The sequence below is a fragment of the Somniosus microcephalus genome, chromosome 6 (assembly GCF_052327205.1).
Source record: "Somniosus microcephalus isolate GS21.2 chromosome 6, FLI_Smic_1.0, whole genome shotgun sequence".
Classification (NCBI taxonomy): Eukaryota; Metazoa; Chordata; class Chondrichthyes; order Squaliformes; family Somniosidae; genus Somniosus; species Somniosus microcephalus.
In genome coordinates, this window is record NC_140992.1 from 65,920,511 (window position 1) to 66,029,729 (window position 109,219).

General features: G+C 43.4%; 1 protein-coding gene across 3 annotated transcripts; it reads right to left on the bottom strand.

Moving 5' to 3' along the window:
• Positions 1 to 5,264: 5,264 nt before the first annotated feature.
• plch1 (phospholipase C, eta 1) lies at positions 5,265 to 107,974 on the bottom strand. 3 transcript variants are annotated; one of them, XM_085990319.1, is made up of 22 exons: positions 107,792 to 107,974; positions 82,241 to 82,387; positions 81,407 to 81,652; positions 80,247 to 80,374; positions 72,000 to 72,170; positions 69,171 to 69,264; positions 64,505 to 64,708; positions 53,861 to 53,981; positions 46,089 to 46,260; positions 38,859 to 38,966; positions 36,023 to 36,184; positions 27,651 to 27,722; positions 27,336 to 27,424; positions 25,815 to 25,912; positions 24,954 to 25,133; positions 22,855 to 22,962; positions 20,070 to 20,194; positions 19,257 to 19,341; positions 13,834 to 13,980; positions 13,658 to 13,737; positions 11,686 to 12,031; positions 5,265 to 7,710 (listed from the first exon to the last, which is right to left on the bottom strand). In XM_085990319.1, exons 1-22 carry the CDS (start codon positions 107,868 to 107,870, stop codon positions 5,678 to 5,680), a joined length of 4,995 nt encoding a protein of 1,664 aa, XP_085846445.1. In that variant the 5' UTR covers positions 107,871 to 107,974; the 3' UTR covers positions 5,265 to 5,677. The 3 variants fall into 3 exon arrangements, with proteins under 3 accessions (XP_085846445.1, XP_085846444.1, XP_085846446.1); XM_085990318.1 differs by lacking the exon at positions 107,792 to 107,974 and adding an exon at positions 84,534 to 84,744; XM_085990320.1 differs by lacking the exons at positions 24,954 to 25,133; positions 107,792 to 107,974 and adding an exon at positions 84,534 to 84,744.
• Positions 107,975 to 109,219: the final 1,245 nt, after the last annotated feature.

A 109,219-nucleotide genomic window follows, 5' to 3' on the forward strand; every position in this document is an offset into this window, starting at 1 on the left:
AGTTTAAAAGCTCACCTTTCGCGGGCTTTTTCTTTCACAGCTGGGGCAGTCAGGAGAGCAGGAGGCCAGTAACTGGTGAGTTTAAAAGCTCACCTTTCGGGGGCTTTTTCTTTCACAGCTGGGGCAGTCAGGAGAGCAGGAGGCCAGTAACTGGTGAGTTTAAAAGCTCACCTTTCGCGGGCTTTTTCTTTCACAGCTGGGGCAGTCGGGAGAGCAGGAGGCCAGTAACTGGTGAGTTTAAAAGCTCACCTTTCGGGGGCTTTTTCTTTCACAGCTGGGGCAGTCGGGAGAGCAGGAGGCCAGTAACTGGTGAGTTTAAAAGCTCACCTTTCGCGGGCTTTTTCTTTCACAGCTGGTGCAGTCGGGAGAGCAGGAGGCCAGTAACTCTTATATAGGTGGAGCTGTTGCTAATCCCGAAACACTACAGTGTAGTGTCTCCCACCCTTCCACCTCCTCTAACCTTTTAGGGGTTAGGGGAAGTTGAAAAGGTAGGTTCAATTTATTTTATTTCAGGAGCCTAACCTAGGTGGAAAAGGTTCCAGGACAGGAGGCAGCAGTGAAAATACAACACCAGAAAACAGGTAGGTGACTGGTTGGTGAGTACTTTCACAAACTTATTCTAAGTAGAATTCAATAATTAAGCTAAATCGTAGTAAATAAAAGGGTATTGTAAGGGTTAAGTCATGGAAGGGCAGCTCGGACCCGTGTCATGCTCCTCCTGTGCCATGTGGGAAATCAGGGACACTGTCCCTGACAACTGTGTGTGCAGGAAGTGTGTCCAGCTGCAGCTCCTAGCGGACCGCATGGCGGCGCTGGAGCTGCGAATGGACTCACTCTGGAGCATACGCGATGCTGAGGATGTTGTGGATAGCACATTCAGTGAGTTGGTCACACCGCAGGTAAAGGCTAGCTCAGACAGTAAATGGGTGACCAAAAGGCAGGGTAAAGGCAGGAAGGTAGTGCAGGAGTCACCTGCGGTCATCTCCCTCCAAAACAGGTTTACCGTTTTGGGTACTGTTGGGGGAGATGACTTATCAGGGGAAGGCACCAGCAGCCAGGTTCAGGGCACCATGACTGGCTCTGCTGCACAGAAGGGCGGGAAAAAGAGGGATAGGGCTATAGTGATAGGGGATTCAATTGTAAGGGGGATAGATAGGAGTTTCTGTGGCCGAGACCGAGACTCCAAGATGGTATGTTGCCTCCCTGGTGCAAGGGTCAAGGATGTCTCGGAGCGGGTGCAGAGCATTCTGAAGGGGGAGGGGGATCAGCCAGTTGTCGTGGTACATGTAGGTACCAACGATGTAGGTAAAAAGAGGGAGGAGGTCCTACAAGCTGAATTTAGGGAGTTAGGAGCTAAATTGAAAAGTAGGACCTCAAAGGTAGTAATCTCTGGATTGCTACCAGTGCCACGAGCTAATAAGTTTAGAGAGAGTAAGATAGATAAGCTAAATACGTGGCTTGAGCAGTGGTGCAAGGGAGAGGGATTTAAATTCTTGAGGCATTGGAACCAGTACTTGGGGAGGAGTGACCTGTACCAAGGGGACGGTCTACACCTGAACTGTGAGGGAGCCGATGTCCTCGGGGTAATATTTTCTAGGGCGGTTCGGGAGGATTTAAACTAATTTGGCAGGGGGATGGGAACCTAGGTAGTGGAAAAGAGGGAAGTCATATGAAGTCAGAAATAGATGGTAGAAAGGTGAGAAGCAATAAGCAAAGGAGAGAAACACAAAGGGCCAAACTAATTCATAATGAGAGTGTGAAAAAAGCAAGCCTGAAGGCTTTGTATCTTAATGCTAGAAGCATTAGGAACAAGGTGGATGAATTAGTTGTGGAAATACAGGTAAACAAGTATGATTTGATTGGGATTACAGAAACGTGGCTGCAGGGTGGGCAAGGCTGGGAACTTAACATCCAGGGATATACAATATTTAGGAAGGATCGGCAAAAAGGTAGGGGAGGTGGGGTAGCATTGCTGGTAAAGGAGGGGATTAATGCAATGGAAAGGAAGGATATTAACTCGGATGAAACGGAATCTGTATGGGTAGAAATGAGAAATAGCAAGGGGAGGAAAACGTTAGTGGGTGTGATATATAGGCCTCCAAATAGTAATATGGAGGTGAGGGAAGGCATAAAAAGGGAAATTAGAGAAGCGTGCGATAAGAGCACAGCTGTCATCATGGGTGACTTTAATTTACATATTGATTGGACTACCCAAATTAGTAAAAATTCTGAGGAGGAGGAATTCCTGGAATGTTTTCGGGACGGTTATCTGGACCAATATGTCGAGGAGCCGACTCGAGATCAGGCCATTTTAGACTGGGTATTGTGCAATGAGAAGGGACTTATCAGCAATCTTCTTGTACGAGGCCCCTTGGGTCAGAGCGATCATAATATGATCGAGCTCTCAGTCGAGATGGAGAGTGAGGAAATTGAATCAGAGACTAAGGTCCAGAACTTAAATAAAGGGAATTACGAGGGTATGAGACGGGAATTGGGTAAGATTGATTGGGTGGTGTTTCTGGGGGGATTGACAGTGGATAGACAATGGCAAGCATTCAAAGATAGAATGGAAGAATTCCAGAACATGTTTATACCGGTTTGGCATAAAAATAAACCTAAAAAGGTGACTCAACCGTGGATAACGAGGGAAATTAGCGACTGCATAAAATCAAAAAAAAGGGCATATCAACTGGCAAAAAAAAGCACCAGACCGGAAGATTGGGGGCAGTACAGGATACAGCAAAAGAGGACAAAGGGATTAATCAGGAAGGGGAAAATAGAATACGAAAGTAAACTTGCAGCAAACATAAAGACAGACTGCAAAAGCTTTTATCGGTATATCAGGAGGAAAAGACTGGTAAAATCCCAAGTCGGTCCCTTGCAGTCCGATTCGGGAGAATATATAATGGAGAATAAGGAAATGGCAGACCAATTAAACTCATACTTTGGTTCTGTATTCACAAAGGAGGACACAAATAACCTCCCAGGAATATCGGCAAACATAGGGACTAATGAGAGGGAGGAGCTGACAGAAATTAGTATCTCTAGGGATATGGTGTTGGGTAAGTTGAGGGGACTGAAGGCCGACAAATCCCCGGGGCCTGATAAACTACATCCTAGGGTACTTAAGGAGGTGGCCCTGGAGATAGCAGATGCTCTAAGGATCATCTTCCGGAACTCCATTGACTCGGGAACAGTACCCGTGGATTGGAGGGTAGCTAATGTTACCCCAATATTTAAAAAGGGGGGTAGAGAGAAAGCAGGGAATTATAGACCAGTAAGCCTTACATCGGTTGTGGGCAAAATGCTAGAGTCCATTATTAAGGATAAAATAGCGGAGCACTTGACAAATGGGGAAAGGATCGGACAGAGTCAACATGGATTTACAAAGGGTAAATCGTGTTTGACTAATCTGCTGGAATTTTTTGAGGAAGTAACTGGTAAAATAGATGGGGGAGAGCCAGTGGATGTGGTGTACCTTGACTTCCAGAAAGCCTTCGATAAGGTTCCACACAAAAGATTATCATGCAAAATTAAGGCTCATGGGATTGGGGGCAAAGTATTAACGTGGATAGAGAACTGGCTGGCGGATAGAAAACAGAGAGTTGGAATAAACGGCTCGTTTTCGGAGTGGCAGGCAGTGACCAGCGGGGTGCCGCAAGGATCTGTCCTGGGACCCCAGCTGTTCACAATATATATAAATGATCTGGATCAGGGAATTGGATGCAATATTTCCAAATTCGCTGACGACACTAAACTAGGAGGAGGGGTGGGCTCTGATGAGGATGTCAGGAGGCTACAGTGCGATTTGGACAGGTTGGGAGAATGGGCGGATACGTGGCAGATGCACTATAATGTGGATAAATGCGAGGTTATCCACTTTGGGGGTAAAAACAGGAGGGTAGATTATTATCTAAATGGCAATAGATTGGGAGATGGGGAAGTGCAGAGGGACCTGGGTGTTCTTGTGCACCAGTCACTGAAGGAGAGCATGCAGGTGCAACAGGCGATTAAGAAGGCAAATGGTATGTTGGCCTTCATATCAAGGGGGTTCGAGTATAGGAATAGGGATACCTTACTACAGCTGTACAAGGTGCTGGTGAGACCGCATCTGGAGTATTGTGTACAGTTTTGGTCGCCCCATCTGCGGAAGGATGTTCTTGCCATGGAAAGAGTGCAGCGGCGATTCACCAGGCTGATACCTGGAATGGCGGGAATGACCTACGAGGAGAGATTGAATAGTTTGGGCTTGTACTCACTGGAGTTTAGAAGATTGAGAGGGGATCTCATCGAAACATATAAAATTATGGCAGGCCTGGACAGGCTGAATTCAGAGAGAATGTTTCCAATGGCAGGGGAGCACAGAACCAGGGGCCACAGTCTAAAAATAGCGGGCAAATCATTTAAAACAGAGATGAGGAAGAATTTCTTCACTCAAAGAGTGGTGAGCCTGTGGAATTCCCTGCCACAGAGGGCTGTGAAGGCTAATTCAATAAATATTTTCAAGAGAGAATTGGATATATTTCTGAAGGCTAAGGGGATTAAGGGTTACGGAGAAAAGGCGGGGACGGGGTACTGAACTGGTAAGATCAGCTATGATCTCAGACGAAGATCAGCCATGATCTCATTGAATGGCGGAGCAGGCTCGAAGGGCCGAATGGCCTACTCCTGTTCCTATCTCTATGTTTCTATGTTTCTATGAAAGTGCCAAACTCACCATATGTTCCTTTAAGAAAGAAAATTAAAGTTTGCAGCCATCTAAACATTGTTCATGCACATTAGAAGCAACATTAAGAAAATGCAATCGTGGAAGCTTCCCAATTTTTTATGTCACTCATACTGATGCCAAAGAAATGCATTCAAATAAACAGAAAATACAGTAAGGATCAATAAAAGAAAAGCTTCCAAAATTTGCTGTAAACCACTAGAAATATGGCTTTGTTTCCTGCTGCGCCTAAAATTCTGGGCCTAATTTTAAACCCATTCTGAACCAGCGTAATTGCAGTAAATTTGCATGTATGGCTCTTTAGATTGGAAGCAGAACCAAGATTCGTTCAGGCACAGGGATCGATAGATGGGTGTAAAAGATCAAGGAAATTCAGTCATAGCGTAATTACATGCATAACTTACGCACTCAATTTTCCTCAATCTTTTACACTGGGTATTTGCTTTAAGCCCCGTTTACAGGTGTCTCTGGGCTTCAATACACAAAGTATCTGTGGATCAAGAATGTGTTTCAAATTATGGACAAAATTTAAGCATCATCAGATGAAATGGATATTTTTATTTCATCAAACGAAAAATATAAGTTTCACAAATCTGAGCAAATTTACAAAAACAAGTGTACAAATTTAACAGAAATCACAAGTTATGTAAATGCATTTACCCATTCAAATAACTTCCCACATCACCACTAAACATTTGAGGAAAGTGTATATATACTTACAACAACAGCAGAATTTTGTTTGCAGATTCTAACATAGAATTTTATGCATTCAAGTTTAACTACACTTTATGCATAGAAAGCCCAGATCAGATACATACTTTTAAGAAGATAACAACTCTTACATATTTAAACAGATAAAGAAATGTACTACAAATTTTATTCTAAAATATTGTTTCAATGGGAGGGTTATTAAAAAAAGTTACAAATCGCATTTTTTTTTTTACATCTAAATCACAGTCGGAGTAAGAAATAAATTTCTGGCTCACTGACAGAGCTGGCCTCAGTTTGCAAGATTGAGTCATCAGTGTAAAAGTTGTCAGTATATCTATGGTGTAGTGCAGTACAAGAACCTTCAGGAATACCTCGCCCTTCCAATCCTTCCTCTTCAAGCTGGTTCAGGTATCCTGCAATGTAGGAACCTGTGGAGTGCCTATTAACCGTATGGTGCTGTACTGGGGGTTTATTTCTTAAAACCACACCACCAGTGGTGCAGTTATTAGAAAATCTATGCTTGTTTGCTTCCTGAATTTGCTTTGCCCTGTTAGCAACATAACGGACTCTGCTCTGGCTTCTAGATGAGAGCTTTCTTACTAGTCCCCTTTGGTAACCCGATTCTGGCCTTATATTTGGAACTTGGGTTTCTTGATTTTCCTCCTGTTCTAAGGATACAAGTCTGCGTAATTGCTCTGTTAAAGCATCTGCAGGCTGTGGCACATTTTTAAGGGAAGACATTGGCCCAATAAAACTTTTGCTGATGAATTTGTACTTGCTTTCAAAGGTGCAGGTTATGTCCTCAGAAGTCAGATCTCCAAGACTCTTGGATTTACATGCACTCGGTTGATTTGCTGCAGTGAAAGGATGGATGTCTGGTGCGGTTACACGTGTAGCTGAACGCAGTGGATTCCAGTTATTCGTTTTAGAAATACACAATGCCTTTTCACTTGTATTTGAAACTGGCAAGTCCCCCAACAGCAAGCAATTGTTTATGCTTTCACCATTCATGTGGCCCGACTGATAAAAATTCCAAGCTGATGGAGAATTTTCTGGGCCCATGTCTTCATTACAGTTTTCTGTGGCTGTCACTGTAAGCTCAAAATCATCCACTTCTATTAGACTACTGCCAACAGAATCTATTGGTAGAGACACATTAAGAATTGTATCATCAGCTGCTGTACATGTGGTGGCTGCACTATCACATTTACTGTAAGCATCCATCGAGCTCCAGGTTGAGTCATGGGTGCTGGACACATCTGAATTTACAAGGGCCTCCGTATAGATACCCAGAGGATTTAAGGTTTTATGTCGTGTTACATCCAACGTTGTGTCACATGTATTTTTATTTCTAGTGTTATGCAAGGAAACCGGAGAGAGAACTTCCTCATGAATTATGGTATATGTGGAATGGTCTGAGGTTTCAGGGCTAGAGAAGATTGTAGTATCTGCTGTTACATTCAAACATGGATTCTTGGTTTTAACATTCCTACACAATGGCTCTACAGGTGCATTGATTTCTAAGCCACAAGTGTGTGACAATCCAGACATCATGCTTAAAGTATGATTGCTGGTTCCTTGAAAACTTGAAACCATAGTCAGATTGGTTCTGTCAGCTGTTGATTCAAACTGTGCAATGAGTGCTGAAATAGAACTGCCTACTCCACTTTCACTGGACAAGGACATGGCATCAATAAGATGAGAGATTGTGCTGTCAGGAGTCATACCTAAAGATTGTGAAGTATCAAAATTGTTAAAAGGGACTGGTGAAGAAATAGAAGACATTGTGATATAATGCGTCTTATTGTTAGATTCCATTCGTTCAATTTTTTTTTCAGCTTCTACAAGCTTCGTATTGCAAACTGGAATTGAAGTAATTTCCTTAGTTGGTTCTTGTAGCCCAGTGAGTTTCTGTTCTAGTACAAGGTTCTCATTGGTCAGCTGATACAAAATCTCATTACCTTCACATTGGAACTGCTCAGTTTTGTGCAACTGTCCTTGATCACATGCCTCATCAGCTTCAACAGATTTATCACAACGCTGCTCCTTGAAGGGAAGATTTTCAAAGGAACTGTGCTCATGTATTAGAATGTTAGATGAAAAATGTTCTGTATTTACAGACAACACTTTAGAAATAGTCCTCGTCATTTCCTGTGACTGATATCCACAAAATTCATTGGCAGCTGTTAATGGAATACAGCGAGGTAAAACAGATGATCCCACAAGTTTATCTTCACAACACTTTTTACTTGAGCTTGTGTTTGTTTTTGTTTCTGCAAAGCAAATGATCAGAGCATGAGTTTTCTAAGGAAGGTCTATAATTTTTCTTTGACCAAAGAGCAAAGATCGAACACACACACGCGCGCACACACTCTCTTTTGGCTTAATGGTAGCATTCCTATCTCCGAATCAGGTAAAGGGTTCAGGCCCCACTCCAGACAGTGCCAGCAACTAGAATATAGCCTCTAAATAGCGGAGAACTTGCACCTGGAATGGAATGACCACTGGTCAGTGGTAGAATTTCCACCTCGGAGACAAAAGTGGTCATTTCAGGCCCCAGTCCAGACAGCGTCGGCGAGCGGAGATCACAACGCTGGCTCTGAATACTGGGCTGACTTCCAGTAGGGAGCATGGGTACTTGCATTTGATGGGTGCGGGTAGTGGGGCTGCCCGTCCCCTCCCCCCATTGTAATGGATAGCTGGGGCTCTTTAGCCTTGGCTCAAGTTCAAATGATAAATGTTCACTACCATATTCTTTAGTATAGAGTTAACCGCTCTATAAACTTTGAGTGGTTTTGCCAATCCCAAGGGCGGGTAAGAATTATCGTCTGGCTTGTGCATGAAGTAGATGTTTTTGACCTTGGGCTAAAGAAAGCCATCTCAAGACGACTGATGTGGTCTTAACATTTTGATTGCAGATTTGTAGGATGTAAATTACAACCCTTCAATGCAACTTCGACATTCATCCCTACTGAATCCTATTACTGAAGACATTTGTTTATAACAATTACATCAAAAAACAATTTATGGAGGTGTGTAGGTTTCATAAAAGTATTTTAAAAAACTTGGAGAGAGCAAGAGAAAAAAGGTATTGATGAGGTCCTTCACTGAACTTCTCCTTGAAACGTTTCAGTTTAAATTTAATTACATTTCAAATCTGAAAACAGCAATGGAGAAGTCTGTCAAATACATCATTTTGGTGATCTATGTTTCATCTCTTGATTTTTTATCAGTGAAGCACCTTTCTCAAAGTTTCGGTTTACCTGCAGAAGTTTCCTAGTCAGTTTTGAACTATAAAGACACAGGACAGTAAAGACAGAACAAAAACAGAAACAACTTTGTTAAAATAATTCTCAAATTTCAGATCCACATTATAGAATTTCAAATTAAAGCAATTTAAGAGCAAGAATAAAAGGGAAATGCACAATTGATCATTGATTTCAAGATATAGAAAATGTTTCATAAACAACATTTACTTTTTTCCAGGGATTATATGGATATTTTTCATGAATTTACTTACTTTCAATTTAAAGTTGCCTTCTTAAAGGAGAGAAAATGAAGCAATGATTTTTTTAATTTTTTTTAATTTTTTATAAATGGTGCAACTTGCTAGGCTGCATCATGGAATGCTTTGTTAAGAATTCATATACAGTAAGTTCAGGTGAAGTGCTTTCCCGGAGGAAGGGAAGGCAAAAAAAACAAATAATACTGCAATGTTGATAGAGATCTGACAACATGTCACCAGATAACTTTTGGCCAACAAATGCATGGAATTGGGACAAGAAGAGGACAATTAAACTAATGAATTTAAAGACAAAATGTTTCTTGCTTGTATTTTACTTAAAGAAGTCAATTTGTTAAAAAAATAGCTTGGCAAGACTTACTAAAACACATTTTACCCCATTTGTCTATTTGTTCATGTTAAAAGGTAATTACTTCACTATAAGCCTTTGCAAAAGATTTGTATTCTCAATATCATGAAGTGCTGAACAACTGCTGAATATTCAACATGCGAAACACAAAGGCTACTCAACCAAATTAGAATCAAAACGCTAGCCTAGAAATTCGATTGCATCTGGAAATTGGCTCACAGGGTGGGGCACGCACTGCACATGCCATGGTCACATAACCCATGTTAAATTGGTGCTAGCAGCTCATGATGAGTCAGGCATACAGCCAGTGGTACCCACTATTCATTGGCTGCAGGGCTGTTCGGTGGGAGGTGGGGCGAAATTGGGCTTCACTGACTCTATTTAAAGGCAGCCAGCATCTCTTAAAAAGGGACATGCACTCTGATTGCAGGCAGCAGGGAAACTTTGCAAGTGGAGAAATTACTGAAAGAGATACAAAGGGGGCATACCCAGGTTCTCCGAAGCTGCACTATTGTTTTATATAAGTTTAGCATAACTTCCTGGCTTTTGTACTCTATGGGGTCGATTTTATCTCAGGTGCGGGGAATTGGCGGGTTCCCCGAATTTAGTGATTCTGACACGATTGTAAATGGGTCTGTGAGATTGATGCAAATTTAACACAATTGGCCAATTGATTTCCAGCGTGTGGGAAGCCTTGGCAATTGAGTATTTCCAGTCAGAAAGTCGCAGAATATGACGTCATCATTGCTGCTGCTTTTAAGGTCCACAGCAAGCCTTGCTTCCTCTGCAGGCTTCCAACCTTCAACATTAAGATGGCACATGAGCCTGCAGGAGGAACGGCCAGCGGGAGGGCCAGATCTGCGCCCAAATGTGATGAGGCTTCACTACAGGCATTACTGGATGGTGCTAGGGCCCACAGGGAGGTCCTGTTCCCTTCTTCAGGGAGGAAGAGGCCTCCCAGACAGACCAAGGCTGTGTGGCTAGAGGTGGCAGGTCAAGTCAACTGCTTGGGGCTAACATGAAGAACGTGGTTGCAGTGCAGGAAAAGATTCCATGACCTTCTTTGCACTGGAAAAGTAAGTACTGTATGATGTTTCCATCACCCTCAATCTGATCCCCATTGCCTTTCCTCACCAGCACTCAGCTTTAGCAATCTCTCCCTGCACATCCCACTAGACACTCACATCCATACACCCTTACCCATTCCCTCTATGCTCACATTCACAGAACTATGCCACCGTGCAAGCCCTCACACTCCCTCCCTCTCTGATGCTTTGAATACAACTGACAACACACAGGGAGGGCCCTTGGTATTGCAACCTCACTCCATCTTTATCTCCTTCTAAGTATCTATGCTATGCAATCTCTGCACTCAGTCCTTCATTCTCACTCAACCTCCACTTGTCTCCCTCATTGCAGGAAAAGAGAGCTCACAACAGGAGAGCGCGAGCCAGGACAGGAGGAGGGCCGCCCTCATTAGCCCAGCTCACCCCCTGGGAGGAAGGCATCCTGGAGATTGCCAGGGCTGACCGAGATGTGGACGTTGGGGAAGGGCAGGCAGGAGCATCCCCGCAAGCTGGTGACAGAATAGTTTTCCATCTCTCGCATTGGCATTGCATGAGTCGCTGATAATGATTCTGAAGCTACATCATATGGACTTATGATCATCTGCAAAATGCAATGTGCATGTTACCTTGGCATCACATCTTTAACTTTTTCCTTGACTCCCCTACAGAACCATCGGGAGCCCCCGTCCCCAGTGTGCAGGAGGAAGAGTCTGAGCAGCCAGACTCCTATATTTTAGGTACAGATCATTGGGAAGGAGTGTGATTTTTAAACTACTTTTAAAGCAGAGAGCTGGTTTTGATCAATTCTGAATTGATGGAGGAAGGTCCCACTGGGCCAATAATGATTTGCAATGAAATACTGGTCAAGAAAAATGGTGTAAATTATTAAAAGGGAAGTACAACATTGGTAAAACATAAAAAAGTGATAAGCTACCAAGAATTACTTGTTACACTAATTTAAACAAAAAAAAAAATGAAACAGCAAGAAACTCATTGTTTTTGGACAACAATCTTCTGCTGATTAAAAAATAGGGGTGCAGTCGAGAACAAGGCTTTATGTACATACAAACTGGGGATCAATGGACCAAAATAGCAGTACCTTGCCATGAATTTCTTAAGACACATTTAAGTAATTCCCCTGTCCACCATGTGACATCAGAAAATCCTATATTTTTATTTGCCACTGAACAAATACGAATAAATACGCTCTAAAATGTCATCTTTATTTCTAAAAATGCATATTCCTGTTTGTACCACTACTTAAAAATATTTACTGATTTTGCATTTTTATAATTCTGTAGTGCCTTACCACGACTGTCTTGTCTTTCACCAGCAGGTGGCGATAGTTCCCCATAAAGCAATTTATCAACTGGCATAGAAGTAGGCCGTGTTTGGAGTTTCTTTGTTCCACGCTTGCTATGCATTTCTTGCCTGCTGGAATCAAGAGGATTGGATTCTTGTTGCCTCAATTCAGTGTACGTTTCCAAAAGCACGCTTTTGTTCTTTTTTCTTCCCTTTGTAGGTGCACTGGCAGTGCGACGTAGAATTCGATTCCCAAAGGATTTCTTTTGCATAAAGTTGCCACGGTTGCTGTTTACAGAGGGATACTTAGGGTTCTTGTTAAACAGACCTCGGAGTCCCATTAGTTGCTGCATCTGGTGATAAAAGAATTAATAACTCAAATCAGGAGAATCAGCTATATTTATTTTTGGGGGAGTTATATCCCTGATTAAGAGTTGAACAAGTTGGTTACAGATTTCTACAAGAAGCTTTTACATACATCAGGAAAAATGTTAGCAATTCTATACCAGGCATGCTAGTTAATAAACACAGTTCACATTGCCTAGTATACATCACTATAGAAACTTCAAAGAAACAAAGTTGTACATTGTCAATGGTTATTGTCAAAACTGCAAATGGTTTTCATTTGTTTCACAATTGTATACAACAGTCGTTCAAATTCCTGATTTCTTTTAAATAAATCTAAGAATGAAATAATTTTTAAATAACGTTGGAGTCAAATGAAAATATATCTATTCAACATGTTTATCATTTCTTTTGGCAGGATACAGAGGCAAAAATGGCACAAGTTGGTTCAGAGAAACAACTTGCAGTGGACAAATAAAAATGAGTTTTCATGCAGCAGTAATGGCCTTGCTTGTTTGCCATACATCTGTGACCAAGAATGTGCAAAGAAGGAAATGAAAATCCAGCAAAACTAGTGGGACCTGCACAAAATACATCAGCTCAAACTCATTCTCATAAAAAAGACTAACTTTGGAACTTACGTATAACAGTGTGAGTTGGATTGATAAAGGGCTCCAATGCAAAGCAAAAGACAGTAACTGTTTACTGTGAACACTAGAAAGATTGATCAGTTTGTCGCAGAGAATGTAACCTTGACTTATTTTGATAATTATTAGATCCATATGCAGTATATCTAGGCATAATTAGGCTGATGAGGTAGCAAAGTTTAATTGTCATTTGAAAAGTTAAAGTGATACTTGGTGTAATATCAGAGCTGATGAGTAGTAGTTCCATTCCTAATACTATAGCAGGAGCATCCTATTACCAAGTAATGTTTAAAATTTAAAGAAAAACATTCACTTATCGTAATGTCAATTTGGCGTCACAATTTAAAGCTTCTGCTGTTCATTGTGGTTGATCCCTTTAAAGTTAAATTGTTAAAAGCTAATTTGCAAATTTATTTTATCTTCAGTAACCTGGATTTAAAGAACTAATTTTCTAAAATTTAAAAATAGACCAGACCAAGTTCAATTCAAGGACATTAGTGAATCAGCTGGGTTTTATTTTTCTGGCACAAGCCCACAATGTTCTATTATTTATGGAATTCAGTTCACAACTTGTCATTGTAGGAATTAGAACTCATGACCTCCGGGTTGTTCGTCCAATCCCATAACCACTAAGCCACTGCACCCAGTATATTATAGGCTGCTAATGATGGTTGTAACAATTTCCATCAGTAGATCTTTGCCTAATGAGTAGAACTGCACATATGTGAAATTACTAAACAATTCCTGGTTGCTTGTCACTTTTACATAGTGTATTCTTTAAAGACCAAGACAGGAAATCAGCATCAAAACACCAACATACATTATTACCTTGAAGCTTAAAATCATGTGAATTTATTTTGCCAGGTGTACTAAACAACTAATTTTGCACCTCTGAAGAGTACATTTCATACAAATAAAGCAGCATTATAACCAATAACATTTTTAAAATTAGAGATGAAAACAAACAAACCCAAGTAGATTACGTACCTTTCCATAAATGTCATGAATCATTACATGAACAAATAGTGAAGCTTCTGTCATGCCCTCCAGGTAAACATGCCGATAACCTGTGGAAGGAAGCATTTTGTTCAAATCTATGTGGGCCCACAGCAATGCAGTACTGAATGGTGTTTTCACAAATGATTTTAAGAAGGTGTACTGACCAGGCATGAGAGTACTGAAAGGCACAATTCTTTCACCAACAAAATCTCGACCAATAGGATCATGATCCCAGACTAGAAACCGAACCAGGGCTATTTCAGGCATGTGGACTGTAAACGTTATAGTTTCCTCCCAGACAGGATTAAATCCTAAAGATGAGAATTAACTTTAGAATTCCACTTTCATCTGGAACATCTCTTAATAGCACATACACACACCTGCTTCTGCCATTAACCACTTTATTGGAAAAGAACCAATCTTGATATTGCTGAGTCAGAAAGGATATTGGCTCAGAAAATCACGGTGTAGAATCAGTCTGGGTGGAGCTAAGAAGCACCAAGGGGCAAAAAACATTGGTGGGAGTGGTCTATAGGCCTAACAGTAGTGGTAATGTAGGGGATGGCATCAAACAGGAAATTAGAGATGCATGTAACAAGGGTACTACAATAATCATGGGTGACTTTAATCTACATATAGACAGGCCAAACCAAATTAGCAATAATACTGTGGAGGATGAATTCCTGGAGTGTGTACGAAATGGTTTTTTAAGACGAGTACATTGAGGAGCCAACTAGGGAACAGGCCATCCTAGATTGGATATTGTGCAATGAGGGGGGTTAATTAATAATCTTGTTGTGCGGGGTCCTTTAGGGAAGAGTGACCACCGCAACATGATAGAATTCTTCATTAAGATGGAAAGTGAAGAAGTCCAATCCGAAACTAGGGTCCTAAATCTAAACAAAGGAAACTACGAAGGTATGAGGAGTGAGTTGGTTATGATAGATTGGGGAGCTTCATTAAAGGCATGACGGTGGATAGGCAATGGCTAACATTTAAGGAACAAATGCATGAATTGCAACAGTTATACATTCCTTTCTGGCACAAAAACATAAAAGGAAAAGCGGCCCAACCATGGCTAACAAAAGAAATTAAGGATAGTATTAGATCCAAAGAGGAGTCATATAAAGTTGCCAGGAAAAGTAGCAAGCCTGAAGATTGGGAGCAGTTTAGAGTTCAGCAAGAAATGAACAAGAGATTGATTAAGAGGGGAAAAATAGAGTATGAGAGTAAACTTGCAAGGAACATAAAAGCAGACTGTAAAAGCTTCCACAAGTATGTAAAAAGAAAAAGATTAGTGAAGGCAAATGTAGGTCCCTTACAGTCAGAAACAGGAGAATTTATAATGGGGAACAAGGAAATGGCAGAGCAATTAAACAAATACTTTGGTTCGGTCTTCATGGAAGAGGACACAAATAACTTCCCAGAAATGCTAGGGAACCAAGGGTCTAGTGAGAAGGAGGAATTAAAAGAAATTAGTATTAGTAAAAAAATATAGTGCTGGAGAAATTAATGGGACTGAAAGCCGATAAATCCCCAGGGCCTGATAATCTGCATCCCAGAGTACTAAAAGAAGTAGCCATGGAAATAGTGGCTGCATTGGTTGTCATCTTCCAAAATTCTATAGATTATGGAACAGTTCCTGCAGATTGGAGGGTGGCAAATGTAACCCCACTATTTAAAAGAGGGAAGAGAGAAAATAGGGAACTACAGACCAGTTAGCCTAACATCAGTAGTAGGGAAAATGCTAGAATCTATTATAAAGGATGTGATAACAGGACACTTTCAACAGAATAGACAAAGTCAACATGGATTTATGAAAGGGAAATCGTGTTTGACAAGCCTAATGGAGTTTTTTGCGGATGTAACTGATAGAATAGATAAGGGAGAACTAGTGGATGTGGTGTATTTGGATTTTCAGAAGGCCTTTGATAAAGTCCCACATAAGAGGTTAGTGTGCAAAATTGAAGCACATGGGATTGGGGGTAATATCCTGGCATGGATTGAAAATTGGTTAACAGACAGGAAACAGAGAATAGGAATAAATGGGTCTTTTTCGGGGTGGCAGGCGGGGACTCGTGGTTTACCGCAGGGATCAGTGCTTGGGCCCCAGCTATGCACAATATATATCAATGATTTGGACGAGGGAACCAAATGTAATATTTCCAAGTTTGCTGACAACACGAAACTAGGTGGGATTGTGAGTCGTGAGGAGGATGCAAAGAGGCTTCAAGGCAATTTAGACAAGTTGAGTGAGTGGGCAAATACATGGCAGGTGCTGTATAACGTAGATAAATGTGAAATTATCCACTTTGGTAGGAAAAACAGAAAGGTAGAGTATTATTTAAATGGTGATAGATTGGGAAATGTTGATGTACAAAGGGACCTGGGTGTCCTTGTACACCAGTCACTGAAAGCAAACATGCAGGTGCAGCAAGCAGTTAGGAAGGCAAATGGTATGTTGGCCTTCATTGCAAGAGGATTTGAGTACAGGAGCAAGGATGTCTTACTACAATTATACAGGGCCTTGGTGCGACCACACCTGGAGTAGTGTGTGCAGTTTTGGTCTCCTTACCCAAGAAAGGATATACTTTCCATAGAGGGATGCAGCGAAGGTTCACCAGACTGATTCCTGGGATGGCAGGACTGTCGTATGGAGAGAGATTGGGTCGACTAGGCCTGTATTCACTAGAGTTTAGAAGAATGAGAGGGGACCTCATTGAAATGTATAAAATTCTGACAGGGCTAGACTGACTGGATGCAGGGATGCCTAGAAAAATAGGCGCAGGAGTAGGCCATTTGGCCCTTTGAGCCTGCTCCGACATTCAATATGATCATGGCTGATCCTCTATCTCAATACCATATTCCCGCTCTCTCCCCATACGCCTTGATGCCTTTTGTGTCTAGCCGAAGAGTTTAAATGAACATAAAAAAAAAAATTTCAATCATTTAAACATTAAAAAACCTGTGCGATAAGGTAAGGTTATTTTTACGCCATTTAAATTTATTTTTCAAAAAATTACATTTTTGTTTAAAATATTTAATGAATTGGCATTTTAATTAATTTTATATGTAATCTTTTTTATTTAGTTGATGTGTACATGTATTTTTAGGGGTATTCCCATTTCCGTATGGAAATCCCCTTCTTTCATTGATTGATCTGGCCCACGTGATCCCAGGGGCACTCGTGAACCGCATGCGCCCCGGGATACGTGGGCCTCTACGCACATCTACACGTAAAGGCCCAGGAGTGCAAGTCGCTGTGGATCCAGGATCATCAGGTAGGTTTGTAGATTTCAGGCGCAATATGTTAGATATGTAAAAACTTTGATACTGAAACTTTAACAGTCTCATTTTAGTTCGAGCTATCGAAACAATAGCATGCAAATTAATCAAAGCTTGACAGTTTAAAGCAATAAATGTAACATGTGGTAGATGAATTGCTCAGTAAAATGATCTGCAGGAGAGAGAGAGAGAAAGTGATTGCGCATGCGCGAGATGAAAATATAGTATCAAGAAGTGAATGGGAGAGGGTGAAAGAACACATGAGTGAAGGTATTGTTAATGAACACGTAGGGCTGGATTTTGCCGGCGCTCAGAGTGCGGGTTTGGAGGCAGATCTGCTGTCAAAATAGCAAAGATTGACAGTGGGTAGGAAACCCGCTGTCAACCCGCCTCCACGCGAGTCTCCCAGGTGTCGGATCTGTCTGTGCAGAACTGACCCGGCACCAAGCGGCAGGGGAGACAATTGAGATAATTAAATGGCTTGTTAACAGCCAATTTAATGCTATTTTGAGCCTACCTTGTAATTTTACGTGCTCCCCCATGGGTTACCCGTTGTTCGGGGAACACGCCAGCTCACCCTGTTGTGAGTTGAGTCTGCTTTGATTTATCTGATAACCTGACAGCTGCAGAAATGGTTTAAAGGATACCATGTTGCACCTGTTCCGTTTCAGAGCTCAGAAACTGTTAGTTATTGCATTTGTAAGACATATAGAGATGTTTTTAGCTTGCAAGTGTTTAGCGCCAACTGTATGTCCAGTGCCACCTCATTGGAACAACCTCTCACCATTGACAGATTGCTTCTGTCATCTCAACTGCAGCTGCCATCTATTCCAGTAACATCGGTGCCCTTGGAAAAAAAAAAATCACACCTTGGTCCTCTGAATCCTTCCACGATCAGCCCCAACACCAGCATCACCAGGCACACCAACCTTCTCCGCCATAACCTGATGCTACACAGGGCATCAGCACCTGACAACATTGCTGCCTGGGAGACCAGCGATGGCATCACCATGGCCAGATTTACTTCACTTGACGCTGTAAACCCTGGCTGCCACATGATGCACCAGGTTGACACCATTCCACACTAGCACCGTGAAGCATCCCTTTAATGTCCAAGCCATTCCATGCACACTCATCACAATAGCTGGGTGGTGGGGTGGGTGGGGGAGGGAGAGAGGAAGTTATGTCTCAACATTCATTGGAACTCACTAAGACACTTCTCAAGGTGCACACAGACCTGTCCAATAAGGTGAAGTGTTGAAAATATAGATGTTATTGTATGACAACACATTACCAGAAACTTCACATGAACATTGGCTAAACTTTTCCAGTGCCTACCCTTGTGTGTTGTTAGTTGGTACGCTTCCAGTAGGATGAGGGTGAGTGTGAGGGGTGGCTAGTGAGATGGGAAAGTGATAATGTAGATAGAGAGGGATGGTTGGAGGTGCAAGGTAAGTTGGTGTGAGTAAGGATGTGCAGGAGTAGGGTAGGGAAGGAAGAGTGATGGGGATGTGATGAGAGGCACAGCAGGATGAGGTTGAGTGCGGCAGTGTTTCAGTTTCTCCAAAACATTTTTCTCTGATTAAATTCTTCCAGAGGAACAGGAATGTTGAATACTAATCATATTTTAAACTGCATTAACAAATAATTGCAGAGATTATGCATGCACAATAGAGAGTTATTTGACATTCATTTGATAAACTAGCATTTTACCACATTGGAAATCAGTTGGTGCTCATTTGAAGACTCAAGCTCCCAAACGCAGTTTAAACTTATGACTGGGTATAATTTACCATTTAGGTTTTTATGAAAATGATTTGACCATCTCATTTTAGTTTCATCATTTTCACTGTAAAGAAGACATTACACAATGCACACCTTTAAGTGAACCATTTTTAACAAGATTTGATCAGAATTCCTACAAAAATCCAGCACCAGGGTACTCAGAGGCCCTTTTTTTCAAAAAAATAAGGAAAAACATCACACCTACTTAGAACATAAAGTTGTAATTCATATTAAAGCACATTACATTGTAAAAATTATGGTTAAAATGATGCAACAATCCCAGATGATGTTCTTTATAGCAACCAGGAAAATGCCTCTGTAAAAGGGTTTCCACACAACTTTATTATCTTGTGAATTTAAACAAGTGACAGCACACAAACATTTGTGACTGAGTGAACAATGCAGAGTTGAGCCAAAGATGTTGATCAATACTTCTGTTTCTTTATTTTTATATCTAACCACACTACTTAGAATATACACAGACAGCACAGAACATAATAGGTTCTTAAAAACTCACCATTATCATCGACCACTCTGGTCTGTTCCTTACAGCAATCTATTGGCAAGCCAATAATTTCCACTTCAACAAAGGGATCAATTATCTGTTGAAGATCAACCATGCGAAAAGCATAAATGTGTAAATATTTTCTTTACAGAGTCTGCAGATGCACTTGTTCATTTTAATGAGCATGAAATAATGCAATTAAAAAAATATATATTTTACATTATTATACATTTGTTGCTGTAGGAATCATTTGAATGTGTCATAAGAAATATAACTGCAGCTACCTAAGAACTACGGACCATATTTCCTCTCCACTAATTTTAGCACAATAGATATGAGTAAAAATAGTTAAAAAGACACAATGACCCAATTGGCCACTATCTGTACTTGCATTTCTGATTTCTATATCCAGTGCTGTGACTTTTCAGTAATGTTCATGTTTTACCTTTGTGTTCTATTTTAAATCAGACAACACCATCCAGTCCTCAGTGTACTTGACAAATTATGAAGAACTGGCATTTTTCTTTGTTTGACAAGAGAAATACTAGCGTTATATCTTTACATTTCAACTTGGTCTCTGTCCAAAGGCCACGTTTACAAGCTTTTTGTGGAAAAGAAACAGTGCCCACAGGAATAATCCCATCTATTGAACAAGGAACACCACTATCAGCACAATTGGTGATTTGTCAGTAGTTCTTCTTAACCAAGTAGTGTGTAAAGGAGAAAATTAATTTTCTTATTTTTTGGACGGAGAATCAAAGCAGGTGTTAACATTGTATTTTAATGACTAAAATCGACACTGGCAGCCCATTAAAACTACATTACCTCTCCTCTGTCCCCAAGCATAGAATGAGGTGGCTTTGGCAACTGCTGCCCACTGATTATTTTCAGGGTTAGCTGCTTTTTTGGATGGCCATGCAGAGGATCTTCAGAAAATGGGTTAAAAGCACCTAAAACAGCAATTTAATAGAGTTTAGAAAACAGTTATTGATCAGCTATGGTTTCTTTGAGAGAGCAAATTTTAATTTGTATAACAGCAGGCTTGTCAATTATGGTCTGCAGGTGTAAACTAATTTAGTCGTATGTTATTTCCACGTGACGCAGCTCAAAATGCATTGACCACAAATATTAAATTCCAGTGAGATGTTTGGACAAGATTGACATCATCTACTTTTGTAAACAAAATGGACTTGGTGAAAATTAAAGACAATCAACTAGAAATTACTGTTGATAATATTAGCAGATGGATGCTTAATATATTTGTATGGGGTGCGCCTGTGCAAAAAGTTAATGGAGTTGTTGGATTGTGACTTGCCTGTTGGCCTCCCGCCCCGCTCCGACTGACTGCAATTTTAAACTGCAGCTCCAAGGACAGTCACCTGATGCTGGAAGGGTCCTTATTTAAATATGCAAATTGGGCAGAAGCCATCGTCTTCGGCCCCCACCACAAGCTCTGTTCCCTCGCAACTGATTCTATCCCCCTCTCTTGCCACTGTCTCCGGCTGAATCAGATTGTTTGCAACCAGTCTGCTTTTTGACCTCGAGCTGAGCTTCCGACCCTCATCCTCTCCATCACCAAGACAACCTAGTTCCACCTCCGTAATTGCCTGTCTCCGCCCCTGCCTCAGCCCATCTACTTCTAAAACTCTCATCTATGCTTTGTGATGCCTCCAGACTCTGGTCTCTGGCAGCAGCCTCTTGCCGTTCGATTTTAATGGCCAAGAAGCTGCTTCTTGCCGACTTCCTGATCGTTTTTGTTGGGAAGTCAGCCAGTGACTCATTAATAAGGCCAGGCCATTAAAATTGGCTGAGCCTCCCAGCTGCCACATCCAGACGAGCCGGACACTCGCTTGGCCTCATTCCTACCCAGAAGTTAAAAATTGACCCTATTGCTTATCTTAATTCAATTAGTCCTAAACCTTATGTTTAGGCAATTTTGGGACAGAAAAGTAGTCATGGCAGGAACCTTAATAACGGCCAAGGAAATTTCAGATACAACGTATTGTGCAAATTGTTTCAAATATGAGCTTAGAGTTACGCAAGCGCAGACATTAACCAGTCCTTGTTTCAGATTCTGGGAGCTGCAAGGGGAATGAGGCACCTCAGTTTTTAAGGTATGAATAACTGATCACACATACAATCAGATTGCAGAAATTGTACACTGCATAAATGAACTACTGTTATATTGGCTGTTAAGAATCTGTAATTGTGTCCACTTTTAAAAAGCTTCCTCTAGGAAAGGTTCACATGAATCTCATTTATAAACCTGCCTTAATGCATCGACAGTTAATATGATGCAAAATGAAATATTAAAAACATACCTTCAATGCCATTTTGTTTATTCTAATAACCACTCCAAATGCAGAGATGGCCATTTTCTAGTTCAAAACAAGACGTGCTTACATAGCATGTCCACCACCAAATCAAGCACTCTCTCAGTACCATTTGATTTCAGCAATATACTGTCTCCCAGGAGATAATATTTTTACAACAACTTGCATTTATATAGCACCTTTAAAGTAGAAAAATGTCCAAGACACTTCACATGAGCATAATCAGATGAAAATTGATGCCAAGCTAAAGGAGGAGGTTAGGTTGATTTTGATTTGGCTATGATAAATTGACCCTTAGTGTTAGGGGATTAAATACGTGGGGTTACGGGGATAGGGTGGGATATGTGTCGGTGCAGGCTCGATGGGCCGAAATGGCCTCTATCTGCACTGTAGATTCTGTGATTCTGTGAGATATTAAGAGGGCTGACAATGCTTTGGCCTAGAAATTCAGTGGGCTGCACCACCCGTTAGCGCCTTAAGAGGGCGCTAAGTGGGTCGGAAGCCACTGGCCACGCCTCCCACTAAATTTAGCGGGACGCTAATGGCGACGCTAGCCGTTAGCGCTGCGCCGCTACCGATGAAGTCATCGGTGTGCGCAGCGCCCCGCTACCACCCTGATCATGATATTTAGTTGCACTCCCTGCTTTAACACCAGACGCTATTTGCGAATGGTTCAGGGGGCCTACCTGCGGCGGTAGAGGTGCTAATTAAAGGAGGTGCAGGGCGGCCATTTTTTTTGCTGGCCACCTGCCAGCACCTCCGCGCTGCCGTCCCCGGCCTCCTGAGCCCCTCCCCCCCCCCCCCCCGCAGAGTGCCGACTGCGTTCCAAGAGCCCGGCACTTCTCCTCGGTGCCGGCTCTTTTGCCGGCACTCGCGATCCTCGATCGCGCTGCACAAGGCCCCTCCCCTTTAAGAAGGGGGAGGAAGGCCTGCAGTACCGCAGCGCGTCGTGCTGCAGCGTGTGGCGCTGCGGCACGTTGCGCAGCGATCTTCAGCTGCAGTGCCCCAAGAGGGATGCGGGGCGCCTCCAGTAGCGCCGCGTTTCCCTCTGGGGCGCGCAAAGTGAATTTCCGACGGGCGGCTGCGACTACTTCCGGGGCGCTACTTTTGGCGCCCTGGCGAGGCTGGCGCCCCAAATGGGGCGCTACTGAATTTCTAGGCCTTTCTTTGTTAAACTCAATTTCTAGGTTATTTTCCTTAGAGTTATTAGAAAATTAGAACCTCCTACACCTATGCTTTATTCTTTAAAGGCAAGAATCAGATGAAATTTCAAATACCTTGGCACATTGATTGAGGTTTTAGGACATACCCACAATTTCCATTTAGCATAAATAGCGCTCTGTTTAGCCGCATCATTCGACCATCAGACTGGTAGTTTAGTGCCACTGTGGATACAAACAGATGCTAGATTCACAAACAAAGTTTTCCTTTTCATTTCTTCAGTATCTACTTTTTATAATGGAATAGTCTGAAGAAAAGCTTTAATTTTTAGAGATTAAGCTGATAGCAAAATAAATTATGTGAACTGAACTGAAATTGATGCCTTTATTTGACTATGAACTATTACTTCATTTAAAATTTTGAAACATCCTAGCCATAGGAAACCTGAAAAAACAATTCCTTCATTACACCCTCCTGTAAAATACTTACTTTTTTTTCTAAAATAGGAGGGGGACCAAAATGTTTAAATTTCATTTTTGGGTCAGATGGCATCTGTAATGAACATTGCTGCAATAGTTTAAACAGTTACCAATTCCAGAATTTTCAAAAATCACCTTATTTTATCTTTTCCTTGTGGTTTTCCTGCAACATTAGGAGTGTTGGAATTACTGGTGTGCATCCTGATCCAATTATTCCCTTCCCTTTAAACCAGTTTCACCTGACACCTACAACTGGCTTTGACAGTGTGCAACACCACAGGAAACGGACTAGTACTTTAGTAAATTCAGTATGTCCCATAATCAAAACTTCTATATAACCCTTTTGTCTGTGATGCTTGTAGGTGTCACTGTGATAGCAGTTTCCCCAACTTATTTTCCACTTGCATTTAAATGTTACACGATGCTTCTTTTAAAATTATTTTCTTCCATTACCTTTTTCAGTGTATTTCTTGTATTTTTGAGACAGAGAGGGAGAGGGAGGACTGAGCTGGAGAAGCTTCCTCCAATACTTTCACTGACTTAGTGGCAATCTTGCTACTGGTCTCAGACGCTTTAAGGTCAATTTTCAGCCTCACCACAGCTTCGGCAATCTTTTCTGGCCCGTCAATATTTCCCTGTTGACCACTCAGCAGCCCCTCTCCTCAGCTTCAGTGGTCCGTTCTGCTCGTGAAAGTCCCTACCCACCACTGACTTTAGATTGATTTTAAACAAAACATATAATTTACCTGATTGTATGCTTGCGACACAGTGTTGATATCCACTAATTTAATCAGTTAAAGACAGATACAATCTAACTTCAAGTAGGTCAGATTCTTCAATGAGTGCAGTGTGCAGTCCATCCCCCTGCTTGTCACCTGCTCAGCAGTTCCTTTCTGTAGCTTTGTCAGCCCATTCTCGGCAGTCAATACTCCCTGCACCAACAAGTTAGCCACTTTGCATCGCATTCTTACAAAATAAACTCTTTTCCAAGACTTCCCAGTGTTAAACAATCTTCAAGTCAGCCAAAGGGGACACAAACTACATGGGAGACTGCCAAGTATATGGAAGACCCAGCAGATCATCTACAAAGGTGCAGACTCTTCCCTCCGCCCCCCCCCCCCAACCCACCCACCCATCATCCTCCTCTCGCAACTCAATATCTTGACTTGGTCTTTACTCTTGTGTGCAACACCATGGGAGATTGATTGGTGCTAGTAATTTTTTAACAAGTATTTGTTATACAACATTTGGTGCCATAAAGTAATTGCAGTAACAGTTTCACTTGTGCTTAAAAGTACATAATCATATTATAAATTGATTTTTAAAAAGCTGAAGATAATTATCAAGTACATGTCTAGAAGCTATCATTTTGTAAGATCAGAGCAATAGGTAAACAAATACATCTCCAATATGCTTACTCACAATTTGACAAGATTTCTCTCTTTCAGAATAAGTACTTAAATATGAATTAAAGTATGGGACAGATAGTTCCAGGTGACAAGAGAGACACGATAGGTGATGAATCTAAGGAGCACAGACTTAAAACCTTACTGTAAACATTACAGAAGGTTGTCAAGCATTTACAAAAACTGGCTATACTACATGCATTTACAGGTTTATTGGAGTGATTTCAGCTTGGAATAGTATGTGGTATGGTGACACTAAAGAGAACAAAATAAAATGCATTAAATTTACTCTTGGACGATATTAGATTTTAAAATCACTAACACACTTACCCATCTGACAGCCAACATTCCAGTATTCTTGTGGGTTAAAATTGCTGGAGTCTATTCTGTAGGCAGATGGGTAGATGCGGGTAAGTTGTTTTTGGTTAAAACGGATAAAGTGTTCAGGTTTTTGATGTAAAAGTTGGTGGGCTCGAGTCTCACTTAAAGATAAAACATTCCCAGCAGGACCTGTTTAAACATATTTAGAATATTAACTAGGAACAAAACCATACATGAAACTAAGGCATCAACAACCATGGCTATTTTATGCTTGTGTCATTTACCGAACTTAAAAAGAGAGAGTTCCAGTACGAGCATTGGATGAGGGCAGGATTAGGCTTGCTGTGTTGCCACTGATTGGGTTCACACTTAAACAGCAGCCACTCGGACAAGGTACCAGAGAGTGCCCTCAAGACATTACCACAGCAAAGAGTCATTGCCTTCAGGGAAAGGGGGAAGACAGGAAAAAAAACTGACAGAAAAGGGAGCAGGAAAAAAACCGGTTTATAATCAGATGTTAGAGGGTCCACCTGGTGAAAGAGTTGGCGTGATTGCGATCTACTTTTACTGCTGCAAAAATATTCCAGTCAACTTTGAATTCATCACAAGCTTGGCTGGTGAATTCACGTGACAAGCTGCAGCAGTAGATAAATTATTGACCATCAGGTTGTGCAGTAAATGCTTTAACCATGGTGTACTTTAATCAGTAATGAGCTTATTTGCAGCTTTTTGTTCAATACTTAATCCAGATTTTAAAACATTCAACCAGAATTTTATTCTTTCCTGAACAAAATTTTACAGCCATTTCATTGGCATCTTGCGTATTACGAATGCACATTTAGCGGTGATCGTCTCATAGATACGCCTTACCTTTCCCTAGAAGATCTTGGGAAGTCACAGAGTTGGTGTATATAACCAGGTCAGAAAGACCACGGTAGAGTTTCACTGTTTTTCTGCGGCGACCCATCCTACATAAAAACACAATGAGAATCTACCGATGATTGGAAAAGTGGTTTAACTGCACCAACCAATTTATCACTGGCCTGGCGGAAAGGGTAACGAATAAGCTGAATAATTCTATTTACAACTCAATGAAATTTTGTCCTTTAAAGGGAGTTTTGTAATATTGATGCAGCTGGCACTCAAAGTCCACTTAAAAACATTTCATGTAAAAATTTATTTTGTTTTTTAAAAAAAGTTATGGGTGGACTCAGATTCCTACTAATTTTAAACTAAAACAGAAAAAGCTGGACCAGATAGCATCTGTGGAGAAACAGTAATCAGTCAGTCAATGTTTCAGGTCTAAGACTCAGGGCTGGAAGATATTACAGGTGAACAGCGTGTAAAAGGGAACAAAACAAGGGAAAGAGGAGAGGGAAGAGGAAAAAAAAACCACAGTAAAAAAGAAATAGAATGCCCTTTGAATGAAGTGCTTGGGTGGAGAACTGGAGGTAAAATGGCAGAAGTGATATTAGTAGGAGACAAAAGGAGGTATAATGAGAGAAGTCAAAGAAATAGAAGACCAAGGAGACAGAGCTTGTGCATATCTAAGGGCAATAGGCAGAAAGGGAAGTATGAAAAACCAGCATAGCAGACTCCAGTGGTCCAGGAATCTGGAGGAAGAAACAAAGAGGTCGACATCAAGGGTATAGACCACCCTACCAGTAGTGTGGGGGCCACACCCCAAGGACCAATATGCTCCTTCCCCTCATCCCCGGAAACACCAGCACACCGCTCTAACATTGCCAGCACCTGTTGCCAGAGAAAATTGGAGCTGTAGTTAAGGTCTGAAGTTGTTAAAGTCAACGCTAAGGCCAGAGGGTTGCAAAGCGTCTTGTAGAAAGATGAGATGCTGCTCAGACTAGAAGGCCGAAGTCAAATCAGAGTGGGAGTGGGATGGAGAATTGATACGGCAAGCGACAGGGAACTTAGGGTCACACTTGAAGACAGACCAGAGATGCTATGCAACGCGATTAGTTAATCTGCATTTGGTTTCCCCGATGTAGAGGAGACTGCACAGCGAGTAGTATTTCCAGCTTTTTCTGTTTTTGTTTTCAGAATTCCAGCATCTGCAGTATTTTTCTTTTTATCCCTATTTTGATATGACTATAACTGATCCAATATGAAAGGTGATTAATTCTCAAAAATGTAAGTTATTAAAGTTCACTTTAAGAGTTCAGAAGTGCAAAGGGAAAAATTAAACTGGTGTATATTGATTATTCAACATTGTTCTACATTAATGTCTAAGGAAAATATAAAACACCAACAGAATAACTTTGGGAACAATAAGTTTTTCCAAAGAAAGTGAATTAATAGTTTTATTAAACATTTGTAAATTTCAAAATGTTATGAAATACTCCTAGTGAACAAGAGAATTGCAATGCTCCTAACCTGTGGCCCTGCCCAATTTCTTTCCCTGTGGAATCCTGCTGATCTTCATCACTTGTATTGTACAGTTTTGCTTTGGATTTTCCACCTTTCTGATGTAACAAGGGAGATAATCATACTTAATGCTTTAATGCAACATGTTAAGTAAGATTGATTATAGCTGTACAGCTGCTCAATTTTCTATTTTCAATAAGCTTAAATATTAAATTATAGTAGTCTACTGTGTACAAACCAGTTATATATTTTAATTGTCCAAGTTATGTTTTAAATAGCAGCTTTAATATATTGCATCAATAGATTAAAATGAGCAAATCCTACCTCCTGTTTGGAAAAGCTACTGATAAATGAACGGTTGTGAGCTTTCTTCCCATTTTCTTTAACCTCTAATTTCTGGAGGGGAAAAAAAAGGAAATTTAAAGCAGTCAGATTTACAATATGAAACAAAGAAATCAGATATGTGCCGTTGTTCTGTAAAATTATTAAACTATAATAAAGTATTTCACTGAGCACAAGCTCACCACTGATTATGATGTTTCAATTACTACATTAAAAAGGACATTTTTTTTTCTTAGTACATGTTTAGCAGCTTTAGAACCCTTTAACAGGTGGTACGGTAATGCACTGCAACTGATGCCTGTCTTGCAGTATTTGGATGTGGGTTTATAATCACAATCATGTACACTGCCAATCTGAGTCATGCTGTTGACAGGTGAATCACTCAAGGCATGTTCACATTACCCAGCTTTTTATCCAAGAAATATAACACGTTATGAAAAGATATTTACAAAAAACAAAAATAGGATGGCAAGGAATGAAAAAAAAAGCTACTTGAGCATTTGTTGTGTTGTCTCAGTTGGATCCTCCTCTGGGGCCTGGTTTTATATCCAGCCCAGACTGATGGAATGAAAGTCTCCTCTGTCTCCCGGTTCTAAGTGTACCGGACTGAGATCCAACAACTATGGCACAACACAAAACTACCCTTAATTTGACATTCCTGCTCTCAGGGACCGCTGGATCACAAATGTGGAAAATTGAAAATGTCTCAACTAGAGTGGAAGGTGCATTTTTAAGATTACAGTGACTTTGCGGGAGCTTTACATTGCATATAAACAATATAACCAACCTTGGATTACTTGATGCCACATGCCTGAAATGAGAGTTTTCAATTTTCCAATATGAATGAAACAGTTGGTATTGTAAGAAACTAATTTCAATAGGTTTATGTACTAAAGTAATGAAATGAGATTGGAAAATATTTCAGTAAAAATGAATGCTACCTAAATTGCTTTCTTTGATAAGAAGAAATGAAATGTTGAAATCACTTTTCCCTCAATTAATTTCTTCCTTTAATCCCTCCTCCACAAAAAACAAACATGAGAACATTCTGCTATTGCAAGGTATTCCACCAAATGTCAAGCACACATTGATAAAGTAGCATTCTGAACCAACTGGATACCTGGGCTTGATCCAGAGACTAGCCAGTTGACTAAACAATGGTTAAGAAACAGAATTATGTTTTCCAGTTAGTTTTTTGATGGATGTTTGATATTGGAACAGTAATAGGATCCAACACCAAACAAGATTAAAAGCCATATTCATTCACAAAGGTACCCTAGATCATAGCAAATGTACAAGATGAAGTCCCACTGAAAAGGCAAGCTTCCCCCGCCCCGACAATTATAAAGGATATATTAATAGAATTTTATTTTTGCTCTCTTCATGGTAAGATTTATTAGTGAACAGGGAGATTTTTTCCTTTTAAGCTTTTCCTAGATATTACCATTAAGAATTTCTAGTTGAGCAACTCTTCTGTTCATAACTATATAGTTATAGGCTGTCCTCTACCTAGACTCCTCTGATTCACTAGTTATAGGTTGTCCTCTACCTAGACTCCTCTGATTCACTAGTTATAGGTTGTCCTCTACCTAGACTCCTCTGATTCACTAGTTATAGGTTGTCCTCTACCTAGACTCCTCTGATTCACTAGTTATAGGTTGTCCTCTACCTAGACTCCTCTGATTCACTAGTTATAGGCTGTCCTCTACCTAGACTCCTCTGATTCACTAGTTATAGGCTGTCCTCTACCTAGACTCCTCTGATTCACTAGTTATAGGTTGTCCTCTACCTAGACTCCTCTGATTCACTAGTTATAGGTTGTCCTCTACCTAGACTCCTCTGATTCACTAGTTATAGGCTGTCCTCTACCTAGACTCCTCTGATTCACTAGTTATAGGCTGTCCTCTACCTAGACTCCTCTGATTCACTAGTTATAGGTTGTCCTCTACCTAGACTCCTCTGATTCACTAGTTATAGGCTGTCCTCTACCTAGACTCCTCTGATTCACTAGTTATAGGCTGTCCTCTACCTAGACTCCTCTGATTCACTAGTTATAGGCTGTCCTCTACCTAGACTCCTCTGATTCACTAGTTATAGGTTGTCCTCTACCTAGACTCCTCTGATTCACTAGTTATAGGTTGTCCTCTACCTAGACTCCTCTGATTCACTAGTTATAGGTTGTCCTCTACCTAGACTCCTCTGATTCACTAGTTATAGGTTGTCCTCTACCTAGACTCCTCTGATTCACTAGTTATAGGTTGTCCTCTACCTAGACTCCTCTGATTCACTATGTCTGGAGACAGCTAATTCCGCAAAGCTGATGCTGCAGTATTACATTTCCACGTAATACAGAAATCTTAAATTAATGCTCTGCTTGCCGTGCTTTGAGCACCACCAGTGAACTGTATTACAAAAACACTCACTCAATCAGGCCACACAAGGACTACATAAAGCTCTTTCAGGAATTTTATTAATTATTTTTCAATCCACCAAGCTAGAATGATTAGATTGATGCAATAAAAATGTAATTGTTTGCTTTTCTATTTAACACTCCGTTTTCAGAGCAGCCAAAAAAATCTAATACCCTCTAAAGTATGCTGCTAAAATAGAAAGCTAGTTGTTGTGAAAAGATACAAGTGTAGCGATTCGTGTGCATCGCCACTAAATAATCGAGTTCGACTAGCTATAAGTAAGTTGTTTATTTACAGGAACAGGTTAAATACAACAGGTAAGGTAGCAGGTAAGATGGCTGACTGTAGGAGCACCGTGGTATAGGTCTTTCCCCAGCGGGGACGCCACGAGGACTGACTAGAAGTTTCCGAGCTCAACTGCTAGCAGGTTCCGAGCTCAACTGCCAGCAGGTTCCGAATTCAACTGCCAGCAGGTTCTGAGCTCTACTGCCAGAAGGTTCCAAGCTCTGATGTCATGACGTCATCACGCAGAGTACAGGAATGAAGCCTGAGTGCAGTAACAGATACATTTAAAGGTAAGTTAAAGGGAATTATGTATCTCAATGTAAGGGACAACCGGTGGTACCGCCACACAAGCATATAAAAAAATCTTCTCACCCATTCTTCCTATAAATAGCAAAATTAGAAATTTGCAGTCTCATTTTTTCTATTTGTTTTAAGCTATATTAAAGGATAAATGTTTGCAAAAGGTCCCTAAGAGCACCAAACATTATTGATGAGCTAATATTAACATTCAAACATAAATATGGTTTAAGTCATAAGTGTAGATATCAATCTGACAGATGCTCAAAATTAAGTCATTTTGTAACTAAGGGCATGTTCTCAAGCTTATCTTTTTAAATGAAGTGGTTGCATACTGTGACAGAAACTGAATTTATTTGTCCTATCAGATGTGCATACCTTGCATGTATAAAGGATTCTGGATATAGTGATTGGTTTGGCAAATAGTGGAAATGACTACATCTGATTTAGGTCCTCTTCAGGTCTATGCATGTCCATGCTCATAGCAATTGCACAAGGACCTCTAATTAAAACCTTGAAGCCCCCTTCCAACTTTGAACACTGACATTGGGGCCCAACAACTATCATAAATTGTAATCTCAACTGGCACTATTAATGAGCAAGACACCATTGTTGCTTTGATGCTCAGTGTAATTAAACTTGAAGGGCGATACCATCTTCATAAAAATGGCTTAAGGGGAAATATTCTAGTGGCAGTCAGTTTCGGTTCATTATCACTAGCATATGGGCCATTAACAGTACTTATAAATGTGCCAGATATTATGGGCAGAATTTTCAAATTCAGCAGGGACATAGAAACGGCAGTATCGGATTAGTTGCCTGTTATACACCCTGTCCGATTTTACGTTCCATTGACTTTGAGGCCACATTTAAATGTTTTTCAGGCACTGATGGCTTTAGCAATGAGTTTTGGGGGCCAGAATGTTGGGAATCAGCAGTGAATAAAGGGTCCTGGCTGCCTGTGAAGCACCAGCATTTTTTGGGTTCCCAAATGTGGTAGGATTTAGATCCCCATACAGATATTTTGCTATTGAAGGCCAGAAAACAAAAGGCCTTGTAAGAAGAGGGCCATCCACAACAAAATTTAAAATTGAAACCAGTCTCCCATTCTGGTGACCCGACAGATGAAACACAGCTATACATGCCTAACCAAGTCGACACGTTACCATAGCAGTAGGCCCTTTGTGCGCGCATAGCGCATTTTATTTTGTTGTCCATAGCTATCTTTCATTATAAGAAAGCAAGGTCAAAGAAAAGAGTACAAAGGAAACCAGTAAACAGATGGGAGGAAAGGAAGCTCCTTTTCTTGATCACATTCTTCCAGACATATACATCATAAACCTCCATCCCTCCCTCTAACCTCACAGTCCAGGCTTTTATCGCTCTCTTGTTCCACCCCGCCCCCCCCCCCCAACCCCCACCCACCAGCTCTGAGCTGCCCTGCCATTCACCTGGCGGCTCCTCTTGTAAAATGCCACCACCATGTGGAGCACAGCCCCTACTGCTTGGTTCTATCCTGCTCACCTGGGGCTTGGGCTGCTGCCGACAGCAACACCGGTTTTCCGCTCGTGCGCACACAAATGTACATGGAAAGTGCAGCAAATAGAATAGGTAGTTCTAAGCTAGCACCATCACAGACATGATGGGCCAAGTGGCCTTCTTCTGTACTGAAATTGCCACGATCCTAAAAAAATTATCTTATACAATTCCTACATTTCCGTAGTTACAGGCGTAGTATGGCAAGGAAGAAATATCAATTGAGCTTGTTTCTTCATAACCAGTCATTAGATTAGTACAAAATCTAGTTACATCAATCCTACCCATTTCAAGAATTTTTGGGGATGGCTCAGTTTCTGGAAAAATTTAACCAAATAAGCTGAGACTTTCAGTCAAGTTACTAAATTTTCACAAAAGCAAAATACTGCAAGATGCTGGAAATCGGAAATAAAAACAGAAAATGCTGGAAATGCTCAACAGGTCAGGCAGCATCTGTGGAGCGAGAAACAGAGTTAACGGGGTGTATTTTGTGACACCTACGGGTGCGTAAGAGGTGTGTACACGCCCGTAGGGGTCACGCAAGTTCCGGGTTTAGACATGCAAAACGCATGCGCTAAAACCTGGAACTTGCGTTCTGTCAAGAATCTTCTTGACGTACGGAACTTCCATAAATATGAATGGGGATGCCCTTCTTTTATTGGTTGGGCCAGCCCATGTGATCCCAGGGGTGCTTGCAAACCGCAGGCGCCCCTGGGATACGTGGGCCTCTGCCTGCGCGTACCCGGAGAGGTCCAGGATCACAAGTCTCAATACCTCCCGGGCCACCAGGTAAGTGCGTAGAATTTTTTTTACAGGTCAGAAGCATCCGGCCGCAGGAAGCCTCCAATCGCAAATTTTGGGCCAACGTTTTAGCTTGATGACCTTTCGTCAGAACTGGAAAAAGTTAGAGATGTAACAAGTTTTAAGCAAGTACAGAGACAGGAAAAGGGGAGAGGGGAGGAAAGAATAAAAGTGAAGGTCTGTGATAGGGTGGAAGGCAGGAGAGGTTAAATCACAAAAGAGATGATGGCAGAAGGCAAAAGGAGATGGTAATGGGACAAGTAAAGAAACAAAAAAGAGTGGTCTTGTCCCATTATCATCTCCTTTTGTTTTTTTCCTCCCCTCATCAGCATTAAGTTGATATAAAATAGGCAAAGTGTCTGAAAGAAAATACCAAGACAAAATTCTATTAGAAATAAATGTCCTATATATTTGAATCCCTCCAATCAGGTTTCCGCCCTTGCCACAGTATCGAAACTGCTCTCATCGAATTCACAAATGACATCCTTTGTGACTATGACAAAGGTAAACTATCACTCCACGTCCTTCTTGACTTGTCTGCAGTCTTTGACACGGTTGACCACTCCATCCTTCTCCAACGCCTCTACACCATTATCTAGCTGGGTGGGACTGGACGCGCCAGGTTCCATTCTTATCTATCTAATCGTAGCTAGGGAATCACCTGCAACGGCATCTCTTCCTGCTCCCGCATCGTTACTTCTGGTGTCCCCCAAGGATCTATCCTTGGCCCCCTCCTATTTCTCATCTACATGTTGCCCCTTGGTGATATCATCTGAAAACACAGTCAATTTCCACATGTCCGCTGACGATACCCAGCTCTACCTCACTACCACTTCTCTCAATCCCTCCACAGTCTCTAAATTGTCTGACTGCTTGTCCGACATCCAGTTCTGGATGAGCAGAGATTTTCTCCATTTAAATATTGGGAAGACCGAAGCCATTGTTTTCAGTCCCTGCCACAAACTCCGTTCCCTTGCCACTGACTCCATCCCTCTCCCTAACATCTGTCTGAGGCTGAACCACACTGTTCACAACCTTGGTGTCACATTTGACCCTGAAATGAGCTTCCGACCACATATCCACAGCTTAACTAAGAACACTTATTTCCATCGCCGTATAATTGCCCGTCTCCACCCTTGCCTCAGCTCATCTGCTGCTGAAACCCTCATCCATGCCTTTTGTTACCTCTAGACTTGACTATTCCAACGCACTCCTGGCTGGCCTCCCACATTCTACCCTACGTAAACCTGAGGTCATCCAAAACTCGGCTGCCCATGTCGTAACTCACACCAAATCCCATTCACCCATCATCCCTGTGCTCGCTGACCTACATTGGCTCCCGGTTAAGCAACGCCTCAATCTCAAAATTATTATCCTGGTTTTCAAATCCCTCCATGGCCGCGCCCCTCCCTAGCTCCATAATCTCCTTCAGACCCACAACCCACCAGAGATATCTGCGCTCCTCTAATGCTGCCCTCGAGCATCCCTGATTATAATCGCTCAACCATTGGTGGCCGTGCCTTCTGTTGCCTCGGCCCTAAGCTCAGGAATTCCCTGTCTAAACCTCTCCGCCTCGCTACCTCTCTTTCCTCCTTTAAGACCTACCTCTTTGACCAAGCTTTTAGTCACCTTGCCTAATTTCTCCTTATGAGGCTCAGTGTCAAATTTTTTGTCTTTTAATACTCCTGTGAAGCGCCTTGGGATGTTTTACAACATTAAAGGCGCTATATAAACACAAGTTGTTGCTATATTCATATTGCATGCAAATGAAATGTCAGCACTAGTTTTTTATTTGGCAGTTCTAGTGTGAAAGGAATGGCTTGGGCATTGTAGGGATGCTTTATGGCGTTAGTGTGGTGTGGTGCCAACCTGGTGCATCATGTGGCAGCCAGGGTGTACAGCATCAAGTGATGTAAGTCTGGCCATGGTGAGGCCATCCCTGGCCAGCAATGTGGTCGGGTGCTGATGCCCTGTGTCCTGTGCAGCATCAGTTGATAGCAGAGAAGGTTGGTGTTGTTGTTGGTGCTGCTGGTGTGCCTGGTGCTCTAGTGTTGGGGCTGATTGTGATGGGATTCTGAGAACCAAGGTGAGAGAGTTTCAAGGGCACCCACGCTGATGGAATAGATGGCAGGTGAAGTAGAGAGGACAGAAGCGATTTGTCAATGATGGGACAGGTAATGAGGTCAGACTGGATGGAGACTTGTGTAAAGATTTGCAGCATCCTGAATCTGTAGTGGAAATGCACTTTAGAGAAGCTAGTGGTTAATGGAACATTTCTCAATCAGCTGGGAGGTTTGACTTGACATTTGAAGCTGTCAACTCATCAGCTGATTCAATGGCGAGTGACCTCCTGCCTCAGCTTCACAGACGAAGTCTAGGCACAGTGGGAAACTGGTGGGCGACCTATGAAATTCAAAAAGCTGGGGAAAAAACAGACTGTAAGCAAGCCACTAATGATTTTAATTGTCTCCCCCGCCATTGCGTGTTGGGTCTGCTCAGCGCTGACAGACCAGACATTTGGTAAAAGTGTGTGGTGGTGGCTTCACAGCGGGGTCCTGACCCGCTGGGGGAAAAAAAAACTTTCCCAACCGACCAGCCACCGATCACGCCCGCTGACCCCCTGCAAAATCCAGCCCTATATTTTCATAATACATGCAAGTTTCTACAGAGCAATCCAGCTTGAAAAAGGAATCCAGAGGATGGGAAATAATTTGGTTCAGATCTACTGAAGACTGTCAAAACTCATCAACTAGACATAAAAAACATTTTAGGTCTTTTTCAATGGAATGGTCATATTTTCAAAATCAAAGTACAATTCCATTAAAAATATTTGAAGTTATGAAGCTTATAAACAACTATCTATGGATGCTGGTTGTTGGCAAAATAAATGGACAGATGATTCCAGTGTATAGGTTTATCGAAACCCTTCCCCCTCCTCCCCCATTTGAAGTTAAACCATGGTAGTAGGGCACAAAGGCACAGCAAGGAAGGATTCAAAATTATATACAAGATTACAAATATTACCTGTTGTAGATTGTCATTTAGCCCTTTGTGTGTAGCTCTCAGAAGTGCACAGACTGTATAGCTATCTGGATCCTCTTTATCCTGGATCTGAGACTCTTTCAGCAAAAAATCCAGTTTCTTTCTGATAAAACATTCCACTTGATGGTGGTTTGTACCATTACCCTGTATGGGTCGCATATTAATATAGTGTTAAATTGTATCAATATTGTTCCTAAACAGCCGCTAAAATAGGAAGCACAAATCTAAAAACAAATATTAGGTGCGGTTTTAGCTCGGCAGAAACCAGGTGGGCAGGCAATAAAAATCAGCCAGGAGACATACTCACTAATGTTCTGATCCCTGTCTGCAGTCTTCAAATTTAACCTGCTCTTCTGAGCAGGCAGCAAGAACAGATGGACCAGATGGTCTTTACCTGTCCGTCAGTATTCGTAACACCCGCCAGAAACCAGCATATTCTTTAAATATACAGATTGGGCTCCAAGGATGTCATCGGGACCCGACTGTTATTTTAACAAGCGGTCTTAGCAGGGAAGCTATTGTAACAACTTATAGCAAAAGAAATGCATATTTAAAATCATTCTAACTGAAGGTTGTTGCATAACACAAAACAATCTGCTGACTTAAATGTTATATTAAATATTACCCAGTGGTAATGATGCCATTAAACATTTTAAAGGCAACTTAAATGCCAATGCTTACAAGTAAACATTGAGACAGATTCATCTCTCAACTTATCATATTTTTCAACAAGTAACACTGATCTGTGCTTTGTCCATTGATCATTCCCAATATTAATAGTTCCCAATACATTCAATATCACATTCAGAGATGTAGGCCAAACTAAATTTATGTAGAGGGCTATGGAGGGCTACTCCATCAGTGCTTCCTACTAGAAGCACTGATGGAGGCAGAATCAATAGCAGATTATAAAAGGCAAGTGGATAAATATTTGAAGAAGAAAAAAAATTAAAGCGGTATGGGGAAAAGGTAAGGGAATGGGGCTATGTTGAGAGTTGGCACAGGCACAATGGGCTGAATAACCCCCTTCTGTGCTGTAGTTGTACATTCTCTCCCTGTTATATATGTTGTACATAACATGGCAGAACAATTCTGTTAGAATATGGTGTATCCTCCAACTTGTAATGACCAATGTCACAAGAGATCCATAAGTTTCATAGCATCTTTGTCTGCTTATGCCAAGGTTCATTCCCCCCAGATTCATTGGGGGAGAAATTCGGTATCGCCCCGTTTGGGGCGCAATTATCGGCCGGGCGCAAAGTTTAGCGCCTGGCGCTAATTATCGCCTCCGACTGCAAACTTAGCTTCTATCGCCCCTGGAAGTGATTGGAGCGCTAAATCAGTCGCTACACACCTCTCTTAAGGCGCTAATGCCGAGGAGCGAGGCGCTACCTCAGAGCGCTGGCGAAGCTCATGTGATGTCAGTCAGCAATGGAACACAGACACACTGGCGCCGGCCAGTTCTTAAACGGGAGGTTCGACCTTGCTCTCCATCCACATCCTGCTCATTGCAGCCTTGAATCTTGGCCTGGAGAGACCTGTACATCAAATCGGCTGGAAAAAACAATGGAGACCCCCAGGGAAAGAGCTCAGAGTGCAGCCCCCATAGTCTCTTCTAAATCGATGCAAGGAAGGTCAAATCAAAATGAACCTGCCAAATGCTGCTCAGTACCCTAAACTCCTTTACACAGCGTTGAATCTCTCGAGAAGTGTCTCTCTCTCTCGCTCTCAGAATGCGTGGTGCAAAAATGTCACCGACAAAAAAAAACAGGAAGCACTCCCCCAGTCCCTTCCCGACTGCAAAACGTTCCCTCAATCTGTCGTTGCTTGCAGCAGGTGGAAAGGCAGGGAGCGCCACTCAATATCCGGTCCAGGGCGCTACCGGGGCACTGCATGCTCGGCTGACGTCACGATCCGCGGGCGCAGGAGATCGTGGCGGTAGTGTTTAGCACCGCCACAAAAATGTCTGGTCAATTTTGCAAGCGGTGCAAACATCGCTGCGCCCTGGTGCTAGTTGCTTTGCGCCCCATTAGCTAACGGGAGGCGCAAAGCAACCAAATTTTTCCCCCATTATGTGTACTGCTGAGTGGAAGACAAAGACTGGAATGATTTTAATTTATTAGGCTAGGTACACTTATTCAATGCTTCATCTACCAAGTACTTTGAGAAATTTAAATACAAATTATTCGAAGCCATCTGGGGTATGATTTCTGTCTATGCATGTCAAAGGAAAATTACAGAATTTTTTGTTGCAAGAATATATTATGTGCTTTAATCTCATTTACCAGATGTAACCAGTCTTCATTTGATTTGACTAAGCTGCATCCAGCTTGTCCTCTAGTACACGTTAGAAGCAAAACTAAATCATTCCAATATCACTCTTAAACGACACCCCAATATCGATGGGCTGCTTTGACAGATCAAGGTCTGAAATGCAAGGTTACAAGTCTCAAGAGGAAAATAAGATGGTAATTCCATTCACAAACATCAAACACCCTGGTGGCTGGATCAGCTAAGGCAGTGGAATTGTTTAGGTTCAGATTGCCCTTTTTTGGCATAAGGGAAAAATGTGGTGGCAGAAGAGAGTGACTAACAAAGTATTTTTTTTTTTAAAAAGCCATAGGTTTGTGTTTAGTCATGACAGTAAATGAGGTTTACATCACCCATCAAGACAGGGTCAACATTGCATCTCAGTTGGTTTTGATTTTATACAATTTTTGCACATGAAACATCTTCCTGCAAAAAAGCCATTATATTTAAATGCTATTGATAAGTTAAAATCAGAACTGAGTTTGAAAATGCTCAGTTGAACTATTACATTGGTTTGCTTTAATTTGCACTCTTCTTCAATTTCATCAGCACTATCTTCATCAGACACCTCTCCTTCTTCCGCATCAGTCCTGAGGTCAGGAGGCAGTTTCTTCCCCTGAAACAAATCAGTTTTGCAGAAGTTAATCAATTCTAACCTTTACCAAGTCTAATTTTGGTTTGCTTAAATTACTGAGATTATATTTGTCAGATAAATTAGGTTTGGTCCTACACATTTTTTATTTTAGAACAAGTTTATATTTGTATCAAATGAGAGGGCCATTCCAGCATTTTAAGAAAATGTGTACTTTAATGAGGGGCAAACACAAATCTAACATTAATGTCCTGACAACTTAATTATGCTTACTGGCTAGTGCAATGGAAACATTCATTTCATTGCACATATGTTTTAAGTCCATTATCCCAACAAGACTGTAGTTAACAGTCACTTTTGGATTAATGTGGCATGGCTTTGGGTCCACGTTGATGCAAAAGTATCAGTGTTACGTGAATTTTGCTTTCCGATCGGACTTCCAACCAGAGCAAGAACCATTCCCTCTCACACCAGATTGAGTTCATGTGGAATATCATTTCAGTCTGGTTTGAATGCAAGATTTAAAAGTGCTCAGGCACTGCACTCCCATTTGATTTTCTGGGCATTTGATAAACTTGGCAACTAGTTTTTTTTTAACATTATGATAAGGCATATGTTGCAAGAGTCAGATCTGCCTTGGATATTCTCTCAGATACAACAGTGCTGGTCTATAAATGGTCTGAGCATCCTACATTTAAGTGTACAAAAGCAAAATACTGCAGATGCTGGAAATCAACTGAAAACAGAAAATGCTGGAAATACTCAGCAGATCAGGCTACATCTGTGGAGAGAGAAACAGAGTTAATGTTTCAGCTCGGTGACCTTTTGTCAGACCATTCGGACTTCTCCTTCCCCCCTCCCCCCCACCAGCCCCCAATCGCTTTCCCGGCCTCCCCCCTCCGGCCCCTGACCACACCCCCGATCATCCTCCGGCTCTGACCACATCCCCCAATCCTCCTTTGACCCCGATTGACCCTGCCTCCCCCCCGACCCTCCTCTGACCCCAATTCGCCCCCCAGTTTCCTGATCATCCTCCGGTCTCAACCACAGCCCCCAATTATTCTCTGGCCCTGATTCACCCCACCCCCCTGATTCCCATCACCCTCCGGTCCTGATTCACAATCCCCAATGCTCCTCCAGCCCCTGACCACCCCCCGATCATCCTCCGGCTCCGACTACATCCCCCAATCCTCCTCTGGCCCTGATTCACCCCCCACCCAATCATCCTTTTGGCCGATTCACCCCCCCCCCCCCCACCCAGTCCCTCCCTCCCTCCTCTCTGCGGACTAGATCCGCAGGCCTATCTGCCCACAGCCAGCCAGCCTCTCCACCTGCCTGGCTACGGGCAGGAAACAGCTGTGAAATGTTAATCAGGATTAAATTCGGCAAGGCCTGCGGGAGACCCGTTCTCCCGGGTTTCCCTATTGCTTTCTAGACCACCCTGCTCCTGACCTGCCTCCAGATTAAAATTCCGGCCTTATTGTTTCCGATTGCCACAAACTCCATTTCCTAGCTACTGACTCCATCCCTCTCCCTAACATCTGTCTGAGGCTGAACCACACTGTTCGCAACCTTGGTGTCATATTTGACCCTGAAATGAGCTTCCGACCACATATCCGCAGCATAACTAGGAACGCCTATTTCCACCTCCGTAACTGATGTGCCTCAATAATCCCGAGACTCGATGTTAGCGAAACAAAACAAGGCTTTTATTAACTTAGAAGATAACACGCAGTGGAGAGAGGTATCTTCCCTGGAGGTCTGCAGTACTGGCTGTGAGGCCAGACTGAGCTGGCTTACATAGAGGCCAGGTATGGGCGGAGCCCTACACACAACACATTCCATACATTCCAATACACAATACAATGGTGAGGAAAAACCTGAAACCAACCACAGTCACAGGCAATACAATGGTAAGGGGGAACCTGAAACCAACCAGTGTCACAGGCAGTGATGAATGGAATATTTCATCACATTCACCCCTTCTATAGATTTAGTCTGTTCGGGGGTTTGGTAGTCCTCTGCGACCGACGTGGCTGTTGTGGTGTCGCGGGTGTCGGCTGGGTGTCCCCGGTGGCCTCCTGGGTCTCTGCCGGGGGTGCCGCCAGGGTTGTTGAAGGGGTAGTTGGTGGGGGTGCCGTTGGTCGATGTTCTTCCGGGGGTGATGAAAGAGTAGTGGGTGGGTAAGAGTTGCTGTGGTCGTTGTTGCTGCTATTGCCGTGGTTGTTGTCGTTACCGGCTGGGGCGACGTCTTTTATTGACACGGTGTCCTCCCTTCCGTCGGCGTGCCGGACATACGCGTATTGGGGGTTGGCGTGGAGTAGGTGCACTGGCTCCACGAGAGGGTCCGTCTTATGGCCCCTCACATGCCTTCGCACGAATACCGGACCCGGGGTGGGGAGCCATGACGGCATGGATATGCCTGAGGTGGATTTCCGGGGGAAGCTAAACATTCGTTCATGAGGCGTGGCATTAGTGGCAGTACACAATAGCGACCGTATCGAATGGAGCACATCTGAGAGGACTTCCTGCCAGTGGGAGATAGGGAGGCCCTTGGTCCTTAGAGCTAGAGTGACTGCTTTCCATACTGTCCCGTTCTCTTGCTCCACTTGACCGTTACCCCGGGGGTTGTAGCTGGTGGTACGGCTCGTGGCGATACCCCTGGACAGCATGTACTGGCGTAGCTCTTCACTCATGAAGGACGCCCCCCTATCCGTGTGGACGTAGCTCGGCATACCGAACAGGCAGAACAGGCTGTTGAGGCATTTAATGACCGTGGCGCTGGTCATGTCTGGGCAGGGGAAGGCGAATGGGAACCGGGAGTATTCGTCCACAATGTTCAGGAAGTAAACATTGCGGTCGACGGACGGGAGGGGGCCCTTGAAATCTAAGCTGAGCCGCTCAAAGGGCCGTGTAGCTTTGATTAAGTGGGTTCTATCAGGGTGGTAGAACCGAGGCTTGCACTCAGCGCAAGTGCGGCAGTTCCTGGTCAGAGACCGAACTTCCTCAATCGAGTAGGGTAAGTTGCGGGACTTTATGAAGTGGAACAGCCGCGTGACCCCTGGGTGGCAGAGGTCGTTGTGGAGGGTCTGTAGCCGATCCCCGGTGGCGCTGGCACACATCCCTCGTGAGAGGGCATCTGGGGATTCGTTAAGGGCCCCTGGCCGGTAAATGATGTCATACTCGAAGGTGGAGAGCTCGATCCGCCACCTAAGAATCTTATCATTTTTGATCTTCCCCCTCTGTTTATTATTGAACATAAATGCTACCGACCGCTGGTCGGTAAGTAGGATGAAGCGTTTGCCGGCTAGGTAGTGGCGCCAGTGGCGCACTGCCTCCACGATGGCTTGGGCCTCCTTTTCCACAGAGGAGTGTCTGATCTCGGGCCCTTGGAGGGTCCTCGAGAAGAAAGCTACGGGCCGCCCCGCCTGGTTGAGGGTGGCCGCCAAGGCAAAGTCAGACGCATCACTTTCCACTTAAATGGAGTGTTCTCGTCCACTGCCTGTAGCGTGGCCCGCTCAATATCCTGCTTAATGCTTTTGAAGGCGGCGTGGGCCTCAGCAGAGAGCAGAAAAGAGGATGCTTTCAAGAGGGGGCGGGCTTTGTCGGAGTAGTTGGGGACCCATTGGGAATAATAAGAAAATAACCCCAGGCACCTTTTCAGGGCTTTGGGAGTGTTGGGCAGGGGCAGCTCCCGTAGGGGGCGCAATCGGTCGGGGTCTGGTCCGATTTCCCCATTCTCCATCACGCTGCCTAGTATGCAGAGGCGCGTGGTGTTGAAAACGCACTTGTCCTCGTTGTAGGTGAGGTTGAGCTTTTGCGCGGTTTTCAGGAACCTCTCGAGGTTCGAGTCGTGATCCTGCTGATTGTGGCCGCAGATGGTGACGTTGTCGAGGTAGGGGAAGGTTGCCTGCAAGTGGTGGTCATCGACCATGCGGTCCATCTCCCTCTGAAAGACCGAGACCCCATTCGTCACCCCAAAGGGGACTCTGAGGAATTGGTAGAGGCGTCCGTTCGCCTCGAAGGCGGTGTACGGGCGGTCCTCTGGTCTGATAGGGAGCTGGTGGTATGCTGACTTGAGGTCGATGGTGGAGAACACCCGGTATTGGGCGATTTGGTTCACCATTTCTGATATGCGGGGTAGCGGGTAGGCGTCTAGTTGGGTGTACCTGTTGATCGTTTGGCTAGAGTCGATCACCATCCGTTTCTTCTCGCTACCCCTTACCACCACCACTTGGGCGCGCCACGGGCTATTGCTGCATTCAATAATGCGCTCTTTCAGGAGCCTGTCTACCTCGGTTGCGATAAACCGCCTGTCCTCCCAGCTGTACCTCCTGCTTTTGGTCGCTATTGGCCGGCAGTTAGGGGTAAGGTTCGCGAATAGCGAAGGCGGCTTTACCTTCAGGGTAGCCAGGCCGCACACTGTGAGGGGCGGCTGGGACCCACCGTACTTGAGTGTGATGCTTTGGTGGTTGCACTGGAAATCCAGGCCCAAGATCACGCTCGCGCATAGATTCATGATTAATACTTTAAAATTATCGTATACAGTCCCGTTAACGGACAATTGTACCGTGCAGTAACCCAGAATGGTCGATGTCTGGGTTTTATCAGCCATAGAGATGGTACCCCGAGTAGGGACCACCTTTAGGGAGAGTTGTCGTGCCAGTTCCGGGTGGATAAAACTCTCCGTGCTTCCACTGTCAATTAAACATTTAACCCCGCACCCGTTTACCTCGATGTCCACCATTGATTTGGATAGCGGGTGGGGCCTGGTCTGGTCCACTGTGACCGATGCCACTGTAGGGCCCTGATCGAGACAAGATGGCGTCCGCGCTGTCTGCTCACAAGATGGCGGACCCCACGAGGTCGGGCAAGATGGCGTCCAAGATGGCCGCTCCCACGGCGCACACGCGGCGGTGGCGGGTTTTGGTTTTCCAGCGGGGTTCCCTCTGCACACCTTCCCAAAGTGCCCCTTCTTACCGCACTTAAAGCAGGTGGTGCCTTTCGCCGGGCACAGGTTTCTGGTGTGCTTTGGCTGCCCGCAGAAGTAGCAGTTGGGTCCCCGACGCGTCGCGGCTGTCGTAGGGCTTCTGGGGGGAGAGCGGGGCCCCGACGGTGTCGGGCGGGGAAGATGCCTTCCAAGATGGCGGCGCCCTTGGTGCACACGTGGCGGCGTGGACGGCGCGGGCTGAAGAGTAGGCATCCGAGTTTCTCTGGGCCACATCCAGGGATCGCGCGGTGTCCGCAGCCTGTTTCAGGTCCAATCCCGTTTTTTCCAGCAGTCTTTGCCGGATGTAAGTGGAGCTGAGGCCTGTGATTAAGGCATCGCGAACAAGCTCGTCGGTGTACACTGCGGCTTTTACATCTCGGCACTTGCAGTCTTTGCCAAGCATTTTCAGGGTGCCTTGGAACTCCTCCACCGATTCCCCAGGTCGCTGTGCGCGAGTGGCGAGCAGATGCCTAGCATACACCTCATTCGTAGGCTGCTGGTAATGCGCCTTTAAGATGTCGCAGGCGGCCAGGTACGTGTCGGCGTCTTGGATGAGGGGGTAAACCCGGTGGCTTACCCAATTCCGCAGAATTCCAAGTTTCATACTCGCAGCGTCCGTAGCGTCTTTGACGGCTGCGGAATTGTCCAGGAAGAATTCCATACACATAAACCAGTGTCCGAAGCATGCTGATGCGTCCGGAGCATGCTGATCCAAATCCAAACGTTCGGGTTTCAGGAGTTGATCCATTGTGTTGAAAAATAAGTTAATAAAATTGATGTGCCTCAATAATCCCGAGACTCGATGTTAGCGAAACAAAACAAGGCTTTTATTAACTTAGAAGATAACACGCAGTGGAGAGAGGTATCTTCCCTGGAGGTCTGCAGTACTGGCTGTGAGGCCAGACTGAGCTGGCTTACATAGAGGCCAGGTATGGGCGGAGCCCTACACACAACACATTCCATACATTCCAATACACAATACAATGGTGAGGAGAAACCTGAAACCAACCACAGTCACAGGCAATACAATGGTAAGGGGGAACCTGAAACCAACCACAGTCACAGGCAGTGATGAATGGAATATTTCATCACAGTAACATCGCCCGCTTCCACCTTTGCTTCAGCTCATCCGCTGCTTAACCCTCATCCATGCCTTTGTTACTGCTAGACTTGACTATTCCAATGCACTCCTGGCTTGCCTCCCACATTCTACCCTACATAAACTTGGTCATCCAAAACTCAGTTGCCCATGTTCTAACTCGCACCAAGTCCCGTTCATCCATCACCCCTGTGCTCGCTGACCTACATTGGCTCCCGGTTAAGCAATGCCCCAATTTCAAAATTCTCATCCTTGTTTTCAAATCCCTCCATGGCCTCGCCCCTCCCTATCTCTGTAATCTCCTTCAGCCCCACAACCACTGCCCCACCCCCCTGCAACTCCCTTCACTGAGATATCTGCGCTCCTCTAATTCTGCCCTCGAGCATTCCCGATTATAATCTGTTGTGTTTGCAAAGATAATCCAGAGACCGTCAGTGAGTTCAGTTCATGCTGCTTTTAATATGGCTGCCACACACACACACACTTTCAGGCACAAGCAATCGAATACCTATACACAATACAATGATCACAGCACTATCAAACTCCATGTGCTCAGGCCAAGGCAATCGAGTACCTATCACCAAATGTCAGACATAACATAATCACTCAACCATTGGTGGCCATGCCTCCTGTTGCCTAAGCCCTAAGCTCTGGAATTCCCTGCCTAAACCTCTCCGCCTCGCTACCTCTCTTTTCTCTTTTAAGACGCTCCTTAAAACCTACCTCTTTGAGCAAGCTTTTGGTCACCTGCCCTAATTTCTCCTTTTGTGACTCGGTGTCAAACTTTTTGTCTTTTAATACTCCTGTGAAGTGCCTTGGGACATTTTACTACGTTAAAGGCGCTATATAAATACAAGTTGTTGTTGATTGTCATGGGTAATGGCAACAAATAACATTTCAACCCCCTCTCAGTACCAGCCACCCCATGCTGGAGGAGAATTTCTAAGCTTGGTGAACCCCATTTTAAATCAAAACCAAAACTTTAACCCTAATCATATACAAACCCTCTCCATGATTAAAAAAAAAAATCTGGAATGTGACAGCATGGAACCATTACCTTTATAAGAATTTTTCCCTTTAGACTCTGAGGAGTGGGAAATTGGTGTGGGTCACGAATACGAACAGGGGGCAAGTCCAATTTGTCTCCAAGGATATCTTTCAAATATTGGGCAATCTTCTGCTGCTGCTGAATGCTGCAGTGGTTCTCAATAGACAGAATTACAGGATACCTGCCAATAAAAAAAAGACAAAAATGAATTCAGCTGCTGGCCATTAAGCATTTTGCTTGTTTTTTTTGGGGGGGGGGGGGGCACTAAATTCAAATTTTGTTTCTTTACGACATACTTACATGAACACTGCTTTAGGAACATTTAGTACAACCTCCTGGGATATGGGAATATTCAAACACTGAAATCCTTGTGGACTAGATGTTCCTCTTTTGGTGTAACCTATGCAAGAATGGCTACTGGTGGGTTTTAGACAGACTGAAATGGAAATGTGTTGTTTACACCCAATTTTCCTATGCCAGCTCATTAGCATAACTTCAGATGATAATTTGGATGGATCAGCAAAATGGTGATGAAAGAGGACAACTGCATGCAAGTTAAATTTAAAGGGATGAGGACAATTAAAAAGGTAATTGTCACATTAAGGGGACAACATTTCAGAAAGCTTTGGATACCCAGGCATTGCAACCTATTAAGCAGGATTTGTCAATGCTTAAGAGGCAAGAGACTAAGAAGCAACAGGCAAAATTAAGAGAAAGGGAACCCTAGGTGCAAGCAGCCCAGCCCCTCATCCCTGTTTGATGGCAGCTTAAGCCATGGTGATCCTGCAGAGGTACTTGTGGTGAGGGTTGTCCCCTCTGCCACTCCACAGCACCATCCCCATAAGTCAGCATTGTAACAGGCCTACATGATGATTCAGGCCACAACTGACCATTACTCTCACATGTAGCAACTTTTGCAGAACAGCAGCAAATGACAACTCTGCAACTAGCTCTCGGTTGACCCAGGCCCCGAGAAGACAAGTTCCATATAGGTACGGTGGTGGAATCTTGGTGGATGCAGCCAATCATGCTATTCTGGCTGATAACCATGGTATGAATTATTTCATGGAATGCCATTGAAAGCATGTCATACTGTGATTGTGGTGTTTCTGAGAAAGCATCCAACAATACGGTTCTTGTCAGCATTTACATTTTTCTGCGATGCTATCCATGGGAAAAGGAAGCTACACAGAGCTGCAGCTGTCAAAGTATAGTCATTTAACCTCTCTCTGCAGATAGCAGTATGAGGGTAGCAGCAAGTGGGCACAGAGCAGCCTGACCTGCCAAGCATCTACCTCCTCTTCCAACAGACAGGTCAGGTAGGCAGATTCCCATTGGGAAATGCAGTGGTGCCAGTAGCTAGAGGAAAGAGAACGATCAATTGGCACCACAGCTCATGAAAACCAAGTGCTAAGAGGAAAAAAAAAATTAAGAAAAATAGTTGAGATGTCCAAAATACATTTATCTTAACATTTTTGTGTCCTTTCCATGACCTTCTCATTGTTTATGGCCACCAAGTTACTCTGAATACCCACTTACAATTTGTGTTCATAGCAGGTGTGCGCTACATGCCAGAATAGGTCAAACTTGCATCAAGGCCTGAAATGACACCAAATTTGTATTCAAAAACTGCCCACCTCTTTCCACTGCTGTGAGTCCCACAAACCCAACGCATTTCCAGTGGGGTGGAACTTTACCCAATTTTCTGCCTTACCTGCCCCCTGTGCTACAAAACAGACAGAAAAACCTGCATCGTTTGTCAATACTAGTCAGGTAACTTATCAACTCTTAGACATCCACAATTTTAAATTTGTTTTAATTCACAAGGTTTACTGAATAGTGAATGTTCAGGAATTTAAATAAGGAATGCTGCACAGTGCAATCAACCAGAATAAGGATTCAAGCAAAGTAGTCACACGTTGGTCATCTAAATTAATGGTATTAAAAAGGTGATTGAATACATAAAAGAAAAGTCAAGCCCATGACTCAAGAAGGGTGCAGGAAATCATTGTTTTTCATTGGCTGTTTTTCATTGGCTGAGTAGCGAAAAAAAAATAATATTTTTTTTGTATTTTTAGATTTACAATTTGACCACTCCAAAAATGCACAGGCTGAGTGACACAGGTAATTTACTTAGCTTTATAAAGAATGCTTGAAAAGCAAGACTCAATTTTATCTTCCATTTAAAAAAGTACATCATGAATGGGTAAAACACCTTTCTACTGCAATATTTTCTCCATTTGCTTGTCCCACTGTCCCAACTCTATATGCAAATGCTCTCTATTCCTAGCTGTTCCAAATGATAAAATCTGTATTTTTAAAAAAAATCTGAAGAGAGATGTTACACAATAGGAAACTTCAATTAACTAAAATAATACAGGTGAGGAAGACCTAACAAACCATTACTGAAGTTGGTTAGAAAGGTTTTCTTCAGCCATGGAATAAGCTTGGTAGTACTTTGATCCCAATAGCTGTATCATAGCTAATCCAGTGAACAGTTTTACCCTACACATAAAACCTGCACTATACCTTGGCAAGGAGTGCCTAGTAATATTGGATTTCAAAAGTGAGGAAATATTTAAATCCCCAGAATAAACCTCTAACCTCAATTAGCATAACATTTGTAAAATATATGTTCACCAATCCCAATTTGATGCACTGGTTTTAAAGCATTACAGAAATATTAATGCATGCAGGGGATGGACAATACACCAACATAAAAGCATTTCCACAATATAAACAAATCTTAGTAAACGTATTCAGGCTTATACATACACCTTGGTGCTTGTCAAATGCATGCCAGATTGTCTATTATGCATTCTTTCTGTCTCGTTTTGCACACGTTGTACAAAAATAATAAATTGCAGGACAATGGAGTATTACAGTTTAAACTATTTTAATGAAGCATCAGGTCTGTGAACTCAAACATACATACAGCACTGTGTGGACAAAATGGAGTCAGGGCCCCTGGGTCTTCTAAACAATAGCAGTCCTTACAGATGCCTGCAGGCCAATGACAACTCAGCATGTGATCACGTGAATATAATAGGTATTCCTTACAGATGCCTGCGGGCCAATGATAAATCAATATGCAAATGTTACATCCCCTTTCTTTTAAAAGAAAAATATGTTATGCATTACTTTTGAGCCTTTCTTCTACATAATCTTCTCAGTAGCATCAACATATAAGTAAACTCACCATTTAACTAGCACTGAAAACATCTCAACGTTTCAATAACGATGTACAGTTTTTTTTTAGGGCAGCGATCCGCCTACACCCTTTGGCAGTTCAGAAGTCAAGGATAACTCTAGGCTTGACCTCTTGTCCTGACCTTGTGTGGTATGGAACTGAGCATGCTCCTGAATCGGTCAACAAATCAGGTTCAGGTTTAGGTTCAGGTAAGTATGATGTGTTTTGTGTATTGCTCTGTTCATCACACTCTGTTGCACTGATCCTCTCGTCGGAATGACGGTGTTGTTCCTTGGTGTTCAGGAGGTGCCTGCGATTGCAGTGGTACACCTGTCCTTCTGGGGTGCGGACGTGATACGATTGCTCAGTGTCAGCTGGCTGGATGATGACTGCTGGCTTCCAGTAGTCATGCTCCTGGATTCTGATGGATTCTCCATTGTGCAGCGGCGGCAGTAGTCTAGCTGACCTGTCATAGTATCTCTTTTGGTGTTGCTGTCTCTGTACACGTTTTGCATGCACTTGCTTGCAACTGACGACCTCTGGCTGCAACTGCTGGTTGGTGCTTGGAAGGATTGAGCGAAGTCTGCGGCTCATCAACAGCTGTGCTGGTGACTTGAAGTTGTCAACCGGAGTGTTGCGGTATTCAAGGAGACTGATGTAGGGGTCTCTTGTCCGCTTTGGCTTTGCCCATGAGTGTTTTTGCAATCTGGACAGTTTTTTCAGCAAGGCCATTACTTTGAGGGTAATGTGGGCTTGATGCGACATGTGTGAAATCCCATGCCTTGGCAAACGACTTGAACTCTCTTGATTTGTATTGGGGCCCATTGTCTGAGATTAAAGTCTCTACAATGCCATGCCTGGCAAAGGCTGCCTTTAGCTTGTGGATCACAGCTGCAGATGTGGTGCCGTGAAGCTTGTCCAATTCAAAAAATCTGCTGTAGTAATCAACAGTCACTATGTAGTCCTCGTTGTTCCAGGTGAACAGATCCGTTGCCGCGACCTGCCAGGGCCTGTCTGGGATACGGTGTCATGGGCTCTTTGACATTTGATGGGCGGCGTTCTAGACAAATGGAACATTTTCCAACAATGTCCTCAATGTGTTTGCACATTCCAGGCCAAAACAATGTCACGTGCTCTTTGTTTGCACTTTTCCATGCCCATATGTCCAGCATGAATTTTTGTCAACATCTCTTCTCTGAGACTGGTAGGAATGATGATTTTCTCCCCTTTGAAGACGATTCCATTGATTTGTGACAGTTCGTCTCTGTGGTTCCAGAATTCAGATATGCTCGGAGGGCATTTCCTCAGGCCATCCTTCGTGTATGACTTTGCTCAGCAGTGTGAGTTGTGCATCTTTCTCTGTTCCTGCTCGGATCTCCTTCAGTTTTTTGAATCACTCACAGGTAAGCTGTTGTACACCATGTGCACCTGCACATCCATGCCTTCACTGAGGCTGCTGGCCTGGTAGCTAAGAGACTTTCTGGAGAGCGTGTCTGCGACAGGAATGTCTTTGCCTGGACGGTGAATGATTGTGAAGTCGTACTTCTGTAGCTGAAGGATCATTCTCTGTAGCCTTGGTGGGGCTGCGGCTAGTGGTTTCCTCATGATTGACTCGAGGGGCTTGTGGTTGGATTCCAGAATGACCTGTCGGCCATAGACATACTGGTGGAAACGCTTGCATCCAAACAGAATTGCATATAGCTCTTTCTCGATTTGAGCATAGTTGATTTCACTGTCTGAGAGAGATTTAGAAGCGTGGCCGATGGGCTTTCCTTCTTGCAGTAATACCGCGCCTAGTCCGTACTTTGACGCGTCCACTTGTAGTCTGAGCTCTTTGTTGGGATCGAAGTAGGCAAGAACCGGTCCTGTTTCTCTGGTGATTAGGTCTTTCATTTTCTGAAATGCTGTGTCGTGTTGTTTGTCCCACAGGAACTCATTGGATTGTTTGAGCAACTGACGCATGGGTGCATTGATTTCGGAGAGGCTCGGGGCAAACTTGGCTAAGTAGTTAACCATGCCTAGTACTGTCTCTAGCTCTGCGCGGTTCTTCGGCGGCTCCATCTTCTTGATGGCGGAGATTTTCTCTGGATCCAGCTTAATGCCATCAGTTGAGAGGCGATGCCCGAAATAACTGATCTCGGTGGATCCGATTATGCTTTTCTCGGGGTTGAGCCGGATACCTTTCTCCTGTGATCTTTGTAGCATCGCATGGAGGTTCCCGTTATGTTCCTCTCTATTCCTGCCATAGATGAGGATGTCATCTACGATTGCGACTACTCCGTCGAGGCCTTCATAGGTTTCGTCGATCTTCCGCTGGAATTCATCCTGAACTGAGATAAGACCAAATGGTAAACGCAGAAATCGGTAGCGTCCAAATGGTGTGTTGAACGTTGTTAGCTTAGATGACTCTTCCGTGAGCTTGATAGTCCAGTATCCTGATCGTGCGTCCATTACACTGAAGTAACGTGCTCCCACTAGCTTGGGTGTGATGTCACTTAGTGTTGGTAGAGGGTAGTGAGGGTGTTTGATAGCCTTGTTCAAATCTCTAGGGTCGAGACAGACTCTGAGCTTGCCTGTACGTGGTTTCTCAACCACTACTAACGCGTTGACCCACTCTGTCGGTTCTGTTTCCCGGACGATGATTTCTGTATACTCCATGCTCTGCAGCTCCTCCTTCAGGCGATTACGTAGAGCAAGGGGTATCCTTCTCGGTGGGCAAACCACAGGGGTTGCTGCTGGGTCAAGGTGAATAGTGCATTCACCTGGGAATAGTCCGTCAGCAAACTCTTCCATGACTGTCTGCTTCTCGACTGGTGCGGTCAATGATAGCACTAGCTTGACGAGGTCCATGTCTAAACATGCCTTTAGACCTAGCACTGGAGGTGCTTGAGTGTCAATAATGTAAAAGTCCAGCATCATGTCACCTTCTTTGTACTTGCATTTTATCACGCATGTGCCTTTTAGAACGAGCTGCTCACCCCCAGAGCCGGTCAGTCTGCGTGAGATGGGCTGTAGCTCACACTCATCCTTCAAGCTGTGATACTCATTCAGAGGTATTACATTAACCGGAGATCCAGTGTCTAGTTTAAACCTAAGCTCTGTGCCCTGTTTTCCTATCTCAATATCGGCAATGGCTTGCTCAGTCTCTGAAATCTGTTTTTTCTGTGACACAGAATCAATAAACAGTTCCTCTGCATTTGGCTCTCTATCTGGCATTTGGCTGTCACTCACTGTGTGTACTGTTTTTCGAAAGCAGTCCTGCAAACTTTAGCAAAGTGGTTCCATTTACTACATTTAGTACATTGCCTTCCTTTGGCAGGGCAGTACTCCTTTTCTCCATGCCAGTTGTTTCCACAATATCCACAATTTTTGAAGCATTTTATGCCTGGGTCACCCATTTTTAGAACTCTCGCTGTTCTTTCTGTTCTGAAACACGCTCTCTGGGCAGTGTTCTTTGGTGTGTGTCTATTAACTGCATGCACTGTCTGTTCATGTGAGCTGCTCGTGGCGCCGGTTATGGTTTTCAACTGTGCTTGGGCTATCTCGTGCGATCTAGCTATGTCTATAGCTTTGTCCAGCGTTAGCCCGGACCCAACATTCAAAAGTTTCTCTCTCACTTTAGCTGAATGTATTCCAAACATGATGCGGTCTCTGACCATCTCATCTTTATCTGCATATGCACAGTCTTTTACCAGCAGTTTTAACTCAGTCACGAACTGTTCAAACGACTCACTAGCTCCTTGTACTTTCTCCTGAAACGTGTACCTAGCAAATATCGTATTTGTCTTGGGCATCACATATGCTTCAAAACGGTCAAAATAACTTTTCAGTACCTTTGCTTCATCCGCGGTGAGAGACCATGTGTTAAAAATGTCTCTCCCTTTTTCTTCGATCCACAGGAGTAGGTAGCTGCATTTTTCTTCCTCCCCTTTTCAACAGGCCCGAGAACATTAACTCCACATGTTGCTTGAACTTGCACCATTCTCTATGTAAGTTCAAAGATCCCCAATTCATTCAAGGTAAGGGAGCTCCAACAATGTCCATTTCAAATCCCTGTTCTGACACCATGTCTTGTTTTGCACAATTTGTACAAAAATAATAAATTGCAGGACAACGGAGTATTACAGTTTAAACTACTTTAATGAAGCATCAGGTCTGTGAACTCAAACATACATACAGCACTGTGTGGACAAAATGGAGCCAGGGCCCCTGGGTCTTCTAAACAATAGCAGTCCTTACAGATGCCTGCAGGCCAATGACAACTCAGCATGTGATCACGTGAATATAATAGGTATTCCTTACAGATGCCTGCGGGCCAATGATAAATCAATATGCAAATGTTACACTTTCTTACATACTACTCCTTTTTCAGTTCAGTATATTGAAATATGCTTTCATGGATTGGTTGATTGTAGCAAAACTGGGTGCTAATGTGTTTCAACACAAAATAGATATACACCAAGTCACCCAATGATGCATCACATTCATCAGAACAGAAATTGTGATTGGTAGACTAGAGAAAAATCAACATCAGACTCCTAAGCATTCGATATTCATCTGATTTTCAGTTATTAAAAGGTAACACACGTACTCATTTTTGATGAAAGCGTATTTGCCGATGGTTTCAATAACATCTCGGAAGAGGACCTTGGAGGTGAGTGTGTAACCATGCTGTACAATTGGCTCCCCCTCTGGGCCATCCCAGCAGTCAACTGAAATTAAGAGAAAATAGCTTAAAGACCAAGCAGGATCAAAGGCAATAGGTCAAGTAACAGGCCAGCCCAGTTAGCACAGAACAATTAATAGAAAACTGAAAATAAAATGTAGCTTGATCACTGCTGTGTAATTTGATAGCCTCTTTTCTATTTAGTCTAACAACTGTCTTATCCTTTTTATGCCTCTAGTATTTTATGTTGTTCATTTATACTTCAAAATATTAAATAAGCAATTCAAGGTTTGGGACAGAGGATAAACATTTCCAAACTCGGGAATATCTTCTTTAAACACTATTCCTCTCTCTCCCCCACCCACTGGAAAAAATAAAGAGAAAAGATAAGCAAATCCTTATATAGGACCAAACAAAATGGCAGAAGAACACAAAGCAGCAGCTAATGGGCTTAATAGCTTATGTGGGCCATTATTGTGTCTAATTTACATCAATGACTTGGATTCAGAAACTTCATGCAAATTGGTCATATTTGCAGATGATACCAAACTAGGAGGGGCAGTGGAATCAACTCAGAAATTACAGAATGAGCCACACAAAATCGTTATGTGAACAGGACAATGGCAAACAAAATTTAATGCAATCAAGTATAGAGAACAGCACACAGAAAGGAAAAACGGGCAACACACATAAACCATGAATGGTGTTGAAGTAATTAAAGATGAATTTAAGAGAGACTTGGAGTAGTTTTTTTACATTAGATTTGATGTCAACTTGTCCAACCAATGCAGATTGATCAACAAATGTTGAACATAACCAAAATAGTAGAATACAAGTCAGAGAAAGTTATGATCAAACTCTACAATGCTTAAGTCAGACTACACCTTAAGTACTAGAGTTCTGGTCACCAAGACACAAGGAAGACACTTAGGGCTAGATTTTGATACTGGGGCGGGCTGGGGTCGTGTAATCCGCATTTCATGTTAGCCACCGATTCTAAATCGATGTGGGAGAATGATGCGATTTTAACTTAATTGGCCAATTGAGTTCCAACGTGTAGGAACCCATGGCCAATGAGTTTTTCCAGTCTGAAAGTCGCCTCTGATGACATCATTGCTGCTGCATTCAAGGTCTGCAACAAGCCTTGCTTCTTCTGCAGACTGCCAACCTTTTGGCCTTTGCAGTGAGAAGCACTTGCAAGAACAATGGCCAGCCAGAGACATAGGTCTGCACCCCGCTTCGATGACGTTGCCCTGCAGGCTTTAGTGGAGGGAGCAAGAGCACATAAAGAGGTGCTCTTCCCTTCTTCAGGGAGGAAGAAGCCTCCCCAGCAAACCAAGGCTGTGTGGATCCAGGTGACAGAGGAGGTCAACACTTTGTCAGTAACTCGCAGAAACTGGCGTCAGTGCAGGAAGAGATTTCATGACCTTCTGCGCACTGGAAAAGTGAGTATGAATTTCCCCATCACCCTCAATCTGATCCCCATTGTCTTTCCTCACCAGCACTCAGCTTTAGCAATCTCTTCCTCCACATCCCACTTGACACTGACATCCATGCACCCTTACCCATTCCCTCTCTCTCTCTATGGTCACATTCACCTAATTATTGACTATGCAGCCCTCACACTCCCTATCACGGTGATGCTATGAAAACAACTGATAACACACAGGGAGGGCCCTTGGTCTTGCCACCTCACTCCATCTTTGTCTCCTTCTAAGCATCTATGCTATGGATTCTCTACACTCACTCCTTCAATCTCACTCAACCTCCACTTGTCTCCCTCATTGTAGGAAAAGAGAGCTCACAATAAGAGAGAAAGAGCGAGGACAGGAGGAGGGCCACCCTCAGTAGCCCACCTCACCCCCTGGGAGGATGCGGTCCTGGAGATCGTGGGAGTGGAGGACGATGCACAAGTGGGGGACGGACAGACAGGTGCATCACAGCAAGCTGGTGACAGAATAGTTTTCCATCTCTCTCATTGACATTGCATGAGTCGCTGATAATGATTCTGAAGCACTAACAGATGGACTTATGATCATCTGCAATATGCAATGTGTATGTAACCTTGGCATCACATCTCTGACTTTTTCCTTTACTCACCCACAGGACCATCGCAAGCACCCGTCCCCACTAGCCAGGAGGAAGAGCATGAGCATCCAGACTCCTCAGAGGAAGCTGCAACCTCCGAGGGCGCAGCATCAGCAGAATTCAGCGCACCCAGCACCAGCGCAGACACTTACACCTCGGTGGGACCTTCGGGACATAGAGTAGTGTTGTCACCTGGTGTATCACAGCTCACAAATGAGCATCAGCAGATTGTGGAGACAGGGACAGTAGTGGAGAGTCCTAGTCGGAGGGCGCAGGACTCTAAGCTCGGCTCAGCTGCATGTCGACCCTCTGCCTCTGGGTCCATCCATAAGATCAGCGGTGCTGGAACTCCAGGAACAGATGCAGGAGTCTTTGGCAGGTTTTGTCTCTAGGGTCGCTGCGAGTGTGGAGCGAATGGAGGACTCCATTGCGAACATGAGCAGAGCCTTTGTGGAGTCATTGGCGCATGAACGCATCACCATGGGAAGGATGGCAACCTCCATGGAGGTGATAAGTCACCAGAGTACAGGAAACATGGTGAGTGTTCTGGATAGAATGACATCTCTGGAGGAGTGATGGTCATCTATTGAACAGAGAAACCAGACCTTCATGGAAGTCCTTCTGAGTAGGACTGGCAGTGTAGATACGGGTCCCCATGGCCCCCCTGATGTGCAGCAAGGTGCGCTCAAGCCACTTGCAAGTGCTGAGGGGGACCTGACCCATGAGAGGGAAGTTGGTGGCAGACATCAAGGGAGTGGGGGCTCCTCTCCAAGTGCTCACACTTCCATGCCACTGCAGAGCCCTCGGTCAGAGCCCCACCAGAGTCCACACCCAACTGAGATCGGCGTCTCAACCCCTGCACAGCTGCAGGAGCAGCAGACTGTTGCCGAGCCCTCACAGGTTCGCAACCGCAGAGGACGCCCGCCAAAGGTGTCGAGACAGGAGCAGCAAGAAAGTGAGCAAGGAGCATCCACATCTGCTGAAGCCACAGGGGAAGCACCACGTAGGAGCACGTGTAAGAGAAAGATACTGCACAAATAGTCACCAGGGTAGTCACTTGAGTGAAATTTGAGGTTTTATGTTAAAAAGCCACCATGATTACTGTAAATAAAAAATCTGATGGCTACTGCTATAGTTGTGGCGTGTGTCATTTCGCAAATGGGACTTCCACATTGAGGGCTTAGGATTACTTGGTATATGCCTCAGTTGAGGAAGCGCTCAGGGAAGGTGGCGAGAGGGGTTTCCCAGGAAGTCAAACTGGAGATGAGTGTCAGGCTCCAAACTTCCACAGCTGTGGTTATGCCTTCTAAAATTTCCCCAGACCTGAGACAACAAAGTCCTGCCACCTGCAAATGATGGCTGATCAAATATCCTATTTAATGGTGGAGCTGCAGCTAATAGTCAGCAATCCAATTGTGCTCCCGCCAGGTTTCACCGTCGTGTTTCAGAACAGGCGTGCTTCATCGGCTAACAAGGGAAATTAGGGATAGCATAAGATCCAAGGAGAGGACATATAAATTGGCCAGAAAAAGCAGCAAACCTGAGGATTGGGAGCAGTTTAGGATTCAGCAAAGGAGCACAAAGGGATTAATTAAGAGGGGGAAAATAGAGTATGAGAGTAAGCTTGCAGGGAACATAAAAACTGACTGTAAAAGCTTCTATAGATATGTGAAGAGAAAAAGATTGGTAAAGTCAAGCGTAGGTCCCTTGCAGTCAGAATCAGGGGAATTTACAATGGGGAACAAAGACATGGCTGACCAATTAAATACATACTTTGGTTCTGTCTTCACAAAAGGAGGACACAAATAACCTCCCAGAGATGTCGGGGAACATAGGGTCTAATGAGAAGGAGGAACTGAATAAAATCAGTATTTGTAGGGAAATGGTGTTAGGGAAATTGACGGGATTGAAGGCCGATAAATCCCCAGGGCCTGACAATCTATATCCTAGGGTACTTAAGGAAGTGGCCCTAGAAACAGGAGATGCATTGTTGGTCATCTTCCAGAGTCTATAGAATTTTGGAACAGTTCCCATGGATTGGAGGGTAGCTAATATAACCCCACTATTTAAAAAAGGTGGTAGAGAAAAAACAGGGAATTATAGACTGGTAAGCCAGACCGGTAAGCCTGACTTCGGTAGTGGGGAAAATGTTGGAGTCCATTATAAAAGATGTAATAGCAGAGCACTTGGAAAACAGTGACAGAATCGGACAAAGTCAACATGGATTTACAAAAGGTAAATCATGCTTGACTAATCTACTGGAATTTTTTGAGGATGTAACTGGTAGAATAGATAAGGGAGAACCAGTGGATGTGGTGTATTTGGACTATCAGAAGGCTTTCGATAAGGTCCCGCATAAGAGACTAGCGTGCAAAGTTAAAGCACATGGGATTGGGGGTAAGGTACTGACTTGGATAGAAAACTGGTTGGCAGACAGGAAGCAAAGAGTTGGAATAAACGGGTCTTTTTCCGAGTGGCAGGCAGTGACTAGTGGGGTACCGCAGGGATCAGTGCTAGGACCCCAGTTATTCACAATATATATAAATGATCTAGATGAGGGAACTAGATGTAATATCTCCAAGTTTGCAGATGACACAAAGCTGGGTGGGTGTGTGTGCTGTGAGGAGGATGCAGAGAAACTCCAGTATGATTTGGACAGGTTGGGTGATTGGGCAGATGCAGTATAATGGGGATAAATCAAATCAAATCAAATTTTATTGTCATTGTTAGTGCACAAGTGCAGTACAACGAAATGTAGGCTTGCGGCGCCCGAGAGTGTACATTTAGATTAAGACATTTAAACATTCAACATACATTTGGCTTATAATACATTAACATAAACATAACCATAATAAAGTGCATTGGCAGATGTGCAGGCTTTAGAGTTTATTTGTGGAGTTCAGTAGGATGACAGCCCTGGGAAAGAAGCTGTTCCTAAATCTGGTCATACGGGTGCGAATGCATCTGTAGCGTCTCCCAGATGCCAGGAGGTTATCCACTTTGGTGGCAAAAACAGGAAGGCAAATTATTATCCGAACGGCAATAGATTGGGAGAAGGGGAAGTGCAACGAGACCTGGGTGTCCTTGTGCACCAGTCGCTGATGGTAAGCATGCAGGTGCAGCAGGTGGTTAAGAAGGCAAATGGTATGCTGGCCTTCATAGCAAGAGGATTCGAGTACAGGAGCAAGGATGTCTTGCTGCAGTTGTACAGGGCCTTGTTGAGGCCACACCTTGAGTATTGTGTGCAGTTCTGGTCGCCTTATCTGAGGAAGGATGTTCTTGCCATGGAGGGAGTGCAGCGAAGATTCACCAGACTGATACCTGGGATGGCAGGAATGACGTATGGAGAGAGATTGGGTCAATTAGGCTTATATTCGCTAGAGTTTAGAAGAATGAGAGGGGATCACATTGAAACTTATAAAATTCTAACAGGACTAGACAGACTAGATGCAGGAAGGCTGTTCCTGATGGTGGGGGAGCCCAGAACCAGGGGTCACAGTCTAAGGATAAGGGGTAAGCCATTTAGGACTGAGATGAGGAGGAATTTCTTCACCCAGAGAGTGGTGAACCTGTGGAATTCTCTGCCACAAAAGGCAGTTGAGGCCAATTCATTAAATATATTCAAGAAGGAGATGGATATATTTCTTAAGGCTAAGGGGATCAAGGGATATGGGGAGAAAGCAGGGACAGGGTACTGAATTTGGATGATCAGCCATGATCGCATTGAATGGTGGAGCAGGCTCAAGGGGCCGAATGGCCTATTCCTGCTCCTATCTTCTATGTTTCTATGTTTCACATCGGAAAAGCGTTAAAATCACCAAGGCCTATCAAAGTGGCATTATAGAGGCAATTTAGTGCTTAAGGGCCTTACCGGCCTATCCTGCCTTTTGGAGGCGGGACGGATACGGGACCAGTAGACATGATTTAATGAAAATTGCTTGGAGGCGGGGTTGGGCCCGCCCGCCAGTTTTTACAATTTTAACCGCCCCACACGTCTCCAATCCCGCTTCAACGGCCTGATGAAAGTCGAGCCCTTAAATTCTGGATGCAGTGCAGAGAAGAGCCATGAAGTCAAGTCCAAAGGGGCCATTTTAACCCACCTCACCCAGCAGGAACGGGTAAGTAATTTGTTTCAGAGTACTTACTGCCTCATTCATGCTGCTTCCCGGCTAACTCCCATTTGAACTGTACACTTTTTTAGTTGGTTGAGGCGCCTGTCAGAGGCAAGCGGGAGGCCTCCTGAATGCATCCAAATTGGAGTCCTATGATATCATTAGGGCCCTGAAGAGATCGCAAAGTCTCTGTTTGAAGAATGGACTCAGTCGAGAATATTTTTGTGGACTTTATGGGATTTTTCTGAGGGTGTTTTCCCCGTGATGGGATCGCCCTGTGCAGATACGTGAAAAAAACTGGTTTGTTAAAACTCCAGAGAACGCATGGCAGTTAGCTGTGACAAAAGAACTGTCAGTCATCCGGAATATATGGGTTCGCCCGACAGTCCTGGGAAAAGGAAGGGGGCCATTGACGAAGGGGCCGAGGACCCTGAGGCACCCGTTGAACTTGAACCTATTAGAAAGCCACTCTAATATGCAAAAGCACTTCTCACCTCCATCTCAGAAGAGAAGCAGAACAATGAACCCACTAGCCTTAGCCAGCCGAAGAGAAGCCAGTTTTTCCCAACACAAAGACCGAAGATATGTCCCATACTTAGGGCCATTAGTCCAATCACGGAATAGTCATGGGTCCGATCATGACCCATCACTGATTAAGCACCGGAGTGCTTAGAAACAAAAGGATTTTAAAGATTGTCGGGAAAGACAGGGGTAGCCAGACTCCTATAAAGATAGATCCTTTGCCACCATTCTTTCTCTCTCTCGCTCCACCAAGATCAACCTAACAAGGAGTACCAGAGGAAGTAGCCGCTGAGCGGAACGATCGAGACCGACTGTTTGTGGTGGTAAGCATGGTTTCAAGTGTCCCAAGCCGGAACCCGATATCCCAGGCGAGCTGGGTGAGCTGTAAGGGCTCAGAGTTTTTCTCAGAAGTGAAGTTTTTGGGCTAGTCCGAGGGTGGAAGCTTCGTTTGGTTCAGCCAGGCGAAGGGGCTTATGTGACTGGGTAATTCGTTGGTAGGGGTGGAGTTAGAGTCCACCATAGCAACAAGGGAATTACTGCATGTTATAGTCCCCAGTTGTGTACTGTATGTATGTTGTTTTTAACCTGGGTCTTATTCTCCACAGAGACAGTGATTTTGTTTAGTAATGCATGTTTTAGCCAGTGTATGTGATGCGCCATCAATTACTCAAAAGACTGAGGTTAAGCGAGTAACAACCAGGCTTTTATTAACTAAAGAATGAAGGTCTAGTCTCGAGTGGTCGACCCGTCCAGAATACTAAGGGACTGGGAGGTAGTCACTTATATACCTGGAATAGTGGGAGGAGTCAGCCGAGGCATGTCCAGACCTGTACCTAGTGGAATACACATACACATACAGACAGGTATAACAGTGGTTTACCACAGTATGTTAGACCAAATAAATAGAAGTCTGATTTTTCACCAAAGCATTCCTGTTCGTGACTTATTCCGTTTACACTCTGAATAATAATTCCCGGGTATAGAACTTTCGTAAGGTGGGGGCGATTCGAACCGTCCGTCTAGCAATTGGGCTAGGATCAAAACCGCTTACATCTCCCAATGCGATTTTAACGAGAAATTGCAGAGATTGGTCTCGCATGGCCTCTGGAAGCACTATTTAAAGGGGCATTTAATTGGATCATGGGGATCTGTGTGCCATTGTGCTGTTTGGATTGCCAGGAGAGTTTCCAGCTTCGAGGTTGCTTCTTTTGAGATTTTGTGCCTTACTGTGATTAAGCTTTCACATCTCATCATGGGTGCCATTATGGCCACTTTAATTTGCATAGAGGAAGAGGTAGAGCGAGAGGAGCAGCAGTAGCCAGCATGAGCAGCAGGCGGGCCTATTGGAAGACAGAAGAGGAAGGCTGCCCAAGGGAGGCCATACCCAGCACACAGGGTCAAGAGGCCAAGTATCACTTTTCTGGATCTATCTGAGGAGCAGTACATTGGGAGGCTATGTTTTTTCAGGCAGGCTGTTGCAGATGTCCGTAGCCTCCTGTAACAAGAGCTGCTGCACCAGGCGGCCATGTTTTGCAAGTGGTTGTGAAAGTCACCACAGTCCTTAACTTCTTAGTCATTCCAGCCTGCTACAGGGGGCATCGCCTGCAGTCTGCAGCGCACAGCAGGGCGCCACTACCCTGTTCACCAGGGCTAACCAGTACATCACTTTCGACATCGACTAACATTCAACAGGAGGGAACCAAGGAATTTGCAGTGGCTCACTTTCCTGGTGTCCAGATGACTGCACACATGTTGCCATGAGGGCACCAGAAGGCGACCAGCCAGCAGCCTTCATAAATAGAAAGAGCTACTACTCAATTAATCTCCAGCTCTTCTCTGATCACAGAAACAGGATAATGCAAGATTGTACATGATTCTCAGGCAGCTGTCACAATGCTTTTATCCTGCGACACCCAACTATTTGCTCAATGGTGAAATGGGCAGACTCATTGACGTAAGAAAACTACTAGGCACTTTGTCTAAGCGTTAAGCAAAGCTTTAATCCAACTGTTCTACAACATGGAGGTCTAGTTGTGTCCTTCACTAGTTCCTGTTAAGAATGTCCTGCGCAAGCTGGGCCCATGCCCGAGTATTTATACTCTCCCTGGACAGTGCCACCCGCAGGCCACTTAGTATTATTTCATAAGCCTTTCTTTCACGAATGACTGATTCATGTCACTCATGACAGATGAAACGTAATGCAGGGAAGTGTGAAGTGATACATTTTGGTAGGAGGAATGAAGAGAGGCAATATGAACTAAATTATACAATTGCAGGAACAGAGACGTGGGGGTACACAAATCTTTGAAGGTGGCAGGACAAGTTAAGAAGGTTGGTAAAAATACATATGGGGTTCTTGGCTTTATTAATAGAGGCATAGAGTACAAAAGCAAGGAAATTATGCTAAACCTTTCGAAAACACTGGTTAGGCCGCAACTGGAGTATTGTGTTCAATTCTGGGCACCGCACATTCGGAAGGATGTCAAGGCCTTAGAGAGGGTGCAGAAGAGATTTACTAGAATGATACCAGGGATGAATAACTTCAGTTGTTATGTGGAGAGACTGGAGATGCTGAAGTTGATCTCCTTAGAGCAGAGAGGAGATGATCGGATAAGAGATATTCAAAATCATGAATGGTTTTGATAAGAGTAAATAAGGAGAAACTGTTTCCAGTGGCAGAAGGGTCAGTAACCAGAGGACACAGATTTAAAGTGATAGGGTCGCCTCTGGTGCTTTTGCCAGTCAGACTGCACTGCCTGAAAGGATGGTGGAAGTAGACTCAATAGTAACTTTCAAAAGGGAATTGGATAAATACTTGAACGGAAAAAGTTTGCATGAAGTTTGCATGCTATAGGGAAAGAGTGGGGGTGTTGGACTAGTTGGATAGCTCTATCAAATTGTACATGAACTGACATGTGAAACAAAACCACAGGACCTGGAACTTCAGGATATCTTCCATGTGTTGAGATTAACAGATTGGTGAAAGGTATGCATGAACACTGGAAAGATACAGGATATATATGCACTGAGAAAGCTGCAGAATACTTTCAGTACTCAAAAGTCTTCAGATATATTTATAGAAATTGCAAAGACGAAAAGACCAAGGTCCATCTAGTCTGCCTTCTACCATCCTGGTAGTCACATGATACAATGATAAGGGAGTTGTTGACTAATCATAGCAATCAATCTCTATCAATTAGTCTATAACAGATCCAGAAATGGCATGAGGAAAACCCCAGTGGTGGACAGCTTTGGGAACCATAGGTCCAAAGTAACCCTTTTCCTCCCAAGCATGCTACACTTACCACATACTGTGTCTCACAATGTTATTTTCTGAAAAAAATCTATCTAATTTGTATTTGAATGAATCAATCCTAACTGCTTCCACCGTCTCCCCAGGGAGTCTATTCCATAAGTTGACCATGTGCTTACTGAAGTATTGTTTCTGCAGATTAGTTTTAATTTACCCCTCTTCAAGCTCAGGCCATGTCCTCTAGTTCTACTGTTCTGGACAAGGTGAAATAGCTTGCCATAGTCTACATTATCTAGTCCCTTTAGAATCCTATATACAGCATGCACATCACCTCTCAACCTTCCCTTTTCCAATGAGAACATGCCCAATGTACATAATTTATAAAATTAAACCAATTGCTCCTTCAGTAAGATCAATCTTAGGCGGCACCTATACAAAAAGGCGATTAGTCCCATCATTATCCAGAGCAGAAGTGGAACCAAACCCATCTATGGAGATTACAGTACCTCATTAATCTGGGGGAGGGAAATTAATGGGTTTACTGCTCGTCAAAAGACCAGCATATATAATTTGAAGCACACAATTTATAACTACCTTCCACACAGCGGCAACCAGCCTGCAGAACCCAGGAATACATATCCACCTTGGATTGGGAAAGGAGTTGATCCCCTGTCAAGTAAGTGTTGTGTGATGAAGCAATAAAGTAGTTGCAGAGGGGCTGATCCATATCCTGATTTACTTCATAGTGCAAAGGGTTAAATATGTCACATGCAGGACTGCGCATGAAGTTAGTAAAACCTAGATGCAAAAGGAGAATTAGTGAACCAGATAAAAGCAGGTTTTGCTTACAATCCTTCTATTCAAAGATATCAAAATAGAACATTTCCCCATGGAACTAAAATCTATTAAGTTTATTGAACTTATATGTAAAAAGCCCAGCTAGGAGTATAATGTTATAATGATACAAAAGGTGTTTGTCTCAATGTGTCATTGGAAACCTCACATGGCCGAAACACTTTCAGAAAAAGATTACAACTGAGTTACAGGTTTGGGCTCGAAAAGTTCCTCATCTACTATTGCATACTTGCGGCTTTGTGCTGGCTCTGTATTTTTCCAGACCTGTCATCTAAACCTAGGTCCTTACTTCTCGTGCTGAATGAATAAAGTTTTACTGGTTCTGATTTGACACGAAGTAATGAATAGAATAAATTAAATAGATACTCCTTTGAGACTGTGATGCTTGTTGATTAGTTGGTCTTTTGAGGCTGTGCTGCTACTAAATCTAGATAGTAGACTGATGTAATTTTGAATGGGGGAAAAAAAGTAAATGCCCCCTTTTTGGAAAAGACTTGCAAGCAAGGTAATGCACAATGTCTATCGATACTCTACCAAGATCTCAGAGACAATCCTGTATATTTCAATTCGAGTGGAGCTCTCAAATGGCCTAAACACATTTCCACAACAGTATGCAACTTAGTTCCCAGTTTTGGCTCTAGTTCTTCATCTGGACCTGCAAGCCCATGGCATCGGCTGACTCTATTTTTGGAGACCTGTCATCTCAACTGCATGCATTGAAAAAAAGTAAATTTCTAAACCAGTAAGAGACAAGAATACCATGTTTCACTTTTTAAAAAGTGTTCTGTCCGAGTTTCAGGATAACTACTCAAAGCAGACATGGCCCCAAATTCCGTCTGGTTTCAGGATTATGTGACAGTAGTACTTCATAAATGCAACAGAATAGAAATTGTAGCACAGAAAGCAGCCATTATAGCCAATCATGCCCAGTCCTTGTACCCTTTAATAGCTTTCATGCTTATTGGTTTCATTTTGTATCTCTTACTTTTTTTGGGGCCAGTGATTCTGATAAATTGTAAACTTTCTTCAATATTTCCTTCAGTGGTGCTCATGTCTTCTATCCCAACATGCACCCACAAAATGCTAAAGTACAATTAGGATTCTCCTATAAAATGTATATGCCCAATTAAAGTATTTGTCATTGGAAAAATACAATTAAATGAAACATTTGTTAAGAAAGAACTTGCATTTACATAGTGCCTTTGACAACCTCAGGATATCCAAAATAAATTTCACAGCCAATGAAGCACTTTTGAAGTGTAGTCATTGTTGCAATGTTAAGGACATTTATGTTGATAGCTCTATGTACAGTAAAAGTTCAATTGCAATTACTCAACTGTAACCCAAATCATCAATTTGACAATTTCCTCTCCCTTCAAGTTCTTACGTCAAGAGAACTCCTTCAGCTGACTGAGCAGTTCATAGAAATGTGCCTTCACATTGAAAAGTTCTTCCAAATAAGTCACATCGGATGTGATTTTCACTCAGAAGTCGGGAAGGAGGTGGGACTACAACTTTCGGGGTTGTAGTCCCGCCTCCATGGAGATGCGGCCAATCCACGCGATTTTAACTTGATTGACCTTGTTGAGCCCGCCCAGCGGGCTCAGCAGGCCAATTAAGGGCCACCCGGCAACAGGTGACATCACAGACTGAAATTTCATCTGTCAAGACGTTTTGACAGATGAAATATTAGTGTTTCACAGCTGTTTGAAACTGTCAAACACTGACAGTCTTACTTGTAACCTGAGTCCTTCTACACAGACTCAGTTAGAAATCTCTCTGGCACAGAAAGCTGCAGGCTGTCACTTTTGACAGTTTGCAGCCATTCTGCTTTCTGTGCCGGTTAGATGATGGACTCCCGAAACCTAGAGGAAGGAAGGCTAAAAAGGTAAGTACAGGTAATTTAAACTTCTTTACACATTTTAAACACACTTACCTTTGCACTCATGCACCCATCACTAACCTGAACACCGACATCTCGACCCCTCCAAGTCCTTCAACCCGACGGCCAGACTCCTCTAACTTGCCGTGGTTTGGAGCCGTCGGGAATCCCACACTTCAAGGTTTAAACTAGGGATTAGGCTAAAAACTGCCTGTTAACTACCTGTTAACAGGCAGTTAATTGTCACTAATCCCTTCAATTCATTTCAATTTTATTTGCCATATGTAACTAGTACAATGGAATGCTTACTCCCCGTAGGGACACGTCAGCTATTCTTACAGCGCAGTGTTCAGAAAGTCAATTCTTTGGCATCCAGTGGCAGTGGGAGCACGATGTCCCTCAGCCGCTCCGTACTCCTCGTCACCGCGGCCTCCTCCTCACTGTTGCTGGCTCGGCTCCACGTGTGGTGGCCTGCTTCTCCCGCTCACCCTCTGGCCACCATTCCCGGCTCCCCTCCTCCCAGTCAGACTGCGAGTTGTCGTGGCTGCTGCTGCTGCTCGATGCGCTGCGCTGCCTCCGCCCGACTCGCCGAACACATCCTCTGGTCGCTGCGGCCTCCACCTCACCGTCGCCGGCTCCACGGTTTAGTTTAAAGCCCTCTCTACAGCCCTAGTTATTCGATTTGCCAGGACTCTAGTCCCAGCACTGGCAAAGTGAAGTCCGTCCCAACGGAACAGCTCTCTCCTGTCCCAGTAAACTGTTCTCCGCTCCAGCTCTCGCTCTTTTTAAACTGATTCTCCGCTCCAGCTCTCGCTCTTTTTAAACTGATTCTCCGCTCCGGCTCTCGCTTTTTTTAAAAAAAAAAACTGTTCTCCACTCCAGCTCGCGCTTTTTAAAAAAAACTGTTCTCCGCTCCGGCTCTCGCTCTTTTTTAGGGTAGGCGGGTCCCAGTGCAGGGCGGGTACCTGCCTCCTTTGAAACTTACATGGAGGCGGGTTGGGGGTGGGATGGTGTCAGGACCCCCGAATTCGGGACTTTAACCCCCCGCACACCTCCAATCCCAACTCCACGGGTCAGTTAAAATCGAGGCCATTGTCTTTGCACTCTGCAAGGCATTAGCTCAGCCTGTAGAAATCACTAATTCATACATGAGCTTCCTATATCCCCAGAGACATTAATATGCTGTGACATTACCCTGAGGTTGTAGTATAACCCAAATTAGTACATTCAGAGGCATATTTTATACTAAACTTTGGTGAGTAACCGGATTTTATTTCTTTCCAAGTTCTGGATTTTAAAACTAATTTCCTTGAGATTTTTGTAATTTCGGATTTTTGAAATTACAATGTCAGCAATTGTGACGTATATTTAGACCACATATTCAGCCAGAAGGTGGAATACTTTGAATCCAAAGTTCAAATACAAAAGGTCAATGCATTAGCAAAGAGACAGTCTCCCCCAAACTACCGTGGACTTGCACACATTGCCATTGGATCTGGAATTAGCTGCATGCCATCTCCCATCTCGGTTCTTTCCAGCCCAACCACAAAAAGGAAAAAAGCAAATCACAGTCAGCAAACTATTTATCTTTGCTACAATTACTACCAAAGCAACCAGCTCAAGTTGGGAGAGAGATAGAGCTTTTCACATCACAGGACAAATTACATCTTGATGTGCAGTAACATTTTTTGCTGCTGAAAATATAATCCTGTGTGTTAAAAAACATAGGCAAACCAGATTTGTGCAAGCTCAGTTTGCTTAATTGAACCCAATTCTGATCCATTTGGTTTTGGTACTCAGTTCCCCAGCAACTCCATTGATGGCACTATTATGCCACCGGTGTACTGCAACTCAATGCCATTGATTTCACTCCGTTTTGTTGGATAGATTCTTTGTATTTTTTTTAAAAGTAGAAGCAAACAGAAAGCATAATCTACTTTGATATCCTGGTGACTGTCTAACACTCTGTAGATTCTAGGAAAGTTCCAGCTAATCTGAATCATTGTCTGGGAAGTTAGGGATATTGACAACAAAAGTCCTTGGCAACTTACTTACCTTTAGGAACCCCAGACACTGGCTTTCAATTATCATTTACATTAACGGAAAGAAGGAATAAAGATTTGCATATTCTAGCACAACTCCATTATGTTAAGCACATCATACATTGATGTTACTAAACTGATTAATTTACAAAGCAATTCTTGCAAATATTGACATTTTAGCACCATGGTAGCAACTTTTTCTCATTACATAGATAACAATGCTCAGATCAGGATATAATACCCAATTGATTTTCATAATATTTAAAGCATTTTTAGTGTGACTGAAAGCTAAATTAGCAAAGGGGCCAGTTTATCCAATCAGGTCACTTGGAAAAAGGTACAAAAGGAAATATTTGGCTAAGTTCCATTACATTAGTGCTGCAGCAGTGATTGCCATAAAATATGGTACAAAGGTTCATTATTCATATTAAATTTTCCATCTATAAACATTTACAAGTTTACTGTATATTGTTCCAATTACCTTCGACTCCCAAGACATTTTGTTGCTTGTTTTCCTTGGAGACTTCAAACTTTCTTATAACATCCATACAATATTCTAATGTCACATTAGCCATCTGTGTGAAAAATAAATGTGAACCTAGGGTTTCTTTAAAAAATAAATGTCACCATTGTCTTGAGAAAAACACAATGTGATAGACAAAATCTCAAATCCAGGGCTTGCTGATTATATATAAATTAAGTTCCAGATAATTTCAATCCACTTATTTCCATTAAAGTTTATAACATTTTAAAAAGACACATGAACTTAGACATCACCATTCTTTTAATGGAATACTGTCTTCTATGTGAGGAATAGATTATTTGCCCAGTTTTTGCACTCAAGTACAGCATGGGCAAAAATGCAGAATAAATATTTTGTTTTTACTGCCTCAACCATCACCTAAGCACAAAATTATCCCCCTCTCCGTTCCAACCCCACAACACTACTAGCCTTACACATTCAGGCTTCCGTGGAGAGGGGGACGAGAGAGGGGGCTGGATTTTACGAACCTCGGCGGGTCCATGGCGGGCGACATCGATGGCGGGTCCCGGCCTCACTGCTGGCTCCATCCTGGCCTCTGAAATGATTTTCCCCGGAGCGGGCTTAACAAGCCGGCCCAGCGCGTTTCCCAGCCAATTAGAGGAAGCGGGTCTGGTGACGTCATTTGATGACGCGTCATCAGCCAGCTTCCTTAAAAGGACCATGGCCAACTTTATTTTGACAGTTGTACTGTCCGTGTTCTACAGCATTGAGGTGCTGCAAACACTGACCAGCACTGCAGAGGGGTGCAGGGCTGCACCCAGGCTCGCCCATGGCTCCCTGCATATGCTTTTGGAGGTCCTCTTCTCTTCCCATGGGCAGAAGAGACCTCCCTAGGAGATCAACACAGCCGGGTTGCACATTGCTCAGGAGGGCACAAGCAGGGATGTGGTCAGGAGGACCTGGGTGCAGTGCCGCAAATGTTTTAATGATCTCAGTAAATCACGAAACATTAGTAGAAAGCCACACTCAACCTCATCCTGCTGTGCCTCTCATTACATTCCCATCATTCTTCCTTCCCAACCCTACTCCTGCACATCCTTACACCAACTTACCTTGCACCTCCACCCATCCCCCCTATCTACGTTATCACATCCCCATCTCACTAGCCATCCCTCACACTCATCCTAGTGAAATCATACAAATTAACAACATACAAGGTTAGGCGCTTGGGTGTTTTATGCAATGTTCATGTAAAGTTTCTGTTAATGTGGTGTCAAACATTGAAAACTTTATTTTCAACACTTTACGTTCTTGGACAGATTTGTGTGCACCTTTGGAAGTGGCTTAGTGAGTTGCAGTGAATGGCGAGACATAACGGTACCCCCCACAATGGTGATGAGTGTGAAAGGAATGGCTTGGGCATTGTAGGGATGCTTTATGGTGTTGGTGTGGTGTGGTGCCAACCTGGCACATCATGTGGCAGCCAGGATGTACAGCATCAAGCGAAGTAAATCTGGCCATGGTGAGGCCATCCCTGGCCTCCTGGGCAGCAATGTGGTTGGGTACTGGTGCCCGGTGTTCCGTGCAGCATCAGGTGATTGCGGAGAAGGTTGCTGTTGTTGTTGGTGCTGCTGGTGTTTGGGCTGATCATGGTGGGATTCTGCGGACCAAGGTGAGAGAGTTTCAAGGGCACCCATGCTGATGGAATAGATGGCAGGTGAAGTAGAGAGGACAGAAGCGATTTGTCAATGGTGGGACAGGTAATGAGGTCAGACTGGATGGAGACTTGTGTAAAGACTTGCTGCATTCTGAATCTGTAGTAGAAATGCAGTTTAGAGAAGCTAGTGGTTAATGGAACATTTCTCAATGAGCTTGGAGCTTTGATTTGCCATTTGAAGCTATCAACTCATCAGCTGATTCAATGGCCACTGACCTCCCGCCTCAGCTTTACAGACGAGGTCTAGGCACAGCAGGAAACCAGTGGGCGACCGGTCACATCCAAAAAACTGCGAAAAAACCATTGTTAAGCGGCTGTAAACAAGCCACTAATGATTTTAATTGTCTCCCCCGCCGCTGCATGTCGGGTCTGCTCAGCGCTGACAGACCCAACATTTGGGAAAGGAGCGTGGTGGCGGGTTCACAGCGGGGTTCCGAGCCGCTGGGGGAAAAAAAACACTTTCCCACCCAACCCACCACCGATCGTGCCCACTGACCCCCCTGCAAAATCCAGCCCAGACTATCTGATTTTATATGATTTCAGACACTGGGATTTAGTTGGAAAGTGCCATGCAGGGAACTGTACATTTACACACAGCAATGTGTCAAATTTGCCAGAACTTCTGTTCCCAATGATTACCCAGTGGGCATTGTTGCAAAGTATGATTGTGTAGATGTCACAACTGGGTTAATCTGTGAAGTCCTCCTTAAATTGTTCCTCAACACTTACTGTTTCAACTCACGCTCGAGAAATGGCCACTTGAATGAGGTACCAGAGGTTGCCCCCACCAGTAGGAAACATAGCACAGCATAAGTTGCTACAGTCTTTAGGAACGGACAAGAGCAAATTGGAGGGAAATAGAGGAATTAACTAAAAGTTATTTATGGAACAATGAATTGTGCACAGATGTTGGATGATCAGCAGAGCTACCTCATTATTGTTGCAGTCTGCATCTTGAACGGATTTGACAAAAAAATGTAATTCATTAAAAGGGACAAGAGCTGTAAATCAAAAAATTCCAAAATGTATAGGTGCAACAATTGCTCCAAATGGCAACTCAACATTTGTGGAGATTAAAGTACAATGTACATTGTGCTTGACTGACTTACTTTTTGTTCCGATTTGAGAAACTGAGAAAGTTCTTCCACAGTTAGATGGTCTTTCCTGTCACTGTAAGACTTCACCAGTAGGAAGAGATCTCGTCGCAAAGACATCATCTTATAAAACACAGAGAACTCTTCAAGATTTAATGTGCCCTGATTTTCATCTGTGTCAGCTTCCTATCGGGGAAAAAATTGAGGAAAGACTTCTCATTCTCCAGTGTAGTAAGAACCAAATACATCAAGTTATTTCTACTTGGCTAGTACATTTTTTTGATTTCCCTTTTATGGAGATATTTTTGGATACATTTTCCTCTTCCCCCGAAACAATTTTAACTCCTTTTTCCACCTCACCCAACAACTATTTGCAATCGTCCTGTTAACTGCAGTCAGTTCCCATGCTGCTGTCATTGGCTGTTGTGATCAACCAGGAGAAATCATAAATTACTTTATCCCACCAGTTTTCCTCGTCTTTCCTCCCACCAGCCCCCCCAACCGCTCCCAAAGTGGAACAGTGCACACCCTTCTCTATGAGGCAGAGACCAGGAATTGAGTAGAGTAGGACACAAACCTGCATCCATAATAGATGGTTTAAATCTCAAGCACACTCAAAACCAATTATAAAACTGTGAGGTATTTATATAAAAGGTGTCTCACTCTAGAGATTATCCCACATGGAAGATTTTCTTCTACAATAGTTGAAAGTGAAATACAATAAAAGAAGCCATTTATGAAGTAAGTAACCATTTTTGCATAAAAGTTGAACAATGTTTTTTTAAATTCATTCATGGGATGTAGGCATCGTTGGCAAGGCCAGCATTGATTGCCCATCCCTAGTTCCCCTCGAGAAGCTGGTGGTGAGCTGCCTTCTTGAACCGCTGCAGTCCGTGGGTTAAGGGACGCCCACAGTGCTGATAGGGAGTGTTCCAGGATTTTGACCCAGCGACGACAAAGGAATGACAATATGACAAGTCAGGATGGGGTGTGACTTGGAGGTGGTGGTGTTCCCATGCGCCTGCTGCCTTTATCCTTCTAGGTGGTAAAGATCGCGGGTTTGGGAGGTGCTGCCGAAGAATCCTTAACGAGTTGCTGCAGGGCATCTTGTAGATGGTATACACTGCAGCCACGGTATGCCGGTGGTGGAGGAGTGAATGTTTAAGGTGGTGGATGGGGTGCCAATCAAGCGGGTTGCTTTGATTTGGATGATGTTGAGCTTCTTGAGTGTTGTTGGAGCTGCACTCATCCAGGCAAGTGGATAGTATTCCATCACACTCCTGACTTGTGCCTTGTTGATGGTGGAAAGGCTTTGGGGGGGGGGGGGGCGGGGGGGGTCAGGAGGTGAGACACTCGCTGCAGAATACCTAGCCTCTGACCTGCTCTTGTTGCCACAGTATTTATGTGGCTGGTCCAGTTAAGTTTCTGGACAATGGTGGCCCCCCAGGATGTTGATGGTGGGGGATTCGGCGATGGTAAGACAGAATCTTTGGGGGCAATTTTCCCCAGCCCGGAGGAGGCAGGTTTGGAGGCGGGACAGTTGGTAAAATTGCGTGCGGGTTCGGAACCCACCTCCATCCTGTAGTGTATGTACCTTTAAGAGAGAACTACTTTTACAGCTCCTGTATACTGTAGTACCGGCAGTGACCACACCTGTATATAAGCCTTGAGCATGCCTCTGTACTCCCAGTCTTGAGACTACCCTACTCCAGTAAACACCTGTTGATTGTTAAGTTACAGCCTCCGTGTAGTTATTGGGAAACATCCTACTTTAAGAATCACGGATATAACACATCCCTCCTCTGCGTAACTTTGCCGGAGGTGGGCTTCACGAGTGCGATTTGGTCCCGCCTCCAAGAGGCGGAATAGGCAGTTAAGACCCTTAAGAAGCACTTAAGGGCCTTTATAATCCAATTTTCCCAGGCCTTTGTTATTTTGCCACATTTACAGCGGTTGCACGCCGCTCCTAAACCATGTCAACCCGCCAGAATTAGCTGGCCTCCTCACAGCTGTAGCTCCACCATAAAAACGGAGCTTTCAACAGGGATGGCTTACAGGTGGCAAAACTTTTTTTTCCCCACAGGACTTTGAGCACTTTTTCCAGGCCTACTGAAGTCAGAGGAGGTGCAGCTGAAATGTATCTACTTTGGGAACTCCTTGGAAAATCCTCTCCCCACTTGGACTGAGCGTTTCCCCAATGGAGGTATCTACCAGCAGCATAGGAAACATTTATTTCCTTTCATCATGGACCTCAGATTCGGACGAGGAGCAGCCACAGCAGCAGCAGAACCAGGCAGAACAGCAGCAACAACAGCAGGAGCGCCAACCTGCTGCTCACCCACCTGGTGGTGCACAGGGCAGAAGGCGCCAGCGCATGGCAGCACGTTGCTGCAGGAGATACCCCCCTCTCAGGGTTTACAGACAGAGGATGAGCTACCTCAACATGAGTGAGCAGCAGTGCCAAAGGAGGCTGAGACTTTCGAGAGAGGTTGTTGAGGCATCTGCGCAATGCTGCACCAACACCTGGAGCCCAGAGGATCCAGTAGACACCCCTTACCAGTGGCTGTCAAATTCACCACTGCACTCAACTTTTTTGCTTCAGGCTCCTTCCAGGGATCATCAGCGGCATCTCTCAGTCGGCCGCCCACAGTTGCATCACGCAGTTTACCGATGCCCTCTTTGCAAAGGCACACAATTACATCAACTTTTCAACGGATCAAGCAAGTATAACCGCGTGCGCGGTTGGATTCGCAAATATGGCAGGCTTGCCAATGGTGCAGGGCATCATAGACTGCACACATGTGGCCCTGAGGGCACCCCATCACAACCCAGCTATTTTTATCAACCGCAAGGGCTTCCACTCCCTCAATGTACAGCTGGTGTGTAACCACAAGATGATGATTTTGCATGTTTGCACCAAGTACTGTGGCAGTTGCCATGACTCGTTCATCCTGCAGCAGTCTAGTGTGCCTCTGCTCTTCAAGCTGCCAAACCAACTTAACGGATGGCTCCTTGGAAGACAAGGGCTACCCACTGAAGACATGGCTAATGATGCCGATCAGGAGGCCAGCGAACGAAGCTGAGGAGCGCTACAACGCCAGCCACATTTTGACCAGGCCCATCATCAAACAAACCATTGGCTTGCTGAAGATGCGATTCAGATGCCTTGACTGATCAGGTGGAGCCCTGCAGTACACAGCAGCCAGGGTCTCCAGAATGGCCGTGGTCTGCTATGCGCTGCACAACATCGCACAGCATCGTGGCTTTCAGCTTCCTGAGGAGCAAGTGGCTCAGTACATAGCTTCCTCAGATGAAGAGGAGGAGGATGACGACCGAGCGGAGGAGCATCAACCAGCAGCAGTACGCGAGTACATTGCTGGCCCGAATGCAAGGGATGCACTCATCTTGGCCAGATTTGCTTAGGCTGCCCATTCTAGTACATGTGCTTGGCTCCTTCTTAGCACAAGATACACAATGGACGTGACTCTCTTGCTTCCTCTCACTCTGACCACCAAACTGACCAAGTAAGTCTCGCTGAGGCCGCAATGTTGAACTTCCAAAACTGAAATCACAGAGGTCATAACGTCAACAGCTTGCCATCACCAGAGTTTAATACATTCACAAAGGGATGGCATTTAATTATTAAACACTAAATAACACCCAAGTGACTGCCTGTGTGACTAATTGTGCTTTATCTTCCTCTTAAGCGTGCTCCTACGTGGTGCTGCCCCTGTGGCTTCAGATGTGGAGGCCCCTTGCTCACTTTCATGCTGCTCCTGCTTCGACACCTTTGGCGGGTGTCCTCTGGGTTTGCGAGCCTGTGAAGTCTCACCAAAAGTCTGCTCCTCCTGCGGCTGTACAGGGGCCAAGATGCCCATCTCAGTTGGGTGAGGACTCTGGTGGGGCACTGACCGAGGGTAATGCAGTGGCATGGAAGTGTGAGCGCTTGGAGAGGAGCCCCCACTTCCTTGTTCTCTGCCACCAACATCCATCTCATAGGTCAGCCCCACCTCAGCGCTAGCAAGTTGCTTCACAGCACCTTGCTGCACACATCAGGGGGACCATGAGGCCCCTGTCTGCAATGGCCGTCCTACTGCTGAGGACTTCCATGAAGCTCTAGTCTCTCTGATCAATAGCTGGCCATCGCTCCTCCAGAGATGTCAGTCTATTCTAAACATTGACCATGTTTTCAACACTCTGGCGACTTATCTCCTCCATGGCCCTGGCCATTGTCTGTAGAGAGGCAGCCATCGATACCATAGAGGTAGCCATCCTTCCCACGGAGGTAGCCAACCTTTCCGAGGAGATGCGCTCATGCGCCAATGACTCCACAAAGGCTCTGCTCATATTTGAGTTGGACTCCTCCATCCTCTCCACACATGCAGTGACCCTGGAGACAAACCCTGCCAGAGACTCCTGCACCTGTTCCTGGAGTTCCAGCACCGCTCTCCTTCTGGATGGACCCGGAGGCACAGGGTCCACATGCAGCTGAGCAGAGCTAGGAGAGTCCTGCGACCTCTGACCAGGACTCTCTAATGCTGTCCCTGTCTCTACCACCTGCTGATGCTCACTTGTGAGCTGTGATACACCAGGTGACAACACTACTCTATCTCCCGAAGGTCCCACCGAGGTGTGCGTATCTGCACTGGTGCTGGTGCGCTTGCATCTGCTGACGCTGCATCTTCAGAGGTTGCAGCTTCCTCTGAGGAGTCTTCTGCCTCAGGCTCTTCCTCGTGGACAGTGGGGAGGGGGGCTGTTGATGGTCCTGTGGGGGAGTAAAGGAATGAGTTAGAGATGTTACGGTAGTGTCGCATGCATGTGCAATAGCGCAGATGATCAATTGCCATTCTATAAATGTACATTTGCAGCCATTTTAGTAACTCCTGCAATGTAAAAAAAGAGAAGCAAAACTATTCTGTCACCAGCTTGCTCTACTGCGCCCATCTGTCCGTCCCCCACTTCCACCTCCACGCCAATGATTTCCAGGGCCACCTCTTCAGCATTGGTCAAATGGGCGAGGGAAGGTGGCCCTCCTCCAGTCTTCGCTCTTTCCCTTTTATTGTGGGCTATCTTTTCCTGCAATGAGGGAGACAAGTGGAGTTTAAGTGAGAACGATGAAGTGAGTGTAGAGAGTCCAGAGCATAGATGCTTAGAAGGAGACAAAGATGGAGTGAGGTTCCAATTCCAAGGGCCCTCCCTGTGTGTTGTTAATCGTTGTCATTGCATAACAGTGATAGGGAGTGTGAGGACAGCATAGTCGAATAGTGAAATGATTGTGTTCATAGAGTGAGAGGGATGGTTAAGGGTGCAATGGTTGTAAGGGTAAAGTGGGATGTGAAGGAGGAGGTGGACAATGCAGAGTGCTGGTGATGAGAGAAGGGGAGCAGAACGAGGTTCAAGCTGATGGTATACTCACTTTGGCTGATCTTACAAAATCATTGAACCTCTTGCGGCACTGCAGCCATGTTCTGCTGCACACAGATCTGGTGGTTACATCCCGTGCCAGCTGCACCCAGACAGCCTTGGTTTGTGTGGGAGGCTTTTTCCTCCCAGATGAGGGGAAGAGCACCTCCTTGCCAGCCCTCAGCCCCTCAACCAAAATGCTCAGCGACTCATCTGGGAACCTCGGGGAGGCCTTGGCTCTCGAGTTGGCCATCTCTCCTCAGCGAAGTGTTCAGCAGCCACAAAACAGCAGTGAAATCAGCCAAGGAAGCAAGCAGCCCTTAAATGAAGCTGCATTAGTGGTGTCAGCAGAGGAGAGTTTCAGTCCAAAAAAAGTAATTGGCCCAGGGGAACCCACATGCCTGGAATTAATTGGGCAATTAGGGGAAAATCCCAATTTTTTCCCACCCGACAGTGGAGGCGAGTTCGGAACCTGCCCGCCCCAAACCTGCTCCCACCTGCCTCCAATGGGAAAATCGCCCCCATTGAATCATTACAAGTACCCCGATGGAGGTGGATTTTAGCTCAACGTTTTAAAAAAAAATGCTTGTAATATTTTACTTTGTAATTTGTTTCATTTTTTTCTGTTTTGATCTTATTTCACATAATCCACTATACCTAATGCATATTCCTCACTGAATATTTATAAAAGATTATTCAAAGCCTTTAAACTTATTTGAGTTTTAGCTGACCATGAAACCATTAAGTCAGTATCAGCAGATGAAAATATATTTTCACCTCAAAGGCACTTTAGAAAAAAGAGTAACAGTTTCTTTATATGGCTTTCAGGAATACATTAAAACATAATGATGCCTAAAAGCAAAGAGCTATTGGAAACATTCTAGTGTATGTTGCGTATTACCATAAGTGATTTTGCTAAGACAAACCTACACAGGGATTAGAAAAACTCAACTCATCACCGGTTCCCTTAATACTTTCTCCTTCATCCATGTTTCCAGCTCGCATAACATTTAAAAATTGAAAAAAAAGAGAAAAGTGATAGAAATAGTCTTTATTCACCACTTCCATTAAATTGAGATCTATACACAAATACAATATATGCATGCAGTAAGTCCCCCTCCCCCCAGGATTGATCTTAAATTTTATTATATACTGAAGCTTAGTCTCAATTTGTTCAGGGTAGTGCAAGCTGATGTAATCCATTGAATTTAAGACATCAGCTTAAGCTGTCCGATGAATGATTAAAATCAAGCTCCTGGCCTTCAACTATTTGAACTCCTATTGGGAACCTTGAATTACAGGCACATTTTCATTCTTCCATTTCAGGATGATTAGAAACATCGGTGATGGGGATTTTAGATCAAGTTCAGTTTTCAATAATACACAACGAGTAATGGGTGCATTGCAATAACATTTAGTTCAATCAAGAATGAAACAAAAGGTTCTGGGCATCACACTAACTCACTGCGTATTATAAAATGCTTGAATTTTTAAAAAATCATTTTTGTAGCCAAATAAGCATACATGTCATTTTATGGAATATGTGCTCTGCATCCGTTTGGAAGCAGTTTACAGAATCACCTCCAACACAACCTCTAGATTGACTAACAGAGGGGTGGATGCTTTGGATGTACACATCACTGTATAAATGCCTCTCCTACAGCCCAAGGCAAGGTGGCTCCTGGCAGATCAAGTTTATCCTCGGATGCTGCATATTCTGTGACCCATAGTGCAGCTCGGTGAAGAGCAGTGGTCTAAATAGCTGCTCCATTCAGGAGGGAAAGTCTGTCCCACAGAAAAAGTGGGAAGTGCAGAAGACTGAAACAGCTAGAGAGTGAAGTGTACTTATGTTGCTCTTTTCCTCGTAACGGATACAGAAACAGTTTATAGCTCCTCAGTTTGTTATTCTTGAAACAGCAAATTACACTTATTTGATAGACCTACAACCTTCTAATCTTATTTCATCCAGTAAACTAGTCGCAACTGCTTCCAGCAGGGCTCAATGAACCCAGGAGAGTCCCGTTCCTCGATTCTGCATTGTTCCATTAGTTTGAGGGCACATTATGCAGGACAGCAGCAATTCCAGGAAGATTCTGAGAATCTTGTGGTGGTATACGTTTAAGATATTTGGCACATAACTGCATTAGGATAGCAATGCCATGTAGGGCAAATATATATTGACTTTAAAATCAAAAGCCATAGTAATCTCCATTTCTTCAGCTCCCTGTGACCTCAATATTGTAGAGAGATCAGAACCAGTCTAAAAGTAATTTTACAGCTTAAGTGCCTATAGTAGACAATTACAATGGGGGAAAAATTGCTTAATTCTTTTATGAGTGAAACTTCTACATTACCCACTATGGACTATGCTAACTACATAGCCCCTTCTTGGCAATGGGCAATTAGTATCTAGGTTTTGTATCATTTGCCCATCATGGATGGCTAACTAACAGGCCATCACCTTTGGTCAGTTTTTGTTCATAAGCTCTCCTATTGACTCCTGGTTTCCAGAACTATACTGCAAGACCTTGAGTTCTATTTATCACTTATAAAAAAAGAGAGATGTGCCTTTCTAAGTGCAATCTAAGCATTGCATCAAGAGCCAATTGTCAATATGTCTGTGCCCATTTTTGCAGCCAATGAGAAAAGTATGTTTTATAATCTCTTTATCCAGGCAAATATTTCATATATTAGCATTTCCAAATGAATGAGAATGGAGATAGAAAATTACGTAAATTTATATTCAAACATCCTAAATCATTTTGGGGAAAGAAGTACTTAATTCTAAGGGAATGAAGCAAAGGAATTAGAAAACAAATCATATTGACCAGCATTATTAGCCATGAGAAGGCAACTAACCTGAAACATCTGCCTGATTTTCCTGCGAGGTAGATTCACATTTAGTTTATGCATCAGTTGATAGATTTCCTCAATGCACAGCAAGCCATCTCCATTCCTGTCTGCTTCTTCAAAGGTCTGTTTCATCCATTTGAAAAGGAAATTAAGGAAAGACTAAAATTGCAGTAGAGGGGAGCGCATTATGGTTTGCTGGAAATGATCCTAATTTTTATATGCATCATTGTCCACATGCCTACAGTAAAATTGATAAGACCATTAAGTTGTGGATGTTTATTTTTGTGATAAAATAAAAATAGGTTAAAGAACTATATTAGCAATGCAACAAATTCTGGTGCTGAAACTCAGACATTTCAAATACATGTAAACATGGGGGCCTGAAGTGGGACATCGGCGTCCTTCAGGAATTAATGGGTTAACAATGCAGCTTGCACACTAGAAATGGTTGAGACAGAGACCGGCAGAGATAGTTCAGACATGCTGACCACAAGGTCTTGATGCTTTTCAAGATTAGATGAAATTAGCTCAGAAGCACCATCTATGATTAACCACAAACTATGGAACCTAGAGGTAAGTAAAACCACACGGGGCACAGCGAGACAACATTGTAGACATGTGGTTTTACTAAAGGTTACAAAATATAACAACAGGTGAGATTATAAAGATCATGTGACAATAAAATATAGGTGAATGGCTAATTTCCTATCTCGCGTCACACAACCAATCAGCAACTGTGCACGTGGGCCTTAGGCCAATTAAAACAGTGTAACAGATTGTGCACGAGGCTACCATGACTTTTGAATGCATAAATATGTAATGCTTACTGTATCAATTTGGAGAAGTCTCCTGGTGCACCAGTAGAGATGGTCTCCCCACCGGTGTAATAAAGACCACTTGAATAACGATCTAATACCTTGTGTCGAGTGTTGGCTTAAAATACTCCACAACAGGGCCACTATGATATGGACACAGTAATGTAATGTTTATGGTACTGGACTTGTAGCCCTGAGGTTACGAGTTCAAATCTACCATGGAAAGTTGAGAAAATGAACTGGTGATTTGTAGAATAGTAAGATTTGAACCATCCCCTTAATTTCTGTTTTCAAGTTACTGAAAGAAGAGGAAAACTGTTTTGTGATGTGTTGCACAATAATGCAAAGGATATTGATCATGAGTTCTCTGTCTTTTTGCAAGTGAATCCTCATCTTTGATTCCAGCCATTAGGTATTTTAGCCCAGTTATCCAAGTGCGTGCATCCTCAGAGTTGGAAGTTACCAAGTCCAATGCCTCCATATGACTGCCATGGTAAACACTGAAGCAGCAGCTTGGATCAAAGCTTCCTTCAGCGCGCCGATGAAAGTTCGTAGATTGGCTCCCTTCCAAAACTTTACAAATGGAATCAATGGTAACTGAGGGAGAGAAAAAAAGTTGCAAATCATTTTAATGCACATACATTGGCTTCCACACATCATCTGCTAATTTATATTAGAATTTTCATCCATTTATTTTAACTTGCTTTTTCATTTAAAGATTGATGTGGCTTTAAGACAGCTTGATTTGGTACATTGGTCCAAGTGCTGGACATCAAGATATTAGTCTGCCATTGTAAGGCAGAAAAGCATCAGTATTTAAGAAGCAACAATTTAACCTTGAAGATGAATTAAACTTGGGCTTTTTCCATGCTGTACAGAATTGGTGCTCTTCTAGAATACATTTTTCCTTGCGTTGTATTTCTTCCACATTAATGGTCATTCAACAGATGTACTCATATTTTTAAGAATCAAAATGTATATTACAGATTTTACAATGCAATTTAATCAGTCATCAGTCCCTTTTTCAGTTCATTGCATGAATTTTGATACAATGTTTGCAAGTAACTTGCCCATCAGATAAACCTAAAATCTGTTTCAAATATTCATAGCGCATGGCATTTAGTTCTATATTTACTCATGTACTTTAATGCAAAATATTTGGAAAGCAGCAGTAAAAATGCTTACTTTTTGCCTTTTCATTTTTCCTAGATGGGCGCCACCTAATGCATGTCCTGTGTTCATCCAGGTAGAAAAGACGAACCAAGCCTTTGCTTCCACTCTTTAGCTTGACCATTTGAGTCCCTGATTGCATTACACTCATGCATCTTTCCACTGTGAAAAAAAATCCAAAAAAGGTCAGTAAAAGTGAATTACTCAGGATAAAGAAGCTGGTTTGGTGTAAAAAAAAATATTGCCTGTATGATTAATATACTGAGGTATCTCAAAAACTATGTTAACAGATCCCTTCAGCACATAATATCTGTATAAATTCCAACAATAAAAAACTCCCAAAAGTAAATATTTTTTGCAGATGGGGAAGAGAGAAGAATGGAAGAAAAAGCAGTGTTCAATATAAATACAAGAATGTTAAAGTTTGCATACATTTAATCACTTTTTCCAACAAGAAAATGACACGTCAAACTCCCAAAATAGGATTCAAGTCAGTCACTTCAAATCAATTACCTCAGCTTTAAAATAAATGGTATATAAATATACAAGACATGACAGTAACTTTGTAATGAAATGGAAAACCTTAACATACTCTTTAATATGAAAATACAAACACACAGCACTCCGGACCAAAAATATTCATTAATGTACTGCTGAAGAAAAATAGACGGGCACTCAAGGAATTTCCCTTTATAATTTAAAGTTTGTACAGTTCAATGGGCCCATAAAATCTCAGCCTAGCTTCAGAGAGGAGATAAAGAATCCATAACACATATTTTACAAATGCAAGCAGTTTTCAATCTGTAATCTATTTCACCAAAAGGAAGCACCAAGTCTAATATTGGTCTCTGCTACTTTAAATATATCAAACATGAAATTCCCATCAGCACCAGTGGGAGGAGGAAGGGCGGAAAGTACTTGCATTTATATAGCACCTTTCACATCCTCCGAACATCCCAAAGCATTTCACAACCAATGAATTAGTTTAAAGTGCAGTAGGCAAACAAATAGAGCAAAGTTTCTCACACCGAGACCCAAAAAAAAACCAATGAGATGAACAACCAATTAATCTGAGAGGTGAACATTGGCCAAGGCACTGGAAGAACTCCCTACTCTTCAAGAGTGCTACGGGATCTTTTATGTCCCGTTGAGCAGCCAGATGGACCTGGAGATAGAGACCAGAAGCTTCACTGAACAGGCTTGCCGATTTTTACTTGCACCCCTTCATGAACTTCAGAAAAATGCACAACAGCAAGCAGCATTTTGATGCCTTGTCATCTGATCCTGTGCTGCCTCTCAGTGCCAACTCTTGTCCCATTTCTCTTTCCTCCAGGTCATTCTCCTGATTTTAGAAGTTACTCTCTGAAACCTTGAGCCCTTCTCTATGCATCTTTACGAAGCTCTGCTCCATTCTTTGGGTGGCTCTGTCAGGTGCTCCACTTGAAAATATGCTTTAAAAGTGGCACAAAAATCACATGACCCCTCCAGAATTCAGCATGTCAAACTATTTATTACTTATCAAATGCTCCCCCAGGCTGCTGCTGCAGCCTTCGGTCACTCTTGGCTTTTTAAAGGCTACACTGCTAATTTCCAAGCTCTCCCAGTCCAATACTCCAGTGTTACATGGGATTTGCACTAATGAACCACCAAAAGGACATGGAAGTGTGTTGACCCCACAAATTGTAACAGGGTCAGCACTGGACAACAACTGGCTAGCTGATAGGCACAACACTGCCATAAATGGCCCCGTTGAATTTTGGAACTAAAGTATTCAGATAATATTTGCTAATTCTGCTCAAGACTTCTATTAATCTCGTCTATTGTTATAAATTTTGAAAAAGGTTCTAAAAGCTTATTGATGCAATGTATACTAAAATAATAATACAGGCACAAAGCTTTAAAAACTGAGCTCATGTTTCTAAAAAAGTTTCAATTTGTACCTTCATAACCATTCTAATTATAGAAAAGGAAAAAAAAATCCAAATGGCTTAATCAGTGTGCAAATTTTAAAATCAAGGCTTTGTAGACATACATCACTTCTAAAGTAAGTCAAGTATATTCACTGTAATTTGGTATACAGCCTTTCTTCCGTGAGCTTTTTCCAGATTTTTCAAAGCAATCACCAAGCAGCACTCAACAGTTGCAGTGAATATTCGATGCTTTGCAAGATTTGAAATAATTGCTCAAATTTTATTCTCGGCCTTCCTGAACTATTTGATCCCTTTTCTAAACAGATGGTGAAAAGCTTATTCATGACTAAAAACTTTTCAAACCAGTCACTGTGCACAAATAGATCAACAATACCAACCTGTTTGCTCCATTGTGAATTTCTGTGGAGCAGCAACACTACATCCCACACTTAACATCCCCGATGCCAAAAGAGAAGCCATTCTAGCAGACAAGGATTCCAGCTATTGCTTAAAACAAATCCGTGTTTAGCCATCCACTGCTCACTCTGCTCGACGGGAACTGATTCCCATTGTCAAGTCAGATGCTGCACTTGCAGTCTCTGAACAGTACGACCCACTAATCCACTAGAGACCTAATCCCTCATTAATCTAATCTTCAAATCTTGTTTTGCAATATACAGCAGCCTAACACTACAGCACATAAATATTAAAAGTATTGCATGAGTGTACATGTGTGCCTGTAATGTAGTGCTATACAGCAGGGATAGAAACATAGAAAAATAGGAGCAGGAGTAGGCCATTCAGCCCTTCGAGCCTGATCCTCTATCTCAATACCATATTCCCACTCTCTCCCCATACCCCTTCATGCCTTTTGTGTCTAGAAATCTATCTGTCTCCTTCTTAAATATATTCAATGACTTGGCCTCCACAGCCTTCTGTGGTAGAGAATTCCACAGGTTCACCACCCTCCGAGTGAAGAAATTTCTCCTCATCTCAGTCCTAAATGTCCTACCCTGTATCCGGAGACTGTGACCACTCGTTCTAGACCCTCCAGCCAGGGGAAACATCCTCCTTGCATTCAGTCTGTCTAGCCCTGTTAGAATTTTATACATTTCAATGAGGCCCCCTCTCATTCTTCTAAACTCTACTAAATACAGGCCTAGTCAACCCAATCTCTCCTCATACGACAGTCCTGCCATCCCAGGAATCAGTCTGGTGAACCTTCGCTGCATCCCTCTGTGGCAAGTATATCCTTTCTTAGGTAGGAGACCAAAACTGCACACAGTACTCCAGGTGTGGTCTCACAAAGGCCCTGTATAGCTGTAGTAAGACATCCTTGCTCCTGTACTCAAATCCTCTTGCAATGAAGGCCAACATACCATTTGCCTTCCTAACTGCTTGCTGCACCTGCATGTTTGCTTTCAGTGACTGGTGTACAAGGACACCAACAGGTCCCTCTGTACATCAACATTTCCCAATCTATCACCATTTAAATAATACTCTGCCTTTCTGTTTTTCCTACCGAGTTGGATAACTTCACATTTATCCACATTATACTGCATCTGCCATGTATTTGCCCACTCATTCAACTTGTCTAAATCGCCTTGAAGCCTCCTTGCATCCGCCTCACAACTCACAATCCCACCTAGTTTCGTGCCGTCAGCAAACTTGGAAATATTACAATTGGTTCCCTCATCCAAATTATTGATATATATTGTGAATAGCTGGGGCCCAAGCACTGATCCCTGTGGTACCCCACTAGTCACTGCCTGCCACCCCGAAAAAGACCCATTTATCCCTATTCTCTGTTTCCTGTCTGTTAACCAATTTTCAATCCATGCCAGTATATTACCCCCAATCTCATGTGCTTTAATTCTGCACACTAACCTCTTATGTGGGACTTTATCAAAGGCCTTCTGAAAATCCAAATACACCACATCTACTGGTTCTCCCTTATCTATTCTATTAGTTACACCCTCAAAAACCTCCAGTAGGTTTGTCAAACATGATTTCCCTTTCATAAATCCATGTTGACTTTGTCTAATCCCGTTGATATTTTCCATATGTCCTGTTATCACATCCTTTATAATAAACTCTAGCATTTTCCCTACTACTAATGTTAGGCTAACCGGTCTGTAGTTCCCTGTTTTCTCTCTCCCTCCTTTTTTAAATAGTGGGGTTACATTTGCCACCCTCCAATCTGCAGGAACTGTTCCATAATCTATAGAATTTTGGAAGATGACAACCAATGCATCCACTGTTTCCATGGCTACCTCTTTTAGTACTCTGGGATGCAGATTATCAGGCCCTGGGGATTTATCAGCTTTCAGTCCCATTAATTTCTCCAGCACTATTTTTTTACTAATACAAATTTCCTTTAATTCCTCCCTCTCACTAGACCTTTGGTTCCCTAGCATTTCTGGGAAGTTATTTGTGTCCTCTTCCATGAAGACAGAACCAAAGTATTTGTTTAATTGCCCTTCCATTTCCTTGTTCCCCATTAAAAATTCTCCTGTTTCTGACATTTGTCTTCACTACTCTTTTTCTTTTTACATACTTGTAGAAGCTTTTACAGTCCATTTTTATGTTCCTTACAAGTTTACTCTCGCACTCTATTTTTCCCCTCTTAATCAATCTCTTGGTCCTTTTTTGCTGAACTCTAAATTGCTCCCAATTCTCAGTCTTGCTACTTTTTCTGGCAACTTTATGTGGCTCCTCTTTGGATCTAATACTATCCTTAATTTCTTTTGTTAGCCATGGTTGGGCCACTTTTCCTTTTGTGTTTTTGCACCAGAAAGGAATGTATAACTGTTGCAATTCATGCATTCGTTCCTTAAATGTTAGCCATTGCCGAGCCACCGTCATGCCTTTTAATGAAGCTCCGCAATCTATCATAGCCAACTCACTCCTCATACCTTCGTACAAATTTACACCTTAACAGATTTAAGGTGGTCATGGAAAAAGACAAAGACGGCCCGGAAATAAGGGTTCTAAATTGGGGGAAGGCCGATTTTAATATGATAAGGCAGGATCTGGCCAAAGTGGACTGGGAGCAGCTACTTATAGGAAAATCCACATCAAGACAGTGGGAGACTTTCAGAAGGGAAATAGAGAGAGTACAACGCCAACATGTTCCTGTAAAGGTCAAGGGTGGGACCAACAAGCAAAGGGAACCTTGGATGACAAAGGATATACAAAAATGCATTAGAAATAAAAGGGGGGCTTTTGGCAGTTACAAAAGACTAAAGACGGAAGAAGCCCTAGAGGAGTATAAAAAGTGCAGGGGCATACTTAAAAAAGAAATTAGGAGGGCGAGGAGGGGCCATGAAATAACACTGGCGAGCAAAATAAAGGAAAATCCTAAGATGTTTTATAAGTATATTAAGGGCAAGAGGATAACCAGGGAAAGGGTAGGGCCCATTAGGGACCAAAGTGGCAATCTGTGTGTAGAGCCAGATGATGTAGGCAGGGTTTTAAATGAATTTTTTGCATCTGTGTTCACTATGGAGAAAGACGATGTAGACATAGAAATCGGGCAAGGGGACTGTGACATACTTGAACATATTAGCATCGAGAGGGAGGAGGTGCTAGCGGTTTTAGCAGGCCAAAAAGTGGATAAATCCCCAGGCCCGGACGAGATGTATCCCAGGCTGCTGTGGGAGGCAAAGGAGGAGATTGCAGGGGCTCTGACACAAATTTTCAGAACCTCTCTGGCCACAGGGGATGTACCAGAGGACTGGAGAACAGCTAATGTAGTACCATTATACAAGAAGGGTAGCAGGGATAAACCAGGGAATTACAGGCCAGTGAGCCTAACATCTGTGGTAGGGAAATTATTGGAAAAAATTCTGAGGGACAAAATTAGTCTCCACTTGGAGAGGCAAGGATTAATTGGGGATAGTCAGCATGGCTTTGTCAAGGGTAAATCATGTCTGACAAATCTGATTGAATTTTTCGAGGGGGTGACTAGGGGGGTGGATGAGGGAAATGCTGTGGATGTGGTTTACATGGACTTCAGTAAAGCTTTTGACAAAGTCCCACATAGGAGACTGGTCAAGAAGGTAAGAGCCCAGGGGATCCAGGGTGCCTTGGCGCGTTGGATCCTAAACTGGCTGAGTGGCAGGAGGCAGAGGGTGATGGTCGAAGGATGCTTTTGTGACTGGAAGCCTGTGTCCAGTGGGGTACCTCAGGGATCGGTGCTGGGTCCCTTGTTGTTTGTGATCTACATAAATGATTTGGATGAGAATGTAAAAGGTATGATCAGTAAGTTCGCAGATGACACGAAAATTGGTGGGGTGGTAAATTGCGAGGAGGAAAGCCTCAGGCTACAGGACGATATAAACGGGTTGGTCAGATGGGCGGAAAAGTGGCAAATGGAATTTAACCCTGAAAAGTGCGAGGTGATGCATTTTGGACGGACAAATAAGGCAAGGGAATACACAATGAGTGGTAGGACCCTAGGAAGTACAGAGGGTCAGAGGGACCTTGGTGTACATGTACATAGATCCCTGAAGGCAGCGGAACAGGTAGATAAGGTGGTTAAAAAGGCATATGGGATACTTGCCTTCATTAGCCGAGGCATAGAATATAAGAGCAGGGAGGTTATGATGGAGCTGTACAAAACGCTGGTGAGGCCACAGCTGGAGTACTGTGTGCAGTTCTGGTCGCCTCACTATAGGAAGGATGTGATTGCTTTGGAGAGGGTGCAGAGGAGATTCACCAGGATGTTACCTGGGATGGAGCGCCTCAGCTATGAAGAAAGACTAAACAGGCTGGGGTTGTTTTCCTTGGAGCAAAGAAGGCTGAGGGGGGACCTGATTGAAGTGTACAAAATGATGAGGGGCATAGATAGGGTAGATAAAGAGGAACTTTTCCCCTTAGTAGGGGGGTCAATAACAAGGGGGCATAGATTCAGGGTAAGGGGCAGGAGATTTAGAGGGGATTTGAGGAGGAACTTTTTCACCCAGAGGGTGGTTGGAATCTGGAACTCACTGCCTGAAAGGGTGGTAGAGGCAGGAACCCTCACAACATTCAAGAAGCATTTGGATGAGCACTTGAAATGCCATTGCATACAAGGCTATGGACCAAATGCTGGAAAATGGGATTAGACAGGACAGGGGTGGATGGGCGGTGCGGACACGATGGGCCGAAGGGCCTCTTTCTGTGCTGTAAAACTCTATGACTCTATGACTAAATATTGGGCCCCCAAGACCTAACAAGCCAGCCCTCAAAATCCTGACAAGTCAGCCCCATTTACATTTATATTTTTTATTTGCTGGTTTGTCCGGTTTGAATTTTGTGTCCCTGGATGTTTAGAAAGAGCAGTTCTTAGTAGAGTTGCCTCATTGGTAAAAGAAACAAAGAAAGACTTGCATTTATGTAGCATTTTCATGACTCCAGGACATCCCAAAACACTTTACAGCCAATGAAGTACTTTCTTTGAAGTGTGATCACTGTTGTAATGTAGGAAATACATTATTGGTACAGAAATACTAAATCAAAATAATAGTAGCAGTTTCAAATATAAATAAATTAACTGGAAAATTGATTTAAACTTTGTGGCCTGATTCCATGGCGTGCATGCCCCTATCCGGCCTGCTGTGAAATCTTTTGAAAATCAATAAAGTCACAGAAGCAGAGAGCACAGTCCTTTCAACCAATCTCATTCCTTATAAACATTTACATTGAATTTTACAGCACAGAAGCAGACCATTCAGTTCAACTGGGTACGGCAGCATAGTGGTTGTGTTACTGGACTTGTAATCCAGAGACCTGGACTAATTATCCAGAGACACGAGTTCAAATCCCACCACGGCAGCTGGGAAATTTAAAATTCAGTTAATTAAATAACAATCAGGAATAAAAAGCTAGCACGGTGTCCATGAAACTACCAGATTGTCGTAAAAAACCATCTGGTTCACTAATGTCCTGAAGGAAATCTGCCATCCTTAACTGGTCCGGTCTATATGTGACTCCAGACCCACAGCAATGTGGTTGACTCTTGACTGCCCTCTGAAATGTTCTACCAAACTGCTAATGTGAGAGTACCTTCACCTCAGACTGCAGCGCTCACCACCACCTTCTCAAGGGCAATTAGGGATGAGCAATAAATGTTGGCCTTGCCAGTGATGCCCACATCCCATGAATAATTTTTTTTTCCATGTCAGCTGTTTCTGCCAGCAATTTTGAGATGCACCTTCTTTGTCAGAGACTTCTTGATGGTACTTCAAACATCCCTCTTAACCCTAGACTCACCAAGAGTAACTGTTCTGGACTTATTACATGCAGATAGCACCCACTAGTGGTAGTTAGTGTATAGCAGGGTGTTATTTGACCTTCCTTCCTGTTTGACCCGGAAGTAGTATTCCAGGGAGTGTTCTGCCGAGTTGTGAAGGAGCTCAGGAGGCAGTCATTCTGAAGCCTACGCCATCCCTTCTTATATGCTAGGCAAGACGCAATGTCTGTGAGTATCCTTGTTTAGTAACATGATAACAACCTTGTCAGTGTAGTATTTTGACAATACTTTGTCTATAAGAAGTTATTAGCTGTTAGTTACCGAGGTTTAGCTTCAGTGCTATACAATTAGTCTATTCTGTTGTCATAAACATGTTTATATCTTATGTAACTTCTAATGTATAATACTCAGCTCTATGTACAAAACATATTTTTCTTTGTTTACAGTTTCACAAAATAAATTCAAGTAAAGCTTCAAAACAGCAACCTGCTTAACGAGGAATTATTTGAATGAGTGAGTGTTTAGCTGGCTGGATAACTAGACAGGAGTACGTCTAGCGAGACCAGTACAGTGAAATGACAGCATTACGGCTAGCTGTGAAGAGAGGAGATCCTCCACGTGGAGCAGCAAGGACTGAGTTAAGTGGCTGTCATCAAGGCGCAGAGTAAGCCATCACGACAGAGCCAGCTTAAGTCTTCACCTTGTACACCACACTTACCTCACATCATCATGACAGAAGGCAATATCGAAAACGCTACTCAGCGAGTAGAAGACCTTAAACAGTTAGGTAAAACTGAAGAATGTGACAATCTGTCTATAAGCTCTCGTTACTACAGATCATCAGCTGGTTCTAGGTCATCAGCCGGTTCACGGTCATCAGGTGGTTCTAGGGTAAGCATGGCCATCGCCAAAGCATGGGCTAGGCTAGAAGCAGCCCAAGCCAGAGCTGCTTATGCCAACAAAGAAATAGAAATAAAAGTGGAACAGGCCCGTCTCCAAGCTGACCAGGCCCGTCTCCAAGCCACATTAGATGCTCTGTAGGAAGAAAAAAAGAGATAGATGCTGCATTAGCTGAGGCACGAGTATTGGAGGCAGTTTTGGTGGAAGCTGATCCTGAGACAGCTAACAAACTTTTAATTCCCGTTCCACGTCAGAGTTGACTACAGCGCACCACAGATTACGTGAGTGACCAAGCCAACACACAGTTTAAGAGAGAGAGAGATGAAGACCCGCACATCTCTACTACAGACGCAAGCACTTCATATAACATGCCCCATGTCACCAACCAAGGTCAAAATGGACTGCGTGCCCCAAGTCACAGGATCCTCCCCCGCAAAACAGAGGACACCGTGCAGAGGAATGGAGCGCTGAAGAGAGAAAGTCAGCAGCAAATCCCCTCTCGTTTCCTTCAGACCCCCAACAGAGCCCCTACTCAAGGCAACCCTGGCACAGGTCCCACCACCTACGACCTTGCCAAATACCTGGCACGCAGCCATCTGGTGACTACAGGGTTAACCACGTTTGATGATAGACCAGAGAATTATTGGGCCTGGAAGTCCTCCTTCCACGGTGCCATATCGGGCTTAGACCTGTCGGCAGGAGAAGAGCTCAACCTCCTTATCAAATGGCTCGGCCCAGAGTCCGCTGGGCAGGCACGCAGGATAAAAGCAGTCAATGTGAGACATCCGCCAGCTGGGCTGACGATGGCTTGGGTGAGGCTGGAACAAAGGTACGGATCGCCTGAAGCCATTGAAAGGGCCCTCTTTGCCAGGTTGGAGAACTTTCCGAAGTTGACAAATAAGGAACCCCAGAAGCTTCTCGACCTTGGAGATCTGCTGTCGGAACGCGAAGCCGCAAAGCAGGACGGCTATCTACCCGGCCTATCGTACTTAGACACTTCCAGAGGGGTAAGTCCCATCATTGAGAAGCTTCCATTCAATCTGCAGGAGAAGTGGATATCATTCGGGTCAGAGTTCAAGCTAAAGCACAACGTTACCTTCCCTCCGTTCTCTGTGTTTGCCAACTTCATCCGTAGAGAAGCCAAAGCCAGGCCCAATCCCAGCTTCAACCTCTACTCCTCCCACACAGCACTTGCCAGAAGAGACAAGTTTGACAGACATGGAAAGACACCAATATCTGTCCACAAAACGCGAGTGTCTTCAACCGAGAACACAAGGGATCAGAAGAAATCTGAGGATATGAGCAAACAATGCCCCATCCACAACAAGACCCATCCATTAAAGAAGTGCAGAGGCTTCAGGGAGATGTCCCTGGAAGACCGCAAACAGTATCTCAAAGAGAACTCTATATGTTTCAAGTGCTGCTCTTCCACGAACCATCTCGCCAAGAACTGCAAGGTAGATGCAAAATGTACAGAATGTGAAAGTGATCGGCACATTTCAGCACTCCACCCAGGCCCAGCTCCTTGGAAGTCAGAGTCGTCTCCTCCCGCCTCAGAGCATGGCGGGGAGAGAGAGGGAGCTGTCGGTCCGGAGATTACATCCAAGTGCACTGAGGTGTGTGGAGAAGGAGTGAGCGCAAGAGCATGCTCCCAGATATGCCTCGTTAATGTGTACCCTATAGGACATCGCCAGGAATCTGAAAAGATGTATGCCATACTAGACGAACAAAGCAATCGTTCTCTAGCAAGATCCGAGTTCTTCGACATCTTCAAGGTCAAAGGAAGTCCGTCACCTTACACGCTGAAGACGTGTGCTGGACTTTCAGAGACAGCCGGCAGGAGGGCCTGTGGTTATGTTGTCGAGTCAGCTGACGGTAAGATTAGCCTCCCCCTTCCTACACTCATCGAATGTAATCAAGTCCCTGACAACCGTTCTGAGATTCCCACTCCGAATGCAGCTCATCACCACCGCCACCTGAGGCGCATTGCAGACGAGATCCCACCTCTTGATCCAAATGCAGACATACTCCTGTTGTTGGGAAGGGACATCCTGAGGGTACATAAGATGAGGAAACAGATCAACGGTCCATATAACGCCCCTTTCGCCCAAAGGATAGACCTCGGCTGGGTCGTCGTTGGAGACGTGTGCCTCAGGGGTGCTCACAAGCCATCTCAGGTGAGCACACTCAAGACTTCCATCTTGGAGAATGGTCGTCCAAGCTACCTTACCCCATGCAGTAGTCAGATCCGAGTGACAGAGAAGTTCAGTCATACGGCCCAGCCTCAGAAAACCCCAGCGCTGATCTCCACAGACAGCACACAGATGATGCTCACTGGAGAGAACCCGGGTCAGTCAGTCTTCTGTCGCACCGCCAATGACCACAAACTTGCTCCATCGATCGACGACATGAGATTCCTCCAGATTATGGACAATGAGGTCTCTCGTGACAGCTCTAACAGCTGGGTTGCACCCTTACCCTTCCAGAACCCCAGACGACGGCTGCTGAACAACAGGGAGTATGCCTATAATCGTCTTAACTCACTCCGTCGCACACTAGAGAAGAAGCCAAAGATGAAAGCACACTTCCTAGAGTTAGTCAAGAAAATGCTTGTCAACGATCATGCAGAGCTAGCTCCTCCACTCCAGGTAGGCCAAGAGTGTTGGTACCTCCCCTCCTTCAGAGTCTATCACCCCAAAAAGCTGGAACAGATTCGTGTGGTGTTTGACTCCAGTGCACCATATCAGGGAGTCTCTCTCAACGATGTAATCCTCACAGGGCCTGATCTCAGCAACAGCCTCTTAGGGGTACTCATGAGATTCAGGAAAGAGCCAGTCGCCATCACTGCCGATATCCAGCATATGTTTCACTGCTTTGTGGTGAGAGAAGACCACAGAGACTTCCTCCGCTTCCTGTGGTATTGCAACAACGACCCCAGCAGAGACATTGTGGACTACAGAATGCGTGTACATGTCTTCGGGAATAGCCCGTCCCCTGCTGTCGCCATATATGGACTAAGGAGGGCTGCCAAGGAAGAAGATGACGACTTTGGCAGTGATGTGAGAGGGTTCATTGAACGAGAGTTCTACGTCGACGATGCACTGAAGTCATTCCCGACCGAAGCAGAGGCCATCAGTACCCTTGGACGAGCTCAAGAACTGCTTACACTATCCAACCTCAGGCTACACAAGATAGCCTCTAACAGACCAGCAGTGATGGAGGCATTCCCCCCTGAAGATTGTGCTAAGGACGTCAAGGATCTCGACCTCTTTACTGACGACCTCCCCCTACAGCGTAGCGTAGGAGTGTCTTGGAACATAGCAACAGACACGTTCACGTTCCAAGCCTTAGATAACAAGAAACCCTTCACACGTAGAGGAGTGCTCTCTACAGTCAACAGCCTATACGACCCTCTCGGCTTCTTAGCCCGTCACGATACAAGGGAGGCTGCTCCTCAGGGAACTCTCCACACGCGCTGAAGAGTGGGATTCACCCCTCCCTGAAGAGATGGAAGCAGAGTGGGACAGATGGAGAGACTCACTTCAAAACTTACAGGAGATACAAATACCTCGCCCCTATATGTCATTCTCTCCCGCAAAGGTCCAATTCAAGGAGCTTTGTGTCTTTGCAGATGCATCCGCTAAGGCCATTGCAGGTGTGGCTTATCTGAAGGTCACCACTCAAGATGAACAAAGCAAAGTCAGCTTTATCTTTGGTAAGGCCAAGTTGGCACCCCAGCCAGACCTCACCATACCCAGATTGGAACTGTGCGCAGCAGTATTAGCGGTTGAGATTGCAGAGTTCATAGTAGAGGAGATTGATCTGAAGTTCGATAGCATCAAGTATTATACAGACAGCAAAGTGGTGCTAGGATACATCCATAACCAAAGTAGACGGTTCTACGTATACGTGAACAACAGGGTCCAACGTATTCGACAGTCCACATCCCCCGACCAGTGGAGGTACGTCCCCACAGACCTGAACCCAGCTGACCATGGGTCTAGATCTGTAACAGCGTCCCTTCTCAGCAGCACGACTTGGCTGTCAGGACCTGCTTTTCTTCAGGATCAGTCCCTGCACTCCTCTGAACTCAATGAGTCATTCAACCTCCTCAACCCTGTTTCTGACTCTGAGATACGCCTACAAGTCACAGCGAACGTTGCTCAAATCTCTAAGGACCCGATGAGCACCAAACGCTTCGAGCGTTTCTCCAAATGGAACACTCTCATAAAGACAGTAGCACGCCTAACCCACATAGCTCATACCTTCTCCCAGCCTACACAAGAGAGTAGCTGCTATGGGTGGCACATCTATCGTAAGAGTCCCTCTGAAGAGGAGCTCAAGAGAGCCAAAATCCTTGTGATGAAGAGCGTCCAACACGAGTGTTACTCAGAAGAGTTGAAGTGCATAGCAGCAGAACGCAACCTACCTCTTCACAGCAGTCTACGGAAGCTGCATCCTATCGTCGACACCGACGGACTTCTCAGAGGTGGTCCTTCTTTTGTTGCCAGAGGACTCCAGTGACAAGTAGAATTAGGATTATGTGGAGTCGTTAACGACCCCAGACGGGGAGTGTTCTGGACTTATTACATGCAGATAGCACCCACTAGTGGTAGTTAGTGTATAGCAGGGTGTTATTTGACCTTCCTTCCTGTTTGACCCGGAAGTAGTATTCCAGGGAGTGTTCTGCCGAGTTGTGAAGGAGCTCACGAGGCAGTCATTCTGAATCCTACGCCATCCCTTCTTATACGCTAGGCAAGACGCAATGTCTGTGAGTATCCTTGTTTAGTAACATAACAACCTTGTCAGTGTAGTATTTTGACAATACTTTGTCTATAAGAGGTTATTAACTGTTAGTTACCGAGGTTTAGCTTCAGTGCTATTTAGTTATACAATTAGTCTATTCTGTTGCCATAAACATGTTTATATCTTATGTAACATCTAATGTATAATACTCAGCTCTATGTACAAAACATATTTTGTCTTTGTTTACAGTTTCACAAAATAAATTCAAGTAAAGCTTCAAAACAGCAACCTGCTTAACGAGGAATTATTTGAATGAGTGTTTAGCTGGCTGGATAACTAGACAGGAGTACGTCTAGCGAGACCAGTACAGTAACTCCACAGGAGATCCACACATGCATACAATCAAATGTCACTGCTACAACTACAGCAACTTGCATTTATACAACTCCTTTAACGTAGGAAAATGTTCCAACATTACAGGAGCATAATACATGAAAATTGACACCAAGCCATAGAAAGAGATATTAGGAGAGGTAACAAAAAGCTTGGTCACAGAGGTACGGTCTTAAAAGGAGGTAGATAAGTTTAAGCAGGGAATTCCAGAGCTTAGCCCCAGAAGGCTGAAGGCACAGCCACCAATGGTGGGGTGAAGGGTGTGGGGAATGTACAAGAGTTCAGAGGCAGAGGAACACAGAGTTCTTGGAGGGTTGTAGGGCTGGGGGGTTACAGAGATATGGAGGAGTGATGCTTTGGAGTGATTTAAACATGAGGCTGAGGGATTTAATCACAAGGATGAGAATTTTAACTTTGAGGTGTTGGTGGACTGGGAGCCAATGTAGGTCAGCGAGCACAGGGGTGATGGATGATTGGGACTTGGTGCAGAGGGCGATCGGGACGGTGCAAGTTAGGATACAGGCAACAAAGTTTTGGTTGAGCTCAAGTTTATGGAGGGTGAAAGATCAAAGGCTGGCCAGGAGAACATTGCAATAGTGAAGTCTGGAGGTAACATAAGGATGGTTGAGGGTTTCAGCAGCAGATTGGCTGAGACATGGGCGATGTTACGGAGGTGGAAGTAGAGAGTTTTTGTGATGGAGATACAAGGTCAGAAACTCAGCTCAGGGTCAAGTAGGATGCTAAGGTTGCATTCCACCTGTAACCAGGAATCCAAATTACTGATGCACCTTAAAACCTTAAAAAGAATCCTGGAGACTGTATCAGCCATCACTGTACTTCATGTAGTATCAAAACTCATTCCAGAAAGCATCTTAGTATACTACTCTCAATGGCATTTTGATCACATAAAGTCTTCTGCTTTAGCACCATTTTTTAACTTTAGACTTTTTGAATCACAGTCATCCCACAGCTTGATCACCGAATGGACATCAATACAGCAAAAAAAAATCAAAACAATAACAAGCCAACTCTGTTTTTCTAATGAAATACTCTCCATGATTAGCAAACTGCATTCTAAATTTACAGCACTGGGAGAAGATTTCTTCCATTATGTGCAAAGAAATTGTAAACATGATTTTACTGCCCATAGCACAGAGGAAATCTTCCTGCATTGTCCAACGTACAAACTATCAGCTACTGTAGATTGACTTTAGCATTAAAAGCTTGAGGGTGGTTGGCACATCAAAATACAGAAGTAGAATTATTCTTTAGCAGTACGCCAGCCATTAGCTTAGGAAATGGCTCATCACTGATGTCATCAGGGAGGACAACACAAAATTTACCTGCTTACATGTCTTGAAGAAAGTTGTGCATAATATTACAGTTAAAGGGAAACCAATTGGGGATTTTTTTTTTTTTTTTTAAATAAAACATCAAGGCCTAGAAATTCGGTGGGGCCCCAAACGGGGCGCCAAGCTCGCCTAGGCGCCGGAATTACCGCTGCGAACGGAGCCGCTGCGCCCGCCAGAAATTCAGTTTGAGCGCCCCAAGAGGGACGCGGGGCGCTGCTCGAGGCGCCCCGCGTCCCTCTTGGGGCGCTGAAACTGAATGTCGCAGCGCAACGTGCCGCAGTGCCACACGCTGCTGCACGGCGCGCTGCGGTACTGCAGGCCTTCCTCCCCTTCTTAAAGGGGGAGGGAGCTGCACCAGCGTGATGACCGATCGCGAGTGCTGGCAAGAGAGCCCGGCACCGAGGAGAAGTGCCGGGCTCTTGGGACACAGCCGGCACTGCCCGGGGGCGGATCAGGAGGCCGGGGACGGAGGTGCTGGCAGGCGGACACCGAAAAAAATGACCGCCCCGCACCTCCACCTTAATTTGCGCCACTACCGCCACAGGTAGGCCCCGTGAACCGGGCGCGATTTGCGACCGGCGTTACAGAGGCAGGCGCGACCAAATATAGCGATCGGGGTGGTAGTGGGGTGCTGCGCACACCTATGACATCATCGGTGGCGGCGCAGCGCTACAGGCTAACGCCGCCATTAGCACCCCGCTAAATATTGTGGGAGGCGTGGCCAGTGGCGCTAAAGCCACTGAGTGCCCTCTTTAGGCGCTAACTAGTGGCGCAGCCCACTGAATTTCTAGGCCCAAGCATTTCCCAATCCATTAATGGATGAAGATGGCCAGTTTCCCCTAACTGGCACTGTAACCCAGCCAGTAACATTTTCATTAATTGCTCCTAGAAACTGCTGAGCAAATATTTGTGTTCACTTTGGACAGAAAATTCAGGTTCCAAATATGAAAAGAACTGCCAACCTATGCTGCCGTTTCCAAAACACTTCAGTCAGTGTACGACGTGTTCCAGTAATAAGATGCTGATTTGTACTTTCCAAAATTTAAATATTTCATGCAGAAAGACGGATACAGTGCTTCAACTGGAAGAGCTTAGAATGTTGAGGGATTTCTCTCTCACCATCTCATCTCTACTTGACAGATACTGCTAAAGAACAAAAAATAATGGCAGCTACATCAAAAGTGTGTTTTCAAAGTCATTTACTAAAAATACATGCATACCAACTCCATAATATACATTACACATAAAAGGCAAGCCGGTTCTGCTGTACTCTTTTAAACTGCAAGAGACAATTTCAAGGAATTGGCATACATTTCAATGACTCCATCTCAAGATCACTGCAGAACATATTACTGATGAAATTTGACAAACATGCACAGCGCTGCATCGCTACCCACCAAGATGTCACATCAAATTTACAATATAAACACTTCACATTAAAACAAGATTGTCTTTCCCTATTTACAGCTTTGCTAACCAGAGGCTTGTTCCAGCTTCATCATTTTCTCTGGAAATATTTTTATACCAAGAATATACTACTAAAAATATGGCTTAAAGAGATATTTCTATGCTGCAATTCAACAGCATTTAGATGGTGGCAAACAACCAAATTTTCTAGCTGTCAGACATACAGAATTTAAAATTTAACCCTCTTTGTTGTATCCTTTGCAGTTAATAAGTTGACAGCTGTCAAGTAGAATTCTAGTCAGATAAAACACTAATTCTGGAGACAGTCTGCATACAGAAAAATGCTGTTTGGTAGTTAGAACTAGATTTCGAACAGCAATATTTACTTAATCACATATTTAATCACTGCACAATTGCAACCAACATATTAAGCACTGCTTTCAATAGAATGTCATCTAAAGAAAAAAAGGAAACAATGTAGTTTATTCACCAAGAAAATTACATTAAATATAAATGAAAAGCTGTGTAATTAAGTGAAGTCCTATGAAAATGCTGGCAGAGAATGGAGGTTCCACTGTGGCTTTATTTTGCAATAGATCTAGATTTTACAAATTAAATACACTTTAGTACTATATCCCAACAGTACAGTTAACTTTAACAAAAAGGTGCATTTAAAAAAAAATGAAAGGTACCAAATCATTCTAATTCTCTTAGGACAGGATTATTAGAACAGGATTAATGGTATTTCTTTAAATAGTTACCTTCCCCCTGATCAAATTTTAAGAGCCCATCAATCACATTTTACAAAGCGCAAATTAACCACAATTATGTGGAAGATAAATGTACTTTGCAAGATTCATAAGAGTTGCATTATATGATGAGAGATCACACAAATGTGAAAATGAAAGGTTTATAATTAGATCAGAGACTGAATTTCAAGAGGAAATGTATTTAACTGAATTGATTCACTTGTCTCTAAATATAAAACAGTTGCCTGTAATTTTAAAATTTTGTGAAAATAGCATGAATGCTCAATGTTGGAGGGGGGGGGCTGAACATTGATCACTTCTACAAAGGATGATCTCCAAATCAAATTTTAGATCAAACCACTTAAAACTGTGCTTTTGAAATATTTTGGTTTTACTGTGTGAACTAATACACAACTTATGTGACTTCTTACAAATAAGGAAACTAACACCAGGTTATAGTCCAACAGCTTTATTTGAAATCACAAATCCTGACGAAGGAGCAGCGCTCCGAAAGCTTGTGATTTCAAATAAAGCTGTTGGACTATAACCTGGTGTTGTGTGACTTCTTACATTTGTCCACCCCAGTCCAACTCCGGCATCTCCACACCATCCTTATTTGTAGTTCTTTACCAATGTAAATAGGTCAGCTTAGACAATTATCCCAAATGCATATAGGAACAGCACCACATCTATAACACTTACCTTTATCAGAACTGAGATCCTTATAAAAATCCAGGTCTGCCATGAATAATATTTTTCTTACACATCGCTGAATTAGTCATTAGGTTTCCTTAATAATTTCATCCAGAGCCTTCCCATTCATAATCCTCAGTGCTCTAACTTTTATTAATAGATTTCATAATACTGTATGTCCATTCAGTATACAGACCCCAATCTGAAAGATTACAATTATGTCATTGATAAAAGAATGCATCCATCCAGAGTGCTGAAGTACTTGATGTAAATTCCACAGAATTGTGCTTGAAGAAAACTTCTCAATAAGTAAAAAGCTCAGTGAGAAAAAGGAAAACAAAATCGGTTAGTGCCCATTTTCCAGCTGCTGCTTCTGTGAGGATGCAGTGGGTGTGACTACAGTGGGAAACAGCTATGTATGCCTGATGTCGATATGGGGGTCCCTGTAACATCCACAATGCAAAATGCAGATTCATTGCCGGGCACTGCAGGTAAATGTTTGGAGGGAATAGCACACTTAAATTTTTCTCTTCAGCATGCCACAGGGAGAGTTTTGCTGTCAATAACTAGGCAATTTAAAAATCATAGAAACTAAACGCAAAAGGAAATTATGCGAAAAAGATGAGTTAAAAGTGCAGTTCCATTAACCCTTTAATTTTGGTACACAAATAGCCATTATGGTTAACTTAATTTCAAGAATGTCAATACTTCAGCCTGTTCCTCAAATCATACTTTGTAAAAGACAATGGGGGTAATTTTAACCCCTGAAAAAAGGGTGGGTTTGGGTTGGGCAGGATGTTAAAATGATCAAACCCGAACCCAACTCGCCACTTCCGGTTTTAACGGAGGTGGAACGGGGGAGGCGTGTGGGCAATGTCATTTAAATATTCAGCCTCATATTTAACCCATCTTCCAGGTTTAACCCTGGCTAGCCAGGTTTCTTGGGCCTTGGGAAAACCGGCAGCTAAAGGGAGGCAAGGACTGTCTCATGGAAAAGGCCTTTACAGCACTGCTGGTGGGCTATGAGGAGAAGGAGTGCTTGCTCTCAGCCTTTCAAGCGTACCTTCTGTCAACCCGCTATCGTACACCCACCCCAACAGGATCCAAAGACCCCCCCCCCCCCCGCACAATCGGAGATCAGACTCCCCCCCCCCGCCCTGCCTTCCCAAGATCGGAGACCCCCCCTCCCCCTCCCTGCTACCACTGACCCAGCTGCAAGCTGCCTATCTGCTCCTGGGATGTGGCCTCTACCGCAGCATTCCCCACCCAACAGGGAGCCAAGCCAAGTCAATCAGGCTGGCTTCCAGGCGGGGATCCTGCTTGAAAAAGACGCACACTGCGACGATAAAACTGCACAGCACGTGGCGGCCAAAACTTCTTCCCGCTCACAAAATCCGCCCCGGTAAATATTGGGGCCAATGTGTATTCTGGTCCCTGAAAAAGGTCTCCATTACTGAAAGAGCTACATTTCCGATACAAAACTGATCACGCTTTACACAATTTCTAAACAAGCTATCAAATCTGAAATTAAAATCTACATTTTGAACATATTTTCAGTTATTCTTAAACTAAATCTGATATTCATCAGTTCATTACAGGTAGCCTACCACATTATTCGGAGCCCTTTTGGCTGGAGTACCAAAGATACAAACCCCTGGCAATATGCCATTGTGATCAGCTGATTGGAAGAGGCTGGTAAAAGTCAGCTTACATCCACCTTGCACAATTTAACAGGCTAGGTGAGAATTGAAAATGCTGAAAAATATGAAATTCACACAAACCAGCTTGAGCAGCAGGGAACTTTAAAAGAAACAAAAGAGGAAGAAGGGGGTTGGGGATGGACATGGTTGCTATCCTATTTCAATAGTGCATATCTGCTGGGGCTCAGTATCCTTCTCTGTTTCTTGGAACATAAAAAATAAGCTTCTAGACATGGAGAAAATGTGATCAACTTGTAAAGAATCCAATACCTTTCCTCTATACAAGTCTGTACATTATGCCCTTTTCCTCTCCCTAAGGCAGACAGTAGAAGCAACACCAAGACTCAACAAGTGTGACCCCAAATTCTCTTACTCTGACTCCCCAGGCTGTGTTTCAACAGACTGACCTAATGTTCTACCTGTATTATTTTATATTTTGTCTGTGGTTAACACACTAGCACACACACACAAAATTTGAACACCAACAGTGGCCACGTCACAATTTGGCCATCCATATACGTCAATCACCCAATACCAGTCTATGTCTTGAATCATAAAAACATCTTCTAAACTTTGAAAATAGATGAATTTTAACTAGTCACTATCCAGGAATGTACTTCGAGCATCCAAAAATTAGAGAGGCAACTTTCTTGGGAGTTTCAGACCAGAAAAGGAACAAAGTGCAGAGAAAATTAATTCTGTGTGCAAGTGAAAATGAGAAAGTTACTTGTGAATGTTTCATGCACTAGGATCCTCTCTCAGACAACTTCTGATTGTGAATGCACTAGCTTCGAAGAATACTAAGCAGGAAACTCACTTAAGATCCTATAGTGGGTCATAACTAAATCTGGTTTTAAAGAGGGTCCTAAAGGAAGGAAAGGGAGCTGGAGAGGTACAAGGGTTATGGGAGGCAATTTCCAGAGCATGGTGCCTCGGCAGTTGAGGGCATGGCCGTCAATGGTGGGGTGATGCACAAGGAGAAAGGGGGCAGGTGCAATTGTAAATGCAAACCTGGGGCTAGATTTTCGTGGAGCCATCAGGCAGGGTTTCAGGCATATGGGGGGGGGGGGGCGGGGAGGAAAATCCCAAATTTGGGGGTCCCGACACCATCCCGTCCAAAACCCCGCCCCACGTAAGTTTCAGGGGCGGCGGGTACCCGCCCCGCACTGGGACCCGCCGAAACCAGGCGGGAAGGGATTAGTGCCAATTAACTGCCTGTTAACAGGTAGTTAACAGGCAGTTTTTAGCCTAATCCCTATTTTGAGGGGTTTTGTGTGGGTTTCCCGACGGCTCCAAACCACGCCAGGTTAGAGCAGGCGGGCCGTCGGGTTGAAGGAGTCGCGATGTTGGCGCTCAGGTGAGTGATGGGTGCATGAGTGCAAAGGTAAGTGTGTTTGGTCTGTCTAAAGTGTGTAAAGAACTTTTACTTACCTGTACTTACCTTCACAGCCTTTCTTCCTGTAGCTGTCGGGAGTGCATCACTCAGCCGGTACTTAAAGCTGAACGGCTGCGATCTGTGAAAAGTGACAGCCTTCAGCTTTGAGTGCTGGTAAGAGTTCTAACCGAGTCTGTGCATAATTACTCATGGTAGAACTCAGACTGTCAGTGTTTCACAGCTTCAAGCAGCTGTGAAACGCTGATATTTCATCTATCAAGAACTCTTGACATATGAAATTTCAGTCTGTGAAGTCACCTGTTGCCGGGTGGCCCTTAATTGGCCTGCTGAGCCCGCTGGGCGGGCTCAACAAGGTCAATCAAGGGAAAATCGCGCGGATTGGCCGGACGTCGAAGTAGGCGGGTCAAAAACCTGAAAGGGGAAGTCCCGCCTTCTTCCCGACAGGTTCGGGAAAATCTACCTCCTGGTGTTTGTGGGACCTTGTTGTTGGTGCAAATTAGCTACTGTGTTTGCTTGCATAACAACAAGCTGTACTTCATTGGCCTCAGTACATGAAAGGCTCTAGATAAATGCAAATTCTTTCATAAGCCAAGTTTCCATTAACAATTTCAGGGGCTCAGTCTTGGGGATACAAAATCACTAGGTATCAAGAACCAACAGCCAGCTAAGAGAATAGACTATGCATGTGTACTTCATACACAATGTATATTACAAACTGGAAAAACTCAGCAGGCCAGGCAACATCCATGGAGAGAGAAACAGAGTTAACGTTTCAGGTCGAAACCCTTCTTCAGAACTTGAGTTTTTCCAGCGTTTTCTGTTGTTATTTCAGATTTCCAGCATCTGCAATATTTTGCTATTCAGAATCACAGAATCACAACAGTGCAGATAGAGGCCATTTCGGCCCATCGAGCCTGCACCGACGCATATCCCACCCGATCCCCGTAACCCCTACACCAACACATATCCCACCCTATCCCCGTAACCCCACGTATTTAATCCCCCTAACACTAAGGGTCAATTTATCATAGCCAATCAACCTAACCTGCACATCTTTGGACTGTGGGAGGAAACCGGAGCACCCGGAGGAAACCCACGCAAACACGGGGAGAATGTGCAAACTCCACACAGACAGTCACCCGAGGCCGGATTCGAACCCGGGTCCCTGGCGCTGTGAGGCAACAGTGCTAACCACTATGCCATATTACAAGCTGTTTGTCAGAAGGTATCTGGGTATGAGAACATAGGGCAGAAAGTACACATTGTAATCGATTCACTGTTCCATCAGATCACATTCTGCCACAGGCACATTTGCTAAAAGTATTGATTTCAACCTAGCAGGCTACCATTAATTTGGGATTCAATTTTTTTTCCATATCTAAATGCCTGCTCTCTTCAGCTTACACAAACACTATTACATGGCAACTTACATGTAGAAGTACCTTTACTACTGTGAAATGTAGTACTAAATACTTAGAATGCCAGAGAGATTACCTTTTGAAAGAAAAAGCTTTGTGTTACAAAAATTGTATTGAAATTAGCATATTAAAATGATTATTGAATGATTGTCTTTGAAATAAACTTGAGAAATTCTGTACAGCAACACCCCCTTGTGTCCAAAGAGGGTAATAAAAATCCAAGTGCTGTCAGAACAATTAAAGTTACTGAACGAAGCATGCACAGAATTCAACTGATAATCCGGTGAAGCTGTATGGAGACTGTTGTGACGAGATTGAGCATGTGAAACTTATTGCAATGCAAATCTAATTAACAACAATTTTTTGGAATGAAAGATGTTTCCATATAAAAGTTTCAGAACCAGAGGTGGCAATGATTGAGGAAACCAGAACAAAGATTGCATTCAGTTTCAAAAGCTTGGATTAACAAGAATATGACTTTTTAAGGACATTCCAAGTTATGAACACACGACTAATGCAGATCTATAAATCGCACTAGTTGACCTTGCATGATGTCCCGTCCTCGTTGTCGTCATCCCCTCACCCCACCCCCAATCACATAGAAAGTCAGGATTAAAGCAAGTATCCTTCAGCATGCATTAGTTTGATGCTGTAAACAAAGGTTTGATGATGTGAGGCTGCTGGAGCTCCTGAAGCTCCAACTAGTGGTAAATGTGTGCAGGTGCGACTATGTGACAGGTACTTCTAGAACAGGAAAATCCTATTGAGACACCACCTAGAAGCATGACAGAATGGTAATGCCCAAATAAGGAATGACCAACATAGCACATTTATTAGAATAGCCAAAAACATAAATGGCCAACAGGCCAAAATGGGGCAGAAAGCTATGTGAGGGCAAAGAGGACTTTATAAAAAAAAATCCAAGGAGCTGTGACCAGACTCATTAACTGCATTGAAAGAAATTGCCTGCTACCTGAAACCTTTGAAACTTTATGCTGATATATTGTACATTTCTTTTGCTTATTTGCTGGGCATAACTGTATATCATCTATTCCTTCTCTCTTTTTTGTTAAACTATAAAATAGCAGTGGAATCCACATTTCAAACTGTCAACATAATACAAAATGTTCCTCTTAAAAAGACATTGCTTTAGTGAAGGAGGACCCCACAATGACCTAGCACAATACTCCTTAATCTACAGTTTGCCTAATCCAATTGCTGACACACTGGACTGTATTACTGGGATCATCATTCACATATATTCAAACTGAACACTTAACTTGAAGCATAATCTCCAATCTTAATATTCAAATCTCTGAGCAGTGCCATCAAAGCTGTGATGATGTTATCAACTTAAATACAGCTCAAAAGTTATTTATTAGAGTTTTACATCTTGCATACAAGAGATCTGTGCTGACGTGGTGCTCCAATATTGCAAACAACCATACCAGCAAGTTAATAAATGGAATTCAACTGCTCTACCAATTAGACCAAGATTTATGGTCAAAAATGCATTTCCAATTTAACTTGTAAACCACATTTAGAACAACCAAATAAAAATTACTTGTAATGGTATCAGACTCCCAGCTAGCTTATTAAATCTACCCTCAATGAACAATTGGAAATCATGTACAGCACTTCATTTTGCAATAAGGTTATATAGAAATCCAACTTGTCCATAAAATTTCCTCCAAGTTGTAATATGCTAGATTCTGAATCCTCACTAACGAAAGCTATATTATTACTACCTCACAGGCACTTTAAGTTAGAGTTGTGGGTGCATTAATGTGAGAATGGTTATACAACACAAGAACATTACATACAGAATATTCTACATTAAAACTACAGAATATATTCAACTAAACAAAAATTATATTTGATGTTAAACTGGAAAATTCCAGAAAATTGAATAACCCTTCCAGTGATATAGATAAGCTGCACCAAAGCCCAGTTTCTCAGAGAACAGTCTGATTTGCCAGCATGTACAACTAAATGGTGACCCTGCCATAATCCAGCTGTGAACAGTCTACATAAACATACATCAAGTCACTGGTATCATTGTCATTAAAGGAGCTGCAGCTGCTCCCATCAATAGGTTATAGTATCACTTTACCAAGGAAGATGATAAAAGACTAGATTTTAGCTGGGTGAAGATCACTAAAAAATCACTAATTTTTTTTTTTTACCTTGAACTGATTTTAATCTTCATTCTTAAATATTCAAAATATTTCAAACAGTGATATAGATAAAACAAGAGAAAACTTAATGACATCTTTTAAATAGAAAAGTTGGACTACCATTTTATGTTAACACAAAAAAGTAAACCTTCAATACTGCATGCTTCAATATTAACTTAAGAAAAACATTATCAGACTTTCCTGCACTGGTTTGGGCCCCAAGAATTCTTGCATTAATTCTATATTGTATCTACACATCATTTAGATCATTTCCAGGGTATACATTTGTGCTGTTTATGGAGGGACACACCTGAATAGTCTAAAGCTGTCTTCACTCTTTGCAGATGTTGACTAACCTGGTATTCGTAGTATTTGCAGTTTTTTCTTTTTACCATGAGCATGTTCTTCTACTTTAAGCATTGACTTATCACTTGTAATCTAAAGAAATGCATCTACTTTTTTAAAAAAAAGGTAAAGCAAGATAACTTACCATGGAACACACCATTGTCTGCTAGGAAGTGTCTACAGTACTGAAGGCCACCTTTTCTGTTCAGAACCCAGGAACTCATTGTAAATCAAACTATAGCCAGAAGAAAAGGTCTATTGTGCTCCAGAATAATACAACCAAACTGCAAAGCAAAGAAGAAATAGGATACACATAAATTAACTGAGAATGCCGACAAGGAAAAGGGGGAGGGGAACATTGAATTTTATCTAATGAGTTTAACTGATTCAATTCTTTAATCAAACAAGCCTCTTAATAATGAAATTGGATCATGAGTTGATTAATGAGGAGTTTAAAAAAAACTTATTTTTAGTTGACTAACATTAATTGTTACCATTATTAAAAGACATACATCATAGAATCTTACAGCACAGAAGGAAGCCATTCGGCACATCATGCCTGTGCTGTGTCTTTGAAAGAGTTATCAATTAGTCATTAGTATAATAGCAATTTTAATACAATTTTCTAAAAATAACATGTACTGTTATCCACAATGGTCTTAATAGTTCAATAATGATATCCAAATACAAAATGATTCTAATAAGTTGTTAATTGCATAGCAATATTAATCTATAGTGATGACATCACATTGCCTGTCACAATCTTTAGTCAGTGTAATTTTAGCCCTGCTTTTAACTATATTAAAACCTTATCATATACATATGCATTAAAAATAATGGATGAAAGGCAGGGAAAGAGTGAAAAGCTGTGGATTCAGAAAACATTCAAGCTATGTCCTTGTGATTGAGGATATCATTGGAACATTATGATTAAAATATGTTTTTGTTATCCACTCCCAAACATCTGTCATGTTAGATATTCTTAGCACTGAAACATTGGGAATGGACTGACTATGTCTTTATTCATAAGATTATTCCAGTTTAAGTTAAGGGAAACATAACACATTTCAAGAAGGATTTATTCAGAAGATTGTGCATGTTTTAATGTTAAAAGTCTAAAATATGCATGTTAATGGAAATCTATGCTTGTTGTGTCTTTCCCACTCACTTTTTTACACAACTGATATTTTGTTTATACCGAGACACAGTGCCATTTATTGAAATCCAGTCTGCCAGTCTATAAATCAGTCATCATAACTAGGCTGACTGGTCATAGATGGCACAAGATCTCCTCAATGTACTTTTCTTTCTGCCAGCTCCTGCAGTTTTCTGCCCTATTGCTCATTTAGTTCTTAATGTATGGTCTTTATCCAGCAGGGACTCATTTAATCACTTCTGAGGGTACCGATCATTTTACCCATCTTTAGTCATATCATGCAATTTTTCTTGCTTTCGTAAGTTTTCATTTGGTCTTCAAGGATTTGTAACGCTATGAACTTCAGCATCTGCCATTATTGAATGAACTATCTTAATTTCATAGATAAAGAAACATTTTAATACTGGGGAAGTTGAG

Bases quoted from the DNA above. Each gene is read 5' to 3' on its own strand.
- plch1 (XM_085990318.1), bottom strand. From the start codon at position 84,615: ATGGCTTCTCTTTTGGCATCGGGGATGTTAAGTGTGGGATGTAGTGTT. The intron at 22,963-24,953 runs GTAAGTGTGTTA...TTGTATCCACAG, and splicing joins GAATGTTGGCTGTCAGATGG to TGGCACTAAACTACCAGTCT. The intron at 19,342-20,069 runs GTAATGTAGTTT...GATCTTCAACAG, and splicing joins TGCTTGGGGACAGAGGAGAG to ATAATTGATCCCTTTGTTGA.